At 38.6% G+C, this 144,179-nt stretch overlaps 9 protein-coding genes across 11 annotated transcripts; 4 read left to right on the plus strand and 5 right to left on the minus strand.

Annotated features, from left to right (window-relative positions):
- The first annotated feature begins 14,376 nt into the window (after window positions 1-14,376).
- aipl1 (aryl hydrocarbon receptor interacting protein-like 1) lies at window positions 14,377-21,783 on the plus strand. Its single transcript, XM_077566151.1, has 6 exons — window positions 14,377-14,541; window positions 15,407-15,586; window positions 17,495-17,683; window positions 17,753-17,929; window positions 19,172-19,313; window positions 21,470-21,783. The coding sequence occupies exons 1-6, from the start codon at window positions 14,437-14,439 to the stop codon at window positions 21,667-21,669; spliced, it is 993 nt and encodes a 330-aa protein (XP_077422277.1). The 5' UTR covers window positions 14,377-14,436; the 3' UTR covers window positions 21,670-21,783.
- Window positions 21,784-23,322: 1,539 nt separating this feature from the next.
- Window positions 23,323-38,383, plus strand: trarg1a (trafficking regulator of GLUT4 (SLC2A4) 1a). Of its 2 annotated transcripts, XM_077564989.1 has the most exons (4): window positions 23,323-23,400; window positions 23,746-24,192; window positions 34,415-34,543; window positions 36,747-38,383. In XM_077564989.1, exons 2-4 carry the CDS (start codon window positions 23,761-23,763, stop codon window positions 36,762-36,764), a joined length of 579 nt encoding a protein of 192 aa, XP_077421115.1. In that variant the 5' UTR covers window positions 23,323-23,400; window positions 23,746-23,760; the 3' UTR covers window positions 36,765-38,383. The 2 variants fall into 2 exon arrangements, with proteins under 2 accessions (XP_077421115.1, XP_077421114.1); XM_077564988.1 differs by having other exon boundaries at window positions 23,329-24,192.
- Window positions 38,384-40,440: 2,057 nt separating this feature from the next.
- Window positions 40,441-58,166, minus strand: gosr1 (golgi SNAP receptor complex member 1). The gene is made up of 9 exons (XM_077564987.1): window positions 58,053-58,166; window positions 57,594-57,702; window positions 56,679-56,766; window positions 54,113-54,220; window positions 53,887-53,978; window positions 48,306-48,380; window positions 43,348-43,377; window positions 41,710-41,792; window positions 40,441-40,979 (listed from the first exon to the last, which is right to left on the minus strand). The coding sequence occupies exons 1-9, from the start codon at window positions 58,084-58,086 to the stop codon at window positions 40,855-40,857; spliced, it is 744 nt and encodes a 247-aa protein (XP_077421113.1). The 5' UTR covers window positions 58,087-58,166; the 3' UTR covers window positions 40,441-40,854.
- An 867-nt stretch (window positions 58,167-59,033) lies between these two features.
- Window positions 59,034-77,520, minus strand: cpda (carboxypeptidase D, a). The gene is made up of 21 exons (XM_077564986.1): window positions 76,745-77,520; window positions 76,351-76,598; window positions 73,312-73,454; window positions 72,854-73,023; window positions 72,218-72,645; window positions 71,931-72,122; window positions 71,316-71,483; window positions 71,081-71,190; window positions 70,798-70,900; window positions 69,921-70,063; window positions 69,661-69,830; window positions 69,285-69,587; window positions 69,002-69,197; window positions 68,743-68,878; window positions 68,498-68,644; window positions 67,626-67,724; window positions 66,933-66,997; window positions 66,277-66,408; window positions 66,010-66,195; window positions 63,360-63,462; window positions 59,034-62,575 (listed from the first exon to the last, which is right to left on the minus strand). The coding sequence occupies exons 1-21, from the start codon at window positions 77,392-77,394 to the stop codon at window positions 62,349-62,351; spliced, it is 4,119 nt and encodes a 1,372-aa protein (XP_077421112.1). The 5' UTR covers window positions 77,395-77,520; the 3' UTR covers window positions 59,034-62,348.
- An 887-nt stretch (window positions 77,521-78,407) lies between these two features.
- On the minus strand, window positions 78,408-81,175 carry cryba1a (crystallin, beta A1a). The gene is made up of 6 exons (XM_077566948.1): window positions 81,026-81,175; window positions 80,464-80,530; window positions 80,208-80,326; window positions 79,391-79,532; window positions 79,090-79,232; window positions 78,408-78,990 (listed from the first exon to the last, which is right to left on the minus strand). The coding sequence occupies exons 2-6, from the start codon at window positions 80,500-80,502 to the stop codon at window positions 78,843-78,845; spliced, it is 591 nt and encodes a 196-aa protein (XP_077423074.1). The 5' UTR covers window positions 80,503-80,530; window positions 81,026-81,175; the 3' UTR covers window positions 78,408-78,842.
- A 2,325-nt stretch (window positions 81,176-83,500) lies between these two features.
- On the plus strand, window positions 83,501-85,771 carry crybb1l3 (crystallin, beta B1, like 3). Its single transcript, XM_077565996.1, has 6 exons — window positions 83,501-83,579; window positions 84,029-84,102; window positions 84,197-84,315; window positions 84,421-84,553; window positions 84,721-84,863; window positions 84,949-85,771. The coding sequence occupies exons 2-6, from the start codon at window positions 84,037-84,039 to the stop codon at window positions 85,115-85,117; spliced, it is 630 nt and encodes a 209-aa protein (XP_077422122.1). The 5' UTR covers window positions 83,501-83,579; window positions 84,029-84,036; the 3' UTR covers window positions 85,118-85,771.
- Window positions 85,772-86,980: 1,209 nt separating this feature from the next.
- On the plus strand, window positions 86,981-106,204 carry unc119a1 (unc-119 lipid binding chaperone a1). 2 transcript variants are annotated; one of them, XM_077566874.1, is made up of 5 exons: window positions 86,981-87,516; window positions 100,755-100,868; window positions 101,903-101,996; window positions 103,271-103,443; window positions 105,434-106,204. In XM_077566874.1, the coding sequence occupies exons 1-5, from the start codon at window positions 87,393-87,395 to the stop codon at window positions 105,544-105,546; spliced, it is 618 nt and encodes a 205-aa protein (XP_077423000.1). In that variant the 5' UTR covers window positions 86,981-87,392; the 3' UTR covers window positions 105,547-106,204. The 2 variants fall into 2 exon arrangements, with proteins under 2 accessions (XP_077423000.1, XP_077423001.1); XM_077566875.1 differs by having other exon boundaries at window positions 86,985-87,516; window positions 101,906-101,996.
- A 1,099-nt stretch (window positions 106,205-107,303) lies between these two features.
- On the minus strand, window positions 107,304-117,086 carry foxn1 (forkhead box N1). Its single transcript, XM_077566252.1, has 6 exons — window positions 116,835-117,086; window positions 113,877-114,007; window positions 113,096-113,192; window positions 109,772-109,979; window positions 109,270-109,707; window positions 107,304-107,605 (listed from the first exon to the last, which is right to left on the minus strand). The coding sequence occupies exons 1-6, from the start codon at window positions 117,084-117,086 to the stop codon at window positions 107,304-107,306; spliced, it is 1,428 nt and encodes a 475-aa protein (XP_077422378.1).
- A 10,287-nt stretch (window positions 117,087-127,373) lies between these two features.
- Window positions 127,374-139,314, minus strand: LOC144052111 (solute carrier family 13 member 2-like). The gene is made up of 13 exons (XM_077565943.1): window positions 139,143-139,314; window positions 137,922-138,050; window positions 137,674-137,810; window positions 136,621-136,868; window positions 136,498-136,536; window positions 134,052-134,226; window positions 132,251-132,373; window positions 131,538-131,747; window positions 131,316-131,410; window positions 130,544-130,650; window positions 130,299-130,460; window positions 129,036-129,173; window positions 127,374-128,799 (listed from the first exon to the last, which is right to left on the minus strand). The coding sequence occupies exons 1-13, from the start codon at window positions 139,242-139,244 to the stop codon at window positions 128,671-128,673; spliced, it is 1,794 nt and encodes a 597-aa protein (XP_077422069.1). The 5' UTR covers window positions 139,245-139,314; the 3' UTR covers window positions 127,374-128,670.
- Between the last annotated feature and the right edge of the window lie 4,865 nt (window positions 139,315-144,179).

The raw sequence follows: 144,179 nt of genomic DNA on the forward strand, positions 1-144,179 counted from the left end.
TCAGAACGAAGACATGTGAAAAGCACATTTAATTTGAGCTTCTTCTTTCGTGAAAATTCTTACTTAGCGTATTAGTATCCTCAGCTTCCTCAGGCATCTGCTGCAGGTTAATAAAAGGCAAACTCAGCAGGCCCGAATGTCTCCAAGCAGCTGAGGGTTTTGAGAGTAATGGAAAAAGCCAGTTAGAAAGAAGCATGTAAAAAGCATGTCGACAGTGTATATATAGTAACAAGAAAAACACTCAATGTGGAATTACCTGAATTTGTGCATTAATTGTTCATAAAGTATGTTCTGGTCTTCATTTAAAGGACAGTGTGTAAGATTTAGTGCCCTCTAGTGGTGAGCTACTAAAATGCAACCATTTTTAAGAATGCGCAATACGCACTACGGTGACTCGGAGAGACCACACTTTGCAAGTTTTCCATTAGGTGTGGGAATCTTTGAATGTCTCACGATTAGATTAGATTCCGATTTTTTGGTGCGCAATTCGATTCAGAATCGATTTTCGCTTAATAGCGATTTTTGATTCAAAATGATTTGATGGACAATGATTTTTGCTTCAATTTATAGATGTTCAAGGGACCGTAATGATCTACTCCAGTCTGACTTGCTAATGCTAATTAGTGCTCTTCTCGCAGCACATAGAACGTCTCCACGCTGCAAAAAACAACTTTTATTGGAATAACTTGATCGTGACTTTTTCCTTCTACTCTCTAAAGGTAAGACAGTATAAAATAATTTAAATAAAATCGATTTTGGGACATTTAAAATCTATTCTGAATCCTACTAAATGAGAATTGCGATGCTTATGAAAATCTATGGTTTTTTTTGGGCACACGCCTATTTTCCATCCATCCATCATCTGAACCGCTAGCAATAACTACCAACGACTATTTGGAGTGAGTGAGTGAGCCTGAGAACAGACCGGTGAGTGACTGAGTGGGCAGCACGGTGAGCAGGAGTTAGCTGGAGCAAGAGTGGCTAGCAAGAACTTTTTTTTTTATTTATTGAACAACTGTTTCAGACATCCACATCTGTATCAAAGACAAATACGTATATACAAAAAATATGACTTTTGTTATAGCACAAAACAACAAAATCCTATGAGAAACCAGTATACAATGAAAATAAAATGCACAATCTAAAAAAAAAAATAAGCTAGGGCTTTTCACATAACATGTATTTATTAATTATACAAACCGGTTTAATAGCGTTCCTATTTTTCCTCAGTCTAAGGCTGGCTAGCAAGAACGAGCTGGAGCGGCTAACGAGCAGATAGCAGGCGAAGCTAGCAAAAGCTGGCGAGAGCAAAGCAGGGGCAGATAAGCGGCGGGAGGCCCAATCACGGGACTCGGCAATGACCACCTGTTGACCCCAACTGTGGAAGGTAAGTGGTGAGCTATGGACGTGACACTAGCTGCAAACACCACCAGGGGCTTTTTTTTTTTTTTTTTTTTTTTAAAGCTCTGGTATGTAGTCATCTGTAGGCAAAGTTGTTGGTACGTAACATAAAAAAACGTTTTTTGTGTGTTAAATTACAGAGCTTGTTAGCATGGCTGTAGTCAAATCCATCTTTAGCAAGTCTAAATCAAGTTTTAATTACAATTGGTCCAAGTCAAGTCCAAGTATACAAGGTCAAGAGTAAGCCTGAAGACCTATATATATAATGTACTATTATCACAAACACAAAATTAGAGAAATTTGTCTCCTAAAGAAAGAATACCGGCAGTTGGCATCTTACCTCTTTTTGTGGTGCCTCTCCAAGCGTCGAACAAAGTTCGCCGCAGGTTGTTTCATGTTTATATTTGAGCGGGTTTTGAAAACGTGGCGGGCTAACGGCAGTTTTAAATGGTTGTTAAAACCAAATTTTATAAATCTGCTGTTGGTTGACATGACAGAAAGAAAAAGGCTCGCGGTCAGGTTAACCAATCTGATGGCTTGCTATCTGGTAGCCATGGTTACCGGGTCGCCAATGTCACTGCTGTTCTATTATAAACCTCAAAAAAATATATATATATTTGAAGTTTCTTTTGAAAAAGATGTTAATTTTCAGGAATAAAAACTTAGTTGTTAGTTAGTTGTTGTTGTTTTTTGCACACTTGTCCGTCACAGTTCTTATGTCTGATAAAGAAAATGAGAAAAAATGTCTTTAGAGAATGTAAAATGCTTAATAATGACAACAAAATCCCCAACGTTCACCGCATTTAATAACGAGCAGTGCATATCAAATGCTTCAAATGTAAATGTGATGTAGAACAGCTTTCTAATTAGGCTTCAATGTGTCATCTCGCGGGTCATGCTGATTATGACAGATGGTGAATATTCGTTTGCTAGCTTCGGTCTGAGGAAATTTCTCTTAACACGAAAACAGTTGACTGCTGATTGAAAATTGTTGACTGCTGAGCTGGAGTCAGGTGACAGTCAAAGGTTGGATGTGTGCGTGGATGTAGCACGCAGAGTCACGCAGGCAGGATAAGGTTGCTGCTGCTCTTTGGAAACTATAGAAGCACAGCATGTAAAGTCATCAGGTCCTATAGATGCGTGTGTAGATGAGCCTCATGTCACTCTCACAGAAAAGGTCAGGGCAACGTCACCATATGTAGTGTGTAACTAATTAATCTTAACTAGCTTCTACAGCTGATGAGAGATTGAGCCTCAGATCATTTGATTTATGCGTTCAATCCCACTGGAGCGCTTTGGAGAAAAAAATGCACAATGCGTCACCACTAAAGATTCATCCTCATTCTTGGGATCTAAAAAAACTGAAAGTTTTATTTTCATCCAGGCAAGTCTAGTCAGTGTTATTTATATAGCGCTTTCCATATGGAGCAAGTCTTGAACTTAAATGGGAAAAGGAAAACTAACTGAACCCAATATGAGTGACCACTTTGGCGACAGGGGCAATGAATAACTGTTTCTCAAATAGCTATGATTTGTGGCGGCCATCCGCCTTTGTTTGGTTGGGTTGAGATGGAGAGTAAATTATATGTAACATAGTTGTACATTAATAGCGTGAAGGTAATTAGTCAAGCCTAGACTCGTACACCAAATGTGCGTTAGCGTGAAAAGGTCATAATGGTAATTGGGGAGCACTTTTCTTTACTTTATCGACACCATGTTGTAAAAAGCACTTTACCACTTTTTTGAAAACATATCAAACACGGGAGCGTCAACCTACAGTAAGGTTTTCGTTTTTAGTTTAAAATAACTTACTTTAACCTCGAGGATCGCTTGTTCTATAATGGCAGAACCCAGGGTGTTTTTTTTAACTTTTGGTAAAGTCAGGTGTGTAATAGCAGCTAGCTAGCGCTAAGCTAACCTCTGCAGGTAGGAAGTAAAAACATTGCCACAGTTTGGCTTTAGCCCCACGTGCTAGCTAATGAGCTCCCAAGCGCTACCACCCAAGCTAGCTCCCTGGTGTTCAGTTACCTGCTTGGGAGCTAGCTAGCTAGCACAATGGGCTAAAGCCAAACTGTGGCAGGGTTTTTACTTTGTGGACCTAGATTTGTCACCTCTGACCCTGTAAGCGTTCATCTCTCTGGTCCAGCATCCAAATTTGCCAGCTCCTTTCATGCTCGGATGTTTCTGATTCTGATTGAGCATTAACGGCCAATTCGCATCAAAATGTGAGTCACTAGTGATTTGTGCGCAGCCCTAGCAATTAGCTTTAATGATCATTTTTAAACTTAATGTTATTCTGACTTGGACCAAACAAAACTACTACTATGTAATGGCACTGTTTTGTTGTTATATAGCAAATGAAGCGTACCATTAGTGGCTCTATTGAGAAGTTCTTTGCTGTGGTGTCTACTGTACAGTCCTTTAGTCAAAGCAGTCAGAAGCTCCAAGGCCAGTCCCTGAAGAGGTTTACAAACCTCTCCTAAATTCTTCCCTGAGGGTGAAATCATGTGAAAGCTGCTTAGGCAGATTATCCCTGCCTCGACGGCAGCTGGCAATGAGATCCTTGGGAGTGCACCTGACTCAATACTGACTGTGACGCAACTGCAGCCTGTGGCCCAGCGTGTCACCACAATCCTATGTGACCTTTGGCCCTGAAGTGAAAAATGCATCTTTTGCCTTGAACCTCGCTAGAAAACACATTATACTCGCCCACTTGGTTACTAAGTGGATAAAGCCTAATTATAGATTATGTTTTCTTAGCAAGGGCAACACACAATTCTTACTCTCGTCAACAATCGAACCTCCGCGGTCGAGCATTATCCCATCATGTGATCCAGTAAAATAAAACTATTCATTCTTTGATATTGTCACTTAGTGGATTGCTGGAGGTCAGCGGCTCTCAAACTTCAGGGGAGAAATTTTCCAAGAGCCACCTCATAATCCTAATGCCAATTAAACACCACTACCATGTGCAACCCTAAATGCCAGAGGAATTGTTTATTTTGTGATTTTTTTAATTCATTTAATGAACAACACCAAATTAAATGAATTAAAAACAAACAAACAAAAAGTCTCTATCTGATGTGTGAGACGAGCTAGTTAACAAAAGTACAGTTAGTGTTGCCAACTTTAGCGGCTTTTTTTTTTCAAGTGATTAATGGAAAGAACCACGTGGAAGACAATTGCAGAGTCAATCACACTGAACATTGCCAAAGGTATTTATGTATTTGGCAGCGCCCATTTATGTTGCTAAAGCAGTGCTTCTCAAATATGTTTTGCTATGTGGCCCCCTCCAGGAAGAAGAAACTATTTCGCACCTCCAACAACCCCCAAACTCTCCACCGCGACTATAAATAGTATAATTTGCCTATATAATTATTGCAAGTACACTTCTGCAGAAGAGCTAATACTCCTTCCTCACTCTCTGACCATGAGAGCGCCCTGCCACCTATTGAAGTGGATGTGTAATTACACTTTATTTTAGTATGGGGTAGGGGGGGACTTGCAACCCTCCCCCCCCCCTCCTCTAATTTGAAAATCACTGCGCTAAAGCAATAATACTGTATATCAACAATTTGTAAACTTTTGACACAGGTGTGCGTTTACAAGCCACTAATATTTTAATGAATAATGAGAAAAGGCCGTGAAAAATCCTAAAACAATTCAAATGTGAAACAACAGAATATTTTTTTTTTTTTAAAGATGGCCATTTACTCCATTGATACAGACAGTGCAGTTTTTAAACTAATTTGCATTTTTGTCTTTGTTATGATAAATAAATTATTTTATTGAATAGTCCAGTCAAGTTGAAATGATCTGGGATGGATGGATGGATGGATGGATGGATGGATGGATAGATGGATAGATAGATAGATAGATAGATAGATAGATAGATAGATAGATAGATAGATAGATAGATAGATAGATAGATAGATAGATAGATAGATAGATAGATAGATAGATACTGATAGCTAGCTAGATACTAATAGCTAGATAGATACTGATAGCTAACTAGCTAGCAGATAGATAGATATATAGATAGATATATAGATAGATAGATAGATAGATAGATAGATAGATAGATAGATAGATAGATAGATAGATAGATAGATAGATAGATAGATAGATAGATAGATAGATAGATAGATAGATAGATAGATAGATAGATACTGATAGCTAGCTAGATACTAATAGCTAGATAGATACTGATAGCTAACTAGCTAGCAGATAGATAGATAGATAGATAGATAGATAGATAGATAGATAGATAGATAGATAGATAGATAGATAGATAGATAGATAGATAGATAGATAGATAGATAGATAGATAGATAGATAGATAGATAGATAGATAGATATTGCATGCCGTTCGAAAGGTTCCGTCCTATTCGTGATGTGTTTTACACATTGCAGCTGGTACTTGGCCTGTACTGAGCTCCCAAAATAGACACTCGTTCCGGATGGGTGGGCTGCGAGGTGAAGGAGAACGAAAGAAAGAGCAAGAATGATATGTAGCAACGAGATAGGAATTTTGTACCAACTATTGCGGCTGTCCATCGAAAAAATCGCTCAATGTGCATCCAAGGTCCCCCTGGTCCACCCGACTGGTGCTCCTCATAGAAAGCCTGTTATGTAATATGTACTTGTGTGCTATAAGAGGTCAGCAGGCAGCGGGGCCCTGGAAAATTGCGTACAGTAGTTTCAATTAATTTGTCAGAAAATAATTTATTAAACACAAATATATTATTGTTCATCTATCTATGCCAGTGATGTAAAGTGAAAGGCAGAACAATAAAATGAAAATTCCATTAGATGCCACAAGGCATAATTAAACTGCATTTCCACCTGTTGGCATTCAAAACAACAGAACAAGTCATGTCAGTAATCAATAAATAAGTGTTGGGGAAACACTGATGTAATTGATTGTAAAGTGTGAGGCGTGTGAGTAGTGGCATGGCTGTGACAGGCAGACACACATAGAGCTAACATGTGACAGAGGTCAGAGAGCGGATGGCTCGTGCACACATGCACATAAACGCGCGCCACCGCAGAGGTGAATTCATCTTGTGTTCAGATATGAAAGGCAAACATACATGCGGGCTGAAAGGGGGAGGAGCGAGCGAGCGCACTTTAAAAATAACTGGACCTGCACCTTCTAAGATGGTTTTGTCTGGAGTGAGGCTGCTTAGAGTTCAATGAAACCTGACAACTTAATCCCCACGAGATTGAGGCGGCGCCAGAATGATGGCACTCACGTTGGTCTAAAATATTAAAGCTCATTTTGTTTGTGCTTATTAGCATATTAACAAATAAACCACTCATTCTCGATGGCGGGCCAGCAAATGTGGCCTTAAGTTGTTGCAATCCAATCATGAAAAATCATATTTGATTTCATTATCTCTCCAGTCTCATGTTCTTCACTCAAGAATGGAGCATTTATCTCTTCTAATGAACAAGAGCGTGTGCTTGCAATTTACAAGGAAATTGATTTTACTTGTACAGTTTTGATGTTTAACATTTCATATTGCTTTTGAAGTGTAAAATGTATATTATGGAGCATGTGATAAAAGCACATTAGCAAAGGTCCAGAAAGTAAAAACCCTGCCACAGTTCGGCTTTAGCTCATAGTGCTAGCTAGCTAGCTCCCTAGCAGGTAAACAAGCACCATGGGAGCTAGCTACGGAGCTAGCTAACTAGCACGTGAAGCTAAAGCCAAACTGTGGCGGGGTTACTTTCTGGACCTGCTTATACGTTTAGGGGTTGTTTTTTTTTTTTTTTTTTGGGGGGGGGGGGGGGGGGTATTTCATATAGCAAAAGTAGTAGAGGTATTAGTTCTTGGTATGGATATCGGTGACTGCTCAAGAGTTGAGTATCTGGACTGGTATCTGTCTAAAAAAAAGACAATTCCATCTTTAGTCATGCTAATCTGCATAACAAACTAAGATAGTAATATTTGGTGGGGAAAAAAACATGGAAGTTAAGTGTATTAACAATGCAATAAAATCTTTTAATTTAATGTGCAATATTTACTTCATTTTTATTCTATTTATTTATATATGGACATATTTTTTATTGTACCTTCAGCAGACACTTTCATAATCACATTTGCATTCTCCCACATGAATATTCATCTGAAGTTAGAATCATGCAAAATGATGATTTTTGTATACCATACCTAGCGTTTATTAAATCTCACTGCCCTGTTTTGTATTCTTTGCTGTTGAAGTGCTTTCATTGTTGTACAATAAGTATATGCTCTTACCATTGACCGCAATTAGCTTATAGAGAATTCTTTCTACAGTAATTATGCTATGCCTTAACTATCACTTTTAAGATTAGACTGCCAAAGCAAGAGCTGCTGAACTGCTTTTCATTGTCTATAAATCCTTTTTGTTTCTATTCTATTATGTCAAAGCTTAATTGAAAAGATGTGACCGAGTGTCCTCGCCGCACGTGTTTGTCATAAAACAACGACACTCATAATTACGACTATGCATAGTAGATGACAGTCATTTTCACAGCTAAGAAGTTAAAAACTGGCTCGTCCTGTGGGTGAACATGTTACAGACTGCTGACATGAACCTGCAGTCTCGGGTGTAATGCACAATAATTGCAGGGTATTTTGTGGATCTCCCATTTTGCAAGGATGATATATAGAAAAAGTGCAATCACTGGTCACATATAGCAGCAGACAAGTCTCTACTACAAACCAAGTCCGTCTATCTATTTCTATTGTGTACATCTGTGACTAATCAGACCGCCACTTATTCTCTTCAGCCCTTAGGTGTAGCTATTGCATCTTATTCAGGTGTTATCCATGTGTTTCCTAACAGCCAGATGATTTGTCTTTAAGTCGCCACCAGGTTAAGTCTATGGGGGTCAGACAGGATGGCCGCTGAACAACACCCATTTAATCTTTTGACCTAGTCCAGACAAACAAGATTAGACCAGATTGTTGGCCGGGGATATACTCACCTTGTGTTGTCCACACTTTACTCACATTCGATTTCCCTCTTGCCCTCTCTTCCAACTCCCCGTCGGCCCTTAAAGAAAAGGTCAACAGGGCCCCGCCGCATATTTCATCTGGGAGCATCAGGACTATTTGGGCCAATGAGCCGTTGCAGAAGTACGGTCTATGTTGTATGACTACATGAAATTGGATCTTGAAGCACAGGAAGTGATGGCGGGAGTCCATAAACAATAAAGAATGTGAAGTGGTGAACATTCAAAAAAATCAGCAGAGGTTGGCTCGAGTCACTTTATGACTTGCAACTTGCTTAGCTGAAAATTTTGAAAGACTCAACTTGACTTTGACGCACATTACGGTGCCTCAGAGAGACCTACTACCAATTACTGCCAATATTATTTGGAGTGAGTGAACGAGCAGCCCGACAAAAGTAGCTAGCAAGAACTAGCTGGAGCGGCTAACTGGTGCGGCTAGCGGTAGAAGCTAGCAAAAGCAGAGGGAAACAAGCAGCAGGAGCCCGAATCACGGGACCCCAGCTGTGAAAGATACGCGACGGTTGACCCATTTGTTCTGACACTAACTGCAAGCACTACCAGGGGCTAACTACGTTGGCAAAGTTCTTCTCCGTCGGGTATCCATAGCAGAAAGATAGCGGCGAAACATCCTCTAGACCTACAGCAAAAAATGTATCTTGATGTGAGAGAACATATTTTTTGCTTATTATTGAAAGTAGTACGGTCTTTTTAATGAATTAATTATTAGTTCACCACAAGATGGCGCTATTACTACACAATGACCCTGTAAGTTGTTTTTGCAAATGCACTTTGTCTTTACAGTGCCTCATCAAAATAAATATTGCTGACATTTCAATTTGGCCACGTGTGCCTTTTTAAATGAAACTACTGTTGGCAAGCACATCCAAAATCTTTTTGTCAATGACGGTACTGAACTCGGGTTTCCCTAACCTACATGATCTTCCCTTTTTGTGTGTGTGTGTGTGTGTGTGTGTGTGTGTGTGTGTGTGTGTGTGTGTGTGTGCGTGCGTGCGTGCGTGCGTGCGTGCGTGCGTGTGTGTGTGTGTGTGGTGGAGTGTCTGCAGCCATGTTGTGGAAATGCACTTGTTTCAGCATGAACCGCAAAGTGTTTATGTGTTGCACACATTTACCCTTTGTCCCGGCTGCTATGTGTTCTGGTATGCAGCTAAAGGTCGAGCCCCCGATGGAGAGCGGCCTGGTAGGGGCCTGGCAGGGGCCCGGTCAGGGGGCGCTGGAGCTGAGAAGAAAATTGCAGCAGGAGCAGCCAAGAGCAAAATTATAGTGAAGCATCGCAAGCAACTGTGGACATACAAGTTGAAAGAATACTCGCTATACGAGAGGCGATAATCACAGCTTTGATTTCAGAGGCTGCTGACAACGACACAGTTTTAGAGAGCAGCAAGTTACGTGCACACCTTGCAACTCTGAGTCATGCGTTATTCCAGAAACGTCTGACTTGTTGATACCCACGGCATGGCTTCACAAGACACTTGTGCAGGCTGTTCCTGAGAATGTTGCAAGTCAGAACAGCTAACACGCACACGTGCACATACGCGCACACAGAGCACGGTAGCCCTCCTGTTGGCCTGAATAAGTACTGCATGGTAGCAAAAAAAAGAAGAAAAAGAAAAAGGTAATGAATATGGAAAAAATGGTATAGGCCGGCATAGCAAAAGTCTTGGAGATGCGTCTGATGGAATGACCGTTTCGTGGCAGAAAGTCGATCTAAATTTAAGTGGTCAGTAAAGGGTAAACAGGCGGTCAAACATTTTAGTAATTTTTCAGACTTTGTTTTTCATACATTTTAGACTTCTCTGCCTTTCTGTCAAATTTCTGACATTTTTGGCAATTTTACAATATTATTGTAATTTTCTGCCTCTCTTCTTTCTTTATTGGACATTTTGGGCAAAAAAAGAAATCTTTATTTTTTTTTCCCTACCTTTTTTTGTTATCAATTTTTTTTTGTCATATTTGACAATTTTGTGGAAATTTTACGGTAATTTTTTGGATTTCTTCTTTTGTTTTCGGACATTTTACAAGCGTTTTTTTTTATATATATTTTCCTTTCTGCCTTTTTCAAAAATATTTTTTCTAACTTTTTGGGCAGTTTTGCGGACATTTTATTTAATTTTCAAGATTTAATTTTTTGTTTTTGGACATTTTATGGTTGCTATTTGAGGTTTTCTCTTCTGCCTTTTAAAAAATAAATTTTCTGCCTTTTTTTGACAATTTTGTGGATATTTTATGGTAGTTTTCTGCCTTCTTTTGTTTGGCATGACATGTTATGGTTACTTTTTGAACATTTTCCTTACTACCTTTTTTTTAACTATTAAATTATTTGACATTTTTTGGCAATTTAATGAACTTTTTATGTCAATTTTTTGCTTTTACTCTTACTTTTTAGGCATTTTTAGGTATTTAAAAAAAAAACCTTTTCCATCTACTTTTCATCTCTTTTAATTAAAAAAATTGGGGAAGATTTAATTATTCATTTAAAAAAAGAAAATCGAAATCATTAATTTATCTAAAGATTTTTTCAATAAAATGTTTTAAAAAAATGTTTTAAAAAAAATCTAACTTTTCATCTCTTTTAATTAAAACAAAAAAAATTGGGGAATATTTAATTATTCATTAAAAAAAAGAAAATCGAAATCATTAATTCATCTAAAGATTTTTTCAATAAAATGTTTTAAAAAAAATCTACTTTTCAAATTTTCATTTGTTATTTATTTTTAGAGACTCCACAGTGAGGAGAGCGACTAAAGAGCCATATGTGGCTCCAGAGCCGCAGGTTGCAGACCCCTGGACCAACCAGCAACGATGGTACGTTAGCAGAAAGGTGAAGGCGTGAAGCTTTGCAATTTGTCGTATCACACTATTGTGTAGCTGACATAACTACTACCATCCCACCCACACACCCAGTGGAAACAAACCAAATCAGGTTTTGATTGTGAGCTGAACTGAAGCGTACCATTTGGTGGAAAAATGAGTTACATCATCCAATATAAATGTGGTCAAACACTTTTTCCTTACACCCTTTCTGTTGTTGACTCCCTGCAGAATTTTGTGCTTGGGTGGCTGCCATTTGTTATGCAATATATCTTCACATCTGTGACCTCCTTCTCCGAAGAATCCACATTGTTGAAATATGGGCTAGTGGAACACTTTGAAGGTTACCTTGAGCCCGTGAGCTGGTTGGGAATCTGCCAGCTATGTCGTTTTCTCCTCATGGCTTAAAAATCAAGGTTACTTTTGTTCTCTTGTATTCTGTGTCGTGCATGTGCTTCTAGTGTGACAACAAGAGCAGAAAAAAAGAGGCCAGGAAACAACCCCACCCCTCTATCTATCTCTAATCCATATGTGCAACACAAAAGGCTCACACATTCATAAACGTGTGTGTGCGTGTGCGTATGGATGTTGTGCGTCATGGAAGTTGCCTCCCCTGTGTGATATGTATATGAATGAATGGCCTTTACACAGCCAGCTTCTCCTCCCCGGGAAATCCATGACTGCACTTTCCACAAATAGAGCACGACTTGCTTGAATGCATCAGCCGCAGGTTTCCAACAAGGCCGAATGTGACAAGCCGACCAGTCTCTCCTTTTGCGATTGTTTGTGTGTTTTCAAAAGGCGCGTGTGTTCGGCAATGACTTCAAATGTGTGCGCATGTCGTCGGTGAGTGAGCCATGCAAAGGCAGGGCCGTCAAGAGAGGTGCAGGCAGTGCGACGCAAGCGACAATGAGTCAGACGGACACCAAGCCTGAGTCATAGCATTGTTTCTTCTCCAACAGGTTGGATGGATAACTGTACCATGTGCATATTCACGGCTGCACGCACGACTTCCTGCAAAACTCATTACAGCGACGTTCGCGTCGAAAGCAACATCGTATTGATCAAGCTTTGAAATCCAAATATCATGTCGTTGAACTGGTGTTGATGTAGGTTGTAACCATGGCAACCCCGAACCTGTCATCCAAGAGAAGCGGCACACCATATGTCCATGTTACGTTTTCACGGTTTCCAGCACAAGCGCAAACCCCATCAAGAACAAGGAATATTTTCATTTCAAGTATGCTTCCTTTGTTCTTGCTCTTATGTAACATCACTACAGAGAAGATTAGCATGCTGTAAGTGTGAGGAGAACATAGCCAACTTGGGGGCGGTTGTCTTAGCCCCAGATCCATTTATTCATCAATTAATCCTTTCCCTATGGGTCATTCCAGAATTGGAGGACATTATCTACACCCCTATGTAATTTGAAATAATCCATGCAAAAAGTAGGAAAATGTACTTTTGTTTTATGTAAATGACAGTATTTTTTAGATAAAATCTACCTGTATTTATAGTGAAAGTGATTCCTAATATTATTTATAAGTACAGTGTAGCTCTAAAACATGCGATAAAATACATTTGAAATCATCTTATTTTTTTAATTATTTTTTTAAATGTTTTTAATCTTTTTTAATTGTTAAAGCAATTTGGTTATAATTATGTTCTAAAGTTCTCCCAAGAAAAAAGTAAGCTATGTGACTCAGCAGATATAACATCATCGAGCTAACTGCTGTGAACATGAGTCAACCTACATGTAATCTAGTCTATTTTTCACTTTTTTTTAGCCAATTTCAGCCATAACAGATTGTTTTCCTCATACCAATGCAACCCTGTTATTCAGATTATCAGAAAATGACATATTAAAATCAGTTAATCTTTTTCTATTTTATAACTAAGTCTGTTCTTGACGAGTTAGCATAGAAGCTAACAAAGATAGCACATGCACAAAAACTCTAACAGTGACATTAATTTGCAGCAATATTACTGTAATAATACTAAAATTAAATCTGCTTTCAACTAAAAACAAACACTTGTTGATTGGTTATAAAAGGATATATTCAACAATATTTTTAAAATATGTTTCTCAGGCGCTTGGTTATCTTTAACATGGTTTGGCCAAAACGCAAAATACGTAAAACGCAAAATATATGATAGGACAAACAAAATATCTCATATGGTTGACATTTGAGCAAGACGAATCAAACTACTGTATATGACGGTTTATTATTATTATTATTATTATTATTATTGAGAGTACGTTCAAATGCTGACGGGTTTGCACGCTCACAACCTTATCATTAAAGCGCATTATAGCATCTTTTATGTCCAGGCTGTTCTACTGCACTACCAGAAGTGTCCACAGGACGGCGCTGAAACCTGTTCATCTTGATGGCAGCCGAGTGAATACTGTACCAAAGTGTTGCCTAATGCTCTGTCACGCCAGTGGGGGAGGGGGGCGAGGGGGGGTCTACTATCGAGGTCCTATTTGAACACAGATAAGAAAGCAACCTTGTGAGATCGTTTCGAGCGAAGTACCTGCCTGCCACGTTGTTTCTCAAAAAATGCACAGCCGTACAGTTATGCAAGCATGAGCCATGGTATTCGTGCACTGGGTAGAAATAAAACATTAGCAGTGCTCTGAACTACTTGCAGACTTGGTGAAGGAACATTATATGCACATGTTCACACACCCAGACACAGATAGGTGGCAGATGCGAAGAAAGAAAGGTCACCGAGTGCGTTGTGTAATTGTCTGCTTCCAGCATTCACTGCATTGTTCACATCGCCATGTAAATCATTGAAATTTCCTTTGGAATGAGAACAATGTCCCACTCTTCCATCTTTTTTTTTTTTCATTTACTTCTTTATCATGAAACACACATGTACACACACAACTGTGCACAGCATTGCACCAAGTCTGTATTCAAAAGTCTGCCTTCACTCAAATGGAAACATACACAAACAATCCTCCCTGGTGGAGGTAATAATGCTTGTTATCAGACAAAAGCCTGGTCCTTCTCTTCTTACGAGATGATTCTCTAAGCTGTCAGTGCTGCTGATGACGGATTCGCAATCCTATTATCCCTGCCCGAACTAATCCTCCTGCAGAGATGTACTTTACACACTTATGGACTCACTCATTTCACACCTATGAATGACAACAGAAGGTGACAACTATCTCAACTAATAAGGCAAGGAAATATGTCAGATATGCAGGATACACTTCTGCTGGGCTTAGAGGGCATCAAGAAGAAAATCCTGCATGGCGGGACTGGAGAAATCCCAAAATTCATCACTGGGGCAAAGGTTTGGTCTATTTGACTTTATTCTCTGTGTTTATTATACTTGGGCAGTTGAGCATTCATTTAATTAATCGTTTTTTGATTTATTTACATTCTTGGAGAGGTTGGTCGTATAATTCAGAAATTCTGTTTTTATTTTGCAAGATCAAGCCCAAATGGGCAGTTGATGTTGCTGCATTTCACATTGAAGCCAGTAGAGGGTGACACAGTACCCAAAAAAATCCCTTCATTGGGCACATTATTTTTGGTTAATTACAATAAATAGTAGTGAATAAAAACAGGTATTTGTTTCCAGATGAGTGATTAAAAAAAAAAAAAGATGCTGCTTCTTTGTATTGTGAAATTTATTTACAGTATATGATAGCTTTTTACAAAATATATTTTTAATTTAATCAACCTCATTTAAAACAGAATAAATAAAAAAAACTTCAAAATTGGGGTTGGAAAAGTCAAGCAAACGTGCTTTGTTGCAGGAATATCGATAATCACCAAACATTTGAAATTTTGTTTGAAACATGAAGCTGTTTATTTATACAACAAATCAAAACGTTTTCCTCTACTGCATTCTCTTTTCTCTTGAGTCACTACAGGGGTTGTTGTAGGTTGATCATAAAATACTGTACATGCGCGTACATGAGAGCGGAGTTACTTTCATGTGTGAGCGAGGCTTCTGTAACGCCACCTTCTTGCACAACAGAAATAACTTGGCAGAGTGCTTTCACTTTCCTTGGCTGTTATACAACCATTTGCTGGCCTGTTAAATAACCATGTTCATATGTGACGTAACATATTTGTCACACACTTATCCACTTGCTATCGGCTCACTTAACAATAATGTCATGGCTCGGTGCTTAATTGTTTTGGTCCAGGTGACCTTTGACTTCCGCACCACACTGTGTGATGCCGAGCGTACGGTGATAGACGATAGCAAAGCTGTGGGCACGCCCATGGAGATCGTGATCGGCAACATGTTCAAACTGGACGTCTGGGAGACGCTGCTGGCCTCTATGAGGATCGGAGAGGTGGCCGAGTTCTGGTGCGACATCATTGTGAGTAGAAGAAGAAACAATACAGCACTCGTGTTTTTATCCATCTCAGGGGGCGGCCATTTTGACGCTTGTTGTCGATTGAAATTGACGTCATAGTTGCTCAGGTAGCGACCAATCATAGCTCAGCTCTTTTCTCAGTTTGGTCATGTGACATTTGCAATCTGAGTAGTGATTGGGCGCTACCTGAGCAACTGTGATGTCATTTTCAGTAGGCGGCAAGTTACAAAATAGCCGCCCCCTGGGATGAGTAAAAACGGGGGGATTTTGCATCTCAAGATTTGTGGGGCTGCAAAAACATATTGTTGTAAAGACATTTTAATATATTGTGTAAAAATGCAAATAAAAAATAAAACACTACATTTTGCTACATATCTATTTAAGTGCCTAGTGTTACAGTTACAAGTTAATGTATATTCTAAAAATTGATTCCTCTTTTAACTCATGTTGACATTACATTGGGTTATTATTCATTCAATATTTACTCAATAAAATAATAATGCTTTATGTTTATCCAAGTGGTTTCCTCTTCCTGTCACTGTCTTGTGTAAACTTCCAAAATATGTGCCATGTCTTGTGAAGAACATTTTTGGGTGGGGGCGTAATGTGATCATGTGCGCACATGTGAGTGCGTGCATGTGGATGGATGCATGTGTGTGTGTGTGTGTGTGACAGAGAGAGAGAGAGAGGGGGGGGGGGGTGGGGCATTCTGTCATTAATCTGCAGCAGTCTCACTTTTGCCTAATCGGCTCGGATTCCTGCTGACTCAACACTACTGCCATTCCTCCGCTCTGTTTAGATGTGAAGCGGCTCAGAGTGTTTAGTCCCTCCTCTGACCGACTCACAACACACACACACATAGCACACAATACTTTTTAGAGGGCACTCAGTGAAATATGAGGAAATTGTGCCTCCCAATGATTCTAGGAGCTAAGGGTGACCCACTATGGCAAGTAGGTTTATAGACCTCTACGATGATTTACATATATGGACTTGCCCGGACGCTCTCTGTTATAGCATGAATGCAAAATGGCCGCCACGTCCTGGTACTTCAGATCACAGATTTCTCTGGTGTGTTGCAAAAAAAAAAAAAAAGCAGCTTGAGTGACAAATAAGTTACATTTGTAAAAATAAGTAAATAAATAAATAAAGGAACTCTTTTAATCATCAGGACATTTTACTTATAAGATAAAGGTGAAGATATTTTTTTTGTTTTCCAATTGGTAACGAAATGGCTGCAACATCCTGGTACTTCAGATCACAAATTCCTCTGGTGTATTGCAAAAAAATAAAATAAAAATAAAATAAAAATAATAATAAAGCAGTTTGAGTGACAAAGAAGCTACATTTGTAAAAAAAATAAATATATATATATATTTTTTTATAGATTATTTAATAAATAAATACATACTACATGAATAAATAAATTAAAAATAAATTAAAAAAATGTAAACATCAGGACATTTCATTTGGTGAAGATATTATGGCATAAAAAATGGAAAATATGTTCTTTAAAAATCCTTTATTTTTCTCCAATTGATAACGACTGACGTTAGTTCAAAGTTTCATTGATTTTCAAAATGAAATTCCGTGTGGTATTGATCAAATGATATGAATTTATCACGGGTTTTTTTTAACACATGAAGTCCTTTAAGGGTCATTTAAGGGTTAAAGTCGATTTGAAAAAAATGACCCCAAAGGCTATTATTACATTTAACAAGCGTTACTCAAGGGCGCCTGTTCACTGTTCTGTGTAATAAGTGTGATAGGCCCGAATTAAGGAGGATGTACAGTACCGCCATAAAGGATTATACCAGCAAATACATTCCGTAGCTGCTCATAGTGAGGCGCATTCAACTGTCACATTTACAGGCAATTCACTTTTTCAATGTGATGCATTCTCCTCCAAAGCACACCGGCGTGTACCCGCTGGTGTCCAAAAGCATGCGACGCATCGCAGAAGGCAAAGACCCGGTGGACTGGCACATTCGCACCTGCGGCATGGCCAACATGTTTGCCTACCACAGTCTGGGCTACGACGACCTGGATGAGCTGATGAAGGAGCCCAAGCCGCTCTTCTTCATCCTGGAACTGCTCAAGGTTGGACCCGAAGCAAAATTGGCGAGGGGCGCCTGAGTCAGCCTAGTGAGGGATGTGAATGTGCGGCAGGTGCTGCAGCCCAGTGAGTACAACAGGGAGTCGTGGGCTCTGAACGATGAGGAGAGGCTGAAGGTGGTGCCCGTGCTGCACGGTCAAGGGAACAAGCTCTTTAAGCAGGGACGCTACCAAGAGGCCACGCTCAAATACAAAGAAGCCATCATCTGCATCAAGAACGTGCAGACCAAGGTGAGCATCAGACAACTGTTGTACAGGCCTCTATGGTTACTTGAGCTTGGCCAGGGGTCAGCAACCTGCGGCTCTGGAGCCACATGTGGCCCTATGGATCGCTAAAACAACAAATAGAAATTAAGGTTTTCTTTCTTAATTGTTTTTAGAGATCCACATGGAAATTCTTATTTTTTGACATATTTATATTTATTATTAAAAAAAAAAGAAAGAAAAAGAAATTAAGAATTAAATATTTAAAAAATGTCAAAGTCCAAAATTTTAAGTTTTCAGAAAACGAGAGATGCAAAACGTTTTTAAAATAACCTAAAAATGTATTTAAAAAAAAAAGTGACCATAAAATGTTCAAAAACAAAAGACGAAAGGCTGAAAATTAGCATATAATGTGTCTGGAATTGCTAAAAAGGTCAGAAAATTGATTAAATAAAATGCAGAAAGGAAAACATTCAAAAAGTAACTATAAAATGAAACGAAGAAATCTGGAAAATTACCATAAAATGTACACAGAATTGCACCAAAAAAGTCAGCTTTTTTTTTTTTAAAAGCAAAAAAGAAGATGTTTAAAAAGTAACTATACAATGTCCAAAGTCCAAATACAAAAGAAACCCCCCCGAAAATGACCATAAAATGTCCACAAAATTGCCCAAAATATCAGAAATTGATAAAGGAAAGAAAATGTTCAAAATGTAACCATGAAATGTTCCAAACCAAAAGAGAAATCTTTAAAAAAAAAAATGTTGCCAAAAATGTCAGAAAAATTATATGGAAAAAAAGCTGTTTTTTTTTTTTAAATAGCCATAAAATGTCCAAAAAAAGGAAGATAAGAGGCAGAAAATGTACATATGTCCATAAAATTGCCCAAAATTTCAGAAATTTGACAGAAAGGCAGAAAAGCCTAAAAATGTGTGAAGAACAAAGTATGACAAAAACAATACAGTATATATATATATGAAACACTTTGCCTAGCCCCCCCCCCAAAAAAAGTTATAGTAATATAAATTATAGTAAAATATTTTTTTGTTGTCTGGTCCTTGACCATTGCAAATTGACGGCATTTTGTTGTATTTTTTTCCCTGCCTTTTTTTTTTTTTTTTCAGTGTTCATGGGCTAGCAAGGTGTTTCATTAGCACTTCAGTAGTGCACGTGAGAGGTAATCCTTACTTAGGTCCCTGGTGGTCCCACATACAGGTGCACACCAGACATAAGTGAAAACACGCTTAGCATGTGACATGTTTGCGTTAGGAGAAAGCGTGGGAAGCTCCATGGCTGAAGCTGGAGAAGATGGCCCACACGTTAACACTCAACTACTGCCAGTGTCTTCTACGCATGGAGGAGTACTATGAGGTCATCGAGCACACCAGTGACATCATTAACCAACACCCAGGTTAGACACAAACACACAATCATGGACACACACATCAAACCAAGGAGAATGGAACATTAAGCTCCATTAGTCACATTCCATACATGTGATACATGAGAAACTGCTGCGGTTATATTAGAGTTTATCCAGCTTGTTACAAGCTGGGAAGGATTTCACAGAGTGTGAAATGTCTTCTTTTTTTTTTTTATGAGAGCACTAAGTGAATTTTTCATGCTTCTGTAAAAGTCCGAGCCAATAAAAGCTCTGGTGCCGCAATTTTACCATCACTGCACTCAATCTGTCTCCTCCTGAGTCACGCTCTTGTTCTGAAATTTATTTTCAACTTGTCCATGCTAATTGGATTAGCCGGACCTCACAAGTATTAAGAAAGCTCTCAAGGAGAAGCTGGTTGAACTACAAACTTCTAACTTCTTCTATCTGTAAGATAACCACAGTTAGAATTAAGACTCACAATAATTGATGTCACATAAAAAGCCAAAGAAAAAGCGAAACACATGCTCAGAGTTTATTCTTTGACATTTGTTAAAGCAGCTCTAAACTTATCTCGGAATCTTTGGAGAACTTCCTGTGCATATATCACAATGATTGAGCTCTTTGAATTCCGCCTAGCAACAAGTGGCTGCTACTGTCACGTCACCAGAAAAAATAATTTTAGCAATTAGTTTGCTATGTATGCTCAAATTTGATTTAAGCTAAGTTTTATAATAAGTATCTGTATCAAAATTAGTGTGTTAATTGTGATTTATTTAAAGTTCCTTTAATTCCACAAATTTTTTTTAACGCACGATTAATGACCGCACCTTACTTGGAAAGCCTATTCTGGGGGAATTGCAGTCGCAAAGCAGCAGACACGCCTACGTCAAAATTGAATGTAATAAATTTTATAATAATGCATATTTTTGGTGGAGAAATTGTATTTTACAATTTAAAAAATGTGCAGAATTTCACAAGTTACTTCATGTTAAAGATTAGATAGCTCTTAATATAAAAAGAAAAATGCATTTACAAATGCAATTAGGCCATCTAGTGGCAGAAAACTGACCTCAACATAAATCAATATCACACTCATTTTTTACAGTGCAGTACATCTTTTTAAATTTAACTCAATTTTATGAATTATTAAGAAATTACTGTATTAATTACTAAAAGATGCAGCCATATTTATATTAGTTAAAAAAATTCCACTTGTATGTTATCAAGAGCATGAAAACTGTACATTCCATTGTACATTTAGAACAGCTTAATTATGAGTTAACTATTAACTCATTCACTGCCATTGATGACTATAGACGTCAAAAATTCATGTGAACTATTTCTATTAGTTTAAAAAAAAATTCATTTAATTCCATTTTTTATGAAAACCTTTAATTTTTTATTGTGCATTTATAAGAGATATAAAATTGTCATGTGATTAATTACGATTAAACGCCCCCTTTTTTTTTTAAATTAGGCCCGTCAAGCGATTATTTTTTTTAATTGTAATTAATCACATGACTTCACTAGTTAACTAACAATTAATCACACATTTTATATCCGTTCTAAATTTACAATATTTTTTTCTAGGTTTTTATACTCTTGATAGCAAAAGTGGGAAAATGTTAATCTAATATAAATAGTTTAAATGAATTTTGGCGTCTATAGCTGTCAATGGCAGTGAATGAGTTAATTAGGATTTTAAAAAATTCAATCGCGACACCCCTAATAACAAGTGATGTTTTTTTTATTTGGTATTGTCATTAATAACATACATCGGAGGACATATTGTAATTAATTTACATTTGTCATTTTTTATTTATTTTTTTAACACAAATAGACTAGTGCAGATTTCCTCTTATGCTGCCCATACGTGTAAGTCGAATTGTTCCCATAAAAACACCACTGCGAGCAAGTAGTTCTTTCTTAACATCATCAATATTCTTCAGGCAACATTCCCCTTTACATTTGCTGTAACATCATTTTAAAATCGTCCATTAAATATGATTTTAGTTCCCATTATGGCTGCACAAGTAATGACTCCTCATAAAGCAGCACGATATCAGTACATGCACAGAGCAGCGTTGTAAATGACTCAAGGGCTGTTCCTAGTCATAAATGTGTTGCCGTTTGTTTATAAGCAACAATGACACCTATAAAAGCAGTTTATGTTGGTCCCTCAGGCATCGTGAAGGCCTTCTACCTGCGTGGGAAGGCCCATCTGGAGGTGTGGAACGAGGCCGAGGCCAGGCAGGACTTCAGCAAGGTTTTGGATCTGAATCCAGCCATGAAAAAGGCTGTCAAGAAGGAACTGGCAGTGCTGAACATGCGCATGGAGGAGAAGAATGAGGAGGACAGGAACAAGTACAAGGGCATGTTTTGAACTGATTGTGATGTACAAGACAGTTTGCAAACTTTTTATCACATTGGATATGACTCTGTTGTTGAATTGCTTTTGTTATGTTTATTATTATTATTTAAGTCACTGTGACAATTCGCACGCCTTTTTTCTTTCTTTCTTTCTTTTTTTTTTTTTTACAATTCGCACTTTTTTGGGCTTGAACAGGGGAAAAAACGTCATAGCCGTCTGATTGAAAGTAATCCTACGTCCTTCCACTAGATGTCGCTCAATCCACATGCACAGTCTCTTCAGGGATGCTGCAGGAGTCACGAATCCAGGCTGCAGCACAACTTCATGAGCAGCCCAGAGGCTCTTAAAATGAAATCATGTGGGCTGTAGCTACTGTTTGTCTCTGTCTAGTCACCGCCTTCGACAAGAAGCGTGTTGTCGATTGTAGTTAAACAAGCGCCTCTATTTATTCTCGTAGTTTTGTAGCGGTAAATGGTACTACATAATCCTCGTGTATAATGCAGCTCGACAACACTGCAACAAACAATAAAAAAACATGATTTAAATGAATGCCATTACTTACGGTGTTAATCAAAAGTTGTCATTATGTTAAGGGAACCCTCACTGAGATGGCCACAGTGGGGTAGCAATGCCGTGTATGCTACCGTAGGAAACACTAAATGCCGAGGTCTAATGATAAAGAAAATCAATGGGCGTGGAAATTACGGTGGATTTAACATGGAACGTCCCACCCGGCACTAGGCATAAGAATGATCTGCCTACAATATGCAAATTGTCTAAAAGTGTCGCTTTCTGATTCAAGCAAGCATTGTATGCGGCTTTACAGGGTGTGTGCTGATGATTTATGACATGGGAAGATTGTGCCACTGGTACATGAACGGAAAGTAAATTCTGCATAGCAGCACAAAGCCTTCCATAAAACACCGGTGCTGATGTTGGGAAAGGGAGGGGATGAGGGTGTGTGAATGTGTGTGTGTTGGGACTCCCTGATAGAGCGCTCTGCTCAATCAACATCAGCAGCATCAAGTTCGACAGAGAGATACCAAATCCTGGTAGATGTAAGGAAGTAACGCCTTCAAAATAAAACGAAAGTCTAGGTTTTGAAGACAGTTTAACAGATGCTTGACTAAATTTCACCCAAATGTAGGTAATTCAGCCATGTTAATTTATATAAGTAAATACAGTGAAACTAGATGAGATACAATTATACATTAGCATTATTTTTAAACATGAAATTGCATTGATAACAATATTGTTGAGCTAATCAAACAGCTTTAGTAATCTCAACTGGCAATTGATTTCCAGCTCCCCCTACATATCCTCAGTTCCTGTACCACTAATTTAACAGATGGATGTTGTAGAAAGTAAATTAAGAAAGAACACGTTAACTTATGTGCAAAAATATTAATCAATTTTGTATTTAAAATGCACCCTATAATGTACAAATGTAAAAATTAAATTAAAAATGCCAAATTTACATTATATATTTGCAAAAATAAATACGCACAATTTTTTGGTGTGTATAGCCTATACTGTAAATTTGTTTTTAAAATAACTATCCATTTCATGAATAGTTTTATTCTCTCTTCCATTACCTAACCAATAAAAATGTCTCTTGACCGGAAGAGGAAAGTATGCGTTTGCGTAACTTGACAAAGGTTTCGTCCGGTCTCTGGCAAGCCGCAGAGTGAAGAGGGCGGAGGGACATGAAGCTCAGAGCAGCTTTTTAGTGGAAGATACAAGGTACGTGCACCTTTCTCGTCTTCTTTTATTGATAAAAAAGAGGGGGGATAAAAGAGCTATTTAGAAGAAGGAGCAGGACTGGATGGAGCTCCACTTTGTTTGCTCCTCATCGGATCCAGCACACATTTGTGATATTGGCAGTAACTTAAGTGGATGTGAATAAAGCAAAGTGAACCAAGTGGAGGATTTCAAACTTCACAAGAACTGCCTCGTTTCCCCCCCATCCATCCATGGGGATTTCACGCATAATCAAACATCAGTCGTAAAACTTTCGCCCAATAATGGCCTACCATCAAGATTAAACTTGGGAACCAACAGAGAAAAAGAAGCAGTTTTGGCAATTAGGTGATCGAGGCAAGCATGGCCATCAACACGGACACCGACTTCCTCAAGTCCAACCTTGGCGAGGTCGGCGGAGGAAGAGGAGGAGAAGGAGGCGCCCAGCTGGCGGACTTCCAGGAGACCGAAAAGCTGCTGGCCGTCACCAGCGAGCCCGCGGGCCACGGCCTCAAGATGTCCTCGTCTTTCTCCGTCAACATGGACCACAACCAGGCTAAGGGGCTGGAGGCGGACCACAACGGCCACGGGCTGAACGTCAGGTCGGGTTCGGCGGGGCAGCTGGCCGCCGCCGCGCCCCTCTCCCCGTCCAAAGTCAGTTTGAGCCGCTCGTCCACCGGCAACGCGACGGTGCAGGAGACCCCCAAGCCCCGAGACTACCTGATCCTCGTCATCATCTCCTGCTTCGTCCCCGTGTGGCCCGTCAGCATCGTGGCCCTCGTCTACTCCATCATGGTGAGTCAACCGAAAAGGAATGGCTCCCAAGTAACTTTACCAGTGGAGCAACATATAATTACAAAATATAAGAGGAATCAAACAGGAACCTTTTTTTTTTTTTTTTTTTTTTTTTAAATATTCTCAGAGCTAGGAATTGATTTAATTTTGGAAATCGGTCATTCATTATAGATAAAAAATAAAGAAACATCTTTTAAGACCCTGCCTATTTTCTGTGGAGGATAAAAAGTCTTAAAAATAGAATATAGGCCACTGTCTATATTGTAATTTTAATTCATTCATTATCTGAACCGCTTATCCTTGGTCGAAGACATTAGAATATATATTAATTACTGTACAAATACAGGTACTTGAACTTTTAAGTGTACAGGTAGAAAAATTTGAATATACTGTATTAAAACAAATTTTTTAGAGGAAGGCAACTATTCATACCATCACTAAGTAATAAATTAAACCGCTGGCTGCACAGAAGTCAGGCACGCCTACCTTACTCACTATATGTATTAAAATAAATGTATTTTGCTAAATATATGTTCATTGTACCCAAAGTCATCTGTGATAGACGTTAGCTTTTCCTAATGAGGACGAAGTATAGAAAATGGATGGATGTAGTATTTCATATAAAGTATTACTGAATGGGTTCTTTTGTATCATTTGCATGGTCACTACTTGGTTGTGTGTGTCCCACAACATAATAAACTTTCTGTCCAACTTCTGGCGAATGTTCTCCTCCCTCGTTGAGGCTCTTTGTCTTGTCAGTGCACTGCCGTTCATTTACAAAAAGAAAAAATGCTCAGGCAGTTTTGAATGCGCAGTAAGCATTAGGGCTGGGTATCAATTCTAATTTCTTCAATCGATTTCAATTCACACAAGAGTTACATTTAAAAGTACATTTTCACATGTGTTATTATCACTTAAATGTTACACAAACATTAACATCGGCAAGGATGAGATGAAATTTTTTTCATAATTCTAATTAGTTAAAAATAATTTATGGAGAAAAGAGATACTGTATTAAAATAATCGATTCATGTTTTATGAATCGATATCGGGCTTGAAGAGGAAAATCGATTCAATATCAATTATTTTAATTTTTTAAAAACCCAGCCCTAATAAGCATTTCCTCTCCGTACTGCATACAATCAGCCCTTGAAACGCCTCGTGATTTTCAGCTTTACAGATCCCATGTCTGCTGTATAGAGGGTGCATGTTTTGGTAAACTTAACTGTGACATAAAAACAGCTGGGTCAAAAATAACCCAACTACGGGTCAAAAATGGATCAATCCTCTAATTGGGTCAATTTGACCGAACTTTGAGTCAAGAAATTGGTCTTTTAGTGTAAAACAACTCATAAATATTGGTCAGATCCTTTACTTGGGTCAAAAATGGGTCATTTTGTATAAAACAACCCAGAAAGTTGGGTCAAATTGACCCATAAAGTGGATCAGTCCATTTAAAAAAAATCCATAATTGGGTTACTTTTGACCCAACTGTTTTTAGAGTGTATTGTGATACGCGATGTCATCGCAAAGGTCACGTTACACTGAGGCACTTACTTGAGTGTTCTACCAGCTGACTATGTCAAATCTTTTGGAACTTGTAGAAAGCATTAGTCAAGACTATTACTCTCACACATCACTTGCACACAATCAACATGGCAGTTATTGTTTATGATTCACTGTACCATGAAATAAAAGGCACACATATCCATAACACTGCCAAACACACTCATAGTACAAGCAGGAACAAATCCACGTAAAAAGCAACTTGTAGAATTGTGAACAATTAACTCATTCACTGCCATTGACGACTATAGACGTCAAAAATTCATTTGAACTGTTTCTATTAGTTTAAAAAAAATTCTACTTTTGTTAACAAGAGTATGAAAACCTATATTTTTTTTATTGTACATTTAGAACAGATATAACATTTTTGATTAATTGTGAGTTAACTAGTGAAGTCATGCGATTAATTACGCTTAAAAATTTTAATCGCCTGATGCCCAAAATTTTTCATAATCTTTAAGTCGCGTCAGGCGATTAAAATTTTTAATCAATCACACATTTTATATCTGTATTACAAAAAAAAAAAAAAAAAGTTTTTCTTACTCTTGTTAACAAAAGTGGGAAACAAATGTTAAACTAATAGAAATAGTTCAAATGAATGTTTTACGTCTGTAGCCGTCAATGGCAGTGAATGAGTTAAGATACTGTTGCATAATTGTGCTTCTTAGACATGGTTTGAATAAATCAGTATGCAAATGGGGTCGGCCAACAGACAATTGATTTCTCTGATTGGCTGTTAGCTAGCGAATCACGCATAAGATGGAAATTGACGATGGAATACATAAAAGCACAGAAAAATGCATCCTCAAGTATGGTTTTTACCTAATTGTATTCCTGTTTGTATTATGAGTGTGTTGGGCAAGGATGGTAAATAAATACTTGTATGTGCATTTTATGTCATGAAAACAGGACTGTAGATAATAAACAATGATTTCTGGAGCAGGTGCGCTGTGTAGCTGTAGTCATGGGAATGTGCACATACTGTATGTGTGCACGTACCATCTTGTGAGTGAATTGATACAGCACCCTAACCAGCCTGTAGAAACACAGAAAGGTCCAAATAAACAAGATTAACCACTCATATACACTGCCAGCTCATTTTGTCCTGTTGCATTTTACTACACGCAGTACAGCAGCCAAAATTGGAATGTACTGAGAAACAAAATGAAGGCAACTCACTGAGCGCATTAGCTCTGTAATATCACTCCTTTGGGCTGCGCACACACCTGAGGGAATATCACGCAGGATCCACCAGACATATCCTGAGTCTTCATCAGGACATACACTCGTCACACACTTCCTAATAGCTTGAAATGTGTGTGTGTGTGTGTGTGAAAGCGTATGTGTGAGAGGAAGTGAGTGAGATCCCTGAGACGCAAAGTGAAGGAAACTAGATCTGGACACTAATTCAATAGATGGTGAGAGGAGTCAATTTAGTTACTGTGCTGCAGAGAGCAGATTGCGGCATTTTGCAGCGTGGCGGCAATAAACATGGGCTCCCTGCGCCGCCGGCCGCGAAAGCTGCCTTCTTCGCAAGGACGATGGGGTTGAGAGGAGCGCCAAATGGACGCCATGCACTTCCCGTCACAGGAATTGAATCAGATCAAGTGAGACAACAGGTTCACAACACTCCGAGTGAGTCGTTGATTTAAAAGTGACGTCATTTGCGTAGAAAGGGGCTTAAATATCCTGGAAAAAATGAACTCATTCACTGCCATTGACGGCTAAAAACGTCAAAAATGCATTTGAACTATTTCTATTAGTTAAACATTTTTTTCCCTCTTTTGTTAGCAATAGTATGAAAAGCTCGAATTTTTTTTATTGTACATTTAGAACAGATATACAATTTGTGATTAATCATGAGTTAACTAGTAAAGTCATGCGATTAATCATGATTAAAATTTTAATCACCTGACGCCCCAATTTTTTAATAATCTTTTCTTCTTCTTTTTTTTTTTTATTCATTCGCTGCCATTGACGGCTATAAACGTCAAAACTACATTTGAACTATTTCTATTAGTTTAATTTTTTTCCCCTCTTTTGTTAACAAGAGTATGAAAAGCTAGATTTTTTGGGAGGGTACATTAAGAACAGATATAAAATTTGTGATTAATTGTGAGTTAATTAGTAAAGTCATGCGATTAATCATGATTAAAATTTTAATCACCTGACGCCCCAAATTTTTATAATCTTTTCTTTTTTTCCTCAAATGTATTTGCCGCCATTGACAGCTATAAACTTCGAAAATTCATTTGAACTCATTTCTATTAGTTTAAAAATGTTTCCACTTTCCAAGTATAAAAACCTAGAATTTTTTTCATTGTACATTTAGAACAGATATAAAATTTGTGATTAATTGTGAGTTAACTAGTAAAGTCATGCGATTAATCATGATTAAAATTTTAATCACCTGACGCCCCAAATTTTTATAATCTTTTCTTTTTTTCCTCAAATGTATTTGCTGCCATTGACAGCTATAAACATCAAAAATTCATTTGAACTCATTTTTATTAGTTTAAAAATGTTTCCAGTAGCTAACTAGTGAAGTCATACGAATAATTACAATTACAAAATTGAATTGGCTGTTGGCCCAAAAAAAAATTATAATTAAAAAAAAATGAATTTATGGCAGCGAATGAGTTAAAAGAGGAGATGTAATCAGCTTGTATGACCAGATGGTGGGACCGAGTGCAGAGAGGTGCTCCCAAATACTAGTTGATGGACAAAAGCGAAGCAGAGTGGCACCAAATTATCAGAGTATGATCTGAATCCAAAAGAGAGCCACGCACTTGTTTTAAAATGTCGACAGTATTTTCTTCCAACCAGTATCTATCAATATAGCATGTGGTTTTGGTTGATAAGAGACCAAACTCAATAGACTACTAGCATACCATCAAAAGGATTTTTATGAAGACACACCCAAGTAAATTCATAGCGCGCTTGGGCACACTTGACTCCTACAGATTGTTTGACTCATGTGAGTGCTCCATTCTGCACTGAACGCACAGTGCACTTCTCTGGCCCCAGCGTGGCTCATCAATGAGGTCACTCCTACCACCAGCTGTTTTAAGGACATCTGCCACATTTGCTTGATAGAAACAATCAGAAATACAGACTACTAATGTATATTTTATTTAAGGTACGAGCCGTCGTTCAGATGTTTTTTTGTTTTGCTTAAACTTGGAAGCACAAGCTTGCGATACAAGCTCTGTATGGTGACAACAAACTGCTCAACTTCACAATAAGAACAAAATTGGCTGATAGTTAACAATTCTTCACAGTTTGCTGTCAATGTAAACATGAAACATTACACCTTGTGCATTTAAAAAAAAATCGAAAACAACTTTGCCTTCGGAATGTCCCCGGTAGCTTAATGCTAACACATACACTCTAAAAATGGAGTGGTTAAATTTTAAAAAAATATATATATACTAACTAGTGGTACAGTGTCTGCCCTGAGACTGGGAGGTTGTGGGTTCAATCCCCGGGTCATACCAAAGACTATAAAAATGGGACCTATTTGCCTCCCTGCTTGACACTCTGCATTATGAGTTGGAATTGGGACGTTACATCCTCAAATCATTCCTGAGTGTGGCCCCTGCTTCTAACACAGATGAACCAATCTCCTGGTCAGAATGACCAATTTGTATTGGTTGGCCCAATCACTTATATATTGTATATTGGATGAAAACACCTACCATCCTAGAGAGTTTTTTTTTTTTTTTACCAAAGGATCTGTCGGACACATAGACACTAGACTGGTCAAATTTAACCAATCTGTTTTTAGGGTGTAACACCGGAAACACAATTTTTGTTGAGTTGATGTCTGACAGCTGTTTTTATCTCATTTTTGTACACGAAATTCAAAACTGATCTCAATTCGTCTCTTCTCATGTCTCTTCTCATGTCGAGTTTTTGTTTTCTTTTTAAAAAGAAAGGAAGGAAGGAAGAAAGAAAGAAAGAAAGGAAAAATAAATTTTAGAAAGAAAGAAAGAAAGAAAGGAAAAAATTAATTTAAGAAAGAAAGAAAAAAATATTTAAGAAAGAAAGAAGGAAGGAAGGAAAGAAAAGAAAGGGAAAGGTAAATTTTAGAAAGAAAGAAAGGAAAATAGAAATTTAAGAAAGAAAGAAAGAAAAAGGAAAAAATAAATTTAAGAAACAAGGAAGGAAGGAAAGAAAGGAAAAAAATAATTTTAGAAAAAAAGAAAGAAAGGAAAATAGAAATTTAAGAAAGAAAGGAAAAAATAAATTTTAGAAAGAAAGAAAGAAAGGAAAATAGAAATTTAAGAAAGAAAGAAAGAAAAAGGAAAAAAAATAATTTAAGAACGAAGGAAGGAAGGAAAAAAAGGAAAAAATAAATTTTAGAAAGAAAGAAAGAAAGAAAAATAGAAATTTAAGAAAGAAAGGAAAAAATAAATTTTAGAAAGAAAGAAAGAAAGGAAAATAGAAATTTAAGAAAGAAAGAAAGAAAAAGGAAAAAAATAATTTAAGAACGAAGGAAGGAAGGAAAGAAAGGAAAAAATAAATTTTAGAAAGAAAGAAAGGAAAATAGAAATTTAAGAAAGAAAGGAAAAAATACATTTTAGAAAGAAAGAAATAATTTTAGAAAGAAAGAAATAATTTTAGAAAGAAAGAAGGAAGGAAGGAAGGAAGGAAAGAAAGAAAGGAAAAATAAATTTCAGAAAGAAAGAAAGAAAGGAAAAATAAATTTCAGAAAGAAAGAAAGAAAGAAAGGAAAAAATAAATTTCAGAAAGGAAAAAATAAATTTTAGAAACAAAGAAAGAATAAATTTTAGAAAAAAAGAAGGAAGGAAGGAAAGAAAGAAAGAAAGGAAAAAAATAATTTCAGAAAGAAAGAAAGAAAGGAAAAGTTAGTTAGTTAGGAACTTTTTTTGTCATAGGTTTGTGGTTTTAGTGGCGCTCGGTCTAGGGCTTTTCATAAGGTGGTGGTTGTTTACTAGGCTCGCTAACGTTGACATTAGCTAGCTGTGTGTGCCAGCGAGTTGATTACTACTGAGCTGAATTGTAAACAAAACACAATTAGTTGTCTTGCAAACAAAACACACTGGTGCGTTTGAAAATGAATTGGAGCGTAGAACTTCAGACCTTAAGCACTTTCTGTTTAGTGTGTGGACTTCGGAGCGTAATTCCAAACAAGCCCATTGAAAGTACTGTACTGACCTATAACCCTAACCCATGTTGTGTAGCTGTAGATGAGCCCAATCGTAATCAGCTCTTCTTACTACAGTCTTACTACAGCTAATCAATGGAATGTTGCTTATCTGAGAAAAAAATGGACATGCTAGAGAAAAAAAACGATTGCAAGTTTGGAATCAGCATGTCGATTCGAGTTACATTCAGCATAAAAATCAAACTCAACGGAATTTTCACTGTTATTTATTCAATATAAACAATAAATATATCATGTCACGTTTAAGGCAGTTTATTTCTTTCAACGTAAGTGTGGTGCATTACGATTTGATATATGAATGAAGATTTTGAGGCACATGACAACAAATGGTATTGATCGTTTGGATCAACTGTTCAACCGGCATCGGCTAACACTGACAATGTGCAGCCAATTACAGGATTAGCGATGCGGGTCTAATGGGTTTTTACGGCCAACGCCGGCCGATCCCAATAATGGAAAGGGCCGAAATGCAGCAGCGGTACTGCATGCTCGGCAGATTTGCCGGTGATGTATAGACCAAAATGTGTGCATTCGTGCTCATCACGTTTTTTTTCACTTAGTCACTCACTTTGCGATTACTTTGACTGTTAAATAGGCTTTTAGACTTACAACTAATTGTGTTTTATTGTTCTCATCAGTTGTTTCCACGTCTCAAATGATTCCAACCAAAGTTTCTCCTAACTGGATTTCGTTGCACCGGGACAGCGTGAAATCAATTTAGTTGCACTCTGATGCATTTTGTGACGATTATGATGATGTTACATTTGGCTGCTGTGAAACTTGATCATCTAAACAAGTCTGTCACTTCATTTGTTTGGCTTCTGCCTAATGGAATACGGGTATTATTTACGATTGCGCTGACACTTTTTAGTGTTTTCCACCGACTTGATGTGATGTAGCGACGATTGCCCGGAGAGATTTGTTGACTTTTTAACAGTAATGACATCTGGACTGCATGTCTGGAACGAGGTGGGAGGTGAGATGGAGAATGGAAGGTGCCCGGGGAGCAAATGGTGTGAATGGAGCTGACTCAGTCCATCCATGCACCACAGAAAACTCTGTCCAATTATAATTTATGAGCTCCAATGCATTTTACGGCCCCGGGAATGAGAGCGGGTGCCGAGCAGATTTGATCATCCGGCTGCATTGAGTGCTTTGCAATTTTAATGCCGATTTTAATGTAACAACAGCGAGTCTAAAAGCTCTCCTCGTGGCCCCTCAAGGCTGCTCAACACCCAGTTTGAGCAAAGATAACCAACTTTGGTCGCTCCTCCAAAACTATAAACACATTACATGTGCAAAGCGTCCTAAAATTAATTTCGAACACGGTATTTTAAATTTCAGATGTTTTTAAAAGACTAAAAAGCAAAAGAACACAAAGATCCTGAAGCAAAAATGATCCCGAAAGATGCATGTCAAACACCGTATTTGAATTGAAAATCAAAGGCGACCATTCCAGACACACACCAGCTCTTTGCTGTGTCACTCCCTTCTAGCCAGGCTGCTGCTGCTCGTCCATTATTAATGACAAGAGCGAAGAAGAACATTTACTCACTTAGCAGCCTTCCTCTGCTGCAGCCACAAGAATGTGTGCAGCAAATGCAAGTGTGTGTGTGTGTGTGTGTGTTGACTCTGGATCAATACACACTCCCCTGGGACTGCTTTTGCCCCATTCACATTGCAGTACTGCAGGTGAGAGGGTTCATTTGAAAAAAATATGTCATATTTGACAGTCCAAAAAGCATGAATGCTTACAGGCCAACTAGTTAGTATGCAGAGGGTCGCAAGACAGTGTGTTGTGTTTGCTGTGCGGGTGCTTTGTTTTGCCCTGTTCTAACCCCAAAACGAACAGTGGTGACTTACATAAAAACAGGTTATTTGAAGGTGAACTATACACAGGGTTGGGAGGGAATATCACCACAATATACATTCTATACAATGTGCCCCTGCTATTTGCGGGTGATAGGGACACGGGCAGCCTACAAATAGCAAAAATCCTTGTGTAATTAAAAAGTATGTAGGCGATTGATTGATTGATTAAGGCCATATGCTGTTTTCGAACTGTCACTGAAAGCAACCACACCTCACTATTTAATAGATATATAGATAAATAGATAGAACTGCAAAATTAACATTTATCCCAGTCACAAGTTTAACCGTGTATATGTTGTGTATAATGTTTAAATAGTGAATTGGTGGGAGGAAGATTTGTTTGGAAGGTGTAACTCACATTATGGTTGTAGGCTAGCGGGCTAGCTAGCAAGAAGCTACAGCGTGTAGCATGCCGCTGAACTCTCAGCTCAAACTTTTGCTCCAAGTTCCAGTGAATAGCGGTCGTCATTTCCTCCTCTCGTCCGTGAAGCTTTTTCAAACTGCCGGCGTGTGGAGGACGCGACTAGTCAGTTTGTTCGTTCCCACCTCCCCGACATGTAGCAACGGTCCCACTCGCGCGGGCGTGCACGCTCTCTTATCGTTATTGTAATCCCTCAAAGTGATCCCCATTTTTAATAAATGTACCTGTAACCCGATTACATGTTTTTTCCTGTAACTGTAATGGAATAGTTAAACATTTATTGCAATCTGATTACATAACGGCGATACGTGTATTCCGTCACTCCCGAAGCCTGACTATACATAAACAGAGGAAAGATAATTCCATATTTTATTTCATGGTACTTACATCTAGATGTGTTAAGCAACTCAGGAGAGTGTTCCTTTTCTTTGAAGTTGCCCACATTTCAAGTGAGCAAAATTATTGGACGATGTAGCCTTAAAAGTCAACCCCAATTTTTTTTTCTTGACAATATGTTCTATGCAGCCCCATTAGTGTGTTAGTGAAATATGAGTTAAGCAGCAAAATCCAGCAGTTTTAATCAATAGCAGAAGGCGGCCATTTTTATACTTCTTGTCGAGTGAAAATGACATCAATGTTGCTCAGGTAACAAGTTACAACCAATCACAGATCAGCTTCGGAAAACAGGTGAGCTGTGATTGGTCGTTGACTGAGCACTGAGCAACTGTGATGTCATCTTCAGTCATCAGCAAGTGGCAAAACGGCCACCCCCTAAAATGGATAAAAAACGGCTGGATTTTGCTGATTAACTCATATTCCACAAATGTAATATTAATCAGAATGTCATGTTTAGACTAGTGATGTCACATATAACAGATTATTGTCAAGAAATGTTTAAGGTTGACTCCCACTTTAATCTTTAAATATTCAGCACCAAGGACAGTTCTTTCCAGTCATCTCTGGCATACAAGCAGGAATATCCAGAAAAGTTTGTTTTTTATACAGCTGCAAAATCATTTTGATAAACACGAATGTAAGTTTATTTTTTAGAACATATTCTATTAGCTGTTAACAAGTCATCTACTCTTTACAAAGCATTCAGAGGGTGGGGGGTGGTAATCACTGCAATGCTTATGTTAATTGTCATATATTTTTGTGTGTCCCTCTCCAAGTCCAGAAACAGTCTCCAGGCAGGGGACGTGGACGGGGCCAGACGGTTGGGTCGCCTGGCTCGTCTGCTCAGCATCGTGTCCATCGTCCTGGGTGTGGTCGCCATCATTGTCTTTGTGTCACTCTTTCAGGTACAACAAGACAACTATTATAAAAACATTCAATGCAAAGAAGCCTCTCAGGAAAACTAACATATGAATCTAATGTACACACCCACTATCTAATTGAGTGGGGTAACATAAAGTTGAGGAAGAGACCAAGTAGTTTATCTATTTTTTACTTTAAGTAAAGATGAAAAAACAAAGCACTGATAACTCTAAACTTGAAAACAGCCTGCAGGCACCAAAAATATTTTGTTTTCACTCTTTTTTTTTTAATTCTCACCTCAGTTTCTTTTGTTATTCCACACTTGTTGGATTGTTTTAATAGCCCGATATTTAAATTCAGTTTAATTAACTTCAGTTCAATTATCTTCCTGAGTATTAACTCTGGTTTTCTCTTAAGCAAGAGAAAATAATTATATTATTAATAGGCCAAAATTAAGTGTAAGATAAATATGTCTTAATCACAACAACGACAATTATGGTATGATGTTCCAACACTCTAACGGTCTAACCACTCTGGCAGAAAGTTCACCAACAGTCAATCCTCATGTGGCGGATCCTGATAGATATTATAACATTTTTAATACCTAATTTCATATATCAACTATTGTTACACATTATGAACATTTTAATTCTTCACATTAACCTTGTCGAAATGTTTTGTGTCCTGAGCAGAGCAGATGATGTCGACCTCGTATGGTCTGGCCTTAAACTGGGACATACTATTTAGTCTAAAAAAAAGTTCCTTCTCAGCGCTTTGTGCGAAAACACATTTCGGTCTTGAAAACAAAATTTGCTTTGAAATAACACACACACACACTCTTTACTTTCTTCATCAGTCACGGCCACCGTAAATTTGGTTCAACTTGTTTGTGAGATTTTGCTATGGGAAAATCCTTCAACTATATAACACATTCTGTCTCAAAAACATCCACCTGACCTTGTTTACGCCATCTGCTCACGGAAAAGTACCAGAGAGTATGTTTAGTCTACAAATGAAAGAGAGGAGGTCTTTTTAACTATAAGAAACCATTGTGCACGCGGAAGAGCCACATTTGACGCTCTGAATCCCACGATGTTTAAGTGATGATAGAGTCGTTTATCTGTCCAGAGATTCTCTGTTTTTTATTAAATCATTTTTGCAAAGGTGTATTTTTCTTACATTAAATCTATCTTCATTTTTGGAACACGCAAAGAGGACAAAATTCATTATTCCTCTTCAATCCTCCAACATGATAAGGTGAAGGTTTGTCTTCAGAAATGAAGTTTGCGGGTCTGGCCCGCCATCTTGAGTCCCGAGTGTGTTCACAGTTCCCTCATGCACACGCATAGCCTCTTAGTTCAAACTTCCAACGGGAAGAACAGTAACAAAAAAAACAAAAACAAAAATCCTTACCTATATAACAGCTCATAAGATAAATACATCAATTAGTTCACGTAAAACTAAGTAATAAGATTGTGCGTTGGTTGTAGTTATCTCTAGTTATGATGATAACATTTAGCATTTAGCATCCACTCAGGTAGCATTACAAAGTTACAGTAATTGTAACTTCAGTTCAAACTTACCAAAACGGTTGTGGTTTGATTAGATATGACTTTTGTTAGTCACAAACTGCATACAACTTTTTTTCCCCTCAAGTCTTCAAAAGTATTTGTTCGTACTTCGTAGTCATACAATTGTCTGTTCGTCTCATTTCTTCTCCACTGCGTACGGTAAATGTTGTCTGACGCAAATGCACGCACGCACGGCAGGCATCTTAAAGTGACAGTACACTATTTTGTGTCGGTATTTATTCTGGTAACCAACTGTTTGGGGGCACTGGTTGGAAATTCAATTCTGTTCCACGTTTATCATAAAGCTTTTATTGTGTATGGAGGCCTACTATACATGCAATAATTTAAAAAAAAATGTTTCAAGGTTCTTAACAAGCATGTGTTTAATGAAGATAACCAACAAATATCTTCTTCTTTTTTTTGTAAACATGTATGAGTCACATAAATGTGATGTATGGCATGTCCTCGTTCACAGACGACACACACATGCGCGTGCTGAACAAATGCTAGCTGCTGCTTTATGACAACATGGTGATATATGACCAGCAGACAAGCATGAGCATGTTTCTCTTTGTACCAACTCAGCACATTTTGGGGCGCGCTTGTGTGCGTGCATGTACATTGCTATTTGATGCTTTTTCCCCCCTCTGATTTTTCTCTCTTGTGTCTTTGGCAGAAATCAACTGACACCTGAAGGAAACACAAAAACAGCCGTGAAGGCCATACCGTGGATGCAACAAAAAAAAGAAGAAGCCCATTCCAAAAGAAGTTAAGATTATATGTATACATAAAAGATGATCCATGACCTCTCTACTTCTATCATATTGTAATTATGTCATTCATGACCTTCAGAAAGCAAACACGAGATCGGACAGAAATCCAAAATGCATGTATTTGACTCCACTAACATTTGCTTGACAAAAAAATAAGAATGATAAAACACTGTGAGAAAGAAGATTTCAATATGTATGGATTTGCAAATTGGGATGGGTGAGCACAGAGGACTTTTTCTACACCTGTGACGGGATGCTTGGACACTTTTACTTTGGACAGCGCCCATATAACCCTCATATATTCCTGCTGCGTTTGAAGGCCGACACAGCTGAAACATGGATACATTCCAGATGTCCATTTTATAACATATTTGTAATGTCAAGCTGGGACAGCGCAAGAATCAGATGAAATAGGGAGAGGACAAATATGGAACATTTTCTTTCTTTTTTTTTTTTTAACAAAAATTAGTGTTTGCATGCCTGAATGTGGAAATTCTTCCCGTGTGTTATCGACTGTTTTTAGAAGTCCAAAGAATGGAAAAGAATGTGAACACGAGGTGAGTGCGGCTCTCATGAGAACGGCTGAAGACTGAATTGTAACCGTGACCCACCCACCTTAATACTTGCAAAATATTATCCTAATATTGCATCATTATACTGCTTTGTACTGGCAAATACACCACCGCACCAACTCCAAATCCTGCGGTACACATCGGTCGCACCACTTTTGAATGTTTTCCTCCAGTTCTTCACCTTGTGCCCTTAATCTGTTTACGACCTTTCTACTTGTCTTACATCATCACTGCTACATGATATTTTTTTCTGCTCCTTGTATGTGTACAAAATGTATTTATAATGGGAAATATATGCAATATTTATGCATGTAGTATACTTTTTTTTTGTAAGAGATGGTTTATCAGTTTATTTAAAGTTGAAAATCCAAATTTCACGCAAGGCTGCCACACTGACATAATAGAAGCAGAAGCTCAAACATATACAAAGATTGTTCACACACAATAATAATGTCCGATGCTTACAAATAATATTTATAAAACTATGCAACTAATTCCGAAGAGACAATTGCTGACCCTGCCAAGTTCAACATGTTCACTTACTGGCCACATACATGACCACTTCCATCACACTTTTCATCAAACATCCATAAGCAGCCTTATCTAATGATTGCCTTTATTTAGTACAAAACGTCATTGGAACTAAAAGCATTTATTAAGATTACACTGAATTTGCTCAGCTGATGGTTTATATCTTTTTTTCCTATCCGGGTATAATGAATGTCTCCAATTTCATCTTTGTGGTGTCCATTTTGCATGTTTGGAATAAATGTTACCATGCATGGCAGACGTTTTGTGTCTTGGTGTAAGTACATGCGAAATGCTTTAAATACACATTTTCTTATACGATGGAAATGATGAGATGTTAATAGCAATTTTTTTGCAGTGGCTGATCGATATGTGTCGATAATGTAAAGGAGATCAAGTTGTAGTGATGAAAACATGTCAAATAAAAAAGTATAAACTTGCTTCAAATATCATCCTTAATTAAAAATTGCCATCACAGGCCACATAAACAATGTCTTACACTCTTACAGTAGTTTGCATTGACATAAAGATTATTCTATCATTTTGGTTACTTTATTGATCTGCATAAGAGGTAAACACACACACACACGATGCTCTATGCTGACCATTTTGCTCAAGTAATCGACATAAAGTGACTGGAGAAATTTATGAAGTTGATCTTTAACCCCATCTTCCCTTGCAGTCCTTGACACAAGCGTTGTGTGAAAATCATTGCCCAAAACAACACATTTAAGAAAAAGATGTGTGTACATAATATAAGTTGTCATTCCTGGACAGTCTAAATTTCTCAGGCCTCATCAGGAAGACGCCAGAATCATTCCTTTGTTTTTGCTGTGCTGCATTCCGTCTGGCTTGCATTACATGTTGGGATCCTATTTCTTGTTTTCCCTTGTAAGTTCGGACATTTTGCTACAATTCTTCTTTGCTTGATTCCTCATTGAGGCACAGTTTGTTTGTACTTTGATACCTCTTCTCCCTACTTGCCCATCGTAGTTTATGTTTAGCTTTTTTTCTTTCTTTTTTTACACTCTAATATAATTGTCATTACTCTTTAGTAGTATTTTATGTTCACCAGTTTTATTTTGTACTTCCTGGAACATAGCACCTTGATTGGAATAATGTGCTGAATTACTCTTATGCTCTAACTCAGGGATGGGCAAACGCGGTCCTCGAAGGCCGGAGTCCTGCAGGTTTTGGAGGTTTCCTTCTTCCAACACAAGCTGATTCCAATCAACAGGATCGTTATCAGGCTTAATCAGAGCTTGCTGGTGAGCTAATCATGTCAGCTGTGTTGGAGAAGGGAAACTCCGAGTGTGCTTACCCCTGCTAACTGCTTTGAGGGCCAACAAGTCACATATTTTTTTTCTATATTGTATCAATATATGCACCAGTATATACCAGTGATCATGTTTCCAACATTTAGTTGAACTTAATTGCTGCTCTAAAAGGAACTAGACTGTAATGACAAGGTTGTTCTATATTATTTGGTTGTTACTAACATAACTAAGAGATTCATTTTTCATAAATCATTTCCACTCCAGTTGAATACATTTTGTAGAAACTTCATTTGGATGTACACCGCCATTGTTATTTACGTCGCAACACATTCAGTGCGTAATGACGTATAATGGCGGTGGCAATGTGAAACGCTTATAAAAGAAAGCAAGGTAAGCCTCGTAGCGTTCCTAAAGAAACATTTTACGTCGCTACGCACTGAATGCGTTGCGACGTAAATAATAGTGGCAGCGTAAGTCCAAATAAAGTTTCCACAGAATAAATTAAACTGGAAATTATTTTTGAAAATGAATCTCATAGTTATGTCAGTAAAATTAAATAATATAGAGCAAACTTGTCATTACAGTCGGGGCGCCTTTTAATACACTATTATTCTGAAGACAAACGGTGGCAAGAGCCAAGACGTTATCCAATCGACACATCTCGAAAGAGGGAAAAGAAAATACAAACAGATAGTGTGTCCATCTCTGCAGGCATCATGCTGACTCATTCCCATTTCATCATTTGATTAGGCCTGAGATTTGTGTTGCTAATCACTTTCTGCCTAACCAATCAAATAAATTCACGAAAGAACCAAATACAGATGCTATAAAGCGTTCCCTTCTGATAGTCAAACTGTCAGCATCATGAAACGTAACTTTGTGGCCTTTTTGTCAAGTACCTTTTTGACTCTCTTAACGGTCACACCAAGTCATTTTTTTTATGTATATATTAAGACATAAAACCAAAACACTTAACCTCAATGAAAGAAGCAATGTAAAGGTGATTCACGGCGCAGGTGGGCCTCACATAAGTATAAAAAGAAAATCATCCGCTTCAAGGGAACGAGTGATGACACAAATGGTGACGTTCATCATCATTTCTTCTTCTGTACAAAAGTCCATGTTGAAGTTGTTCCTTCTTTTAGAAAATGTGTTCAAGTTCAATATTTGCTTTCAAATCATACATTTGGAAAAATGACACATTTAGGAGTGAGTCCGACTTAATGGTCCCAATAAATGGGTATGAATAATTTATTAACTCACATTAACACCCATTTCAAACTTGCACATCAATTAAAAGAGCCATTCAAATAAAAATCTTCCCAATGTGAAAAAAAAACAAAACATGATCACATATTTCAACAATTTCTCAGCATAATGTCTCTTCAAGGGAATTATTATGATACAAGCTTTTGATTATTAGTACTTTTATCTCCTGTGTCTTGTTGCTGGAAGAAATCCGCCCACCAATAAGTTGTCCATCTGTCCTACCGCTAGACATGAGTTCAGTAGATCTTGTTGGACAGACCTTACATCCTCCAGGGTCCTCCTCAATGACGGAGCCGTTTTCCCGGGAGTCGTTCAAAAACACAAAAAAAAAAAAAAGAGCCCATCCAGTCGCTCCTTTGAAATATTCAGTGAAAAGCGTAGAGCAGGAGGAGGATGGTGCAGACGCCAATCACAGTGCCCAAGACGAGCGAGTCCCGTCGCTTCCGGAGGTTGATTCGCTGGATGAGATTGTTGATGGCTGGGAAACGGTCTTGGGAGGGCGACGGATTAAGGACAACGCCAAAGAATACGATGGGAAACAAAACAAGGCAATTGGTCTATAAAGGGAGACTTATGAAGAAAGTTTCCATTGAGACAAAAGGGCGATGAGAGCAAATGATCAGTTTTAGCATCAAAACAGACGACTAACTAAACCAGGCATCTGATACCGATCCACAAGTTTAACTCATTCATTGCCATTGACGGCTATAGATGTCAAAAATTCATTTGAACTATTTCTATTAGTTAAACATTTTTTCCACTTTTGTTAACAAGATTATGAAAACCTAGATTTAAAAAAAAAAATAGAAATACAAATCTAAAATGTTGGATTAATCGTGAGTTAACTATTTAAGTCATGCGATTAATTACAATTTCTAATTAATTTAAATTAAAAATTGTAATCGCCTGACGCGACTTAAAGATCATTAAAAATTCGGGGCATCAGGTGATTAATTTTTTTAAATCATAATTAATCGCATGACTTCCCTAGTTAATTCATTAATCACAAATGTTATTTCTGTTCCAAATGTACAATAAAAAATATATAGGCTTTCATACTCTTGTTAACAAAAAGTAGAAAAAAATGTTAAACTAATGGAAATAGTTCAAATGAATTTTTGACGTCTATAGCCGTCAGTGGCAGTGAATGAGTTAATAGCATAATCCACAAATCAACCAATATGTCTGCCTTTCAAGCTTGGCGGAGGTAAAAAGGATACTGGCCAGCGTGTTGACGCGGCTCTGTATGGATTTCAACATGCCCCTTTGGGATGTCATATTCTCCTTGGTTGCCATGGCAATGCTACAAAGACAAAGAGAAATGATATGGACAATATGAAAGTGAATCAGCACAAAACTAATGGGCATCCTGCCAACACATAATCTTTCCAATTAGGCAACCTAAGTTGTTATAAAGCCTTGTGAATGTTAGGAGGGATGAACAGCAAGCAGTGACTGCCACCACCTTCCATCCCTGTGAGGCAGAAATACAAAGTTAAGGAAATGACTTCACACTTGATTGCAGGCAACGTTCAAGAGGCGTCGCACGCCGCAGCCGTGTCGTGTGAGGCTGTGCGTCTCCCTGGGGGGGTGGAAGCTGCTGAGGGGACAGTAAAGCCCCCCCCCCCCAAGCAATGTGAAGGAGGAGATCGTATTCTCCTCAGTCAGGTACAAACACTTGCTGACTGCAGCAACTTCCCGCAGTCTTTCTTTCAATGTGAACGACCGCATGGAAATTAGAGCTGAAGCTTCTTTTCACACTTTCTCTGCAATCACTCATTTGCAGTTTGATGCCAAAGAATGAAGGGGAATGTTTTAAAGTTCTCTCTCTCTCTCTTTAAAAAATAAATAAAATAATTTTGTGAGAGGAAATGCTCTGAAATGCTTTAATCTGGCGATTTGAGCGTTTTGTCCACATTTTGCATTCAAACAAAGCATTTCAGTCAGTCAGCCAATCATCAGTGCATTTCTTGTGATGTGGTCACACGGCCAATCAGGCACACGGTTCAAAGGCAGACTCATTTGTTTCAGGCAGAGACAAGCCCACAACACTTAGATGGCGAATATTGGTATATCGCTACCATTAAATCATTCTGACGTCGTAACAACAACCACTGGTGTGCACTGATTAAGCAACATGTTCAAATGGCTTGAGATTTATGCGCACGGTGCGAGCGTGTGCTCTTTCAGTGACAAAGGCCACTAATCAAGGCTGCTGTAGCAGGCCGTCCCAGAGGAGCCATCGTTGACCAGAACCAATATACTTGCAATTTGGGCCGGCCCGAGGGGAGGAAAAAAGGAGCAGGGACTAGGGAGGAATTTATGATACCTTGAGAGAAAAAAACAAATGACAGGTGTTGTTTATTGCATCAAGGTAAAATAAAAGTGAAATTCGTTACCAGGGTGGACATTCTTGAGTAGAGCGCATTTAGAACGTGGACGGTATCGCGGCTTTCAAGCTCATCTACGCAATGAGCAACATGAGGTGAATTTGTATCGATTCCAAGTAGCAAAACTGGTTTCAGTCCTTCTTTGGCTGGAAAACTAAAAACATTTGGGCTTTTTTAAAAGCATGTCACATTCATGAATAGCTCTGGAAGTATGGATTTGTTCATTTGTTTGTTAGAATCTGCGTATTTATCCTGTAGGAGGTCCAGTGACTTGCGGGCTATCAGAGCTGATGTGACTACGCAAAAAGCTTTTAGTTTTTTCGGGCTTTTTCCCAGAAAATGTATGGCTTGTCAATAACCGTTTTGTTTTTCTTTCTTAACCATTTTGTCCATATTTGACATTCAGGCAGGGTTGTCTCCTTGATGTGGCGGCAGCAAGTGGAGGAAAATCAGGACTAGGCCTCTTACCTTATTGTGTCATCCATCAGACGATCAGAACTGCACATGCAAGGAAAGACATGGATTTGTTGGTTAGCAACAAGAAATTCTGTGGCAGAGTTATATCTAGTACGGACAAACCAAGAATAATGAACATTTTTATTGCATGAATCCAGAGCCAAAGAGAAAACCCCTCCACATACATCTAGAGACAGTTAAATCAATACATGTCAGGAGGTTTAACCTGTTGCCAGCGATTGAGTAATGGCTTCCGGAGAGTAATTTTGCTTTGTGTTTTATTAATTAAACAAGGCCCAATTTCATACTCAGTTAAGTTCATTTGAATGTATATGCCTTTTGTGACATTTTTATGTAGTCGTTTGATGTGATATTATTTATTATTATTGTTAGAAAAAATCGATTTGGCAATATATTGCGATATTACAGCGCGCAATTCTCGAATCGATTTGATATGCGGCCAAATCGATTTTTAAACATCAATTTTTTATGGGAATATTCAACAAAACGTCTTACTTAGGGTTAGGATTCACACATTAAGCATGGAAGAATGTTATATTAATGGAGCATTAAGCCTTAATATTTTATTTCAGTGCTGTTCAAACATGAAACAGACATTTTCATACAAATCTTACAGTGTTCATGTACAAGTTTACTGATTAGTATTTTCTAAATTTGAGTTAAAAAAAATAAATAAAAGAAAATTGCAATAAGCAATTCATAGATTCGCAGTGGCATTAATCGGTATTGAATCGAATCGTGACCTATGAATCGTGACACGAATCGAATCGCCAGGTACTTCACACCCCTATTTATTATGTATGGTTGCCTTTGCACAATTTTCAAAGTGATGATATTGTCACAGACTAATTTTCATGTAAGCTCTCTGTCTACTCAAAGCTTAGCAGCATGCCGTATTACATAAATGACAAGATATTTGTTGACTACATCTTTCCAGAAACCTCGGGCTGAGAACTCAAGAGGCAATAAATAATGTCTGCCTGCTGAAGGGAAACAATTACTTTGCAAAAGGAAAGCAGTCAGCAAATCGTGCATTCTCTGCAGACCTGAGACTGCATCAGCAAGAGTGATCAGTGATGACTAGCTTTAATTAGTGACGAAGCCCAGATTCAAAGCTATTTAAAACAACTTTTACTGCATGCAACTAATTGACAACGAGACTTTGAGATGCTAAAAACATGTTAGTAGTTGAAGGAGGAATGGAGTTGAGGAAAATACTATGAATGAGAATGACTACTATTAATTGTGATTCAGTAAACCAAATGGTAGCTTAAAAAATATATTTATGTCATGTATAACATGTTACAGGAAGTGAAAGTTACAGAAAGTGGTTGTGTTCATTTGGCAAATATTCAACATTGAACACAACCTGTATTTAGAGGAACCTTTAAAATGACAACACCAGAGGCCATGAAATGTACAATCTCAACGTTAAAGCCAAAAAGAATATATATATATTTTTTTTAGGAAGTCCTAATCGGTGACACCGCGACCATTAGCTGTTCTAGCATAAACCTTTGAGGGAGCTGCATCTCCTTCTCTCTGGTTTATTCATGAACACTCACCTTTATGACGACGAGATGGAAAAATGAATGTGAGCCACAGATAAGAAGCAAAGATTTCGGCACAAAGATCGACGGCACTTAAGGCAAATGTAATAAGTATGCAACATCACTGCTCTTATTGAACTAAATTTGTTTGTGTCATCTCATGAACTACATACACAGCTTGTATCACCAAAAAAAAAAGAGCTGATGTGCTACGAGATAACTTCAAGCAAGTTAAACAAATACTCAGTGAAGCATTTCAAGTGAGACTCAGGCTAAATAACACATTTTAAACATTTCTCGTCAGGCATTATTGCTATGCAATAGCTCTAATGTGGAACCAAGCGTCAATCAATCAAATGTAACTTAATATACAGCTTCACTCTCCTATTTCCGCTGCCATCTATGGTCAGGGGAAGCCCTGTAATATGGTCAGTGGGAACATTTTCATTTGTCAGAATCCTGATGAGATTTACTGGACAGTGTGTGAGTGTGTGTGTGTGTGTGTGGGGGGGGGGGGGGGCTCCATTTCTTTGTCTGTGGCGATTCAGCAATCCATTATAGACTGTTACTGTACAACTTACTTTGCACTAGAAAGTGACAACAGTGCGGTGGACGGTGGCAAAATTGGGACTAGTACCTAAACTATTAATTGGCCATCTGATTTAATTAGCCAATATTATTAAGAAGAGACAAAACATAGGCCAATTTGTCCCCTCTGTTATTCCTCTTTTTTTTTTTTTAAACATACATTAAGACAAAGCTAATGACATTCAACCATTGCCCTGGCCAAAAAATAATTGGCAAAACTATGCCGAATTGTGTCTATTTTTGTCTTTGTTGTTAAATTAAACCAATATTAACAAAATAATGTAAAACAGTTAAACATTCTTGCCTTCCATCTTTATTGTTGTAAGCATTAAGAGACAAAAAATATGTTTTTTTTTTTTAATTAATTGGCTGATTAATTGGTTAACAGAATTTTATTCTGCCATTTATCACAATCGGCCCCAAAAAAAAAATATCCATATCAGTCAGGCCCCAAACTGGCACTATTTAATATTACAGTGGGTAGATTGAAGGTGACTGCATATATTTATAATTTCCAGCAATACAAAACCAAATGCTGACGCAGTATAATGTTGACTGGCAATATCATTCTACCACAAAAGCACTCACAGGAGAGAAGTCTACCACAACACATCCTACCTCGCTTATAATTCCTGAATCTCTTATTTACGAGAGGACCATGACTTTAATGGGTGTGCAGTTGGGAGGCATCCCCTTGGTGGTGGTTGGTACAAATACAACACCACCCACTTTCAATTAAATCGCTCGTTCGTGTTCAAGCACATTCGCAAATTTTCGCAGATAAAAAAACAAAACAAGTATGGTCTGTATACTACTATTGATTACTGTAAATACGCATAGTCGAGATAATCAAGCGCAAACTGGTATTTAATGTTGAATAATGTCGCTACTCCCCTTTTTGGTAAACATGTTACGTCACTTCTGATTGCTCATTTTGCTCTCATTTTAGTGTGAACACCTTACTGGCATGCAATTTTAATGTCCTGACGTGCTGATCCCTCATATTTTTGCTGTGGTGAGCCATGAGGTCCAACATGGCCTCTCTAAACACTAGAAGCACTAACCAAAATTTACAAATTACAATATTTGTTGCATGAAATTATACAATGTATTTCTATAAGTCTATCATATTTATTTGATAGTGTTTCTCTAAGATGCACTGCTTCCAGTGCATATGCAGATATTAGATTTTTTTATTATTATTATTTTTTTGGTGCAATCAGATATAGGCCTTGATATACTATCATGTCAACCTAATCTTCCCAGGGCCTTCAGAATCAGTAGAGTTATATTAACAAATGTGAATGTTTCTTTAACCAATCAGATTGAGGATTTTTCTCAGCTAGCCGACACACAATAAAGTCAGCATTCTTCCATCCTATAATTCAGTAGTTCTTAAGATGGGTTAGATCGAACCTCAGCGGTGCTTTGAGCCAGTCTCAGGGATTCGGTGAAGGTCAAGACACACACCCGACTCAAATGGTTCGTGATGATGATACGCTCCACTTTGCTATTACTGGCTATTCTTTGCTGCACGGAATTTGGTGCGCTCAGTAGACAACTTGTGGCTGTCATGATGGTACATTTTGTGATTTCTTTATTATTGTAATCCCTTCATACAAACTATGTCGAGCAAAAAAGAAAAGAAAAGAAAGTGGTCAGACAAGTATGTGCAATATGAATTCATATGTAAAACGGAACATATGGTGTTCCACAGGGCTCAGTTCTGGGGCCTCTGCTGTTGTCGTTTTATGTGCTGTTGAGTGATAGGAGTCAGCGCCCTAACTGCATGATTTCACCAGTAAAAAAATAAGAATAAGAATAAGAATTTTAATAATAAAAAATAAATAAATCACATTTTATTTTTTGGGTTCGGTGACTGCATAGAAAACTCAGTACCTCCAACAAGGTTAAGAACCATTGCTATAATTACTAGAAGATACAGTACACCTGTAATGACCTGCACACACTATGCATTTAACTCATTCACTCGCAGCCATTTTCACTGAAGCAATCCCCTTCGCTCCCGGCTGTTTTACTGGATTTTGACAGATTTTGCAAGGCCCACAGAATATTGTGTTCTATTGCTATAAAAACATGGAACCTACCAAAAGAAAGATTAGTATCTACCCTCTTCTTTTATCAGGAAAAAAAATTATATTTCTACCTGTTTCCATTTTGCAGCAATTCGCATTAGAATATAGCTAAGTTTCATCATTATTCACAAATCTATTTAGAAATTAGCTTTTTTTTCCCAACATGGCCCTGGTTGATCTCTTTTACTCTGCTGTCAACTACTGGCCATTTGTGTAATAACTACCATTTCTTCAACCGTTCTTTGCAGTTGAGAGGCTGTGTCAATGCCTTCTGTATGCTCTAGCATAAAAAAACAAACAAACATGAAAACGTATACATATGTCCTTGGGACACTTAAAACATTTAAAATAAAACGTTGTTTTTTGGAGCAAATTAATGAGCATTTCTGGTGAGAATGATGTATTTCAATTGTTGTTTTTTGTGTGTGTCATGTTATTGTATGAATATTGATTCCGCACTGTTCTGGGTGATTTACAAGGCACAATTGTGCGCTATTATACTACTTTTTTTGTATCATATTGATGTTTCTATAATTGCAACTTGATAGTGGCGGTAATTAAGAGGTTGATTAGGTCACTCAAGGCCAAAATACCAAATGCATTGCCCACCATTAACTGTTGGTCCACCTGAGCAACGCTCGAGACACGGAAAAACACAATTCATCAACTCTTATTACAAAACAGATTTGAAAGGTCATAAATGGTGGGAACTTACTTTCTGAGGTGCTCATGTTCTTTCAAAAACAGCTCTGTTCTTCTGTTGTTAACACCAGAACCACTTTTATACATTCTGAAAAGAAGGAGGGAGGGAAAAGTAAAACACAGTGGTTTAGACAACAAACAATTTATACTGTAAGTCAGTTGCTCATTTTCCTTTAGAAAAAAAAAAAGTGTTCTTCTGTTGTTAACCCAGAACCACCGTTACAAATATACTTTAAAAAAAATGTTGTTTTTTTTTAAAAGGCAAAATAAATACTGGTTAAGATATAGACAACAAACAACTTAAAACTGCTGTCTTAAATGACTGACTTCCTTGCTTTAGGTATTGACATAGTAAATGCATGCCCTCTAAGTGAAAGGCATGGAGCAGATGTTTAAATCCCCAAACATCTCTCTGAGACAATCAAAGACGTATTAGGCTGGCTGTGGCACTATTGAGAACCATTTCCTCTTGCCACAGGGTGATGTTTTGAATAATTAAGGAAAGTGGCTCGTGAATTGCTCCAGGGTGGGGTCGAGCAGCTTATTGAAGAACTGACTTTGTGAATCTTTTAAAGGTGATCCCTCAAATTGTTTAACTAAAACGGTGGAACGTCACACGGTGCTGGCAAAATGTTACGCACTTGACAGCGACAACTCAATTTTGCATAATCATTGCGAAATCTCATTTTGGCATAACTTTTTGTGTCGAATGGTATCTTCGTAATGGCAGGCGCCGATACCACACACAGCATTTCCTTTCATCTCTTTTACATTAAAAGCCTTCCTGTGGTTCGCCTGTAGAAAGGCTTTCATGTGAAGCAGCAGCGAGAGGAAATGTCCGCTCGCATTAGCCGTGACTTCAAACAATACATGAGTGGTTCTAAAGAGAGCAGCACTGCAAAAATTCAGAAGAGTCATACAGATGGAAAAAGAAAAAAATTTTGCTGCAGCAGTACACAAAGTAGATTGTGCAAGCTATATAATTTCAAAGAAGCTTGCGTGATGGTGGGGTTGGGACAGCAAGGGGCTTGGACATATAGCAGTTAACAGAAGATGACTCGATAAAAGGCAAAAACAATATTTTACTGATCATAACAAAAAGCTTAATTTGATGCAAAAACTTAATAGGGCTACCATAAGATAAAGAGGGTTCAGTTTTCCCTTAGTGAATGTGAGTGGATGGTTTATTACACCAAACGCAAAGTGAGCATCACACACCCATTTCTTTTGTGCAACTCATTTATCTGCAGCTGTTAAAAGCTGCTCGCTACTGTGCGCTCATTGGTTTCTGGTCATTTAACTCAGCCCTCACGTGGAGAAAGAACAAGATAACGAGCAGGAGGCAGTGTGAGGGGTGCAAGTGGACACTGTATAGCAAATTTCATTCCCAGTACTCCCCCCCAAAGGTTCTGAATGGAAATACAGTGTTATAGTACAATCACTAGAGTAGGGAGATCCATGCAGCAGGCAGCAAAGCTTTTAAAAAGGGCACGATGCTGTCTTTTTTTTCTTTTTCTTTTTTTGTGACTGACATTAAAAGCAGGAGAGTTCATCTCTGCTCTTATGAATGGAATAGTGACATGCACAACACGTTTGTGTGCTCGCGTGCAAAAATAGCTTTTACAATAAGAAATCCACTACACATTGTCCAATATTGGAAATGTTTGCTGAACTGTTGTGTTGTGTTGTTTGCATAAACATGACTGTGGCTATAATCCATTTGAGCAACGTTACACATAAATCTTCGGTAAACGGTATCAGAGGATCTCTCCTGCCCCCTGTCTATTTAAATGATAACTGCAGCAAAAGGATCCATCCATTTTCCTCTACCTCTTATCCTCAATAAAGGGTCAAAGGGGAGCTACAGTCTAACCCAACAGATTTTGGGTTGGACGTGATGTACACCCTGAACTGGTCACCAGTCAATCGCAGAGCACATATAGACAAAAAAAACAGTAACACTCACAAACCTAAATTTTTCACATTTCTTTGCTGATAAATTTAAATGCCTACAAAACGTTTCTGCCAAACTGACAAGACGCAGGGACAAACACATACACAAACTTTTGTAATTAAACCCTTGCCCAGGGGCTATTTACGACCTGCCATCTGTGTTTTAGTGGCCCCGGCATATACTAAAATAAACATCTCACACGGTACAAGTGTTTTGCCTGCATTGCGTTACTACGTTCTACACTAGTTGGTAAGACAGTATTAAGAGAATAACAAATTTGTTGTCTCTCATTTCCTTGTTGTCCACCAGTCATACACCAATCAGTAAGAAGCCCCTCAGAAAAAAAATTGTTAGCGCCACTTTTATAGAGATTGCTCTTGTTTTGGTTCTTAAATGTTGAGATGCGATTCTGCTGCTGCTCAGTACAAGGGCTGATCTATTCTAGTGGGATACTTTAACTCTTTTACTGCCAAAGACGTTAAAAGACGTCCACCCATTTTTTTTTTTTGAAACGGGTGCAGGGAAGCCTTGCGGAGCTGTGCTGAAAGTTTCAAGCAGGTCTAGTGAGCCTAATGACTATTTTTGGCCCCTAGAGGGCAGCGATGACTCTCTTTTGACAAGATCGGGTGCTCGTCAGCAGAAGACGTGAGGCGGGGCTAGAGTGTTGAGGGGACAATGGCTGAAGAAGCCATAATGGCGGTTGCAAGCAGCTCACGCTAGAGCCATTTTTTTCAAAGACGAAAAGCATCGACCAACGATAAAGAGCACATTGATGACGACGATGATCATCATCGATGATGATGATGGTGACTCCGAGGTAGACGGCGAAGTTGGAAGCGTTGACGCGGCGGCTATGACGACGTTATAAAGGTTCACAGGCTAGCGATGCTGACACCGGAAAACGCGGAGCACAAGCGAGCACGCTTAGGCGGACGTTCAACCGGACGACGAAGAGTGCCCAGAGTCCAATGCATATTCATCGGAGGAGTGGGTACAGTCTGCTACATGCTATTTATTCCCCGGAAAAAAAGGCCGTCAAGAAAGTGTAACGTCTGCACGCGAAACGGACAATGAAAGTGAAAGTAATCTGTAGTGTGAATCCTGCTCCCTCTCCTTGCACGCAGGAGAGCGTTACAAAAAGAAAAACTGTATTTGAAACATCCACATAATTGTAAGTAGTACCACAGTTGCACACATTTGTAAATAGTTTGCGAAATTGTTTTGTCAAATTGTTACACTGTTGAATGGAAATAAACGTATTTTGCACTCCAAAAACACTTTTTCATTGTTGGTGATGGTGTATTACAGAAGTAAAGCACTATTTAGGTGTTTGTGGCATCATTCATGGACAAAAAGAAGTGTACAATTCACTAGAGTGCATGAAATAACATTGTTTCACAAAAAGCTCTTTTTCTCCGCTTTTTGTTTCAAAACAGAGAATTTCGGTGAAAGTAACCATTTTCTATTGTTGATTACTGAAGAAAGGAATAAGGTAGAAACAAACTTTGGACCTTGAAAGATCAGTCAAAATGCTTAAATCGGCTGGCACTGGCGACATCCCGTTTCTGAAAACGTCTGGCAGTCAAAGAGTTAAGGTGCTGGCCTCCCAAAAATCTTGTTTTTTTATTTTTCTCGATATTGCTTATCTTCACCTAATCTGACTGATTGGTTTTAGCGTGTTAAAGAAAGGCGAAGAATGTCCAAGTGGCCCTTGCATCGTTCCAAATTTTATGAAAAAACAGTTTGGAAACCTCACCGTATGTCTGAAAAACATAGCGCAAATCATTTAGATTCATGTCAAGGTATGCAAGGAATGCAGAGGGTTAGGGCTCTGTCACTTACGATAAATGGCGAGTTTGTGGCTTGTTTATTACCAAGATGACAAGTACAGTATATGCCCGCAACCATAATTGCATCATACAGTGTGCTGTGCAGTTTCGCTCAGTGTAGCACTCCAAGGGTCTATATTTTGGATTTGGTGAAGTCAAATGAACGAAAAACATTTGTTTCCTCTCGAGATGTTTTCATTTTAGTTTGAACACTTCCAAAACTTCTAGTCATGTCTCATTCCCTGTCAACTGGTCTAAGCTCATAAAAGCACATCCATGAACCTACTGTAATATGTACATCTAGCCAAGAAAATAGTTTGCTGCTATGCATAATGTTAATGTAAGAAATAGATACTGTTGATTATATTTTAAAAAACAACAATTAGTTGTTTGTTATTAAGTGAAAAAATTCTGTTTTGTAGTCAAAATTGCTGTTTAAACAAGCAACAACAAAAAATGCATTCAGTAGGATGCTTGAATACTAAAATATAGAATGGCTGGAGCCCTATAACTCCCCAGTATGTCGTCATATTTTTATTTTTAAATAAAACACTTGCTTCTGGTCCCTGAGATTAACCCGCAAAAGAATTGCTCCTGAAAATGACAGGATTGCTCCTCAAATAAATAATGTTCCTCATTATTTTGAGCTTTGGAACTACAACTTTTATGAAATGAGTAGGTATTCAAGTCATTCCACTATGTTTGTTACTTTATTTACGTGAAAACAGCTAAATGTTTGCAACAGTCTTCTGTAGGATGCAGAGCAGTTCCATATGGAAAAATACAACCACAATAATAAACAATGCTAAATGAACAAATCAGTCGTAGTTACTAGAGATGGGAAAATGAAGCCTCATGAAGCCTCATGAAGCACTTTTACTATTTTTTTACTCCTCTAGATGGTGCTCTTGGTTCAAATATAAAGGCTAGTGCAATGAAAATGTATTACATTTCCACTGCCTTTTTAAACCAATAGTGCCATCTAGAGGAGTCAAAAAATATCACAAGTGCTTCATGAGGCTTTATTTTCCCATCTCTAGTTAAAACTTAGCAACGTTAAGAAAAGGCGGCATTTTTCAAACGTCTCTTCTGTTCTTGTATTAGATCTCTAAATTTCCGTTGGTCAACAACACAGGCTCGTCTGTCTACGCAAGATTCATCTGTGCTGCCTCTTAAGTTGGCTCAGCAGCTTACCTAAACGTGCATATGTGGTGATACATCATCGTTTTAATTCAATTTCTTGTGGGTACTGAACATCAATTATCATAAATACAGCCTGGCCTTAAACTGCTAAAAAAAAGTGTAATTACCTGTGTTAGAAATCATAGAAGAACTTGGAATTACTTAGCATTAGGCTTAAGCAGCTATAAGATACCTTCAGGAAGTCTGCATACTGAATAACTGGAGACAATCGATAGGAATCCTGCAGTGCTCACCGTATGCTTGTGGCTGCGAGATCAATAAGCCATTACAAAGCAAATGACAAGAGTCATTGTTTGATGGAGCATTTCAATACACTCACTAACAGCTGAGCCAATCAGAGGACAGGACACACTTTCGTCATATAAATCTTCTTTCGGGTCCATGCCAGGTGGAGACCAAGGTTCAACTCACAAGCAAATAAATGACGCAAGCAAGTGGCATCAGCTATTTGAGTTGAGAATTGAACATTTTTGGTTCCTGTGGTTGAATTAACACTGGTTCATTGAAATGATTAAATACCGAAAGATAAATGCATCCTATGTTATACTTTTATATTATGTCTCCACAACACATGACCAGCAAAGCCCAAATTATGGTAATTTACTTACTCAATGTCCTTTCTGACAGATCCTAACAGGTCTTCCCGTTCTCGAATGGCTAAGAAGTTTCCTTTAGTTTTGTGGAATTCGTGTGTGTAATCCTAGGGCAGAAAAATTAAGAGACAGTGTAAGATATCATCATGAAAATATGCATGCATGTTTATGTGTACGAGTATGGATTTGATGGAGAAGTTAAATTCAAATCGCTAGAAAGATGATGAATGAGTTGGCAAACCTGTAGGATGTCTCTGTGCCTCTGGAGGGTGTGCATGAGTGCAGCATTCAAAGAAGCTGCGCCCGGTGCATTGGTGTACTCCGCCATCTTGTCATTTACTGCCGTCAGCTGACAGAGACAAAGTGGAATCGGAAATGTATATACTTATAAATAGGGATGCACGATAATATCAGTGCCGATACTTATCGGCAATTATTGACCAATTTTATGTTATAGAGTACACATAAACCAGATAATAAAGAAATCCGTCGGTAATAATAGACATGCCACGTTGGTCCGTCTGTTGCGATTGTGGCTCAAGTTGTGTCAATTCCTCAACCCCTCCCCTCTCCTATGGTAGTGTCACATATTTGTGAAGTCATAATGCGCAACCTTGTGTTCACAGAAGATGCATTTGTACGTTAGACTTTCAGTAGGACTCGAAAGTATATTTTTATTCAAGCTAATTTTGCAAACAATTATCGGCTTTCTTATCGGTTATCGACACTTTCTGAATGATAGGTTTATCGGTATCGGTTGAAAATAGCATTATCGTGTATCCCTACTTGTAAAGACATAAAATGAGCAGAGGAACAGAAAATCAAAATTCACGTGGTTGTAAATGTGCAGTTGTTAACAATACATATTAACTCTTTGACTGCCAGACGTTTTCAGAAACGAGATGTCGCCAGTGCAAGCCGATTTAAGCATTTTGACTGATCTTTCAAGGTCCACAGAAAATGTTGTGTTTGGACTATGGAAACACACATAATACCAAATGAAAAGATTGAACTCTCATCTTTCATCAGAAAAAAAAAGTTTGTTTCTACCTTATTCCGTTCTTCAGTAATCAACAATAGAAAATGGTTAGTTTCACCGAAATGCTCTGTTTTGAAACAAAAAGCGGAGAAAAAGAGCTTTTTGTGAAATTATGTTATTTCATGCAGTCTAGTGAATTCTACACTTCTTTTTGTCCATGAATGATGCCACAAACGCCTAAATAGTGCTTTACTTCTGTAATACACCATCACCAACAATGAAAAAGTGTTTTTGGATTGCAAAATACGTTTATTTCCATTCAACAGTGTAACAATTTGACAAAACAATTTCGCAAACTATTTACAAATGTGTGCAACTGTGGTACTATTTATAATTATGTGGATGGTTCAAATACAGTTTTTCTTTTTGGAACACTGCCCTGCGTGCAAGGAGAGGGAGCAGGATTTGCACAACAGATACGTTTCACTTCGATTGTCCGTTTCGCATGCAGACGTTACACTTTCTTGACGGCCTTTTTTTCCGGGGAATAGCAAGTAGCAGACTGTACCCACTCCTCCAATGAATATGCATTGGACTCGGGGCACTCTTTGTCGTCCGATTGAACGTCCGCCTGAGCGTGCTCGGTTGTGCTCCGCGTTTTCCGGTGTTAGCATCGCTAGCCCATGAACCTTTATGACGTCGTCATAGCCGCCGCATCAGCGCTTCCAACTTCGCCGTCAACCTCGGAGTCACCATCATCATCATCGATGATGATCATCGTCGTCATCAATGTGCTCGTCTTTCCCAAGTGTGAGCTGCTTGCAACCGCCATTGTTTGCTTCCTCAGCCATCTAGCTCCGCCTCACGTCTTCTACTGCCGCGTCAACGCTTCCAACCTCGGAGTCACCATCATCATCATCGATGATGATCATCGCCGTCATCAATGTGCTCTTTAGCGTTGGTCGATGCTTTTCGTCTTTGAAAAAAAATGCTCGAGCGTGAGCTGCTTGCAAACCGGTCGCCATGTTCACTTCTCTTCCCTTCCCCAGCCATTGTCCCCTCTAGCTCCGCCTCACATCTTCTACTGACGCCTACCCAATCTTGTCAAAAGAGAGTCATCGCTGCCCTCTAGGGGCCAAAAATAGTCATTAGGCTCACTAGACCTGCTTGAAACTTTCACCACAGCTGGGCAAGGCTTTATTCCACCCGTTTCAAAAAAAAAATGGGTGGACGTCTTTTAACATCTTTGACGCTCCTCCGTAGGTTTTTGCAGAACGTCATTTAACGTCTTTGGCAGTAAAAGAGTTAAAATATTTGCACTTAGTTGGTAATGGTAAGATATTACAAGTATAACAATGATGAAGATAAACATTTGTTTTGACATAAAGCATGATGCAGACTAATTCACATTTTTAATTTTAATTTTTTTGACTGAACAAAAAAAAAAGTAAAACAAATATGATGTCACTGTCTTATAATTATATTATAATTTTAAACCCAAGTCTAAATGCAGTTGCCTCAATACCTTTAATCCAAAAGTATTAATTATAAAATACATTTTTTTTTAAAGAAAAAGAAAGAAAAAGTAAAAATCATAATTCTGGAAAATAGTACACATAATGGAAGCATGCACAGTGCATGTATGGGGCGTGACCTCAATAGCCTTTGCTATAAGTGTGCTGTAATTAACAGAGTTACTATGAAATCTGGCATTTCTAAATGTGATTCTGCTGCAAGAAGTTTTTTTGTTTTCCAACTACAATTAAGATACACTGCAAAATTTTACTCCTAATATTATAATTTTGAAGGACAGTGGTAATGCACTTACTTTGGCCAGCAACTGTTCAATCTCCACTGACATCGTGTCAAACATCCTGTCCTGAGTCGAGTTATTTAGCAATGGTGTGGTGTCAGACCTGGAGGAAGAAACCACATGTACAAAAAATATATATAAAAGAGATGATATTATTATTATTATTTTTTTTTAAAACATTGCTTTAAGTCAAATCAAAGCATTAATTATTAAGTGCAGTTACGTAATGAACCATAATTTATGTGTCAGAAAAGGGTTAGCACACAGATAAAATACACTCACAGGTTCTATAGTAAAGTGTATTGTGGACTGAGCTGTATTAAAGGCACTGCCGTCAAATTATGCTGTAAGAGTATCCTTACAATGGCACGCAACTATGACATTGATTATATCACTAATAGTTCGATATTTGTTAATAGTAGAGGGTGTTTATGTGCACACATGAATGAAGTTAAATCACTTGTTGCACAATCAGGTAACTTTACCGAATAAATGCTGTGTTTTAGTCTCAATCAAAAGGAAAAAGAAAACTCTCAAGGCACGTCTCCCTAATTGAGTTAGTGACATAACATTACCACTGTTTGAGGTATTGTGTAAGTGCAGTAGTAAATGATAGTCAAACACTAGCAAAAACATTACACTTCCAATGTGTTGAAATAGAGAGGAAAAAATAAATAATTATCCACAAGCAACTGAATTAAATTCCCCCCCAAAAAGGTGAGTTGGTGTGTATTGTGGTTTAGCTAAAATTGTACATCGGATATGCATTTGTATAGAACTAACATCAGCATAAAATTTAGTCTCGTTTAACCAAGACAAGTGTTATTAGTAATTCGTAGTTAGAGGGACTAACTATTGTTGTGATCCAGTACATCACTAATAATTTCCCTCAAAGCCATGAGAGACTGTGAAGCATCATTGTCCTCTTACGTGTCCCGTCGTCCATCCCTTGAGCTGTTGTAGCTGGTACACAGTTTACTGAAGGACACTAACTTCAGGTCCAGTTCATTCTCCAATTGCCTGGCCTGTTTCCGTAGATCTAAAACACATGACAAGCACAGCAAATCGTTTAAAAGTCAACCCTTTCGCTTGGGTCAGTAAAAACACAGACAACCGTGACAAGTTGATCACATCGACTAACGTCGGTTGTATAAATCCCCATCCAAAATAGTAGCTTTTATACGCGTGACAACCGGAATAACAAATCTGTTGATGCGATGACGTGAAGTTACTTAGCGGTTGGTTAGCTAGCTTGTGGGCAGCCTGGATACGAGACACGTAAGCACGACACGTTGGAATGCACACAGGCTAACAAACAAAAATATGTTAATAATACAGAATGACAGTGTAAACTCTTTTGACAGTCGAGTTAAAATTATTAACGCTTACCTTCCCAGTAGTTACTGCTTCCCATTCCTGCCATCTTTGTTTTGTCAGATACGTCACCAACTTCCGGGATTCGCTAACAGAGAGGACCAACCACTACCAATTATTTTATGTCGCCCCCTGTCGACATTTTCTAGTGGCACAACCGTCAATGAAAGCATGCTGATTTGCATTGTACTAGTTCCCAACCTCAAGGCACTGATTTTAAATTGTTTTTGCCTGCATTACTAGCAGGCAAGAACGGCATAGATAGATGAATGGTGCATTATTTTAGAAATTTTTTTTTTAAACAAATTAGGTAATAATTGTATTTATATAGTGCCTTCAAAAATCTTGGATTAAATTATTTGGATACTTTCGGGCAACACACAAAGCTACTAATCTTTAATGGTGCTACTGTATATGAACTATTGTGTGTGCTTTCCCATTGAATTGAGTCTGTCAGAGGTTTAACCATTATACAAGACAAACAGCTTGGTAATTCTAACATGTTACTTTTCTGCAATGCTAAAAGAAAAATCCTTCCCATTACATAATGACACACACCTGTTTGTGTATTTATAACTCAGGCAACTGCAACAATGATGACATTTCTTGTTCTTTAGTATAAAAAATGTATTGACATTAGACAAACTGCAATATTGGTACAAGATATTTGTGAATCACTTCATCATCCCCAGAAATGATCTGTTCTTTGTGAGTTGGTGCGAGGTTTTGAGCACATTAGCATTATTATTCAACAGAACTTTGTGTTGAGAATCACATCAATTGCACCCAGGGCTGGACTGGCCATCTGCCATACAGGTCAGATGCCCACAGGCTGGTATTTTTTCAGGCTGATGCCGTGCTATTTATTACTTTTCTCTATTTTACCCCCAAGAGACCAGGAGCAGCCCATTAATCCATTTGAAATATAGGAGGCAAACTGAACCAATCAACATCAGTGGCAGAGCTGCATGGTAGCCAGGAGCGGTAACTTAGAAGTCATGCGAGCGCAGATTTATTTTTTATTTTTTGTGCTGGTCCAGCCCTGATTGCACCAATACTCTCTCTTTACCTGTGACATACATTCCAGTTCATATAAAATCTTCCAAATGTTGCATGACTCAACTTCCAAAATCACAGATAGTTATTTAGACATAGTAAGAGGGGGAAAAAAGAGGGAAAAAAGACTCACAAACACGAAAACAGCTTACAATTACTGAAAAAAGGCCGCATTCAAAACACTGAAATTATTTAGACTGGAAATTAAGGCAACATAAGAAACCAAAATTATTGGTGTGGAATACGTATGGCATTTTCCACTTCAGGAGCAACCAGATGTGAGAAAATTCTGATTTGGTTGAGGGTGACCTTTCAATGATGCTAAATTATATAAAATTAGCTTTCTAGTTCCTTGATGCATTCATTCTGACATTTTTAGAAATTGCCATTTTGAGCATTTTATCACTGTTAGAAAAAGGTGAAATGAATGCTCTTGTAATGGCGTTTTAAACTGGGCACAACAGACAAATGGACAGATAGACCAACCACGATGGATCCAATTAAGATTACTTTGTGTTCAAAAGAAATTTGGACATCCTTGATTAAAGCGAGGAATGTAGCCGCAAGGGGGCACAAGCCATGTCTTCTTGTGTCGGTCCCAAGCCCGGATAAATAGAGGGTTGTGTCAGGAAGGGCATCAGACGTAAAAACTTTGGCCAAATCAAACATGCGAATCAAATATATGACTTCCATACCGGATCGGTCGAGGCCCGGGTTAACAACGACCGCCATTGGTGCTGTTGACCTAGGGTGCCAGTGGAAACTGGACTACTGCACTGTTGGTCGAAGAAGGAGAGGAGGAAGGTGTGTTCGTAGGAGGAAAGAGAAGAGGAACAACAAGAGTCTAGGACTGAGAGTATGGACTTTGAATGTTGAAACTATGACAGGAAAAGGTAGTGAGCTGGTTGACATGAGGCAGAAGAGGAAGGTGGATATATTGTGTGTTCAGAAGACCAGGTGGAAAGGGAGCAAAGCTAGAAGTTTAGGAGCAGGTTTCAAGTTGCTCTGTCATGGTGTAGATAGGAAGAAAATTGGAGTAGGCGTTATCGTAAAGGAGGAATTCGTTAGGAACGTCCTGGAGGTAAAAAGAGTGTCAGATAGAGTGATGAGCCTGAAGCTCGGAATCGAAGGTGTGATGATCAATGTTGTTAGTGGGTATGCGCCACAGGTAGGATATGAGCTGGATGAGAAGGAAAACTTTTGGTTGGACCTTGATGAAATGATGCAGAGCATCGCTAGAAGTGAGAGAGTTGTAACTGGTGCAGACTTCAATGGACATGTTGGTGCAGGAAACAGATGTGATGAGGAGGTGATGGGCAATTTTGGTATCCAGGAGAGGAACGCAGAAGGACAGATGATGGTTGACTTTGCAAAAAGAATGGAAATGGCTGTCGTGAATACTTTCTTCCAGAAGAAGCAGGAACATAGGGTGACCTACAAGAGTGGAGGTCGGAGTACACAGGTAGACTACATCTTGTGTAGACGGTGTCATCTGAAGGAGATCAGTGACTGCAAAGTAGTGGTAGGTGAGCGTGTAGCCAGGGAGCATAGAATGGTAGTGTGTAGGATGACTATGGTGGTGAGGAAGACAAAGACAGCAAAGGCAAAGCAGAGGACGAAATGGTGGAAGCTGAAAAAGGAAGCGTGTTGTATGACTTTCATGAAGTGTCAGGTGTGATGTGTGATAGAAGAGATTCAGCTAAAATGAAAGGAGAGGTTTATACAACTGTGGTGAGATCAGTGATGTAGTTTGGTCTGGAGACAGTGCCACTGAGGAAAAGACAGGCAGAGCTGGAGGTGGCACAGATGAAGATGCTGAGGTTCTCTTTGGGAGTGACCAGGATGGGTCGAATCAGGAATGAGTACATCAGAGCGACAGCACATGTTAAAGGCTTTGGAGATAAAGTCAGAGAGGCCAGACTGAGATGGTTTGGACATGTCCAGGGGAGAGATAGCGAGTATATTGGCAGAAGGATGCTGAGTTTCCAAATGCCAGGCAGGAGGTCTAGAGCATAGGTATCAAACTCCAGTCGTCAAGGGCTGCAGTCCTGCAGGTTTTAGAAGTTTCCCCGCTGATTCCAATCTGCAGGACTGTTATCAGGCTTATGCAGCTTGCTGATGAGCTGATCATATATCAGCTGTGTTGAAGGGAAACATCCAAAACTTGCAGGACTGCAGCCCTCGAGGACCAGAGTTTGACATCTATGGTCTAAATAAAGACCAAAAAGGTGGTTTATGGATGTAGTTAAAGAGGACATTAAGGCAGTTGGTGTGAGAGCAGAGGATGCAGAGGACAGTGTTAGAGGCAACTGATTCGCTGTGGCGACCCCTGAAGGGAAAAGCCCAAAGGAAAAGACTTGATTAAAGCGAGGACAGTCTTGGACATGAGTCATCAATTTTCCATTTACACACAATCCTATACAGACCCATATTAAAAAGAACAGTACATTTAAAAAAAAAAAAACTAAAATATACATTCATTTGAGATTTAAGAGTCCCTTGTTCGTTGATTTGATGTGGGCCCCCTTCTCTCTTCAGTGCAAGGAAGCAGACACACTCTGCACCGACTGGGGAAATTCCTGACACTTTTACACATCTGAGAAACTCCCCTTCTTCAGAGTCTCTCGAGGAAAACAAAATCATTAGCGTAGGAATAGTGCAACATGAGAATAGAGGAGCCTAATTTGTATCCCTCTCCCTACCACCTGAGAATAGGATGGATCAAAAGTCTTGCAGGCCCATATGCTTTCTACTTCCTACGTTGCAGCTCCAGAGAAGCCAAGGCACAGGATTGGAATGCACCCTCTAGAGAATCACGACACTTTTGTGCCAAAGTTGCTGCGCCAAAAAACAAACCTTCTGAATCATCACCAAGCTTGCGTAGTATTTACATTGCATGATTAGGACAAGGAAAACTATCCATGATTATGCTGTGAAGTTTTCAGTTGTTTTTTTTTTGGGGGACAAGCCTTTAGTTGGTGAAGTCAATCACTCAACCCACTAAGGCGGGACGGATGACTGGCACAGGATCAAAAGCTCTATGTTGACAGAGCACAAAAAGACAACCGCAGCATTTTAGGACCGATGACGCAACAATCAGATTAATAATTTGTGTTCAAAACTCATCAGTGTAACAGAAAAGTGTCTCTCAATCTTGGTGCATTCATAAAGAGGCAGATAAAATGCCTTAAATTCAACAAGTCCACACTTTTGGTGTCCCAGGCATTATATTGCAGGAGGAAACCGCAAAGTCTTTCAGATTTTGTTGGCATACAACGTCTCCTCATCACTTTCACTTTCATCCTGGAATTCATGGGCAAGGAGAGACTTCTTGGAGCCCATTGACGTTAGCCGGATCTCGTCATCGTACTCATCTCTGTGCTGCCGCAAACGGTGGAAGCCATCTTTTTGCCGATTAGACTTGGCAGCGCACACGCACCAGATGATGCATGCAGTCACCACCAAGGCTGTCATGGAGGCAGCTGCAGAAAGAAGAGATGGAATCAGGTGGGAACAAATGTCAATTCTGAAACATTCCTGGAGGGGAAAATGTTTAAAATGTACTGCCTAAACTTTATTCTAAACTCCTTAAAACTAAACCCTAAAAAAAGAATTGAACCAATTTAAGTTTGGAAAGAGAATTGTTGACCAACTTAAAAAAAATGCTTCAGGTGGTAACACTATTGAATTAAGTTAATCCAAAGTGAATATATTAAGTTTAATGAACATTAAAATTAACAACAAATCAATTTGTAATCTTAATTCTCTTCTGGAAGTGTCTCCTTATACTATGTCAATACACGAGTCATAGGAGTAATTCAGGCTACCAACAATTTCTTGACAAAACAAAAATAAATCAGGACTTCAATGCAGACCTCTAGTTTGAACATAAGCAAATTATGCTCTCTGTAAAATCAAAGATCTTCCATCCAAACAGTTCAGAGAAAAGCTGCTTCACATGACCCCTTCAGGTCATTGAGCGCAGGTTTGAGTGTTTCCAGAATCAAACAAAAAGCCAAGCCGCAACAAACAATAAAAGCAAAGTTTTTTCAGGCATAATCTTTTTTTGCAATGGCTGGATGGCTCTGTCACTTTACCATTTTATGATATTATTATGATATCATTTATAATGACTTGGTGTTGTGATTTTACCTTAAAGCACTATGGCTTTACCTTCAGTATGAATGGTGCAATACACTTGCATTAAATACAAAAGTCCATTTGGTCCACACTGGTAAACCCAAAGTTAATTTTACATGCGATTACCTGCAGTGGCAACCACAAATTCTCTTGGCAGACCAAAGATACTGTGATCCATGTCAAACTCGATGATGATGGCGCTTGCTGCTTCATAGGAGGACACCACCACCTGAGTTGGGACAAAGCAGACATGTGGCAACAATGACTTAAAACATTAGTGCTGATTTTGTAATCTTTAAAATGGTGAAAATAACACATCACACCAAACAGTCTACAAATGCAGGCAGTGATTATTGTACTAAAGCCATCTGTTCAGGTTTAAAAGAAAATGCACGATTACACACAAGTGCGTGCATTAAAGATCTAATTGTTGCACTCTCGCTTTTTTTTTTTCTTTCAGCATCAATAAAAAAAAAATGGAGGGGGGGGTGTACAACAAACAAAGTTGTAAAACATTTCCTCAAGTCTTACTGCTCTTAAATGAAAAGCAGAGTGAATGCTGGTTGAGCTGCTATTCTGCCTCATTAGAGAGGCACCTATGCAGGTGTGACTTATCAGTATATAATGTGCAACAGGTTGTCTTGTGGGTTTCCAGTTGAGCAGTTGCTCACCCCCTCCCACCCCCAAACAAAATCATTACGTTATTCAGCCTTTTACTTCATCCATTGCATAAATAGAAAGTTAATCATAGTTATTCCTTATTTTTGACCTTCAGTGGTTAAAAAAATTAATGTGAAAATTACCCTGAGCGGAGTGAGGGCCTCCCAAGTCAAGATTGAGTGACGATGTCTGAAAATACTCTCCAAGTATTCTATGTAAAACAGTAAGTGCAACTCTTGATCTTATATTATCATTTTTATGAATCTTATTTATTGAAAGATGTATTGTTTTAACTCCTAGAGATGCTGCATATGAGATGAGTTCCTATGGCTTAAGGCGACTTATTAGATGTCCGAAGAAATATGGAGAAACGACAAAGGAAAGGAGTTACATGATGGCACCAAGAACTGATTTGGACGTGTGGAATGAGCAGAAAGAAGCGGATTGTGTGCAAAGACAGCTGGATGACCGGTACAAAAGGAATGCTGCAATTCTTCCAGACCTCCATGTGACCCTCACTGACAAATTACAAAGTGACATTTGCTCCAGCAATGTTGTGACGTTCGAGTCTGAACCAGAATCGAGACCTTTAATGATCCACGGCTTCACGGTAGCAGAGTACCAACACATGTATCATTTGGTGGTGGATCCCCTGCTGCTCAGTCCTTGTGGGAAGCCAAGAGTGTACAGTTTGGAGCTTGGACGAACTATTAAGGAACATCTGTTTACAGAGCTGGCCTACCCGATGCTACAAATTTTTGAATCACAAGAAGCGGTGAATGTGGTGGAGCGATTTTGTTTACTTCGCACGACACCCTCAATAGACATCGACTGCAATGGAGGCATTCTATAATAAAAGCATGCAGTCTTTTAATAATGCCTCAAATATTCCAAGACATTTTTCCTTGCATTGTCATGAATGAAAATATTTTGCGACCAGAGGTAATTTAGTGTGCTCATCACCATTACAACATTAAAGCTGCTCTATGTAAAAATTTGCTCAAAAATATCTTTACAATAACCTTTGTATTTGACCATTTATGACTCAATCCAATTCTAATGAGCAGATAACACCTTAGCTGTTCCCAATGGGAATTCTGGACAATAGTTTTTAGACTGGATACGGGTTTGAATTTCCCGCCCTCTGTGTCATGCACCAGTGTGTGTATGTCGAGAAGGGAGTGTACAGTTAAATTTTTCAGCCACATGAGGCAGTAGTGATTTGAAATTCTATTTCCTGCATTGAGCAGCTTTAAAATAAATGGACTTAAGCATGGCATGTGATTTCCGCCCCCATTTTAACTAATTTGCTCCCAAAAACGTATAAATATGTTATATTTTAAATGTTTTAATTGTCCCAAAGAGGTATTTATACGTTTGTTTGTGTTTTTATGCTAGTGCATACAGAAGGCTTTGATGCAGCATCTCAACTGCACAAAGGGTTGAAGCAATGGGAGTTATTACAAAAAAAGGCCAGCAGGTGGCAGCAGAGTAGAGGAAATCAACCAGGGCCATGTTGAAAACGAGCGGTTTTCCCCACAATTTAAAGCGAATGATGGTGAAACTTAGCTATATTCTAAAGCTAATTGGTGCTAAACGGAAATAGATAGAAATATACTTTTTTTCCTGATGAAAGAAGAGACTCTATAATCTTTCTTTTGGTAGGTTCTATGTTTTTATAGCAATAGAATGTAATATTCTGTGGGCCTTGCAAAATCAGTCAAAATCCAGTAAAACAGCCGGGAGCGAAGGGGATTGCTTCAGTGAAAATGGCTGGGAGTGAATGAGTTCATTTGGAAAAAATGGAGAGGTAATGGAAAAGAAGGGGGTGTGGGGGGTACTTTCTCGTTGTGTAGGTACACGTAATGTGACCTGTTATTGTAATGGAACATCACTTCATGAGCAAGCTGCTTTAAAAAAACAAAATCTTATTGACTACAATGGTTATAATGAGGTGCTCCTCATATCAAGCCATATGCACTACATTTTAGGTATAAAATAGTAACCCTTATTTTCTTCCAAGTCACCAAAAAAAATCGAATTACTTTTTAATACTATTAGGACTATATACCAGGTATAAGAAAACATCATAGGTATCAAACGTGTGTGTGTGTACCTCTTGGCGTTGCTGCTGATAGCCATCAGCAACAGCTTCGATGTTGTGGTTGCCGGGAGCCAGCAATGCACGAAAGTAACCACCCTCTGCAGTGAAAACTCTCACGCCCCCATTCATGACAATGATGCCGCCAACGATGGGCTTCCCACTTTTATCTCTCACCACTCCCCGCACTCCTTTATGGACCTGCATGAAGAAGATTGAAAAAAATATTCAGTAAAGGCGTACAGAAAGGATCTGATTGGGAAAAGAATTCAGCCAGCGTACCTCCACCAACATGCTCAGAAGAGGCTTCTTGTTTTCTGCCCAGAGTGTGGAGAGCTGGTCAGATGGAGGAAACACACAACAGCCAGTATACACAGTGATTTCTGGACAGTGGCCGAAGTCCATGCTGAAGTCCTGCAAGACACATAGGATTTAATCCAAAATTTTACATTATTGAAGCAAAAATGGCTTCTTTTTTTTCAGTGTCAATGAAGAATACTAAAAAGTGGCATACCCGACCCACTCAAATTACTGTATCTTTTCGTCTTGTCTTCAGTGTGGTTTGACATTTTATGTCTTTACATCGTATTTGAGAAACAATTTTAAAAAATTTAAACCGTAATAGATGAAAAATGTGTACATTCTTCGTGGCTCTCCCTAGCTACAGTGCCTGTCGGATTCAGCTTCTTGGCATCAGCCAGGGGCACCAGATGGGGCTCCGGAGAACCACAATGAGTATGGGTGGCCAAGTGCTTTCAGTTGTGATTTATTGCATTTGAGTGGCGTTAAGATATGAAAAATGCTGCGATTTAAGCAAAGTTTTGTGTGTGTGTGTGTGGGGGGGGTGTCTGTTTTAAATATCTAACCTTTGCTGCATTTGCTTTGTTTTTTCAAACCCAAACTAGACAGAAGCTATTTGAAGCAACAAGAACACCCACCTTCATACTGCCCATGTGACTTTGTCTCTCAGCTGCCCTCATAACTCCGTCTGGAATGTTGGATGCTGAAAAAAACCCAAAAAAAAACAATGTCATCAGATCTCCATTTCATTGAAGATTTCAGTAATACATTTCCACCACGTAGCGTATTCTCACAAGTGCACTTGTGTGTCATAAAATAATACACTATATGTAGTGCAAAATACATTTTAGACAACACTAGACAACTGCTTTGTTTATATTCTTATTTCAGACAGCAAAGTGAACAAGTTCAGAGGTCTGCCTCTGTCTGCATGTTTTCCAGGTGCAAGCGTGGGTTTTCTTTGGGTATTCTGGCTCCCTCCCACATTCCAAAAACATGCATGTTAAAACCAAGACTGATCTAAGACTAATCGGAGGCTAAATTGTCCATGTTCAGGTGTGAATGTGAGTATGAATTGTTTGCAAGTAGTCCTGGGTGTACCCTGCTATAAGTCAGCTGGGATAGGATGAATAGAAATTGGATGGATGGAACTGTATGATTTCTTTAGTTGTATTGTGTGCACAGACATCAGAGCTTACTCGTGGCACAAAAATCACATCATTTGAAAGAAGTCCAATGTGAGCATATTTTAATCATTTTCCTACTAAATACGAGTGAAAACACTTTGGTATACCGTGACAAGCATATTATTGTAGAAAAAGCATACATACCCTGGCCATTATTTGAACATCCAGTGTTGCCAAGGTGCATCTTGGGATGGTTGTTTGCATAAACGCTGGCCAAATACTTCAGCGTGCCTTCATTTTCCACTGTAAAAAAATAAAATAAAAATGTAGAGATTAGTGATATCCAGTGATGCTGAGCAGCAAACAGCTTTCAGGTGATATCTTTATCCAAGTCTTGGAGACTTGCAGTTATATAACGTTCTCTTTTTAGTTTGTCAAGTCAATCTAGGCCGGGAGGACACAGTGACCCAATTATATTATGTAACTAAAAAGTCTACAGACATGCTCGTATCATCGGGGACACATAAATAGAAATCGCTATTATTCTCATGCACTGTAGGTCTATAAGGAATGTAAATGTGTACTATAATAATGGCCTACTAAAATAAAATGGGCATGGGTTTATTGAAAGCAATAAATTACATTTTTATTAAAGCGCAACATATTACCGATTTATTTCGACATATAATGTAATGTATAAGGCAATTTTATGAATCACACACACAACTACATTCCAAGTTTACATTATTGAACACAACATTAGGCACACCTGTGTAATCAGATCTAGCGCAAAAGCTGTATCACAGATCCTTGATATACGAAGCTAATGCTTGGTTTGGAATCAATATCTGTCAGATATTAATTTAACAGAAGGTTGACTATTGTAGCCATACTCTGTAACATGCAGAGAGATGATTTAAAAAACGGATTTGAATCTTAGAATCTTTAAAGACATTTTGGACTCCGCTCTTGCACTGGATCACTTTGACGGCTTTACTCAATTAGTGCATATGCGATAATACAACAGGCAGTTGAAACCATACTTAAATGAAAGACTATGTAGGCTGTTGAGTTACCTGATTGGACAGGCTTGTCGTAAGGGTAAGTAGCCACAAGGGATCCTCCATCAAGGGCCACAGACAGTGTGTAACCTTTATCAAATATCATGTCCATCATTGCTCTGGTTTCAGGCTGTGGTTCCACCAAACGCTGTGATGCATTGCCTAAAATGGAGCATTACATAAAAAAAGACAATGCATATGCATTTAATGTTTGCCCATGACAGATGTGTTCGCTCTGAAAAAAAAATATTGCAACTGACCAAAGAAGTCGGTGTCCAGATCTTTGCCATGATTATTGCTGAAGCCCTGGGTGGAGGTGCACTGTTTCTCCACCGCTTGTTCTCTTCCATCTGGGTTGATCGATGGCACAATAACAATTGTTGTCTCATTGATGAGCTAAGAGAGGAAAACAGATTATCAAAAGGGACTGATTATTTTGATGTCTACACAAAAGACATTTTGACAAAGAGGTGAGTTTGGCATTAAACATAAGAGAAGTCCAATATCAAACAAACTTACCCTTGTAATGACTGAGTTTTTGCCATAATTGATACATAACAAGGCAGCAAATTCAAGAAGCAGCTCTGTTCCCACAGGGGCATTACCATGGATCCCCGCGACAAAGCGGACCTTGGGCTCAGAGGGCTCAGACTCTCCCGGGTTGTTAGAGATTTCCAGAGCCCAAATAGTTCTAAACTCAACACTATGGCCCAAACTAAATGGAAATGAAGCACATTTTAAGAATATATTGCAGCAATATGAGATCCAAGGTGGCTGGCTGTAACAAAGCAAGGCTCCCTACCTCTGCAAGGATGTAATTTTGGGAAAGTTGAGGGTTAGACCTCGGAGGAACGCAGACATCTCCTTGTATCCTCGGAATCTGAAGCTGCTGTCTGTGTCTGTGCTCTTGACCAGCTTTTCCAAACCTTGGCCCAGAGAGAGGTCTTTGATTAAGCTCTCAAACTCCTCCACAGATGGGTTATGGGTTGGCAGGGGTCCAGAAGGTGACAGGCCATTTGGTTCAGAGTGAAGCCGTGTCAATCGGAAATCAACCGTTTCCGCTCCATCCTCGGACACGGTGGCATATGTCCTCACAGATTGATATCTAAAAAAACAGACGGTATCTTTTAAGTGCCTGTACAAAAAATGTGCTACTTGTCTCATCTTTGGAATCGTACCCATGGGCGGAGGCAGTGATGGAATAAGTTCCAGGGACCAGCAGTCTCCAGTAGTCACCAGTGTGAGCTGTGGTGATGTTGTGGTCAATGCCCTCCACCTGAATGGTGGCATTGGGTACACCCATACCGTCCCTTATGTCAGAGACTGTACCTTTTATTCCATGGTGAACCTTGGGGTTCACACACACAAATGGTAAATACAAAACAGCGACGAAGAAGAAGAAAAATGACACAGTACATTAAACATTTGTGTTTGTTACCTGATGGATAAACTGAAGCAAAGATCGGCGATTTTGATCCCAATAGTTAGGCAGATCCTTGGCAATGGGGTACTTCACACAACCCAACTCAATAGTCACCTCAAAACAGTTGGTGTTTAGGTAATTCCAGTCCTGCATGCCGCCTGGAGAATTTGTATTTTTTATTTTTTTTGTAGTTACCATATTGGGAAGTCAACACAATTTTTTTTTCTTCACAATAATATGTTCTACGCAGCCCCATTAGTCTAAATACGGTTTACTGGTTAATATTGCATTAGTGGAATATGAGTTAAGCAGTAAAATCCTACACTTTTTTTATAAATATCAGAAGGTGGCTATTTTGCCAGTTGCTGTCGAGTGAAAATGACATCACAGTTGCTCAGGTCTTAGGTAACAACTCATCACTGCTCAGCTTCAGAAAGCTGTGATTGGTCATTGACTGAGCCCTGAGCAACTGTGATGTCATCTTCAGTTGCCAGCAGGTGGCAAAATGGCCGCCCCCTAAGATAAACTGATAAACTGATAAAAACGGCTGGATTTTGCTACATAACTCATATTCCACAAAAGGTCACATATAACATATAATCAAGAAATGTTTAAGGTTGACTTTATCTTTAATGCACACTCACCAACAACACTGCATATCTGCGGATCTGATGAGATCTATACCAATAATCAGTAAGTCTTTATCGGGATTCACCTAACAGAATATTACGTTCTAAAATTGTACAACAATACTGTCTTGATAAACGGCAGACTTTTTGATATAGCTCCTGTATAGGAAACCATTACACCATTTATGTATTTGTGAGCATATCCATTGTCTTGGCTTGCAGACATTTATCTTTTAGTATTTTGTGTGTGTCCATCAACCCACCGGCAACATTATACCAGCTGGCGCCATTGGTGATGCCGTCTGCAAAGTATTCCCCAGGATACATATTCACACAAGGGTGCCCACTGTGCATCAAAGGGTTTTCCTGCAAGCGCATGAGAATACGCACAAGAAAAAACAGACACAGAGTGCCGTTGTAAGTCCTTGCCTCAGAAATGAGTTCAGAGGTTCAGGGGTTCTAATCTCTTTCATCGCATATTGTTTTCCCTTACAACATTAACCCACACGACGAAACAACACCAGCATGAAGCAGCCATTTAGTTACCCGTGAGTAGGTTCGAGCCAATTGCTGAAAAATCTCATCATCGGGTGACTTGCTATACCGTGTTTTGCCCTCTTGATTGTCATCAAGGGGGTAGTTGACCACCAAAGAACCTGCACTTACACACAAAGACAACGGTAAAGATATAGGAACATAGATCAAAAGAGTACATACACAAAAAAAGTACAAAAACAGCAAGTTTAGTAATTAGTAGTAAATTGTTACAAGCAGCCCGTGCCTCCATGGAGATTGGCTGACAAAACGAAGGGGATGCTTTTAAGCCAATTCATCATGGCGATAGTCTCTGGCTGCCTGGGACTTTTGATGGTGACAAACTGGTCTGGGAAATTGCGATTCAGGTCAAACTTGTTGCTGTTGTTGCGCCCTCTGTATCCTCGCTTGTCACCTGTGTGGAGACAAACTCATGTGGTGATCCATACCCAGCTGCAAGAAGTAACACGATGATGCAATGATCTGTTCTGAAATTTGTATTTACAAGTAACGACAAATGAGAAACTTAAACGGTTGACCAAGTCTGCAGAGACTACACAGTAAGAGAAAGCAACTGCTATAAAGCAAATGCAGTACACTCACAAATCATTATATTGTGCATTTGTTTTTGATGAATGACCTACTTTCTTAAAGATTAACACTAAAGGCAAGTTGTTCTTGACTTTCTAAAGCACTTTATAGCTGCCAGGACCTTTTACACAATTAGCATGATGATCAAATTACAGTCCGGTATTGTCACACCTTAACAAAAGTAACTAAAGACAGGCATGTAATTGTGAGTTAAAATGTTGCCCTGCATCATACCATAAAGTGTGTTGCGTACTGTGTTTCTTTCCCTTACCTTCAGTGGCCACCTCATAACCATCAGGGTTCATCGAAGGCATAATGTGAATACGAGTGTTGTTGACCAGCTCCGTGACTTCCCGGTCGGTGCCATAGTTGCGGCATAGGTACTCGATGAGGTTGAGCAATAGCTCCCGGCCAACCACTTCATTGCCATGCATGTTGCCCACATATTTAAACTCAGGCTCACCTGGCAGGCATTAAGAGAGAGAGCAGCATAATTCAAATTTATTTTAGACAATGGCTTTGGTTGTTATGAGGCATAATCGTTGGAGTTTATTATACCATGTTCATGAACTGTGGGCTCGTCTGAGATGACCATCACATAGAGTTCCCTGCCTTCCACCGAGCGACCAATCGAGTAAAGATGAGCAATAGACGGGAACTCGCTGCTGTACTTGCGTAAGAAGAGCTCCATATCAGCATAGTTGTGGTGGCGAAATTCCTGGGGTTGAACAAGTTCTGGCTCAGGTGGCGATGGAGTGGGTGTGCTTTTATTTCCCACTGAAGATACCAACTGGGACTGGGTGGTGTTAAGAGTATTGGTATTAGAGGTGGAGGTGTGAATATCAGTGGTTGATGGCGTGGAGGGTGTGGTCAGATTGATGTTGACTGCAAGATTTGACTCGATGGCAACTGGTTCTAAGACAAAATTAAGTTCGGTGGCATTTCCATCCAAGACCTGTACATTGTTGACTGTGACTGGGGTGTACCTGTGTAATGATAAAGTATTTTTAGTTCCAACTTAAAACATCTTTATTTACCAAAATATATATGGAAAAGCATAAGCTCAGCATCTCATGAATAAAAAAATTAAAAAATCATCAACATGTTGGCCAATACGTTTTTTCTCTAAAGACGAAATACAATCATTATATTCCAGCAAGTAAGCATTTAATAACACTCTTTGGTTTTACTTACTCTGTAGCCACAGCAGTGATGTTGTAGACTCCTGGGAGCAGAAGTCTGTAGTAGTCACCATATCTTCCAGTGGTCAGGTTGTGGCGGATGCCTGCCACCACTATGCTGGCATTAGTGACGGCTGAACCACTGACCTGATCTTTTACGTAGCCACGGACACCAATATGGACCTAGGCACAGACAACCTCATTAAAATAAGGTCAACACAGTTTAAGATAGCATTTTCATTTAAGTAAACACAGTCTGAATACAAATGAGGCTTTTTCATGAAGTATTAGTTAATTTTGTTCATACCTGAAATATTTTTACAAAGGTAGGTCACCATGAAAAATGCACATTTGCTTTGAAATAAATGTAAGCATTAATTAAAATAATGCTTTATGAATTACTTCGATATATACCCCCAATCTAGTGTATTATAAATTTGATAAATTGTAGTACTAGTAATTGCTGTCTACCTGTTCCATGTAGGCCAGGAGAGACTCTTTGTTCAGCTCCCATTCTTTATGCAGCTCAGGGGCTCGGGGGTACTTGCAGCAGCTCAGCTCCATGGTGATTTCTAGACAGTTTCCATGTATGTAGTTGTAGTCCTGCATCCCTCCTGCACAATCCAAAATGAAACGTATTCAAGACATTAAACATGTGAATCCCCAAGTGAGATTGCAACAGATACTCTTGTTTTCATGCAATATCATGACATGCTTGACAGCTTGCCGGGTCGCACAAGAATGCTAAAAATACACACACACACACTCACGCACGCATACACGCACATGAACATACAAAAATAAAAAATAATAATAATAATAATAAAATAAAATAAAATAAAAGAGAGAGCAATGATGATGACATGTCAAATCGGTTAAATTACCGAATGAACAATACTGAGCTCTCCAGAAAAAAGGAAAAAAAATAAAATAAAATAAAAAGAACACTAAAAATGTCACCTAGTGAAACTAGGTAGCAGTGGTCTTTCAATACAAACAGTAGCAAATGACTTGCAAAAGCCAACCGTGTCAACATGAGGAATAAAGGCCATTTTGACAGTGAACCGCGTAAGAAGATGTGTCAGAGCAATTTGCCACAGGTTTGACTTCCTGTGGTGGGAGCAAAGACGGCATGATGCTATGTAAACCAAACCAAACCCCAAAAGCGCTCCTGCTAACGATGAGCAAACAATGTTAAATCAACAATGAGTGGCAACAATTGAGACTGATAAAAGACATTACCTGAATCCTCAATCCGTCGGGCTCAAAGGTTTAAACTGAATGGCAGATGTAAACAGATTACACAAGGTAAACATGGCCCTGTATGCTGACTAAGTATGGCGACCTAAACTCAAATAGCTATCTACGTGTTTATGTACCGGATCTACAGTCACACCCTGGACTATGCAGGAACAACAGGTGACAATGGTGCTAAACTTTGTGTGCTGAAATGTCATGTGAAGGCTGAAGTGTTGACACTGGATCGGGACTGTTTCATAAATTAAATTAAATTAAATTAAATGGAAGACAATAAGCAGAAAGCGAGAATTAGAAACACTGAATTCAATGAATAAACATGAATTGAGAGCAATTTTTTTTTTGTTAATTGATTTGAAATAGTTGTAATGATCTTCATTACAAAGCCAATAGAATGTGTTTATTTATCATTATTCTGCATGTTTTAGATGTCTCCCTCCTCCAACACTGGTGAAAATCTTTATTAGGCTTCTCCGGCGCATGATGATGAGCTGGTCATTAGAATCGCTTGTCCTACTTACAACATGCGTGATTGTCAAGGATTGTTATGTGTGGGTTGCTTAACATTACCTAACATACGTCTTCCCAACTAAACTAAACTAAAGTGGAACGCTCACATTTATTTTCAAGTGATGGCAACCAGAGAAGATTATTAAATTTTTTACTTACACAATCCCAAAAAAAGGGAAAAAATGTTAGCATGTAAAGAGTTAGCAACCTGTGCACACTGCACTCATTCACAAACACAGCGGAGAGCATACTGTGAACTCAAGAGCACTCGGCGCCGGTATATTTAAAAACGTGTCAGTTTATACATTCAGACAGGGGAAAAGAACCTGGAAGAGTACAGCTATTAAGACTAAAAACGATTTCAGAAAATCCACTTAACAAACAAACTATTGGTTAACAAATGTTGGTTGAATTGTGTTTTGCTGCTTATGGCTTTTACACCCTCACAGGTTGTAGTGATTGAAGCTCAATCATATGACATTGTACATTTACCTACACAACATTGCAATCATTCGATCGGCTTTGAAAGAGTGCATATGAGCATCAGTGTTCTACTCAGATTATCGAGCCAGACAAAATGTTTTCTAAGAGTGATTTGAGGCCTTGAGACCATGTTGTCATGGCGATAGCTTTTGCAACCATTTGCTTGGACAAACATGCCTGGTTGTCGTTTGACCATTCTGTGGTAAAACATTCCTGTTTTGTACACATCATTGTTTCAAACGTGTTATAGTAAAATTCAACAAATAAAAAATTAAATGAAAACTGATATACAAACAATACTATAATTCGGCTTTGTATGATCAGGATTTGTTGGTCACCGATTAGGAAGTATTAATACACCAATTAACAGATCACCGATCCTATCACAAGATACAACAAAATGCCTACTTCCATCCATCCAATTTTCGAACCATTTCATAATTTGTTTATTACTGGATATAATCGTGGACTGTTTACTGAGCATCAACAGAAATAGCAAAAACATTGAAACAGCATTAAAATGCCCCAAGGAAGGAAAAGAGGGAAAAAACAAGCAGTGTTATTTAAATGTAAAACATAAAACTAAATACTTTGACTGGAGCCTGGAACCTTTTCACGATTATGCTAATGAGGAACTTACCTTGTGAATTCCCCGTATTACTGTTTTTACAGCGTAATCCAAAACTCAGAAGATTGTGACGACTGATTTGAGGCACTGCGTTTGCAGTGTTGTAGCATAAAGGAAAGCGGTACGAATATCGATTAGCAGATGCGCACAAAGACCAGAGCTGCTTCTCTGTGCAGCGAAAAAAAGAAGCTAATACAACAGTTACATATTGACAGGTAGTACCAAAATCTATAAATGGCTGCCAAAATGCATTTATGGTGCGAACCACAAGTAAATGTAATGTAGGTGTGAAACACTGCGGCTTAGATGTCTTATTTGACTTAGCCAATCAGTGACATCATTGATGAGATCGGCAAGTGAAGTCAAGACATTACAGCCGATCACAAAATGCAAAATATCGGCCAAAGCAATATAGCCCATAAGATCGGTGTAAAGTCTAACTATAATACTACTTGACTGCGATAACACAAGGTTGCACAGGGTTGTGCATTAAAACAGACTTTGATCTTGTGAGGAAAAGGAAAAAAGAGTAGACCAAAACTGCTTTGAAATAAACACATGCACCTTTCCTGTAACAGGTTACATAATGACACAAAATCATGTTTACAATAAATATTTTCTGTGCCTCTTACCTTCTATGTCATACCACTTAGCCCCATTGGTGACGCCATCTTTAAAGGTCTCATCTTCGGTATCAGGACAGTTGGGTTCTCCAGTCTTCATCACTGGATGGTTCTTGGAATATACCAAAGCTAAGTAGCGAAAAAGGCTGTCATCCGCTGACTGGCTGTAATGTCCTTGCTGCTCATGGGTGGCTGAGTCATCAAAAGGGTAGCTGGCAACCACAGTGCCACCGTGCAGGTTACCAGACAGAACAAACCTAAAGAGGAAAGGGCACATTGGTACAGTTAGCTTCAGGATGGGGATACACTAAAAACGCCCAAATCAGAGCTCAGTTCAGGGAGCAAATGATGTGTGCGGGCATAGTAGTGATTTTTTGTGTGTGTGATTATGTGTTACACTCACTGTTTGTCCTGCATCCATTTGATGACAGCCATGACCTCGGGAATGTTATCTGGTTTTTCGGTCCATTTAGCAAACTGGTCAGGGAAGCTCCGGTTAAGGTCCTTGTCATTGGCATTGTTCCGTCCCTCTCTGTTGCCGGAACAGACCCCCTCTTTGGAAGCCTCAAATCCGTCGGGGTTCATACTGGGCATGATATAGATATCCGTGGTGTTCACCAGTTTAGCTATCCGCGGTTCCACCTCGTATTTAGTCAGCAAGTACTCCACAAGATAGACGAGAACCTGCCTGGACACGGTCTCGTCGCCATGCATGTTGCCAACATATTTGAACCTGGGTTTTCCCGATGACTCTATATGAGGGTCCTTGGTGATCCGCATCACCCAAAGCTCCCTGCCCTGCACGGACTGACCTATGCTCGACAGGTTCGCTATGTGAGGGTATTTCTGGGCGTAAGAGCGCAAACGCCCGGTTAGTTCAACATAATTGTAATATTTGTCGTAGTTTTCTACCGTTTCGCCAGTCGAGGCGCTTCGTGTCCGGTGTAGCCTGGCGTCAGAGCCGCCGAGGTGAAAAGCAAGACAGACAAAAGAGAAGAAAAGTGACATCCGCAATTTTTCAGTCGTAGCCTCTGACTTCATTCTATGCGCCATGTTGATATTTCTACCTCCGCGCCAGTCGGAAATTCACTATGCAGGAAAAAAAAAATAACTGTTATGTTCGGCCTGCCTACTGCGGCCGTGTTTTCTTGACCAGCTTCTACAGCCACTAGCGCCAACTTCCGGTCAGGGCGGGGTTTCATGTGAGGAAGCGTTTTTTTTAAGGTGGACCCGAACGTTTATGTGGGAGGGTTATTTTTAGCCTTTATGACGTCATGGGAGTTTACTGACCAGAAATCTTTTGTGCCGAAAATATTTTCTTTACATTGGGAAGATGGTATATAACGTGTACTTAAATACTACAATTTTCCAAAATATTTCAAATTAACATACAGAACTACTGTAGGCTACGGTGTCAAATTTGTGTGAATACAAATCATGAAAAGAAAAATTTGTTGTTTTTTTCATTCCTCCATTTTAATTATTTTTTTTTTAACAGCTTATCAGTAATAGGATTAACAGTTGAGCTCATGATTGGCTGATTTTTTGTGGACAAATTTTCATTAAATTTGTAGGCTTATATATTATTATTATTATTATTATCATTATTATTTCATTAACAGAGGGGTACCAACAATTTTGCCTACGTGTGTATGCCTATGTACATTGACATCTGAGGTTGCATTGATTTGCTATCGGGCACCTGTTAATTATTTATAATGAAGTGTGTTTTCACATATTTCTATATTGTGTTCATTTTTAACCGGCCGCAGAATAAATTGAATATGTGAACTCAGGTTATTATATCAGTCATTCCTTTAAGTGTAAGATGCAGCTCACTAAAAATACACTGATGCAATCATTGGCGAGAAATGAAAATAACAAATAAAAAAATACTTGGATTTAGATTTTTATTGTTGGAGAGGTATTGAGATGTTTCTTAATGTGGTTGTAGCGATGTTGTCGTGATTCTGCATCTTTGTGAGAGCTGTTTCTAAAGAAGCTAAGTAATTTAGCTACAACTACAAGAAAGTGGCAAAAAAAATGAAACTCCACTATATATCATGTACATTACATAAACTCTTGGATAGAGCTCCTTTATTGGGTCTCATTAGCTTGCACATGTGTTTACAATGTGGCCCATACATTGAATTGAAACATACAGTTCAAACGAGTACTTGGCTGTTAGCAGCAGACACTTGTTTTACTCTTTAGTTCGACTTGTCCATTTTCTCTTGCACCTGCAGTGAGTCTGAATGACGTCACAACTTCACAGACATCTCAAGACACCTTCAGTTTGCATGCAAGCATCTCTGCTTTCTCCCTATATCGTTTATTCCATTCAGTTATCTCTTTTTTTTTAGTTTCCTTCTAGCAACAGAACAAAGCAGAAGATAGGCAGACATTTTGGTGACGAAGCACTAGGGAATGCTGGAATGCTTATGGAGGAAAGAGGGAGAGGAGGAAGCCGTGGAGCTTTTTGGCAAAGGAGACGAGAGATCTCATTGCTGGATGCGACGCAGTGACTGCACCTGGAATGACTGAGCATGGGAGCCCCATTCTCTGTAATGTTTGTACTCGCCACCATGGCGATCACACTCCAGAATGTACTGGTAACCACGGTAACCAGGGAACTGGTAGCACACCCAGCTGTAGCAGGAGTAAAGGCAAAATATGCTGATATTGGTAAATTGTGATTTTGACTTCCCTTCCTGATCCTCATTATTTGTATGAATGTACACAACTTACGCGCCACTCTGAACTTGCATGGATCCAATCTCATTGGTTCCCCAGCCCATAGCCTGCAGTGATGGGTAGTCATCGCTTATCTCCCATTGGCGTCCCATAAAGTTCTCTTTTTCAAACACCACCATCTTAGACTCCTTGTGGTTCTGTAGAAAGTCCATTCGATATTAGTAAACACCGATGCCCGTTATTTTTAGCATTTACAGGCAATCATTCTGTCAGTCACTCAGCTCTAATGATAAATGAGTCAGAAAGTGTGCTTTATAAACTCAGAATCAGTTTCACAGCGTAAAGAAAGACTCACAGCAGAGCAGATGGGGCGGAAAGACATCATCCTCTCAGTGTGATAGGCGTTGCTGCCACTCCAAGACTCCCATTGAGGGTACTCTCCTCTCTCCAAAACAAACTGCTGTCCACAGAAGCTGGAGTGCTCATATCCTGCCCAACTACCCTCACATGAAAATCACACAGTTAAAAGACTTTTGGGGACTGGAAGAACGTCATCACGTCACGTGGGAGAAAAATGCTTGAGGTGTCATACGAAAAATTCCACACAACCATCTTGTTAGTCACCCATTTGTACATGTAGCACTTATCATATTGTAACACTTTTTGGTTGCCAATGTATTTTTATTGACTTGCAATTGATTAATATTTGTTTTGTGAATTATTAATGTTGGTATTGTATTTTAGTCTTACATGCCTAAGTGTTTTTGTACTGCGCTAGTCATGAGCACGCGCGAGCGCCCGCGCGCGCGCGAGAGAGAGAGAGAGAGAGAGAGAGAGAGAGAGAGAGAGAGAGAGAGAGAGAGAAAGATGCAACCGAGCGAGCCTCGTTCAACAAAAGAAAGAGAGTTGAATAAACCGAAACGAGCTTGAAATCCTGTCCTGCAGTGTATTTAGTAGGGAAGACGCCAGAAAACGTCAGAAACTTGAATCTCTTTGTAACCCGCCTTTCCTCAGCCTCCGCAAACAAGAACAACATTTTAAGGTTACAATATTTAAGGTGGCAAGGAGCTGCAGCTTACCATCAACACTGACTTGAGACAAAATACATTGGTCTGTTTGTTCCTCAGTCACAATCCACAACTCTGTGCCACAGCACGCTATTAATGACTTACGCTCCACACTCAACCTTCAGGGAGCGGATGTTGTCAGTGCCAGACTCCATGATGTTCTGGCAGGAGGATGTGAACTCCAGACGCTTTCCTTGGAAGTTCTCCTGGTCGTAAACTGTGATCTGGAGTGGATATTAATGCATACATGAGCACATGACACACTGACGTGTGTTCACATCATTGACATCATCAGACCAAGCATTACGTACTAATGATCAATTTTGGTTAGCAATCTTCCACGTAAAGAGGCAAGACTAACCTTCCATGGTCCCAGTGGGTTGGGATTATTCTGAGCCATGCTATCGTGTCTCGCAAGGGAGATTTACCTTCAGAGCAGAGAAATGGAGAAATCACAGTTGTTATTTTTTACATTGGAAGGCACATTTAGGGAACCATATACATGACAGACTATATCAACAATCCTGCCTTTACAAAGATAATAAAGTCAACGTCAGACACTGGCATTGAGGTTAGTGTATATCAGCCACCTGAAACCTTTTTCTTGTATTTTGATTAATCAAAGTAGCTACAAGTAGGTCACAATATTATAAATGTTAGTATTATGTTTAGAATGTTTGGTGTATCTACTGAACTGGATCTCATCTGATTGTGCAATTGCGGCTATTGTTGTTGCCAGTGCTCACATAAGTCTTTCCTCAATAGAGGGTTCTCAATTGTTGTACGACCTCTCTGTGGCTGGTCAGTGTGTGGTTGGACCTCACTTATACATTTATGTGTCTCAGCAGAAACAAAAAAGGCAAGGGACGGACAAATGTATAGTGACAATGCTCTGCTATAGGCTGAATAGAATAATAGCTTACCTGACAAGGCCCCAAAGAATAGCACCGCAGTGTTCACAAGGGGGGCTCCACAATAACGGTGTTCTGACCCCAGACCATATGGGACTATTTATATACATGGTGGTGCTGAAAAGTAACAGGGCTTGTGGGTCCGGACCACAGTCAGCACATTGCTGCTCGTGCCATTGTTTGACACTGAGCTGCTGGGTTTTAATGTGCCACAGTGGAACTAGATGAAGGGCAACATGCCCAGTGCAGAAAAGCACAAGTTGCAAAAGAGAGGCAGAACAAACACGGCATCCACCAGATCACTATCACAGAACTCTTCTGGGTGAAAAATAGTGTGGATTAAAGATAAGATGTGATCATGTATTACTGGGATACAGGACTATTACATTCTCATAAACAAGTTAAATTTGTATTGAAAGAAAGTACATACTCGTAGTTTAGTCCATCTCTCATCCGTGTCCATCCCCATCATCAAGCATGTCACTGCTTTCATCTCTTCTCCCACTTCTTTGTGCACACATGCTCAGTAATGCACACGCATATTGATATACTGTAAGAGCATTCCATCACACACGCAAGGCGCACAAAAAAATACACTTACCTACACACAAACTTTTTACACTCACCAACAAGTGATCATGTCATCTGCCTCATTGTTGTAAATTACTCCAGTAAACATTTTTGCTTTATTCCAAATTAACTTGAAGTTAAACCATTTTAATATTTGCTTCCATAACCATTATTTTCAATAACTGCATCAAGCCTGAGACGCATTAACTTCCCCAAAGTGAAGGATTCTTCCTTTCAAACTCAGGTGCTCTGTCCTGAGTTGTTCAACACATCTTGATGTAAATACCATCAAATAAAAGCTGGAATTCTGAACTATTGTCTCAGATTCATATTTTGATCCCAAATGTCATCAGTAAGTATACAACAAAAACAAAGGACTTGACTTTGGCTTTCCAATACCTTTGGAGGGGACTGTAACTGTAAATGCAATCACAGTTTTTAATATTTGGATGTAAAATCCTTGCTAAGGACATTTGCTTTTGAGTGAACTGGAACCATACTGCTCCTTTGTCAGATGTTCAACAAGATTTTGATCAGAACCCTCAGAACACTTAGATGTTCCGTTCTTTTCATTATCCCTTTGGAGGATCCATAACCTGTGACTAAACACTGCACAGATTCAAACTGCCTGTGCTAGATAGTCCAAAACAGGCCCCTTATAACCCATTATTCACAGTTGGCACAGTGCCAATCGGTGGAACCCTTCTGTTAAACAACAAAAAAGTCACAATAGTCACAGAAATAATTTGAAACTGATACGACAAGCCATACTTCTAGGATGACTTCATTTGATATAAGAGACTACAGAATATTTTTGGAAAGTCCCATCAGCTACAAAATGAAAAGTAATAGAGCAAAACGAACACTGTGCCAACTACGAAACATGGAGGAGACTTAGTGAAGCTCTGGGGCTGCTTTGCTAAATCAGGCACTTGGGTGTCTTGTATCTGTGCAGGGTTAAATGAATTATCTGGCATTCTGCAACAAAATACACTGCCTAGTGCCAGAAAGCTGGTCAGTGGTCCTCCCAACAAGCTAATAATGCAAAATACAACAAAATGAACAAAACATTGAAAGAGAACGGTAAGCCAAAAGTGCTAAACTGTAGAGAAACTCAAGACACTAGAGGGGTTGCTAAAAAATGCACTCTGAAAAAAAAACTGTTGAGTCAAAAATAAGTTACCTTTGGGTAAAACAAAACAAAAAAAACAAGCAAACAAAAAAAGGGCAAATACACCCAGGTAGTGAATTTGCCCTTTTTTTCCAACTTTCTGGGTAGCTTTGTACAAGAAAATCCCCAAAACTGGGTCATTTGTACATGACAAAAAAAGAAAAAACACACACACAAAAACACGATCATTTTGTACAAGATCCCCCCCCCCCCCAAAAAAGGGTCGTTTTGTACAAGACAACCCCCAAAATGGAGTTGTTTTGTACAAGAAAACCCCCAAAACTGGGTCATTTGTACAAGACAAAAAAGAAAAAACACACGATAATTTTGTACAAGACCCCCCCCCCCCCCCCAAAAGGGTCGTTTTGTACAAGACAACCCCAAAAATTGGGTTGTTTTGTACAAGACAGCCCAGAAAGTTGGGTCATTTTGTACCAAACATCCCCAAAACTTAGTAGTAGTTCTATTAGTGGATCAGACCCAAATTTGGTTGTTTTTGATCCAACTGTGTGTGTGTGTGTGTGTGGGGGGGGGGGGGGGTCCCCTGTGTGTGTTTAACATTATGCTGATGGCAGTGAATGCCCCCACTTCCAACAATGTGGCTGTACAACAAAACAGTCAGCCAAGTCAGCACGACTTGTTTAAGCATCATGACCTTTGAACCCCCACTTTGTGCTCAAAAACAACCATCAGCCAATGAGAAGTCAGAAACCTCCCTCTGTACAATCGTACTGGACGTAAATGTATATATACACCCACACTCTCTTGCTCACTACCTATAAACTGTCTCTTAAGATCGACCCATTTCAAGCTGCTTGTGTAAAAGTAAGTTTTCGGTATAACCTGCAGAAGATAGAGGGAAGAGAATCTTTTTTTTCCTGTGAATGGATTCTCCTCATGAGCATTGAGTGAGCAGATGGAACATTGACATAAAATGCAGCAGGGTGTGATTTATTCCTTCTCTTGCTATTCAGTTGCTCACTGGGGAAGTAAAACTGACAACAAAGATTGAAGGTCGCATCTCATTTTCATTCCTCTTTTTAATGAAATGCGGCAATTTTACATTTGTGGGCTTTTTGGCAATTAAGTTTTCTCTCACAGGACACATTCTGGGCACATAGAAGTCTATTAGATCGTAATGTTGATTTAACTGGATGTTAAGTTGAAAATACCTTGTCACGTCAAATTATGGTGTGATTTATTCAGCCTGGTGGAAGTGTACGATGAACATTCTAAACATGTCTTACTGTGTGTTTCTTCCTGTTTCTCCGTAGATCCGACGATGTCTCACTCAGGTGCTCAAGGCAGCATTGGCAGCCACTCTGCCATTGGGCTGCGTAATCATAAGGTACTAAAAAGTACACAATTGCGGTTGGTGAGCAGCCAAATGATTTGGAATCGATGGAATTCCTAATCTAATATACTATTGTGTTTCTTCCTAGATTTGCCTCTATGAATTTGAGAACTTCCAAGGCCGAAAAATTGACCTGATTGGAGAGTGTCGTAACTTAAGCGAGAAGGGCTTGGAAAAAATCTGCTCCATCCGGGTAGAGAATGGGCCGTAAGTCATGAGTGTTTCAATGCCATCATTGTGCATTAGTGGTAAAGTAAATATATAATGTGTCTGTCTTTCTTTGTGTGTGCGTGCGTGTGTGTGTCATTGCAGCTGGGTGGGCTTTGAGCAGCAGAACATGACCGGAGAGATGTTCATGCTGGAGAAGGGAGAATACCCCAGATGGGACACCTGGTCCAACAGCTATAGGTGTGATCGTCTAATGTCAGTCAGACCAGTAAAAATGGTAAGGTCGGCATTAGGAATATTCAATATTAGATTAGAAAACAGAGCCGAGGGATGTTCATCTCTCACCCTGGGGCCGATCTACAACCGGCATGAATGAATGAATGAATGAATGAATGAAAATGATAAACAGCAACTAATTCTAATAAGTATTGTGTGCATTTGTAGGACCCCCAGGACCACAAGATTTGCCTGTATGAGTGCACGAATTTCGAAGGTCGCAAGATGGAGGTGTGTGATGAGGATATTCCAAGCTTGTGGTCTTACGGCTTCCAGGACCGCGTCGCTAGCGTTCAGGTTACTGGTGGAACGTAAGAATTTTACTTTAGCTCTGCATACGATTTGAGTGAATATTGATTGTATGTGTATTTATCTTCCATGCCTTCTTCTTCATAGGTGGGTGGCCTACCAGTACCCTGGCTACCGTGGTTTCCAGTATGTCATGGAAATGGGCTCTTTCAAGCACTGGAATGACTGGGGAGCCCACCATCCCCAGATCCAATCCATCCGTAGGGTGAAAGACATGCAAACACACCGCAGAGGCTGCTTCGAGTTCAATGCCTAGAACCGGTCAGGCTTTGGGCAAAAGGGTCAAACTAAACTGCATGTGACTTGCAAAGTCTTCACGAACCACTTTCCTGCACAAAGCACATTGCTTCCGAATTGTGTTACTGGTTTTACCAGCACAGTTTGGGAGTAAATAAGGCTTCCATAGTAGCTGTACCATTGGTAAAATGCAGTCCAGACCTCATATAAATGATGATAGGTTTTATCATGTTTCCTTGATAGGAAGCAGTTTGTGTTTTAAGTTTGTTTCAGTGCTATTTCAACCCTTTATTTTCATATACAGTCGATACACATACTGTATGTGTTTCCAGAACAATGATGCCAATCAGCCTGCATAACAACGCAGTCTACCATAGTTTAAATTTAGATCATGATAATTCCACCAACTTTGTAATATAACCATGGACAGCTCTCAGATCGGCCCTGCAGGAGATATATTCTCAGAACAACACACAGGATCTCTGATGGCTGTGCAGGGCTGTGCCTTTTGCAGACATCATCATTGTTTGGCTGGTCCACTTGAGCGCTTCTCAGGGCCTGCCAAAAAGACTTACCGGTACATTTACGCCTTCTCAGGGATGCTGGCATCTGGAACTTTCCAGTGGAAACAAACATGAATTAAAAAAAGTGCCAGCATTGTCACACCGTCGAACCTTTGTTCTTGTTGTTTATTGCAGTGTGTTTGTTGTTTTGCATTTCATCGAACAATAATATAGGAAAATATAATGCCTTCATATACACGCACTTGGTAATATTTATTCAGTAAAATACCTTAACATATAGCACTGTTTTGAAAAACATTGCCTACAGCTTTGAATGTTATCTCCAACTCATAAGGTCTGCATGGAGAAAACAAGTCAAATCTATAGGCAGACTAGGTTGTGTGGTCCAGTGACACCCTGGACTAGTCACCAGCAAATCGTACGGCGCATTGGGACTAACAACGAGTCACACGTACATTCACAGCTATAGACACTTTAGACAATTAGACAATGTTTTTGAGATAAGGGAGATTTGCACTGTTGTGTAAGAATATGTTTTTTTTAAATGAAATAACTGCCATATATTGTTTTGTTTTGTTGTTGTCTTTTTAATTATTGTTTTATATTTAATGGTAGGCACCATGCTTGACTCCTGGTAACATGTGAGTTACGGATTGAGATTTTTGGCACTCATCTTGGAATATTTATTTATTTATCTCGCTAAGGCAATTGAAGGCAATGGTGACGTGTAGACCTGCCGACTTTTTTTTTGGGGGGGGGGGGTCAAAAGTGACTAAAAATCAAGCAACTTTTTCTGGTGTTCTTTGTTTGTTTTTTTGGTCTTTTTACTCACTTTTAGCGTCTCCCACGAGGTTATTCGTTTCTCCTACAGCGTCCATTTATACATGCAAATTGCCACTTATGCAAATTTGATAATGACGTCATTTAGCGACTTTTAGCATCTTTTAGGACGGCCAATAGCTACTTTCCTTACGGGGGAGTTTGCAACACTGTTTGCAGCTGGTGGGTCATGGTGCGATTCCCACGGTGGATATAGAGTTTGTAGGGGAGATAGTTTGCTTCCTGGCAACTTTTTGCTATGCACTTTCCTTGCATGCCTGAATGTGTGTGTGATCTGATTCTCTGTGATGTGTAAAACAAAATGTATAGCAGAGCGTGAGTTAAACTCCTCCCTAAGAGATTATGAGTAGGCTATAATACATTTACTGATGTCAAATAAGGTGGTGAGGTGGTTCAGGACCTAATATAATGGCAGAGAGAGAGAGAGAGAGAGAGAGAGAGAGAGAGAGAGAGAGAGAGAGAGAGAGAGAGAGAGAGAGAGAGGGAGAGAGATGGGGAAGGATGTCGAAAAAGGTCCGCACAGTGTCGACGAGCAGACGTCAGACGAGTGCAGACTGTCAGGCGTGCGCAGCGCTTGTTTTAAAGCCGCAGGATTTGGATTAGCCCGCGTGAGAGCCGATGAGCCTTGAGCGAGTGAAGGAGGGAGGGAGGAAGCAAGGGAGGAAGGGAGGGAGCTAAGGGCTGATTTTGATCTTTTACCGGATCGAGAGGAGAAGAAGGGAGGTGCGAGGCACGGAGAATGGGCTATTTTGGACCCGGGCACTGAGCCTGCTCTCTGCGCGGTGTATTAGGCAGCCTTCGACGCAATTGCAAATCGCCTCCCGCGGCCACCAAGTCGACGACGCCGACGCCGAAAGCGCCTTCCACTTGCTGCCAGGAAAGCGCCAGTTCCCGCCAGCCCGCTCCACGCTCAAGTGCTCCTCGCTGGACATGAAAGTGCAGCAAGGCTGCAACTCGTCAGACATGGGTATCCCCGTCACCACCGAGGAAGAACTGCGCAGAAACAGCGTCATCACGCCCGAGGATGTGCTCGGTTTACAAAAGATCACAAAGAGTAAGTATGCTTGTCTATTCGGAACCTGTACGTGTAATTGGCAACGTGGGGCGTGTGGTTAAATCCTCACTGCTTCAGATTAGGGTTGCCCATCTGCTGCTCCTGTGGCCTGTGTGTCACTTTATATCGCATGTGTCCTGCAACACGACATTTACATTCAACGTTATTTGCACCATGGACAGCGACACAAAAAACTCTCCATTCACTTCACAAGGACCAGTCACCAGTAAGGTGACACATTAAGTATGTACGCATTAAATCTATGGAGAACAAGCACTTAGAAAGGAAACTGTGACTTTTCTTACCAAGTTGGACACTTACCTGTGGATGGAATGTAATGAAACAGAAAAAGAGAGCGATTCTCGATATAATCCACTGGTTAATGATCAAAGTTAGGAAATGGGATTTATAGTGATGTCACAGGAACTCAATTCATCTTGCAAAACAAAAATTGGCAAGTTCTGCAGACAAAAACATTTCAAGTATGATAACATGAACTACTCAAAGTAAGTCTGCATATTATAAAATGGACACAATATTTACTTAGTTATTAGTACTGTATTATGAGAGGTCACGATAAAAGGTCATCAAAAGTTTTCACCATTTTATTAAAAACTTTTCTCCATCCATCCGTTCTTGGAGCTGCTTATCCTTTTAATAAAGGAAACACCCTGGACTGGTCGTCAGCCAATCACAGGGCACATATTAAACATTCATACTCACATTCACACCTAGGGACAATTTATACTTCAATGAACCTAAGAAGCAAGTTTTTGGAATCTGGAAGTGTGCAGGAGTGCAAAGAAATGCAAGGCAAGCATGAGGAGAACAAGTAAGCTCCACACAGGAAGGCTGGTGCCCAGATTCGATCCCCCAACCTCAGTCAGAGCTGTGAGACAGAAATGCTAACCACTCTTCCGCCATGCCACCACAATGTTATTTGTTTTGCTTTTAGATTTGTCCCACAAATAAAACTGGAAGATTCAATCACTGCTATTATGATAATAATTTTGAAGCATCAAACAAGAATGATTGAGTTAAATACATAAATACTTTTATGCTGTTATAGTTTTTTTTTGCAGCGTGTTCAGATGCTTTTTTTTTTTTTTAAAGAAAAGGATATTTATTATTAATACCCGACAGAGAGATACTTCTGTACTATGTATGCACTGTATTGCACTGCATTGACCCAGTCAATAGTCTTAAATGGCGCCCTTTGTGACAAACACTGGCAAGTTTTACCATAATAGACGTTTACAGTACCCTGAAACCAGAACTCATGAGATTAATACTGAGCCATTCGTTTTTGATTGCATTATGCCATTCTAACTCAATCTTACAAATATAATTTGTCGATTTTATGGCCACATTCAATATGGCAGACGTGCTATATCACTCAGAGCCACAGATGTATGTATATAAGATGGACTCACAATGCCGCCTACTCGCCATATGGAGTTGTGAAGCCACTGGCGGCCATCTTGCGTTGCCAGTCGCTAAGATTTCTCTGCTGCGCTTTTACGTCATTTCTGTGTTTGGCGTACACCGTACGGTTGTACCAATAAGTCTGTGAGAAGAGCTACATGCACGTTTTATCAATACGAATTTTATCAATTATAAATGCTCTCATATTTTTTCTCTGAATGCTCCTCAAAGATTGGTCTGCATCATGTTGCCAGAAACGAAATAAAAGCAAAGCTCCTCGGGGGGGGGGGGGGGGGCATGGCAGTGAACGTCTGTAAGTCATATTTACAATATTATACACAGAATAGTTGATGAACCAATGAAGTCCAGGAGTAAAAGACGTACTGAGAATAGTGTTTACAGCAAAACAGAAAATGTCAGTAACAGTGACAACGCAAAATGGCTGCCCTCTGACTTCAGAGGATAATTGGGAGACCATTTTGTATATGTCCAAGCTCAAAACAGGCCCCCCAGATGGAGATGGTGTCTTCAGAAGATATGAGATAAAATGAAAATAAAATCAGTTTTCATTTCAAATGACAAAATAATTTTTTGGCTTTGAAAAATAAGCGGGCCTCTCACATGGCAACATTGAAGTATTCGTCGCGTATATGACTGTGTACATAACATTATTTTCAGTAAGGCTGTGATAGACTGTATTTGATCAAACTGGCCATCAAACAGAAAACAAACCACACCATTATTTCTTTATATTTGAATGTTTTAGTGATAAACAACTAAACATTAGCATTTTGCTACAGAAAAATAGCTACTGTGATAACCTTTATCGCCCGGCCCTGCGTACATGTTTGAGCTACTGTACTTGGGAAAGTAATACTGCAACAATGATTTAAATCCTCGTTTTCACATTTGCAACATGACTGTTAATTCAAATGTCCACCGGGTAGGTAAAGATAACAGCCATTTATTGGTCTATTAACATTTAAACGTACTCCTGCAAATTGCAGTCCTATTATGTGGGTTATTTTATTCCTATGTATAGATGTTAAACACTCAAAGTTACAAATAAACAATCAAATAAACAAACACCGTTCCACCGGTCTTGAGATACTGCCTGAGTTGGGAAACTATATCAGGGCTGCATCAGTGAGATAATACTTAAATCAGCCATGATGGTCCACTAATCTGGCCTCACCACTGACAACACATAATCTGGATTATGTTAGGAGGGCGGAAACAGCATATTATGCACTAACGTGGCACACAACAGGTAATTAATGATCCCACAACCAAAATGCATGTGTAAACATGTGCCACATTTTCTGGGATAAGACATATATTCATCTCTAACTTTATTTCTCAATTTCTTCCAGTGAGGCACTCTATTTTCATGTCATGACATCAAATCTTTGTTTTGTTTTTTAAACTTTTCAACTCATCTTCTGTTTTGGAGTGTTCTGCTGCATACATTGTCTTTTAAACGCCATCATAGCTGTCAACTTTACAGATGCCATGCTTGGTATGCAGGTATTGTAATGGTATAGGCGTGATATTCAGCATTTTTTGACGAATATCGGCATTGGCCATTTTGAAGAATCATAGATTCATATAAAAAAGTGTTCAGGGGAAGAAGAAAAAACATTCAGGGAACAAATTATTAAATTTCATAGATGATGCTGACCCTGGGAACTCTGCACCTTCTGTTTTGGTTTGAAGTTAAACATTTTCATACTTCAGATATTTAGAAATTTTTGAAAACTTGATTTACTGTAGAACACAATAGGGAGCTATTTACTTAAGTTTTTATTTAACTTTTGAAGACATGCTACTGCCCCTGGGAGATCCCTGAACTTTTTGTTAGATTTTTTTAAACAAAGATGTCTATTGACTAAGATTTTATTTATTTATTTTTTCCAATCTTTTATTAACCCTAAAAGTTGTGCAATAAACATATGCTTAAAAAAAGTAAATACAAAAAAAATAAAATAAAATAAAATATATATATATATGAACTATGAACTATGAACTGCCAGCCCAGTAAAAAAATGATCTTTTGACGTCTACAGCCGTCAATGGCAGCAAATGAGTTTAGAGCTGGAGTTTGTATTTTTTCAAATTTTGATGCCAATATTCCCTTTTAGTGAAAATGAATATCGACTCCAAATATTGGTTATTGGCGTCCTAATAATCGGTATCGGTCCTTATAAAAGCGGTCTATCGCTACTATTTGAGGTGCTGTTTGTAAGGCGTCAATAATAATAGGGGCCACACTTTGAGGATATTCTCTTTTAAATACATATACGGAAGATGCTGCTTTTGTGGTTATTTATATATTGCAGTTTAGAATTTGACAACAATTATAGCACCATTCAGTTTGTCATTTTCTGCTAGAAGAGACAGGAAAGTGGTGCCTGATGTCACCGGAGCAGTGATTTCCTCAGCCGGTAATGGCAAGGTCGTGTTTTAGGGGCAGCCCAGAGGCAGCCAGTCATGGTGTCTCAGCGCGATTACTAACACACAACACAGGCAGCCAAGCGCACATAATAAACACTAGCAGTGCTCTTCTTGTCTTCTGCTTATTTTCTCAACAGATATGGACACAATAATGCTCCGCTGGTGAATGAATGACATATAATGGCCATAACATGGAATGGTGTTTTTTGAGCCAATTTCCCCTAATTGCCTGGGAGATAATAACACTGTATATAACTGCAATGAGAATGCTGTATAGAGAGAGTGTGTTTGGAACTGAGTGGGGTGGAACTTTTCTTGGGCTAGGGCGCCGTTTATTTTCTTTTAATTAAAAAAATATATATATATATATCTTTTTTTTTTTTCTGGGGCGCCGTTTATGATCAAGTTTAATACTGTAAGACGTTTTATTGATCCATGCATAACATAAAACAACGATTAAATTAATTATTCAAAAACATGCTGGCTAACAAAAACTCCAAAATGTTGAGACAGGGTGAGTATTTCCTTATACACATTTCATTCTTCTTAGCAAGTGTCTTTACATGCCCATACGTAAAGCTGTTATTACTGAGTAATTTGGGACATCCAACATTAGAAAGAAAGTATATCCTCTGTAACCTCCCCGTGAACCCAAAAGTGTGCCAAATGGCCTACGGGTGCTGCTGAAGTGAGACATGACACAGCCTGCCATACACGGATGCACTGTACCATGCGAACATAGACTTGTAATGCTAATGTCACTTCGGCCTGCCCCTGGCTATGGATTGTTGTGCGTGTGTGTGGGTTATAAACGCACACACCTGGTTTCGGTAGAGGTTTGTGGGAGAGTCCAACGGATAGGAACATGTGTTGTGGGGAAGTCAATCCTTGTCTGAAAGTCTGTAATTCCACGCTAATCTCTGGGATTAAAGAGCTATACGTGGCATTTCACTTTGCCCTTTAGCAGTGTTGCATCCAGATCTCGTTTGCATGAACAAGTCAGATATGACTTAAAGTCTAAATTATAATGTTGGCGAAAGGCAAGCTGAAAATTCAAAGTATGTAGGTTTTTGTGAGACTTCATGTATGTTTTTCCAGAAAAGTTTAGGCATTAAGAACATGGGAGATTGTGGGCACATTGGGGGACACAGAAAGTATTTGCCAGAAATTCCTGCATGTGTTTTAATGTTGCGCACGTTGTTACTTTTTGGTAGGGACGACCAGTTATTATAGTTATCAAAAACTAAAACTAGATATAAATAAAAAAATAAAAATAAAAAAATCATTAATGGAATAAAATAAAAACTAAATTTCTGTGGGAAAAAAAGAATTATCTGAAACAAGTTCTTATGTTTATAAAAGTAAATTAAATTATAATTTTTTTTTAAATGTATTTATTTAGGTATTGTTGGAAGGTCAAACAGTTGTCTGAGAATTGTTTACTTTATTACACAATACTTTTTTTGCTCCAAAATAAGTAAGTGAGAAAGTAAGTAAGTAAGTAAGTAAGTAAGTAAGTAAGTAAGTAAGTAAGTAAATAAATAAATAAATAAATAAATAAAACTAAAATAAAATAAAAATATTTTCATTAACGGAATAAAATAAAAACGAAATAAGAACGAAAATGCTTAAAAATATATCTGAAACAACATCTTGTGATTAGAAAAGTAAGTTCATTTTACATGTATTTATTTAGGAGAATTGTTTACTTTATTAAACAATACTTTTTTTTGCTCCAAAATAAATAAGTAAGTAAATAAATAAATAAATGCAATTGAAAAAGCATTTTCATTAACGGAATAAAATAATATTGAAAATGCTTAAACATTTTTTTTGATTTGAAACAACATCTTGTGTTTATAAAAGTAAGTTCATTTAAAATGTATTTATTTAGGAGAATTGTTTACTTAATAACAATTAAAATTATTGAAATTAAATATGAATTAAGATAGTAAAATACTTTTTTTGCTCCAATAAATAAATAAATAAAACTAATACTAAAACTAAAACAGACAAAAAAACAGAGCTTTTTCATTTTTTTTCATTTTAGTTTTACCCCCCTATCTCCCTTTAGGGGCTCTGTAAAAAAAAACTGTGCTAAATCTAATTTAAAAACAAAAAAGTCAAAACAAAATGAAAACTAACTATTCTGAAAAATCCCAAACTATGATAACCCTGTGTGGCATGCATGCATTCTCTTCATGGTGCGAAAGCTACTCTTTTCGAGTAGGTCCAGAATTAGTTCATTTCTGTTTCTTAAGGCGTCAGTCTCTAACCTTTTTTATGTCACATACAGGTTTCATGTAAAAACGTATTTTGATTGACCATTTGCAAGTCTGCTGCAACATAATACGCAGAGTAGGTTTGGTAATTAGCAATTAAGTTTAAACTAGGTCGGCTAGCATTGCTTTTTAAATACAGCTTTCTTTTTCTTGTAGATGTAGGCTCTTCTTCTCTTTCATCATTTGGCCTTATTATCTTTCTTTTTTTTAAGAAACTCCCCAAACAAGTTTGTTTATTTTTACTCATGTTTGCTTTCTTGTAGGCTTACTTTATTACATTTCGACTGGTAAATGAACCTGATTTTCAAAACAAAAATTCTTCCAGACTCTGATCATCAATAAAATATTTTTTGGTTTAGAGTTTTGCGCTGCCCAGTACGGACTCCTGCCTTAAAATACAGTAATGTATTCCATTGGTGTATGGAAGTGTAGCAGTTTGTTCAAGAGCGCAAATTGTCGTTCTCAAACTGTGTAAGTGTTAGGAACTGTAAAGATACTAACCCCAGTTTAAATTCAAAACGTGCCGCTAGTTTCTTGACATCAATTAATACTTTCTTATTCAGCCAGAGTTTTTGTGCCATCTAGTGGCATTTTAGGGCATTACAGCAAGTGCGCTGTGAATAGGTGTGTTTCGTAGCGGATAGCTGAGGATCGGTTCCACATATCGTATATGTGTATGTCAATAAAGGACCATGAATACAGTAGATAGGGGTTCAATATACTCCTAAACAACAACAATATTCCCTTTAACATTTACCTTCTTCTTTTGGTAATACCTCTTGTTCTCCTGAGATGTGATAACAGTCAAAGGAGAAGGCCTCAGGTATGCACCTTCATCAACTCCCTGAAGTGAAACACTTCATTTGCATAGCGCCTTCACCTAGCCCGGAATTGTCTTTTATTCGCAGCCTGCGACACACCAATTGAGCAGAGCAGTCAGGTGGATGAGGGCAAAGAAGAAGCTAAGTGAGCTGGCACTACTATCACAAAGGTTGCTAGGTGACCATGGAGAAGGAAATCAAGTGGAGCTTTTTTCGGCGTCAGTGCATGCTTGCATGTATGTGTGCGTGCGTGCGGGTAGCAATTATTTGACATCATGTTATGGGAAGGAGTTTGCTGTAATGAGCTCAGATACAAAAGCTACATCAAAAAGCTATACTAAGATAATAAGGCTCTGACATTCAGGACCCGGAGAAACAACGTGCAAACGTTACACACCAAAGCCAAAGCTGACATTCGAACCCAAACTACAAAAATGTGACGCAAATATGCTAGGCACCAGACAACTGGGCTGCCTCGCAAATTTTAAATTACAATCTCGTGTAATGGAATAAGTGCAAGTGTTGTAATGTTTTGGTGTTACTTTGGTTTGGCCTTGGGTGGGGTATGCACTCTAGTGACCTCAAGAGAAATGGGAGAAATAGGTTACATAAGCCTGAACAAACAAGAAACAAGATGATACATTATCGTGGAAATACTCATCACACAATAACTTAAAAAATTTTTTTTTTTTTTACTTTCACCTTTCTGTAGTTTGGCTCTGCTGCTCATTGACTGTATGTTTTTCCATAGAACATTAATAGACAGAGTACAGTGGAATGTCAAAGGTCATGCCCAATCCCTTTTGGGGGACTATCCTACGGCATATATCCGGGTTTGACAATTTTTCCTCCAAGAAATAATGGAAATGGAAATTATTTGTTCAAACAGAAAACAGACGCACACAGTAAATTAGATGATGACTTTATAAAAAAATCAATCCATAATCTCGGTTTTCAGAACGCATGGGGTTTTGTGTGTGTGTGTGTGTGTGTGTGTGTGTGTGTGTGTGTGTGTGTATTTGCTTCACGTGACGTATCAAACTTTGTTGTGAAATGGTATTTGCCCTCTTGTCAAATTCCTCATTCTGGTCTGGTTCAACTAAGTATGACAAATTATATATCATCATCATTATCATTATCAACATCATCATCATCATCATTAAATTATGCTTATTCAAATAAAAACAGCCATTCCATCTTAAAATAATTTCATCTCAAAATACAGTTCATTCTACAACTCTACTTTTTATGTCCGTACAGTCTACACTAATGTAGACAAGATTTAAACACACTGTGTAATCACATTATAGATAAGTCAGCATTAAAGTTCATGACGTGGATTAGCCCCTCAGCAAAAAAAAAAGGAAGCTAATGGAAGCTAACTGACATTTAGATGAATACATTTCTGTATCTTATCACCGTGCAATGAGTTTGTATGCTTAGAGTTCATGTCTCCATGAAGACTTACTTAGTTATTCTCTCCCTCGCAAACTGACACTAAAGGGTGTTGCATCAAAGCGACTGCCCTAAACCCTCTTAGAGAGTTTTTGGAGGGCAACATAAAAGAGACTTTGGGGGGTTTGCGAGGGAGCAGCTTTAGAGAGAAATTTCCGCACCATGTGATGTTCAGCATTAGAGCACAGAACTTCTATTGAAAGGAGAGCTACTTCAACAAGTTACATTTGCACACATTTTGTGTTCATGTCTCCTTGTTTTAGTAAAAATCATGCTTCATTCAATGTCTTTCTTATCGTATATGTGGGTGGTGGGGGTCCTATTCATCCTTTTATGTCAAATATATTGTGGATATTAAGTCTGCACACCCCTGTTCAATTATATATATATATATATATATATATTAGTGCTGTCAAACGGTTACATTTTTAAATCAAATTAATCACATTTTAGAATTTTGATTAATCACGATTAATCAATTAATTTACATAAAGAAGCCTTTTTTATCTAAATTTTTTTCCCCCGCCAAATTTGAGAGTAAAAATCATGCTTCATTCAATGTCTTTCTTATCGAAAATGTGGGTGGTGGGAGTCCTATTCATCCTTTTATGTCAAATATATTGTGGCTATTAAGTCTGCACACCCCTGTTCAATTATATATATATATATATATATATATATATATATATATATATATATATATATATATATATATATATATATATATATATATATATATTAGTGCTGTCAAACGGTCACATTTTTAAATCAAATTAATCACATTTTAGAATTTTGATTAATCACGATTAATCAATTAATTAAAAAAAAAAAGAAGCCTTTTTTATCTACATTTATCTACATATATATATATATAGCAGTGTTTCCCACACCATGTTAATACCTGGGCGGGCCACCCAAGTAAATTGGCCAACACCCAAAAAGTTTTCAAGAAAATGTATTTAAAATATAAAAAATAAAACATATCGTGAAAGGATATACCACATGTAACGTTAGTTCATCGTCACTCACTTGTGGATCGTGAGGCTAGAGGAGACGTAGTAACAGGACTGAGACCCACCTCCCGTCCAACCCGCCTCACATCCCCACCGCCGGAGTCCACCCACTCAATTAGATTTTAAATCGGTGGGAAACATTGTATAGTATATGTATAAAATGACACCAAGCTAAATAATTTCAAAACCTTTTCCACCATTAAATAAAATAAAATAAAAATGAAGATGGGAAGTAAAAATAAACAGTTAAGATAATGTGGTTGCACAACTATGCAGGCCTTGTTATAATGGGGGCATGACATTGTTCAGAATTAAATCACATTCAAACTCATGTTAAATGGGATTTAGCACATACATGCCACCATTTAAAGTACAAATCATTTCTAGCTGTTCTAGTAGGCTTTTCCTGACACTTTTTAAGTCACATTTTACAGCACAAGTCCAGAGCATCGGAGCACAGCATCAGAGCACAGCATCAGAGGGATCTCATTCTTCAAAGGTATCACAGAAGAGAAGAGTAGAACAAATTTCCAAACAACAAATAGCAGTGAAGATGGTCATCGTTATATGCAAAAAATATGGCACAACACATTACCAATAACTGGATGGCCTGCTAAAATGATAAAACCATGGGAAGAAACCTGGTCTGGGAGGCTTGAAGGACTTGCAGAGAATTTTGGCAGTAACTATCTGTTTAGTACATGTAACAGAAATCTCCCATCTTCTTCCTATGTCTGGGAATTTTTAGAAAGAAGAGTGGGCGAATATTATCACATCAAAAAGTGCCACATTGATAGACTGCTGCCCCAAAAGACTAAGTGCTGTTTAGAAAGCAAAAGAAGCAGCAAAAACATGTTCGTTTGAGCGTGTGCTGTATGTGCAACTAGGTTAAAATTGTTTTCCAATTCAGTTGCACAGTTTTTAAGTCACATGAATATTGAAAAAAGTTTCGAAATGATTCATCTTGGCTTCATTATTCATTTATTCTTACAGAAAGTGGGCAGTTGAGCAAGTGTGTGTAGACATTTTATATCCTCTCTTTTATAATTGAGCTATTCTGATTCTTCTTTAAGAGGGATTTGTGAGGGGAGAAGAAGTTAAGGCAGGAAGAGGGAACGGAATAAAATGAGAATATCGCAATTTATAATGCCTCTATGTTGACTCTTTCAACTGTCTATTATCAATATGTCAAGTGCGGGTGTGGGGGGGGGGGTGTTAGGTGAGGACCCACATGCAGGAAGTGGGGAGGCAAAGTAGGTCTTCAGGATTCTTAACAAAAGTAATTTATTTCCAAAACAAAAATCAAAAGGCAAACAAGAGACTAGGAGTCAAAAACTGTTCAATTAACAAAAAACTAAAAGGCAGAAAACAAATCCAACTCACGAGGGAACAGAGACAGGACAACTGTGACGGGGACTGTAGATAAAAACAAACAAATGATCCAACAAAGACTACAGGGAAGGAGGGAACTAATAAGAAGCAAACTAACAAGACAGACAAACACCTGGACATGAGACAAGTGGCAGAGAGCGCTGATTGGAAGACACAAGGGACCGGGATGACGAGCACAATGACAACAAGGACAGATGACAACTAAAATCGAACCCAAACCAACCAAACAGAACACAGATCATGACATTTATGCTTATTATTAAGATCTATTCATTCAAATTTAGCTGCGATCGGCTCCAGCTTAACTGAATGACGATAAGCGGCAAAGAAAATATGTAGGGGGAAGTAAACATGATTTTTATGCAGAAATAGTGAAACTTTCATAACGAAGCATGATTATTACATTGAGAGACAACAGCACATTCATCACTCAAGCACGTCAGGCTAATAAACCGCAACGAAGAGTAAAATGTGAGACGAAGCATGATCTTAACCCATTCACTGCCATTGACGGCTATAGACGTCAAAAATTCATTTGAACTATTTCTATTAGTTTAACTTTTTTTTTTTTCACTTTTCTTAACGAGAGTATGAAAACCTAGAATTTTTGGGGGGATATTTAGAACATATATAAAATTGTGAGTTAACTAGTAAAGTCATGCGATTAATTACAATAAAAAATAAATAAAAATCACCTGACGCCCCAAATTTTTAATAATCTTTTCTTCTTAAAAAAAATATTTAAAAAAGAAAAGATTATTAAAAATTTGGCGTGTCAGGCGATTAAAATTTGTCATCGTAATTCACTTTACTAGTTAACTCACGATTTTAAAAAAATTATTCAAAATTAGCGGCGTCAGGTGATTAATTTTTTAAAATTGAAATATCTTTTCTTTTTTAAATATTTTTTTTAAGAAGAAAAGATTATTAAAAATTAGGGGCGTCAGGTGATTAATTTATTTTTTATTGTAATTAATCGCATGACTTTACTAGTTAACTCACGATTAATAACTAATTTTATATCTGTTCTAAATGTGCAATACTTTTTTTTCTAGGTTTTCATACTCTTGTTAAGAAAAGTGGAAAAAAATGTAAAATGAATTAGTCAAAATGAATTTTTGACGTCTATAGGCGTTATTGGCAGTGAATGAGGTCATGATTTTATATTTGCACATAAGATGTCTACCACTGGACGTGATACATTTGCGACGACTTTCTGGAGCCAAACAGAAATGTACTGGCATGCAAATGTACAGTACACAGTCCAATACATCAGTATAAAAAGCCTTGTCAATACAACCATGTTTACATAGGGCACTTATAGTGTGCTTTATTATTAAAAGGTCTATAAATATCTCCAAGCAGGTGGCTAAAGCCTGTGTGGGCCATCTGCTCTCTAACCCCCACAAATACTAAGATGATGTGGATTTGTGTACATACACAGGTCCACGCACACACTGCGACTTCCTCAGGTGTTTATCTTGAGTCGATTTCTTCTCTCAGCGATGAATGTTATAGTATATGAGAATGTCCAGTCTAAAAGTATTACGCAACGTAGGATGAGAAAAATAGACTTCCCAAGGTGTGTCCACTGCCACTGGTTGGTCCATGTGATGGTAAAACACAATAAGCCTCTTATATCTAATCCTCCTCCCATGGTGCCAAAGGAACGCTTCACGCACACGCGCACACACGCACAGTCTAATGGGGAAAAAGGGGCTCATCCGAGCAGTTGTCTCATGCGGACCATCAAAAATGTCCACAAAATAATGGTGGCGTGTTAAGGGGTGTAGGTGCATGTGGTTAGCACAACTACCTCGCAGGTTCTAGGTTCAAATTTTTGTACACTGATTTAATGTCTTTCTCGTGCATCCCAAAAACATGCTTGTCAGGTTTATTGAAAACAAAACCTTTGGTGTTAATGCGAGCGTGAATGTGGCAACATATGGTGTAGTTAAAGTGCTAAATAAAAAGCAGCCCATTTACCATCAACTAGCAATCAGTCCAGGGAATATCATACTTGAGTCAGTCCTTGAGTCCATCTGGAGTAGACACCAGATCACATGACCATGAGCTTAATAAGGAGTAGGAAACTGATGGATTGTCAGAGGTTGTACACTCTAAAAACAATTGGGTCAAAAATGGACCGATCCTCTACTTGGGTCAATTTGACCCAACTTTGAGTCAAGAAATGGGACTTTCAGTGTAAAACAACTCATAAATATTGATCAGATCCTTTACTTGGATCATTTTTTGGGTAATAAAGTGGATCAGTCCATTTTTTATCCATATTTGGGTTACGTTTGACCCAACCTTTTTTAGAGTGTGCCATAGAAACACAGAAAGACAACAGCACATAGAGTATATGAATGCGGTGTTTTTCTTCTGTGTTTCAGACTATCTGTGTTCACCAGAGGAAAACGTCCACATGATCGACTTCACCAGATTTAAGATCCGTGATATGGAAACAGGAACAGTCCTTTTTGAGATCACTAAACCTCCAGCACCAGGTCAGCTCATAACCTTGGCAAAAAATGGGTCACTTACTCATATGCTCACTATAGTGTAGGGAAGGTCACCAATATTTTTGAAACTGAGATTACTGCTGATTAATGTGTTTGCTACACACTTGCGAAATAACACATTTGCCCCAAATACCTTTATATATGTGAAGACACTGATCATCTTAATGATTTCTTAAAAAATCTATTTGCAACACTTTGTTTCTTATCCTACTCCTTATACGATACAGTATTCCTAGGAAATCATAATTTCTCTTCATAGGTGAGCTATCTTATAGAACAGGCAAATGAGCTACTCATGTGATGGGGGACACATGTTGGTGACCCCCGCTGTAGTGCAACCTCTGAGGTCAAACACAAATAATTTGAAAAATAATTTGAGTATCTGTCATACTAGTGCAAAGATCAGTTAAAATGTTGAAACAAGTAAACATTCTTAACATCAATGAGGAGGACACTTTAACGGCTAATGCAAGCTGGAAGCTGTCTGTCGCTATTTAGCTAGCAGCTAATGTTAGCAGTGTATTTTCTTCTCTTTTCCATGTTCTTCTTTTTAGAACACTCATTGTGCAGGCTGGTACGGAAAGCCGATTTAGCATTCATTCATTATCTTACTGAATGAGTGCTCTGAATTGTTCATGTACCGGAATGCACTTTGCCCTCAATAGTAAGACAATACACTGCTTTAGCAAAACAACTAATAAGTGTTACTAGTGAGGTAAATTAGTACTACTTTTTTTTTTTTCCTGGAGATTAGTACTACTAGTGACGCGCTAGATGATAACTATAAATGTTTATTAAACTAATATTACTAGCGGAACATTGTTGTCCACTTGTGCACAATTTTACCTCACTAGTAATATCTAGTTGTTCTATTTTGCCCTCGCAGCTAAACTAGAACACAAAAATACAACAGTTAATCCTTCCAAAACAAACAAAGCAGTTTCTTGGGAGTTCAAATCCACTGTGTTTAAATTGAATGTTTTAATGTGATTTCTCACAATCGTATCATTTATTCATAGCAGGAGGCAGAAAGCAATGTGACCCCAACGCCGGGCGCTTTGTTCGCTACCAGTTCACCCCCGCCTTCCTACAGTTGCGGCAGGTCGGAGCCACGTAAGTCCAGCCTTGTGCTTGTGTGAGAGGCAAGAGGGAATTCAAACAAAAAAGACTTGATGAAATGAGAGAGAGAGAGAGAGAGAGAGAGAGAGAGAGAATGTCAAAAACTAAAGGAATCACTTGTGTGCTCAGTCCGGCTGCTCAATCGACCAGAACAGTGGAACAGGATGTAGTAGGAGGTTGTGTGGGCTGACGAGTGAGAACATACAGCGCAGACAAGCTGTCAATGCTTCTGAGCGGTGCTGGTCAATAGTTAATGTGAGACAACGATGCCTTTTAGTAAGCACTTGTTGGTGATTTCATTGCGTAAAACAACCAAATGGTTATAAGATTCAGAAGAGTTCCTTTTACAAAAGCCAATATTCATTTGCAGTAAAAGAGAAAATATTAGTGTCATTTAAAAAAAAAGACAAGATTTTTTATTTTAATTTTAAACATACTGTATAAAGAATTGACACCTTTTTATTAAAATCATAACAAAAATTGCAGGGAGCTTGCAGGGTCATCAGCATATGTTAAGCTAAATTAAAAACTAAGCAAGTAAATAAGACAACCGTAAGTAGTTTTAACATAAATAATAATTTCTTTGTTTTAAAAAATAAAAAGTGTAGGGAGTTCCCAGTGTCAGCATATTTTTTTTTTTATATATAAACTAGAAAATGTAAATAAATCCATAAATTAAAAGTTCCCCTGTATCTCACTGAGTGACAAATGCATGCGATGTAGGTAATTTAGTTTTTTTTGTCAGGGTTTCCTAAAAGGTTTCAAAAGATCTTTGCAGAAGGTGAAAATTGGTCTGAATATGTTTGAAATGTCTTTGTGACAAGTAAAAACTGTCTGTGAACATATCAGACATACATATCTTGATGAAAACCCTAAATTCGCTACGTTCGCCAGCATTCACCGCTCAGTGAGATACGAGCTTTATCGATCAAAATGTCAAATACCGGCACAGAAAATTGGCCCGGCCGATTATCTGTCTTTTTTTTTGTGCAAAACTGTTATAACGTTGCAGGGAAGTCTGTCTTTCACCAGGAAGAATAGTAGCTTCACTTTTTTATATACAGCACTACATGCAAAAAAACGTATGTGTATGTGTTTTCCACAGCTTAGTTTATGGATGTAGTTCAAAAGGACATGAAGGTAGTTGGTGTGAGAGCAGAGGATGCAGAGGACATGGCTAGATGGAGGCAACTGATTCGCCGGAAGGAAAAGAAGAAGAAGAAGTTTGACCAACAATTTGAGCTTAATTTGACCTCTTGTGTGCGCAGGGTGGAGTTCACAGTTGGCGACACACCCATCAACAACTTCCGTATGATCGAGAGACACTACTTCCGCGACCAGCTGCTCAAGAGCTTTGACTTTGAGTTTGGCTTCTGCATGCCCAGCAGCAAGAACACATGCGAGCACATCTACGAGTTCCCCGCACTGTCAGAGGACATCAGTAAGCGCAGTCACACGCATCGCATGTGGAAATTCATATTTCATATCAAGCTTAAGGTCATGTACTAGTATGCTCTTTATTCCCACTAGTAAGACAATTACTCCCAACCTTTATTGAGCCAATGCACCGTTTTTATATTAGAAAAATATCACGGCTCACCGCCAAGCAAAAATGTCAGAAAATGTACGAAGACTCACATTATGATGATCTCGTCATAGATCACTCACAAATGTAGGCTAATTACTTGGTGTGAAATCTGTACCTGTTTAATTCATCACAAAGGTAATAAATATACTCACAGGAAGCCATGACTTATTCTGATGTTAATTGTATCTGCTGCCATCTAGTGGAAGAACATTTAATTGTTCTTCCTGTCACTTCCATAGATGGATGAATAAAGATATATTTGTAATGAATAAATCATTTACTATTAATTTTATTTTACTTTATTTTAGTATTTATTGTTTGGATTTTTTTAATTTTATTTTTCAGTATTTAGTATTTTATGTTAGTGTTTTTAATTAATTTAATTATTTTTAACTTATTCACTTCACGGAGGACGTGAGATCGAGTCCGGGCTTCGGCCTTCCTGGGTGGAGTTTACATGTTCTCCCCGTGCTTGCGTGGGTTTTCTCCGGGTACTCTGGTTTCCTCCCACATTTCAAAGACATGCATGGCAGGTTAATTGAACACTCCAAATTGTCCATAGGTGTGATTGTGAGTATGGTTGTTCGTTTCTGTGTGCCCTGTGATTGGCTGGCAACCAGTTCAGGGTGTACCCCGCCTATTGCCCCAAGCCTGCTGGGATAGGCTCCAGCAACCCTTGTGAGGAAAAGCGGTAAAGAAAATGGATGGATGGATAGTCACTGCCATTGATGTCAAAAATTCATTTGAACTATATATATATATGTATTTAAAATGTTTCCCACTTTTGTTAACAAGAGTATGAAAACCTAGAATTTTTTAAATTGTATTAGAACAGATATAAAATTTGTGATTAATCGTGATTTAACTAGTGAAGTCATGCGATTAAAAATGGTAATCGCCTGACGCCCCTAATTTTTAATAATCTTTTCTTAAAAAAAAAAAAGATTATTAAAAATTGGAAAAAAATTATTACAATTATTTTATTTATTTATTTATTTTTAAAGAAAAGATTATTAAATGTTAGCGATGTCAGGTGATTAAAATTTTGAATCGTAATTAATCGCATTACTTCACTAGTTAACTCACGATTCATCACAAATTTTATATCTGTTATGAATGTACAATAAAAAAAATTTAGGTTTTCATACTCTTGTTAACAAAAGTGGAAAAAAATTGTTAATCTAATAGAAATAGTTCAAATGAATTTATGACGTCTGTAGCCGTCAATGGCAGTGAATGAGTTAATGTTAGATTATCTGTCCCTGCACACTAGTTGGGCATCACTGCACTCGTATAAATGAATAGGGTGCACTATTAAAGTTTTTTTTTTTCACTACTGTCTACCACTACTGTATATTTCTGTGTAACAATTCCAACCAACATAGATTGGACCTCTGTAGTAGTGAAGGGAGGAGCTTTGTTTAATCATGTCATAGTGCTGGCTATTTGAAAATAAAATAAAATAAAAGACAAAAGTTCTGCCATCTTGTGGCACCTATAGGCAACTACAAACTTTTTGGGGTAGATGTCAATTCCTTCTTGATATTCGCTATTCACAGAAAGGATTGGTCCCTATCACCCACAAATTACAGTGTTAATTGGAATGCTAGATGTTAACTGGTGGAATTTTATAATGCCACTTTTAGTACTAATAGCATGCAATTGTCAAGCAGTATAGTTTTGCCTGAATAGTAACATTTAGATGTTCATGTGCCCTAGTCATTCTACAAGTGCACAGAATGTCATTCAGTAATATCTTACTAGTGAGGACAAAGTGCATACTAGTACATGTAGTGGAATAAAATCTCAACCTAAATCCCAAATCTGTTGTGTTCTCTCTCAGTGCGTGAGATGATCCTGAATCCTTATGAGACGCAATCTGACAGCTTCTACTTTGTGGACAACAAACTGGTGATGCACAACAAGGCAGACTATTCGTACAGCGGGGGGCCGTAGAATCAGTGACCATCATTTCCTCGCTCATCTTTAGACATTGTCCAATCAGCCGTTTCCACTTCAGGACCCGAAATAGAAGAACCTACGGACGTCTCATTTCTGTTAGCTCCTTGTGTAGGAATGTACACCGGTGAGCATTACAGCCGTGTGTGTGTGTGTGTGCGCGTGCGTGTGTGCGTGCGGCCGGCACATGCGTTGTGCATACAGTACATATCAGTTCATTAGATGGACATTGGTACATTTCCATTGTGTGTGTTTTGATAGCCAGTAATAGCTCAAGATCACAAAATACTTTGACTTTACGGGGTCTGATATTTATATGGTTTGTACTACTGATGGATTCTATTTCTGATTGCACATGTCTCATGACTCAGTCCCAATACGACTCTGTGATTTTTGTCAATGTGTGCGTGTGTGTGTGTGTCATTTTTATTTGTTTTCAGGTTCATAGCACTATGTCTAGAGTCTTTTTCAAAGGAATAGCCATTTTGAATTGTCAGACAGTATACATAGAAATTTTGATATCCAGTACAAACACTGTAGTACGGAACACTGCGTATACATTTTAATTATGATATTACATGTTGTAAGAATTTTATGTCCAGTTTTGAAAAGTGAAATTACATCAATGCAATAAATATGGGACTTTTTCCGAAAATCTGGTCGTTTTATCTTATTCTTTTTATTTATTTTTCTTTTATTGTTTTACATTTTTTTCTTGCACGTGTTTTAGAGGCACATAGTTGCTGAAAGTATCGAATCTGTGTAGTTTAAATATTGCCTTTAGGGTCTCTACCGCCATCCTCCGTGCAAACTGTGTCATTACCTTAAAACGCCACTAGGCGTCTTCCTTGTTTCTTTGTACTACAATGAAAGCAACGCGAGCCGTTTATTATGCTGAATTTTGCCTTAAAAATCAATATTATTTGTCTAGAAAATGTCATTAAAATTTTAAATATAATTGCTACCTTTAATGGAAGCACGTTCTTGACAGACTACGAAAAAATGCCCCACAGAAAGTACATACTGCACTTTACTGTATTGATTGGCATGTGACACCGTCCAAATGACTAACCGAGCAGTACCGGAAATTCAGGCTAATCCCCGGCACGTCATCACATCCTTCAAAAACATATCTGTATATTGTTTTTAAAGTTTTTTGTTTTCCGGTATTTTTCAGATTTATTCAATCTCACGCTTCATTTCCTGGTCGCTGTGTTTGACACAGCTGTCAGCAACACATATTTCACAGTTAAATAAGTGCTAATTGGGAATGAAAGATAATGTTTAATGGTTATAAAAAGACAATTAAATACAATAAAATATTATTAGGAAATGAAAGAAGCAAAATTATATTATGTACTAGTGGTTTAACATTCATTGTCTAGGTTTAACAATTTTTAATTTAAATGTCTCATTAAGTGCAGTAGCCTATAGTTAATTTAAAATACAAACATAAGGATTTGTCATCAATTTAATTAGCCATGTAAAATGATTCACATTCTCACTCAAGACCACCTTACCATAAACTTACTGTATATCATGTGTGGTTCAAATTTGTACAGGATTTCTCACTTTGCTCAAATTGTCCATTTCCCCCAAATACAACTTGGTAGAGAGGTAAACACATTTGTGAAAACGAAGATTTGAGGGTTTCATGGGTGACAAAATCCAGTGGTGAAGCCGCTTGCTACAGTAACGCTCTTTCACATCACAGTCATGTGTCAAGGATCTGTCCGTTATGAAGGTGTTGACAGTTACATCAAGGACGTGGTGCAGCAGGTCAAATACTGCGGCAAATTGTCCGCCGAATAAACATCAGGATACCAGCCGCTTGAATAGGCATGTTGTTTCAAGCGCTGTTCACTTGATGTGTCGTCAAACTCCATTTTACAGCGAGCCATCGGTGTTACCGCTGTGGTCTCACTGATGGGCACGGCGTGGACACAGCTGGGATGGACACAAGATGCGTGAAAGCCTGAAGTGATGGACACAGTCATGGGGGCTGTTGACAGATGTGACGCCAGGCTGTCTTCTTGCAACTCCTCCCACAGGTTACCTAAAATAAAATTAAAAAACAGTAAGAATTGATGAGTTTTTTCAGTTGGAATTTTTTATTTATTTAATTGTACTAGTCTTTTTAAACTGATAACAGTGAACTGTTACTTTCATACGACAACAGGAATGGAATACAGATTGAGTTATCAAGACATTCTGATTGATGAAACTCTCTTCTTTACTCTTCCCATTCATCCCTTGGTAAAAATAAGTTTTAAATAAAAACTGGGCTTTTATAGTCGGGTCAAATCCCGCCTTTCATTTGAATCCAAAAAGAGGCCGGTCGCTACTCAGTCTGGATTATGGCAATACTACATTCATGGTTTCGGCTCTGGGTGTCACCGTGTTCTGAGGTTTATCACAAATCTCAACCCAAAAATTTGGGTTGTTCAAACTAACACAAGCATTGCATTGGTTCTTACGCAAATTGGGTTATTTTTGACTCAACTGTTTATATTTAGAGCATATTTTCCGGTAGGCATGGCTGTTGATTTTCTGTTACTTTTTAAAACCTTGCTGCTGTCAGTCATTGTAAGGACACTCTTAAAAATAAAAATGAAATATTTTTAAGATGTTTTTTTTCCTGGTTAAGTAATGGCTAAATAAAAAAATATAATAGAAACTAAAATAAAGTAGAATAAGTATAATAAAACAATGAATACATATTGATTAATTTATTTATTTTTTGGGGGGATGGCTAAATTTGTAAAATAAACATAGGAAATATATTGATGTGATATAGTGAATGAAAATTAAAATACTATGGATAACATATTGGTAGATAAATATAGCGTTATATAATGTATTGTTAATTAGAAAATTATGTTTTGTATTTTATTGTATGTATAGCTAGATATAGATATGTTTATTCTTAAATACTATAATAAATAGATAATGAAATGAATGATAATGAAATAAGCATATGGTGGTACAAGTTTATACTTCCTAATCCTCCTACTCTTTTTCGAACATGTGTAAGCAGTATGATATTGCCAATATTATATTGATTATTTATATCTCTGCTTTTGCTGTTTTCTTTTCACTAGTTCTAATTCTTATTTCTATACACATTCGAAATAAATTTGTGAAAAATAAATAAAATAATGCAACAAATATCGTAGACTGTAAAAAAAAAACTGTAATGTAACAAAATTGTACTTTTTATGTTACAGTTTTTTTTCTGTATCTTAAAAATATCATTTAATTGACAAAAATAAACTCTGTGTTATGGTTTGGGTTTGTTTAGTTGTGTTGCTTTGTCTTTTGTCATGATCTGTGTTTTATTTTGGTTTGGTTTTCATTGTCGTGTTTCCTTGTCATTGTGCTCGTCATACCGGTCCCCTTTCAATCAGCACCCTCTGCCCCTTGTGTCATGTCTAGGTGTTTATTCACAGTCTACGTCAGTCATCCTGTCCTTGCCCGTGTGTTTTGTTTGTTACTTTGCATCTACTTATTTCACAGTATTTTTCTGGCGTCCCAGCTGCCGGAAAATTACCCACTTTTTGTACATCTTTTTTTTTTAACAGTGTAGGAGCCTGACAATGCAGGAAATGATGGAATGACTGAATTAAAGAATTGAGCATGCTCGTAAGCTAAAGTTCACCCACCCCTGATCAATATGTTAGTTAGCATAACTGATCTGTTCCTCCCACTGGCACTGCCTACCTTTCAACTGCAGATCAGTCAGGCTTGGGTTGAGAACATCCACATCATAAGTATCTCCGTCCAACTGCAAGTCCTCCAGGCTCCTTAGACCAACATTGAAGTCGTCCTGGTGGTTGGCGCTGTAGGCCGGTGGTAGCGTCCCAGTCGCAATTAAGTTCATACTTCCGGGATGGACGTCAGCTGTGTGTTGCTCATCGCATGGGGAGTGCAGGGCCGACAAGTCACTAAAATGGATGTCAGTGAGGGAATGGAACGAGGACTGGCGTGAGGGCGGAGGAGCACATGAATACTCGGGACGTCGACTAGCTATGCTGGGTGATTGGCCACGCGTTGGGCTGCAGGACGACGGCATGGTGACATAAACACCGGCAGGTCTTGTGTATGGCGGCGTCGATCGGAGCTTCTTGGGCATCTGTCCAAGTAGATTGTCTAGGTTCTCTGTAGAAAAACAACATGAAGGTGTTTTTCCATTCCTAACTTTCAAGATGTTTCTGAGTCCTACCTGGCCTTGCCATGCTCCTGCGGACACTAACGGGGTCTTTGCGGCGCCACTTGTGCAACTCCTCCTGCATCTTCTCCACCTTGGCAGGGTTGAGAGCCCACAGACAACCTTTCCTGGACGAGTTCCCGTTTTTGCCCTCCAACTTCTCAAAGCTTTTGTTCAGGGAGAGGTTGTGTCTTACAGAGTTCTTCCATCCATCGGGGGCTGTCTAGAAAGAAGCAGGCCAAGGGAAGATGTCGAATCGGCGTCATAAGTAAAGTACACATTTTCATCAATCCATCCATTTTATATAGAAATGTTCAAAACCCCTTTTTTTTCCATACTGATACCTGTATGACTACTCAGTAGTCACCGATACCAATACCAAGTACTGATACCACTAGTATTTTTCAGGCGTAAGATTCCCCCTCCCAAAAAAATGATCGTATTAAAGTAGACCTATATACAGTATTTCAATGTAGCATTTTTCGTTAAAATTGCAGGAAATGAATATGAATTCTATATTCTTCTAATTTGTTGTAAAAGGTGACCAATACAGGTATCAGCCACTGTCACGAGTACCGATACCTTGGTATATAGGCCAGGTATCGGCCCAATACCGACCGATACATGGTATCGGTACTCGCCCATTCCTAATTTTCTGTGCTGCATTCCATCCATCCATCCATTTTCTTAGCCGCTTTTCCTCACAAGGGTCGCGGGGGGTGCTGGAGCCTATCCCAGCTGGCTTCGGGCAGTAGGCGGGGTACACCCTGAACTGGTTGCCAGCCAATCGCAGGGCACACAGAGACGAACAACCACTCTCACAATCACACCTAGGGACAATTTTGGAGTGTTCAATTAACCTGCCATGCATGTCTTTGGAATGTGGGAGGAAACCGGAGTACCCGGTGAAAACCCACGCAAGCACGGGGAGAACATGCAAACTCCACCCAGGAAGGCCGAAGCCCGGACTCGATCTCACGTCCTCTGCACTGGGAGGCGGACGTGCTAACCAGTCAGCCACCGTGCTGCCCACTGTGCTGCATTCCCGTTTTCCTTAATAGTGTTGTTAGAAAACATATATTTACTCTTATAGTATTGCAAAACATGACAGAACTGTGCCCTTAACACAAGATAGCGGTTGAAACATTTTGCGGATGAACTGTTGAACTTTGACTGCTGAAACCTTCAGCGCCGAACAAAACACGTCTATATTATTATCTGCACAATGACTCGTATGCATCATGGTTGCTGCTGTGTGTTCCCCCAACCTTTAGAGCAGCAATGACTGCCCTAAAAAATAAATAAAAAAAGAGCGGGCATGGCAGAATGTGCTTCAGAGCGGTAGGAGATTGTAACTGTGCACATCTCTGTCCGTTCTCCTCGCGAGCAAAAATAATCTAAGTCTCTTGTCTTCCTTCCTAGTCTGTTCTTTATTAAATGTTCTAGATTGACTGAACCTGGCAAGTGTCACAGGTGACCTGGAGCCATAACCCAGTACACCCTGTACTAGTCGCTGGCCAGTCACAGGGCATATGAAAATAAACCATTCACATTCAAACCTGTGGGCAAATTAGAGTCTTCATTTAGAATATTGTGTGTGTTTTTGAAACATGAGAGGAACATTTCAACTCCAAATTCCAAACATGCACCTCAGAACTGCCAGGTGAGGGTTAGGGTTATGTAGGGTTAGGTAATAAGCAGTTATGGACCTTGGTTTGCGCACTAGGGCACAGCTATTCTCTAATAATTGTTTTAGTAATAATGGTAAGAACAATAGTAGATTCTCTTGCCATTATTTCATAAAATTATGGGTTGCTTCAAGCTAGGAAAGACAAAGAGGAGATTTATTTAGGTGAGGTGAAATTAGGTGGTAATCAAACCAAGAACGTACAGTACAGCAATCTAACAGCTTTTAAAATATTGCACAATTGTCATCCACATCTACATTTCATCTAAGCATTTAGATTTATCGTTCTTCTTGGATTAGCTTCAACTTGAATACATTTTAATTGTCCCTGCAGCACATGTTTTACTGGCCGCCAAAATTCATACCATGTACAGTATATCTATCTATGTGTCTGCATGTGTAGCACAGTATACATGCTTGGAGTTGCAGGTGTCAGCTGACTAGGTGAAATGCAAATAACTATAACTATAGTCCAAGTCCAAGTATTTCAAAACACATAGTAATAAAATTCCCAGCTATGAAAAAGTAACTCTATGTCATTTATCCGTCACCTTTTCTGGCCCCGCAGCATGTTTTTGAAAGTGACAAACTGTTGCTTGGAACGTCGTCATCCGAGTTGCACACATAAGCAATTATTTTCAATAGTGAACATATTGCAGGTGTATTTAGCACTGAAGTCCCAAAAAGTTGAGCTCAGTCATCTGAAAATGACATCAGAAATCTTATTATGCACTGAATGATCAGATTAATTTTTTTGAGTGTTGTGCAAACCCCGCAAGAATCCCCTTACACAATACACAAACAGTCTACTTATTAAAGTATGTCGAGACAACCTCATTGAATCTTTTAATGGCTTCCTCATACCTTTAGACAAAGTCATGACCAAAATCTCGACAGCGCATCATTCATCATTATGAAGAAGTAATTAGTGTCATCAAGTACACAAAGGATGATTATAATCTTTTAATTGCTACTACTAGCTACTGGCAAAACAGGATCTTAGTAGAATTAAAAATTTAAAAAAAATCAGCTAATGAAATATAGAACAGTGGGAAAAAATATGAACATCACTGTTTTATAGTGTTATAAATGTACTAAACACACAATAAACGTGACTCTTTTTTTAAAAAAATTTTTTTTACTAACAATCAATCCATACATTTTCTTCAGACCATTATTTTTATTCCTCGTTAGGATTATCGGCGAGTCCATCCGAGCTGACTTTGGGCAAGAGGTGGTTGCACATATTCACATCTAAGGACACTTTAGAGTCTTCTGTGAACTTGACTCGCACATTTTTTAAATGTGGGGAGAAGACCCAGTACCCAGAGAAACATTCTTGTGAATGTGTGTGAGAAGAGTGAGGTTTTTTTTCTAGTGTTGTGGCCCGTGCTTAATTGGAGTTGCATAAGTGTGACTTTACTGTATTATGTATTAATGTTGTATAGTCCTCTTGTTTATCTAAATACCTGTAAGGTAAACATCATCTGTCTGGAAATTCCCGTTTGACGTTTTAAGTACAACTATGGCAGATCTACCTGACTTAAATGGGGGAACTCCAGCCAAACCTATTCATGATTGCGCTGTTAAAAGTTATTTTTATTAACATTAATAGAAAGCGTAGCAGATATGTGTAACCTGCAGTGTTGTACCTTAAAATAGGGAAAGTTTTCAGTCATGAAGCTGTAGATCTCACTGACGGGCAGGCTTCCCGTTTGACTGTTTTTCAGAGCCATGAAGATGAGAATGCTGCAGTGACATAGAGAAAGCATATTTCTAAATCTGCATTATTTGGACACAACTACGGACATAACCATCTATGTATTAAATGATGGCATAAAGGGGGTCTATCCATCAGTTGTATTGGCATTGTTGTCTTATTAACTCATTCACTGCCATTGACGGCTATAGATGTCAAAAATGTATTTTAACTTTTTCAATTAGTTTAACAATTTTTCCACTTTTGTTAACAATTTTTTTTATTGTTAATTTATAACAGATATAAAATTTGTGATTAATCGTGAGTTAACTATTGAAGTCATGCGATTAATTACAATTAAAAAATGTAATCGCCTGGCGTGATTTAAAAAAAAAGATTACTAAAAATTAGGGGTGTCAGTCGATTAAAATTTTTAATCGTAATGAATCCCATAGATTCACTAGTTAACTCATGATTAATCACAAATTTTATATCTGTCATGAATGTACAATGAAACAGTTCTAGATTTTCATACTCTTGATAACAAAAGTGCAAAAAAAATGTTAAACTAATAGATATGGTTAAAATGAATTTTTGACGTCTATAGCCGTCAATGGCAGTGAATGAGTAAAAGGTCAGAGGTCAAAGGTGTGTTGTAGCAACGTAACTAATTACTGTCAAATGCTAGGATTACAATAAAATGTATTAAAGATTGCAAGTATCGAAATTGTCACCTGTATGAGTAAATAGGTTTGGGGAAGAGGGACTGCGAGTTGATCCTCTGATGAATTTGAGAGGAGAAACTCTGAAGAGAATAATGTGACTTGTTGGAATGCTCCTCAGTAGCGTACGGCCTTGTCGCAACCTGTAGAGAACATACAGTGGCGTTACGAACATGAACATCTCATACCGTCTCTCTTCAATCAGATTATCTTGCAACCCTTCTTTCGTTAATGCTACTGCTATTAATCATTGCACTTACTGTACCTCTTGCGGAGGGCTAGCGGAAGTGTAGGATAGATAGCACTGAGAATGGAAACAATGAGTCTCAGCTGGCATGGCTGGAAGGTCAGGGTAGGAACACTTTAGAGCATAAAATCACAAAGTTTGCTACTCCAACCTTCTGTTCCATATGTGGTATACAAACATGGGCAAACATATTGATACCTTTCTGTTACAGAAAAAAACACTGGTGTCACTAAAATAATGGATTAAGGTAATCATACGTTGTTTTTTTTAATACTTAGAATTAACAAAATATTTTGTATTTGAACAGAATTACCAATTCAGCACCTTCCACAGATGTTCTATTGGATTTAGATCTATGGTCTCAGAATAAAGTGGAAGCGGGGTCACCTGTCTGTGACGTTGTTTGCAAAGTGAAACATTTGCAAAGAATTATATTGTTTTACATTAGTGAGTGGAAATGCAATTACTTTATTGTAGCCCAAGAAAGAAGTAGTATACCTCATTTTTGTCAGTGTGTGGTTGCAAATAAATACTGTACATTACAGAAATATGTGAAAGTCACTTCAGTCGCAAGATTATTTGTTGCTTTCGGTCCTCTATTCCCGTGTGGAATTGGGTGAACGGGCTTTTGTTTACTTTGCTCCATATGCATGGAATGTGCCACAAAAAGGCTGGAAGCTAACTGAATGGTCGTTTTTAAATCCAGTCAGAGTTTTTTCTTCAATTTCATTGCAATGATAATAAAGTCATTCTATTCTATTTTATTTTCAGACCAATTCCACAATATTTACTTGTTTTTCATATTCTGTTTCTGTGTTCAGATTGTAACTGTATTTTATGTTTGTTGCTGGTTGTTTCTTGGCCAGGACTCCCTTGAAAACGTCTCAGCATACAGTAGCAAATTGTTTACCTTCTGGCTCAAAATGGCTGCAGTACCCTGCAATGTAATACAGCTTTCACACATTGATTGTGGGCTAACAATACCTACAGTCACGGCACACAACGCTGTGCACTTACACAGTGAACGACGGCACAGTTAAATGCAAGAAAAGAAAAAGGTTTTAAAGGCAGACTATCTCTTACGGTACGAATAATACTTCCTGGAAGGCACCGGTGATTCCATCTTTAGCGTGCTAGCTAGCTAGCCATCACTAGCGGAAGGATAGCTATGAACATCGAGGACTTCTTCTCACCTCCATTTGCCAAGGATCTTTTTTTTTTCTTTTACATCTACAGTATGTTATGCATCTATATGTTGATAAAAGCACTATACGAATGTGAACACCATCTTCATATTTTGTGATGTCTTCTTTATTTCAATGGAAAAAGCGTAAATCAAAAGCAAATCAAGAATGGTGTGTTAACTAGCCTATTATTACATGTGCGTTTGTTTGGGGTATTCCTATTCTGTTGGGGGACCCCGTGAACCTTCGGTTTTCTGACAACATCCGTACCATACTGAAGCCTGATTGCCCTCCTTCCCCTGTCCCCCTCCGGCCGGCACTCACATTACTCTAACCCAGTGTTGGGCAAACTGGGTCCTCAAGGGCCGCGGTCCTGCAGGTTTTGGAAGTTTCCCTGCTGCAACGCAGCTGATTCCAATCAACAGGATCGTTACCAAGCTTATGCAGAGCTTGCTGATGAGCTGATAATGTATTAGCTGTGTTGGAGAAGGGAATCATCCAAAACCTGCAGGACTCCGGCCCTCGAGGACCGAGTGTGCCCACCACCCCTGCTCTAACCAAACCGTTCCCGGGTCCAGTTGTTGTTAGATATTATTAACATTTAAATTCTTTATTTTCATATATTAACCATTGTTATACATTATTAACATTTTAATTCTTTATATTAACCATGTTGAAATGTTTTGTAGATGTGAGGTAGTGTTGAACTCAGTATAATTTGACCTTAAGCTGGAACATATTGTTTGGTCTAAAAAATTCCTTCTCAGTGTTCTGTGCGAAAACACACATTTGGTCCTTGAGAACAGAATCTGTCTCGAACACACACACCTGACCCTGACTCTGTTTTCGCCATCGCTCACGGAAAAGTACCAAGAGAGTATGTTTTGTCTACAAATGAAAGAGAGGCGGTCTGTTTAACTATAAGAAGCCATTTTACACGCGGAAGAGACACATTCGGCACTCTGAAATTCCACCTGTTATGTGATGTTTGGAGCCTGTCACGATGTCCAGAGATCTCTGTTAGATTAAATCATTTTTGCAAAGGTGTTTTTTCTTACATTAAATCTGTCTTGATATTTTTGGAACACGCAAAGAGGACAAATAATTTTATTCCTCTTCATTGTCTCCGAAATATACATCATCACGTTGTACAGGCGTGCTGCCCGAATAGTCGCTATACGTACGTGACGTCATGGTTACGTTTCGCGCAGCGACCACTCGCCGCGGCTGTACGCATGTGCGGCCAACCGTACCGTTTTCTGGCCCAGCTCTCCCAGTCGTGCTAAACTGGGGATCCGAACCGTACTCAGGCGCGGATCAACTGCGCTCGCACTCCCTATTGAATCCGGACTTTAGCAGCAAGCGTGCTTGGGCACGGTACAATGGCCCTAGTGTGAGTGCGCCCTTAGGCAGCATATTTCTTTCTTTCTTATCTTAGCAGAGCCAAGACACCCTGTGCCAGATGGAGCAAAACAGCCCCCAAACATACAGTAATCGAGCCTCCCCCATGTTTCTTTGCTACATTTGTGCGGCTGTTACCTGATCGTTGTAGGTGGATTGCTCCCAGAGTGTTTGCGCCTCGCTGTTTGATCCAGGTGCGAGACAGCTCATTTGAGGGCTGCAGACCTCTTGCAGACTGCTGAAGGGAGACGAGGCAGGCTGAAGACAAACTGCATTTGTCACCGCACCCTCGCTGAGCTGTCGCAGGTACGGGTGGAAACGAGATGTGTCGACGGGGCCCTGTCGTCCCGGCCCTTCTGCACTATGCTTCCTGGTCACAGGTACGTGCATTGAGGTGAGGGGAGGTCTGGCTTGATGGGTGAAGAGGACATCACTGCAATTTGTTGTCTGTGGATTAATAGGTTAAATTATCAAAAAAGTACATGTAGCCCCTTCTATATTGTCATTTCCAACCGATACAAGTATCAGCCGCCCACTTGTGTCCATTTTGCAATTTTATTTTATTTTACTTTAATTTATCAAGCACACCAAAATCAGTCAACCAAGCAATCATATTAGTTTTACAGTGTTTTTTAGGAAAAAGTGCCACCTGACCAGCTTTTTATAAGGCAAATAGATTAGGATTTTACAAGATTTTGGGGTGGTCAGAGACCCTGTAACCCACTAAAAAAATGTCTGCATCTGTAACAAACAGCCTCTACATTCAGAGCCAAAACAGGAGCAATCGGTCATACGATGACCATTTTTAAAGCAGTTACTTGGGAATATTTCACGTAATATGTTCACAAATTTGGATGTTGACACAGAGAAGTCAGTAGAGAAAACCATTCTTGCTTTTAAAAATGGCTAATCTTTATTCACCATAGTGTTATGAAGATAAATGTTACTTGTTAAATTGTAAATAGTTAATTGCATATAATAATAAAAAAACTCTGCAGTAGATTAAATTTAAAAAAAAAATGTAGCAAAATTGGCCGCTTAAAATGAATAGCGGGTCACAATTGGCCCCCGGGCCATAGATTGGACACCATTTGTCAAAATATATAGTGATTGCAAATCATTTTGAAACAAAAATCTGTGATGACTCAATAACTCAAGTCAATGACTGAAAATCTGTGGCGTAATGTTTCATGTTAACCACGGAATGTCGGCTATAATGGAGACGTCAACTAAACAATCTCATCCTCATCATCCTCATTACCTGTGATTCTGCCACCTGCTGGCAGGGGGTCCCAAGCTGCTCGTGTGAAGTGTGAGGTCTTGCGTGGGGGGTGGAGGGTTTAGTCTCGTCCTTGCTGGGTGAAAACGTTGGCGAGTCTGACATTCTGTACCAAGACGTGATTCTGGAAACACATTTAAAAGGGATGTTTTATGCAGTTCTTAATTCAATTTTAATGTCCATGACATGCTTTCCTAATGCTGCTGCTGATGTTAAATCTGTGAATGCTCGAGCTAATGCATTTTTCCTCCCACTTCTCAAGTAAGTGCTCGTTAACCTCCGATGCAATATATTGTCGTATACTTTCCACAGACAGTAAATCTAGTTTGACATGTGCAGGTTAATAAGGGGTAAAAGTTGCTCAGTGTGTACAAATGTGTTATCAGATCCCAGCAGAGCCTGGAGACACGTGGCAAGTCAAGGTAACCTCATCTATTTAACATACAGGAAGCCCATTAAAGTGGCAGCAAACCGTGGCTTTTTGGTCATGCCACGCCAAATACCACTGAGGCGGACAAAGTGAAAACAGAGAGGAACAGCAATTCAAGTGCTTTCTGTCCACTTGAAAGGAAGCAAAAAGGTGAAAGTGGAAATGGAGAGATTGCATTTCATGCTGCCGAGCAACAAGCACTCCTCTGCCTGACTGACATGTTGTCATCGGTGTGAACGCATACATGCACTTAGGCGTCAAAGTTCAAGTGATGCCTTATCGTCGCGATAACTTACATTGCTGTTTCTGTATTTGGCAATTTGTAACTAATGGTTGTGTTTTTATAGCCAGGAACCCAGTTGCTGCCAGCAGGATCGAGCAGACTACATCAAACGACACCTTACAGTCACCAACTCCTCAAGATTCACCTCCAATGGGCACTAAGGGTTAATATTCGGATTCACTGCATGCCAGTGGGATAATTCTATAGGTGCTGTCCCCCCTGGCTGAGCGTGGGCGGCTCTGCCCCTCTGTTGGCTGGCGGCTGCGTCTTGGCCGTTCCCTGGGTCTCTTGGGGGGTGCTGCGTTGCGGTGCTCTCCCTGGTGTCCGGGGCGGCGCCGCCCCAGCGCGGTCCGTCGCTCCGGCCCGGTTCCCTCTTCCCTCCCCCTCCCTCCCCCTTGCCACAGGTGGCTGGGGGTGGGGGGTGTCTGGGTGTTTGGGGGTGTTTGGGGGTGGCTGGGGCTGGGTTGTGGTGGATGGCGTGGGGGGAGTGGGGGCTGTGGGCCGGTGGGATGCCTGGCGGGCCTGCCGTGCCCCGTCCTGCTGCGTTGGGTGAGGTACGCGAACCGTGTTGGGGTTTGGGAGGCGCTCCTGGCTCCTGGGTTTGCTCTCCGGCCGGTGGTTTAAAAATTAACTCTTTGACTGCCAAAAACGTTAAATGACGTTTAGTAAAAACCTACGGAGGGCCGCCAAGGACGTTAAAAGACGTTCTCCTATTTTTTTTTTTTTGGGAAACGGGTGGAGGAAAGCCTTGGCCAGCTGTGGTGAAAGTTTCAAGCAGATCTAGTCAGCCTAATGACTATTTTTGGCCCCTAGATGGTAGCAATGACTCTCTTTTGACAAGATTGGGTAGGCGTCAGTAGAAGACGTGAGGCGGAGCTAGAGGGGACAATGGCTGGGGAAGGGAAAAGAACATGGCGACCGGTTACAAGCAGCTCACGCTCGAGCATTTTTTTTCAAAGACGAAAAGCATCGACCAACGCTAAAGAGCACATTGATGACGGCGATGATCATCATCAATGATGATGATGGTGACTCCGAGGTTGGAAGCGTTGACGCGGCAGTAGAAGACGTGAGGCGGAGCTAGATGGCTGAAGAAGCGAACAATGGCGACCGGTTGCAAGCAGCTCACACTTGGGAATTTTTTTCAAAGACGAAAGGCATCGACCAACGCTAAAGAGCACATTGATGACGACGATGATCATCATCGATGATGGTGACTCCGAGGTTGACGCCGAAGTTGGAAGCGCTGACACGGCGGCTATGACGACGTCATAAAGGTTCACGGGCTAGCGATGCTAACACCGGAAAACGTGGAGCACAACCGAGCATGCTCAGGCAGACGTTCAATCGAACGACGAAGAGTACCCCGAGTCCAATGCATATTCATCGGAGGAGTGGGTACAGTCTGCTACATGCTATTCCCCGGAAAAAAAGGCCGTCAAGAAAGTGTAACGGCTGCACGCGAAACGGACAATCGAAGTGAAACGTATCTGTTGTGCAAATCCTGCTCCGTCTCCTTGCACGCAGGGCAGTGTTACAAAAAGAAAAACTGTATTTGAAACATCCACATAATTGTAAATAGTACCGCAGTTGCACACATTTGTAAATAGTTTGCGAAATTGTTTTGTCAAATTGTTTCACTGTTGAATGGAAATAAACGTATTTTGCAATCTAAAAACACTTTTTCATTGTTGGTGGTGGTGTATTACAGAAGTAAAGCACTATTTAGGTGTTTGTGGCATCATTCATGGACAAAAAGAAGTGTAGAATTCACTAGAGTGCATGAAATAACATTGTTTCACAAAAAGCTCTTTTTCTCCGCTTTTTGTTTCAAAACAGAGCATTTCGGTGAAACTAACCATTTTCTATTGTTGATTACTGAAGAACGGAATAAGGTAGAAACAAACTTTTTTTTCTGATGAAAGATGAGAGTTCAATCTTTCATTTGGTAGTATGTGTGTTTCCATAGTCCAAACACAACATTTTCTGTGGACCTTGAAATATCAGTCAAAATGCTTAAATCGGCTGGCACTGGCGACATCCCGTTTCTGAAAACGTCTGGCAGTCAAAGAATTAAAAAGAGAGCAATGATGATGACATGTCAAATCAGTAAAATTACAATTATTATGGGACTGCTGAAAGCAGCACATATTACTCTCCACCCTAGAAAATCCCGAGATTTTTACGCAAAAATGCGGCCCGTACCGTAGATCGCACCGGGACAAATGAGGTATCAAACGATGCGGCTCAATCTGACTCGGTGCGGCATTACTTTTCTAGGAATTCCGAGTTACCATGGCGACGCAATTCCCCAAAAACTCCCAAAAAACTCCCATAGGAAATGAATGGAGAAAGGGGGAACAAATTACAGATCAAGCACCTTTTTCCAAGACATGCTGCGCACGCATACGTTATCCGACCGATACGAATTTTAGCTCATTTTGTAGGAATTTTTCCCATCTTTAGCTCAGTGTCGAAATCTTTTTTAAGGAATGAAAGCTCTCCCCCCTGTGCGGGTTCAAAGACAGTGAGTGAATTAGGCTTCTACCGCACTCTGTTGACCAATTAACTTTAGAGTGGCGGGAAAAAAGAAAAGTCTACTTCTATTTGCAAAAGTTTCACTTCAACTCGTCACCGTGGCCACAATCTTTGCTCACTAGACATCAAATTCTCACATTTTGTAGTCACGAGTGTCTTCTTTCAGACAAACTAACTTTATTTGGCTAAGGTGTCATTTAGTACCTTTATTTTTACTTTAAGCGAGGACAAATCGGACGAACTCGCCTATCTCTTCCATGTTAAATTCAGGCGCCTTTTGCTCTTCATTTCTGATAAATCATAAGTTTTCAACATGCTCTCATTTGGTCATTTTTCATCCGATTAAAAAAATGAGAACATGCTCGTGTTCCCCAAACCCTTGCCGTTCTAACGAGCCATTTCTTGAATCTGTATCTTGAACCGTTAAGTCGTGAGAGGCTTTTGTTCAAGGGGTGCGTCTCTCATACAATCTCAATCGAATGTGGGGCGCGTGATGGCTCCAAGTCAAAAATGGGTGTGCGTTCTTAAAGCGACAGTGAGATATTTTTAGTTTCTGTTGATTATGGTTAACTTCCACATTTCTTGACCGATTTTTGTCGTTTGAATTTTAAACTGTTCAGCTCATTTACATTTTTTTAAATACATTTTCAGGGACAGTGAAATACTTTTAGTTGATGTTGATTATGGTTAACTTCCACATTTCTTGAGCGATTCCAGTCGTTTAAATTTTAAACTGTTCAGCTCATTTACAAGAGTCAGCAGTCCCATTCAAAATTTCCGCGGGAATTTTTCTAGTTAAAATTACAATACTGAGCTCTAAAGAAAAAAAAAAGGAAAAAAAGGGGGGGGGGGGAGAAAAAAGTGATGCCTTAACAGCCTGGAAACAAAACTGAAACTATACAGTTTTAGTTGTATTATATAATGCGTTATTCCTAATTATTACTGTATATTGTTATTACCTGTAATTTCATATAATTTCACAAAATTATGTATCGTTTGCAGTTTATCAAAGATCGTAATCAATTGATTTTGACAGATCATACGAAAGTTTCTTCCAAAAAAAAAAATACATTGTATGGACAGGTTGGTTACACAAGGTGGAAGTATAAGAGCTCTTTGCCAAAATGAGATAAAAGCCATGTTTTAAAAAGGTTGATCTTGCCAAGCCATTCAATGCGTACAGACACTATTGAGTTTTGTTGAACATGTTCAGACTCAGCCAATGAATTGTTTTAACAGGATCAAATTTGCTAGTGTGCAGGTGTGTTTGTGTGTGTGGGTGTGTGTGTGTGTGGGGGGGGGGGGCTTGTTCTCAGAATAAAATGGATTTATAGCATTTTGGGAAGTGGTTCGCACGTTTGCATCACATTTCTGAGGTTCAGAGTTCGAATCTTGGCTCTGGCCTTCCTTTGTAGAGTTTGCAATGGATGGATGGACAAGAGCTCTTCATAGTTGAAAATGAAAGTCCCCCCTCCCTTGCAGCTAAAACACTTTAAAAAAATTATATATATTTTTTTAATCCTTAAAACTACCTTTGAATATGTCAGATTGCAAGGGCACCACTTCCCTCTTTGGGTCACTCCACAAATTTCCAACAGCAGTGAGGTCTGGGCTCTGACTGGGTCATTCCAAAATGTTCATCCAGTGAAGCCTTTTGTCATAATCATTGTTATGGCTAAAATATAAAATTCCTTTGTCAATTCTACTTAAAAGGAATTTTTTTTTTTTGATTTGCACTTAAGATCAGAGGCCACAATAAATTTAGACTGGAGTAAACTTGTAACCATGTGCTATATATTAAAATAAGACATATTATGCAGTTTTGACCTCAAGTAAAAAGTTCCTAGTTGACTTAAAATGATTAATCCATATTTCACACCTTTGAGTATCACCCTGGTAGAAATTACTTGATTTTCAGTGGGCCGGTTCTGGCTCGTGCAAAGTTGCCACTACTCACCACCTCCAAACTACAATATGGACGATCAAGGGTGACCCAAAAATTGTATTTTAGGAAAAATGCCTAGAAAGGTTTGTAAATTAAATTCCACATTCCATTTACAATTTTTATTTTAGCCCCTTCAAGGGACGTGTTCATATATGTTTTTTAAATGTGCAAAATGTTGATTAAATAAATATGATTCCAGTGCCATTTTCTGGAGTGCCTTATTCGGTAACTTTCATTTGTGTTGCAATGATTTCTACAAGTCTCACTGGGTGAAACCATGCGATTCATCCCATTGATATATGTATTGAAAATATTCTCCCTGATTATAATAATGACGTCTGTTTAATTCTGATAACGTCACCTTCTTAAAATAATTGACTAAGTCATTTTTTGCAAAAAATGTTTTGCCTAAATCATCTCCATGTAATGCAAATTGTTCAATTTTGTGTTTCCTGAAAAATCTGAAAAATGACTTTTTATTTTAAAAAGGCTTAATAATTGAAACAAAATAAACATTCTAAAGTTGAAAAAATAATACAAATAAATTAGTTTAGTACTCAACTTCTTAAGGTTAAAATATTAACTACATCAATGATGCTGACAAACATCATAGACATACTGTGATGCTGAATGTGCCAAATCGATTACGAGAGGACAATTAAGACTGGAGACTCACCCTCAATTCAAAATCAGAGATAAAGTCTTGTTTGTGGCTTTATGCCTTCAGAATCCCAAGTAGACTTCAACACCCCCTGGGTCCATTTCCCCACAGATGTGCTCTTCAGTGTGCAAATTGTCAAAATGTGCATTCACACTGTTGAGGGGCCAGTTTTGAATTTGACTGCGCGTAACGTCATCGTCATGCCGTGTATGTGTCTGTGAGTGTGTGTGTGTGTGTGTGTGTGTGTGTGTGTGTGTGTGTGTGTGTGTGTGTGTGTGTGTGTGTGTGTGGCACTCGTCCAACGAAAGATAGGAATGAGATGAGAGATGAGAGAGTAAGTAAGACGACAACCTGCTGCAACAGGTTTTGATGGATGTATTAGTGCGCACACTGGCAAGCTTCTCTTCCTCCTTGTGTGACTGGGACATGCGATACACTCGACATTAGATCACGCACGGACAGTGACAAGTAGCACTTTGCCGTGCTTTCGTATTTCCCACACATAACAAAACAAATGAGGAAAAACCAGCTAGTACCAATGTTTGAACAGTCATATACAGTACAAGTACACCCATGTGCAAATCTTAGAGTTATGCTGTAATGTCTTTCACTATGTGTCTTTATGTGCTGTTTTTTTTCCAGGTTGATGCTGTGCACCCCCTTTCCTTTCCACCAATCCCCCTTCCTCATGTTATCTTTTCTCACCTAAGAAATTGGGAGCACCGTTAGCAACCCGTCAGGCTTACCGTTCTGTCTTCTTCTGTTGGTCATGATTATTTTCATTTTAAGACAAATTCCTTATTTTTTTTCTTACTAGGCCAATAAAACAGATTCTGAAAAACAGTGCATAATTAACCTAATAACTACAAACTACTACTACTCAACCCTGTATGACAGGTGGAGTTGTCAAGTTTAAGAAGGTGGAGAGAGAGGCTCACTACAGGTGAATAGACAACCTTTTAACATTCCACACAACTGTCATGCAAATCTGAGAAGAAGTTAATTGCTTTATAATAACAGGTTAGAACGGTGCCAAATATGTAGAAGGAGTTGATTGTGTTTTCCTGGGTGGTGAGCCTATTCACCAACCTGCCCACAGTCCTTTATGTTTTTGGAGTCTCCCTCCTCGAACACAGCTGAGGGGCTCCTGCGGAACGTAATTATGAGCTGATGATTTGAAACACCTGGGTTGGAGGCAGGATTGCGGCTCTCTAGGACCGAACTTGCCTACCCATGGTGTACACTTTTTTTTTTTTGTTCATTGCAAGGAGCTGGCGCCTACACCATCTGACTTTGAGCAAAATGCAGACTACACCCTGGACTGGTTACAGATGTGATAATAATAATAATAATAATAATAATACTAATATAAATCCTAAGATAACAGAATTTCGATGTTTATTTTATTTGATTTTACAGAAAATTAGATAATAATCCTATAATAATAATAATAATAATAATAAAATAGATGTAATAATAGTAATAATAATAACAATAATAATAATAATAAAATTTCACAGGGGCTTTACTTTTTTTTCCCTGCATGTTCCGCATACCAATTCCAGTGCTATACAAATCATCTTCACTATGACTGATATCCTTTTAGGATGGCGTCACAAAAGAAAGAAAAGCATATAGTATTATGAAGACACGGTTTAGAATCCACCAATCAATTTATGTCAGCAAATACTTTATATTAGTTTGTTAGAATTGGGATGTTCCACCATTTTCCCAATACGGCATACAAAAGGCCTACCTTGAACATACCATGTCCTCGGCGAGCGGGCGAGGCAGCGACAGATGATTTATTACATGTTGAATAAACTTGCGCTAGTGAGGAAAGCCTTCTGCCGGGGGCTCTTTTCTGACAAAGTTATTCTGGAGGGAGTAGTGTGCGAGTGTTGCTGAAAGTCTTATTGTCTTCACTGATACTGTAGACCAGTGGTGTCCAAACTGCGGTTTGTGGGCCATTTGTGACCCGCCATCCACTTTTCAGCGGCCCATGGTACTAAAAATTACATATGCCCACAAGGCTTTTTTTTTGATGGTGGAGGTGGGCAGATTGAGAAGGGAGGTTGTTGAAAAATTGAGAGCCACTAGTACACTCTTAAAAACAGCTGGGTCAAAAATAACCCAATTATGGGTCAAAAATGGACCGATCCTCTACTTGGTTCAATTGGACCCAACTCTGAGTCAAGAAATGGGTCTTTTAGTGTAAAACAACTTATAAATATTGGTCAGATGCTTTCTTTGGGTCAAAAAGTTGTGTCATTTTGTATAAAACAACCCAGAAAGTTGGGTCAAATTGACCCATAAAGTGGATCGGTCCATTTTTTTTAAAATCCATTATTGGGTTACATTTGACCCGGCTGTTATAGGAGTGTAAAATTTAGTTCTTAACACTTTCAAGCTTAGATTCAAATAAACCATTTATGACCACAAAAAAAATCACACACATTTTTTCCTCAAAACAATGTGGTGAATAAAGATAATTATGAACATTAATAATTCTCAAGTAACTGTTTTAAAATTGGTCACTTTGCTATAGTTAGCTTTTGTTTTGGTTGTGAGTGTTAAATGGAATTTGGTCGCTATTCAGTGCAGGGGCAGATCTAGTCTAGTGGGATACAGGGCCAAGGCCACCCCAAAATCTTGTAAACTACTATAAATTCACTAGAAAATATAAACAATATATTGCTTGCTTGCTAAAATTCAGTGTGTTTAAGAAATTAAAATGAAAGAATTTCAAAGCAGTCCTTGCATTATTCCATTTTTTTTTTCTGTACGCGACCCTGAAATGAAGGTTTGGGCACCACTGCTCAACATTGTTCATCTGCTCTATTTCAAGATTATTATATTTACACTGTGTATTTTTCGTTTTTGTTATATTATTGTAAAGCCTGTCTTTGGGATAAATGTCAGTCCCAAAAAATCTCAAAGTAAAAAAAAAAAATCATCAATGAAAGGTGGTAATATTATTAATATTTTTCGGCAGCACGCCCGCGACCTAAATCAGGATAAGAGGTTCTGAGAATGGATGGATTAATGCAATATAGTATAGCTGAAAATTCAATTTAAATCAGCATGAAAGACATTTACAGTACATTTGGCTTTATAACATAACAAGATGTGGAAAACAATGTAAGTTGTGTCCATGTCACTACACTGCAGCATATCGCTTAACAAAATAATAAAACCAAATCATTAAAAACAGCGCTCCGTATGATTTACTGCAGTACAGTTCTGCACCTCTGCAAACTGCAATGACACTCAAAAATAAATTGTTAAATTGAGAGCGCCCTGTCAGAACAAGCCTCCTGATCTCTCGCATTGGATCTCATTTAACCGTGCAGGTGTTGTGGCCGGTGGGTGTCCCGTTGATTGAAGGGCATGAATGAGCATGTTTGTCATTCATTCAATTCTTTATTTGCATGAGTTTATAATGAGTTGTAATGTTGTAACCCAGAGGACTAAAGATAGATCTAGCAATTAAATTCCACATTTTATGTCATCAGACACATTTATGGGAGTATTTAAAGACCCTGTGGCTACATGAATACTTGCCTTTTTGGCTCAGGGAGCACTTATATGAATTTAGCAATTACTGTCCTGTCCTCAAGGGTATACATTATATACACATCATGATGAAATATACAGCTGTCTCTTCAAATTGTATTCTTACAGCTTTAGCAGGTCAATATTGGGGCAAAAGGGTTCAAAATGACTCAAAACAGTCAATAAGCTGACAATTTACACAAGATAAAGGACCAAATCACACAAGCTGATAAAAAAAAAAAACATTTACAAGCAAAAGTATCCAAACTCAAGTGACAAATTGTCTTACCTCTCCTGATGCTCGTCCATCGCCACCGCATTGAGGTCGAATGATGTCCTTCAATGTTCACCAGAAGAAGAAAATCACCATTTTCAACATCCCTCCTACATTTGGCAGACATGTGGCCTGTTGCCAAAGAGCTCAATGAAATAATTCCAATCATTTTTCCATACACCAATTCCCCTTCAATCAGTTTTCTTTACTCCCGCATTGACCTCCGTGAAGGGATTTGCTGGGGGTCAAAGGTGATTGGAGCTCAGTTGATACAACCTGTGGGGATTTCTCTTACACATACTGTACATTATTTATTGCCTTGGAAGCTGAACATAACTCACATGAAAAAAAAGAGATTACAATCAACTTTAAAGTAACTAGCACATTTCCAAAAATCACATTTAGTTTGTCGAATTCCATATGGTCAAGGGCCCATGCATATGAAACATCAGCTTACATGTAACCGCAGTATGTTTAACAAAAACACTTCACTTGCTTCCCAATATAATAATAAAATATACAGTGAATAAATAAAATTAAATTAATTCAACAATTACAATCATTCGGACAACAGCAAAATGAGAAATAATGCACACTTTTTGGACACTTTATAAGGTAATACCATTAAAATTGAGGTTAGCATCATAAAAACTTCATGGCGGTGGTGTATTATCTTTTTTTGTAAAGGCAGATTTGTTGCTACAGCTTTTGCATTGGATCCTATTAGATTGTGCAGGAATGTTTATTGTAGTGAGCTGGAAATATATAACAGCAAAACTGTGCGAGCTTGTGCGTAAAATTTGATTTACAATACAACTGAAGTAGCATTAAGTTGTAACCGACGTGACCAACTACACATTTCTTCCACTGCATTGTGCTCAATTATTTGAAAATATTACAAAAAGGAGTCCAGCGTTCACAACAATTTGGCCGTAATAGGCCTAAATGTTCAATAAGTACTGAGTGGAGTTTGATCATCCAAAGAAGAGTTATTTTCCTGACATTAAATTCAAGGGGTTTTAGTAACATTTGCCCAACTGGGGAAGGTGTTCAGATCGAACATGGCAACCCCCCACGTGTTAATGCCAATGTTGATGGTGAGGACTCCAAGGAAGTTCAGGATGAATCCAGCCTTGGCCTGAAAACACAAGCAATGCCATGGTTTAGCTTTTTAAGTGTATAAACAGTATCTGTTAGCTCGGTTTCTAGTGTAATATGTATTTTGGAGGTTTTTGTATTTACAAATAATTAATATGATCTGATCAGACATAGGATTAATATAAGCGTCTTATGTCCCAAATTGGATTCCAGATCTCTGGATCCAAAGCAAACCAGCACCACACACTGAGACTTGACATTGCAGGAAGGCCTCACCATGTCCATGACTTTAAGGTTGCCGTAGGAAAAGGCGATGGCGTTGGGGGGCGTGGCCACAGGCAGCATGAAAGCCAGGGAAGCAGCAATAGTGCAGGGAAACATCACGTACAGTGGGTGGATCTTAATGGCGGTGGCCTAGGGGAAACGACAGGAAACAGTTTGATGGGAGATGTTCAAATGTGATTGGAACATACAAAATACAAACCACGGCACAATGTTTAAAGTAAAAAAATAAAATAAATAAAATAATACTGTATGTGCTACCAGTCTGATAAAAACTAAGCAGCAAAATCCACCTGTTCTTACCCATCTCAGAGGGCGGCCATTTTGCCACTTGCTGTCAACTGGAAACAACGTCACATCACTATAGGTGCTCAGGCCTACACAACCAATTGTGGCTCAGCTTGCTGACGTCACATGACCATATTTAGAAAACAGGTGAGCTGTGATTGGTCGTTACTTGAGCCCATAGACACCATGATGTAATTTTCAGTCAACAGCAAGGGACAAAATGGCCGCCTCCTGAGATGGATAAAAGTGTGGATTTTGCTGCTTCATTCATATTCCATCAACACAATATTAATCAATATTACTCAGAATACCGCGCGTAGACTAATGGTGCCACACATATTGTAAAGATCATTTTGGACACGACGTTCACTTTAAAATATACAAGAGGTCAAATGTTTGTTTTCCTTTTTTCACTCATTTTTAATTAAAGTGAAGAAATGTGACCAAAAAGTTGCAGCGTTATAACTTTATATCGATAATGACATTTGTTACTAGAAAATTACAACTTTATTATCACACGTTTGCTACTTTCTCATTTTTATTGTTATTGTCACAGAGTTATGAGTCTATAAATAACAACTATCTCAAAGTCTTTATTCTCTTCACATGACTTTATTCACCTAACATGATAACTCTGTTCAAAGGTTATAAGTACATTCTTGGCTCAGCAAAGAACAACCCATGAATGTAATACAAGAGAAGTCTGCAACGCTTGTAGGGAAGTAAGATGGTGGTAGTGATGAGAAAATGAAGCTTCATGAACCACTTGCAATATATTTTTACTCCACTAGATGGTGCTCTTACTTTAAAGCTAAAGGTTAGTGCAATGGAAATTGATTAAATTTCCAAGAACAGCACCTAAAGGAGTGAAAAAATATCGCAAGTGGTTCATGAAGCTTCATTTCCTCACCACGAGATGGTGGTCATGGTGGGAGTAAAGGATTGACAGAACTGAGTGTTGGTTCTCACCATTGCGCCGAGTATCGGCAGAAACAGAGTGGTGGTGGCGGTGTTGCTGGAGCATTCCGTGAACATGGCCACCATTAGACACAGCAGGATGCAGATAGCAAAAGGAGGGATGCTCTGCAGCGGTATGAGACTTTCTCCCAACCACTTGGACAGCCCCGACACCTTCACCGAGTGGGAAGAATACAAAGCTGTGTCCAAATATCTGCCGGAAACAATTTCGTTGGGAAAATGTGGTGTGAGCTTACCTCACTACCGTGGGCTAAAGCAAATCCTCCTCCCAGGAGCAAAAGGATGTTCCAAGGCATCTTTTCATGGACAGTGTCCCAAGTAAGCAGAGGAGGTGCAACTTCATCTATTTGAGCAAAGACGAGAAATTAGTTGGAAAAGTTTAAGTGTGATCAACCACAGCTATGGTAAAAGCTTTCACACACAACATGCAAAGATCATAAAAACACACCTTCAAGAGAACGTAAAAGGTCATAAAGTAGTAAAAGACATAAAGACATATGTTGACAGTTCATGGACGTTTTCCACAAAGTAAACACCTCAAAGTCTGCCTCTTAAAAGTGCCTGTAGATTAGGCACGAAATACGCTCAATTTGAGTTGGCCAAAAAGAGAAAATTATTCATTCACACATTTTGCTTTAAAGTTTAGCATGTAGTTTGCCTAAACTTGACCTTGAGGATATCAGATTGCAAGTCCGGAAGGAGATCTGATAACAGTAATTTAAAAACACAGAATCAGCTATGTTGCTTTTAACAAGCCCTAAAACTTAAAGACAGTATCTTTATGTGTTAGTGTTCAAAGGAAGAGAGGATAAACATGATTGTAAAATCTCTCATGACAAGCCTGCTGGAAATTTCCCTCACTGGATGCAGAGTTAACAGCGCAGACCCAACGATCGTTCTCAATATTTTTTTATCTCACATAAGATAAGCAAAATTGTGAACTACTAAGATTTTGTTAGCGTACTCTCTGCTTGCGCACAGCAGATAAGTGCTGAAAAGCTTGCCTACCGTCCTCAGACGTCCTGCCACATCTGGGAAATTTGGAGGGGATGCAGAAGAACAGCGCTGACATTAAAATGGCCACAGTGCCATCTGTGACATACCTGATGAGTAAACACATGTATCAAATATCAATATTAAAAATACAGCCAATGGGTTATATTACTCACTTGACTCCTACTCTAGACCGAAACTATTTCTGTCACTGTTACTATTACTGGTCATTCTCACGTTTTATTTTGGTTGAAGAGAACAGTGGCCCAGCCTGGTATGAAGCCAGGCTCCCTGGTAAACCACAGAAGAACCAGCAGCGTGAAGATAATCAGCACACAGGCCTCAGCGAAGCTCATCTTGCCCAACTTTTTGTACTCATCTTTGATTACCTGGTAGGCCTCTTTGTCACCTGCGCTCTTTTCACCGCATCCAAATGATTCTTTCAGACTGCAAAAGCACAATAAAATACTTGTAAAGGGGGTTGGCTGTTAAAAGGGAAGTCAACCATAAACATTTCTTGAAAATAATATGTTAAATGTGACCTCACTAGTCGAAACAGGACATTCTGATTAATATTACGTTTGTGGAATATGAGTTATGCAGCAAAATCCAGCCATTTTTATCAATCTCAGGAGGCGGCCATTTTGCCACTTGCTGTCAACTGAAGATGACATCACAGTTGCTCAGGGCTCAGGCAACAACCAATCAGAGCTCACCTATTTTCTGAAGCTGAGCTGTGATTTGTTGTTACTTGAGACCTGAGCAACTGTGATGTCAAACGGCAAAATGGCCGCCGTCTGATATTGATAAAAACTTCTGCATTTAGCTGCTTTTCCACTAACACAATATTAACCAGAATACCGTTTTTAGACTAGTGGGGCTGCATATTATTGTCAACATTCTTTGGGTGTGTTGACTTCCCTTTAAAATTCGGAGAGACTTTGACTTACTTAAAGCCCAGAAACATAAACTGCAGCCACAACCACGTTAAGACCAGCATGAGAATCATGTTGGGGAATGCAAAGCCAAACCAGCTTGCAAAATTGATGATGCCACCATTTTCTGGATAAAGTCTGTGGGTGAAGATAGACAACAATGAAGCTGCAAAATGGTGTCAATAAATTATCATAATAGTAGGCGCAAAGAACTTCATAAACTCTTTCAAAACAGAAAACACTTATATGGCAGTCGAGTTTTGATTCATAAAGCATACCAAAATTCTTGTTATATAGGCCTACCATAATAGTGGTCCAACAAGGTACACAGTAAATTCTGTAGAATAAATTTTCCTCTAAACAGAGTATTTTTGGTCCCACTCTAAGCAGAGTAAAATTTACACTTGGAAGAGAGTAAAATTAAAACTAAGGAAAAAAAGAAGTCACTCAAGGGTTGAGGAACAAACCCACAGCTTCAGGTAGGGAGACAGCTAATCTACTCCCTGAGCAATGCCACTCCTCCTGTGTGTTAATTATTTTTCTGCCACTGAGGATCATACGTACAGTATATGATCCCTCCACTCACCCAGCTAGAATCTTCGTAACTTCAAGAGACTAAAAACTTCGTTTTTGGTCTACTTTTGGATATAAACATACAGTAGGAGTGGCATACCTCAGGTGGTAGAGTGGCAGTCTCCCAAGTTAAGGTGGTGAGTTTGTTCCTCAATCCTTGTGCAACTTCTTTTTCTTTTCTTTTTTTTATAAACTAGTAAAATTTTGTCTCTCCTTGCAAAATTTACTTAGGATTTCTGACAAAAAAATCTTTAATAGTTTTTTTTAATGGGATCAGCAAATTCTCTCGTACACACTAAAAATACTTGGAATAAAATTTACTCTGAATATTTTAATCTCTCCTAAGTGTAAATTTTTAGAATGAGAACAAATGTAAAATTTACTCTACAGAATTTGCTGCGTATGCTAGCTCTAAGGCAGAGCTACACTGCTGTTCCTTAATTCAATGGTCGGATGTAAAGTGAAATAGCTTACTGAGCTTACTGAGATACAATTAAACCTCTACAGTCATGTTCATATTTTCAAACAAATTTTCCAAAAGGAAATTAAAATTTCAAGTTACTCATTCACTCACAGCCATTTTCACTGAAGCAATCCCCTTTGCTCCTAGCTGTTTTACTGGATTTTGATTGATTTTGCAAGGCCCACAGAATATTGTGTTCTAGTATTATAAAAACATGGAACCTACAAAAAAAAAAAGAGTGGGGGAAAAGAGCTTTTTGCAACATGGCCATGGTTGATCTTTTATACTTTGCTGTCACCTGTTGGCCGTTTTTGTAATAACTACCATTGCTTCAAGCATTCTCTTCAGCTCAGAGGCTCCATCAAAGTTTTCTGTATGCGCTAGCATAAAAAAAAAAAAAACATAAAAACTCATAAATATGTCTTTGGGAGCATGGTAATATTTAAAATAGAACATATTTATAGGTTTTTGGGAGCAAATTAGTATGAAAAAATGAAAAAATTGGTAGCATCCAATCAGATCACTCATTCTTATATTACTCATCTTGGAACTGTTGCAATCTGTGATCTGTTAACCATGTTTTTTTATTATTATTAGATTTTCATATTTCTTTGACATAACTGACAGTATCTCCAAACATCAACAATGAATTTCTAAGGGAATAGCATTTTGTAGTAATATTAAGCATCAACATTGGAAAGTAAACCGCACACACAGACACAGACAGAATGGATAGAATGAGCTTAGCAAATGTGCGTGCCGCATAATACGAGCACGTACTTATCAATCTGGCCCATGAGGATGACGTTGGGTGTGGTTCCCGTGAGGGTCGCTGTCCCTCCAATGCTGGCAGCATAACACACGCAAAGACTCATGCCTTTGGTCAGCTTCAAGTACTTCTGCTCCCGCTTGTTTTGATGTTGATCCGCCATCTCTGGACTCCAAGCTTGACCCTCTGAAGGGAGACAAATGAGACTTTTGGAGGAACTTTCTAGCTACCAAATGAGCCACTATGAACATTCAAGGGATTTGGTACTTTGCATATTTGATGATATTATATTGTGTCATCATCACTGAATGAACAGGGGTTAATCAGGGTTATAATAGTTTGGGATCTTTCATTACAGGTAGTTAAAATTTTGAGTTTTTTATTTTATTTTTTATATTCAGTTAGTTTTATTTATTTATTTTGAGCAGGATTGGGGTTTTTTTTGGTTTTTTTTATTTAATTTTTTATCATTTTGTTTAGTTTATTATTTATTAATTAAATTATTAGTCTATTATTTTTATTTTATTTTAAGAAAATGAGTATTTGTGCAGAGCAAGAGTTTCAAAAAGGTCACTAATTAGTGTGTAATAAAGTAAAGTTAACTACAATTCCCATCTTTCTTCCGTACGGCAACACAGTAATACTGAGATAAATATATTTCCTGAAAGGTCATGTATGAAATTAATTAACAAAGATGAAAACATAGGACATTTTCCTATAATTATAGTTAGTTTTTATCTCAGTAGTTTCATTTGGGTTTTTGTCTTCATTTTGTTTTTTTGTTTTGAGTTGTTACTACTTCTGATTATAATAACTTTGAGGCTAATAAGATGTACAAACCCAATTCCAAAAAAGTTGGGACACTATACAAATTGTGAATAAAAACTGAATGTAATTATGTGGACGTGCCAAATTTTAATATTTTCTTCAGAATAGAACATAGAGAATAGGTCAAAAGTTCTGATATTTCTCCACTATCTTTCTGCGCAACATTGGAGGAATTAGTGATTCTCTACCAATCTTCGCTTCTGAGAGACAATGCCACTCGGAGAAGCGCTTTTTATACTCCAATCAAATTGCCAATGGACCTCAGTAGTGGTAATTGGTCTTCCAGCTGTTTTTTTATAAGTGCAATTGACTTTTCCAACCTCTTATTGCTACCTGTCCCAACTTTTTTTTAGATTTGTTGGCACCAGGAAATTTATAATCAACATATTTTTCCCTTAAAATAATACATTTTCTCAGTTTAACGTCATATTTTTAGGTGGAAATGTTATCTACTAAAAGTGGTAGTTGTATTGGTATTTGGTATTGGTGTCAGTTACTACTCAAGAGTTGAGTACAGTGTTCCCTCGTTTTCCCAAAAATACCCGCAAAAAATGAAATCCGCGAAGTAGTTAGCTTTATGTTTTACGTTTATTATAAATGTTTGAATGCTCTAAACCCCTCACCACACGCTTCTGCACTTCTCATTGAGGCATTTACATTTTCTCAAATTTCTCTCTTGTTTAAATACTCTCAATGTTCAAACCTTCATAAATGTTATAAAATAGGTGCATTACTGTAAAATTTTTTTTAAAAAAAGCATGCAAAATTGCACCCAAAAAAATGCGCGAAACAGCGAGGCTGCAAAAAGTGAACTGCTTTATAGCGAGGGAACACTGTAGCCTACTCATACTGGTATTGGTCGAAACAAAAAGTTGTATCGGACATCCCTAATGTTTATCTGCTTGTGTCGGACTCTTTTGAGTCCGAAAGAAGGATTCAAAAGGGTCTTTTGCCCAGATTTAGTCATAACTGTTTTAATTTACTTATTTCCTCAATAGACCATTTGTCTGTGGTTGAAATCAATGTGTTAGTATGATTTCTTTGTAAATCTTATCTTATGCCAGGTGTCAGTTTGTCCGGGGTCCTCCTCTATTTCCACAACAATAGACCATTTGTCTGTGGTCGAAGTCATGTGTATTGAATGCTGTAAAAGTCTGGTGAACTGCGGGTGGGCTGGGGCCTGGGGGCTGTTTCCTGGGGGCTTGGGGGTTTCAAGATAGTATAAGAATGTTGTGAGTCCGCTGTAACTACACACTTGCGAGAAGCTGCAGCTGTTTTCTGTAAACTTGCTTGTGTCCGGAATATTCTGTAGAAATAAAAGCCTCGAAGTGACTGTTCATCGATCTCCAGCCTGCATTCGGATAACCAACATTTTCACTACCCGAAAGAAAACGAACACGCGGAAGGAAAAAGATTATTTCCTTCAACACCTACTTATACTGATATTGGTCGAAACAAAAAGTGGTATCGGACATCCCTAATTTTTTCCATGTAGTCAAGTCAGTTTGCGCCTGTACAGAACTGGATGCAAAACTACACCAACACCCACAAATGACGACTTCTCTGCTTCTCTACGGAACACCCATCATAATTTGCATCCCCAAAAACAATACAAAAGTAAAAACCTACTTGAAACATCAATGTTTGTCACGTCCATATTATCTCGATCTGTAAAGACATAAACAGAGCTGAAGACAAGAAAATGAACAACCAATGAATCACTTTAGTAAACTCTGATTATGACACACTCACCCATGTTAATGCTGTTGTCCTTTTGTTTGACCTCCTTTCTTTCGTGAGGTTCAGTCATCTCAAGGCCCTGATTTTCCACGCCGACTCTGGCAGCATGGATTTCATTTGCTCGTTCTTCAGTATTGGCCTCCGAGTCTTTAAGCTGCTGCAGCACGGCATTGGCGATGGGCACCATCATGGCCGTGGATGCCGTGTTACTAATCCACATGGACAGGAAGGCCGTGGTGCCCATGAAGCCTATCATCAGGCTGGAAAGAAAAGAAACTAGAGGTGTCAAGCGATTACAATTTGTAATTGGGATTAATCGCATGACTTCAATAGTTAACTCATGATTAATCGCAAATTTTATATATATGTTCTAAATGTACAATAAAATATTTTTTTCGAAGTTTTCATACTCTTGGAGAAATGTTAAACTAATAGAAATATGGCTGCATCTTTTTGTCATTGATATAGTATATTTTTAGTTTACTTTATTTATTATTTATTTTAGTTTAGTTAGTTTATTTGGTCATAACAATCAATAATTAAAAAAAAAGAAATATACATATAAAAACAAAGACCAAAAGGTGTAGACTGAAGCCAAATCTTATACTGTCTATCCTTTTCGCATAATTCTACATCAAGGTAACAAAACTATCACAAGTTCATACATTCACGTACTGCATCTGCATGATTTCATAATAATTCATAAAATTGAGTTGAAATGTAAAAGAACTGTTAAAAAAACTGTACAATAAAAAAATGATGTTGAGGTCATTTTTCTGCCACTAGATGGCATAATTGCATTTGTAAGATATTGGTGACAGCTAAGTGCATTTTTCTTTTCGGATTAAAAGCTATCTAATCTTTAACATGAAGTAACTTGTGAAATTCTGCACATTTTTAAAATTGTAAAATACAACTTGACCCCAGTCTCCACAAATATATGCATTATTATTAAATTTATTACTATGACGTTTAGGCACTAATTTTGACACCCTAAAAAAAACACATTCATTAGGCTGTTATTTTGAAAAACGGCTGCTGCAAAAGGAGGATTTGAAGTCTTACAGCGAAGGTTTGACACCGACAAACAGCAGAACCTGCAGGGCAATTCTCTTGTGCAGGTTCCAATGCTCCACAGCGATAGCCACCAGCAACCCACCAATGAAGAGCATGTTGGAGTCTTTCAGGTACTGGATACACACCTGGGCCACAGTGACATGTTGTCCACGTGTTAGTGAATCTTTAATGACTAGTCAGCCACTTCCTGTTTGGGTAAACACCCACAAATGATCATACTACACAGTTGCAGATACCTCATCTGACTCCATGATCTTCATCATGGGGAAAAGAATGACAGGAAGCAAGGCCGTCGCAGCCAGGGGGATGCACTCTGTGCACCAGTAGAGTGCCATCAGGATGATCACAAAGCCACATTTAGCCTCCTATAATATATAATGCACCATTAATAGATATAAACATGTTTCCAGGCTGAAACTAGAGAGTAAAGCACATTCAGTTCCCAATTTTGTCACTGCTCTGTATTAAATATAAAACACATACAGTATTAGAAATAAAAATGCTGCTGATTACTTATAATTCAGTGGTCTATTGCCAACCCCAATGTGTTCACCATTGGAATTGTACTTAATTTTTTTGTATATCATTAAAACTCATCTCAAATAAATGACAAATACTGAACAGATGATGTTTGAATGAATGTAGAATTGATGATATGAAGAGAATAATTGTTTTATTAGGGATTATCAGTCTTGACAATTATACAATGAAAGGTCACTGATGGGAGCTTCTTCCTGGATATTAGCATCTATATAGATACACACACACATTACAGCCCATAAATGCAATAAAGATACAATAAAATGTGATTGAAATATAATGTTTTGATTATTTTCACAGCAACACAGTTATTAAGGTAAAAGATTCAACGCATACAACTCCAGACATTTCATTCATTTCTGCAATGGACATGTTACTTGAGAAATTGGGAGTGTGAAAAGTATGTTAGCAGAGAAATAATAAGCCAGCAACATAATTATGACGGTTCATACATTTTGAACCAGAACTCAAATTTTATTTACACAAATGATTTGTTCTATGTTACCTATGATGAGTGATTTATTTCATTGAGGCAGTACATATTAATTACATTAATTTTGACATTTAACAGAAAAGTTGTCAATGAAGCCAATTGGTGTACTTTTAATTGCATGTACAAAAGCCAGAGTGATTACAAAAGCATCCATTTCACACCCTGACACCTCGCAAGTTGCCATCATCGTGGGACTGAAGTTTTATCGGTCAAAATCACCTCAAATGCATGATTAAATCACCGCAAAGGTCTACTAACGAAAATAATGCTTATTATTATTCCGACACAACTCTTACATTGGATCTCATTAACGCTTGCGTGAGCACCCAAAGAATTGCGCAGCGACTGAACATTCAACAGCAGTGGAGGATTTCCAAGGGTCCACAAATCAGCAGCATCAAACCCAAATGTGAGCTGTTCTTACCGAGGTGGGGATGACGAGAGGCAGAGGCAGCAGTAGAAGAGGTGTGACAACTACCACAATATAATTCCTATACCTCCACAGCCATGTAAGAAATCCAGCCATGATCGAGAAGTTCTGCTACTCATTCAAAGTATTGAAAGAGTCAGCGGACCAAGAAAAAAAACATCAGTGACACAACTGTTTCTATCTCAGACATTATCAAATGAGATCGAAGTTTAAATAGCGGTTGACTTCATGTCACTCTGAAATCCATTAAAAATTAACCTCAGAGGGAAACAAGGGCCCACGTGTGCTTCCATGTGTTTTCAGATAAGACAATGTGCTATAGAGACCATAAAAGCAGAGAAACTAATCTTAATCGGACTCTAAAATGTGGCAGCTGCCAAGTATGTATCAATGAAAAAAAATATTTTGGTCATTTTCTCCCAACAGGCAGCAGTGCAACAACTGCACATCATATCAAAATTACTGTTGGAGGTTGTGAATACTGAATAGCGAAAGCAGTAATATACAAAAACTACTCCAAGACAAAATAAATCAACTTAATATATTTTTTTTTTATTGGGACAAGTCACAGGGAACATGCACGGCCAAAGTACCATTAGATAACAAAGTTAATGGCCTTGTAAATGACTCATGTGGGTGTGACTTTCGACAGAACAATGCAGTGATTCCATTCAATTCTGCTCAAGCAAGAAATGCAGGCAAACCAGACCCACCTTCTGCTCTACTGTGCGTGCATGCGAGCAAGCGTGAGAGCTGAGCTCTTGGTACGCGCACAGCAAAATATTTTGTAATTACAATCATTAAAACAAAAATCTACATTACATTACAAAACAAAAACACAAAGACTGGACGCTGATGAAAACAATTGGCTACATTGATTCAAAATGTTTTTGTTTTTTTCTAAAATACAAATTCAAATAAAATGATGCATGTGCCGTGCACAAGAGGAAAAAATTGGCATGGGTTATTTTATTACTTGCAGTAATTGTGTGTTTGTATTTACTAGCACTCGAGCTCAAAGTCTCTCACAGTTACACCGTTAAATGAATAGAATTGCTTGCACAGCTACATTTATATATTTTATATATATATATAATGACATTTATGCCAAAACTTAAGTTCAATCTGTATGCACAAAAAGTACCATTGAAAAGGAAAAACTGGATGTCTTCTTAAAATAATCACCTATATATTTTTTTCAGATTTTTCAGGAAACACAAAATGTCTTAATCTTTTGCATCATGAGGAGATGATTTAGGCAAACATGATCATTTTTGCACACACACAAAAAGGCTATTATTTTAATTTAATTATTTAATTTCCGATATGGTTCGGAAATTACTCAATAGCATCCTTAGGGGCACTGCTAAAATTCTCAAGACTTGCTATAGTAATTATGATGTTCACATTGAAAATAAAAAAACACACATTTCACATTTGTTCCCCTGTTCTCCTTTATTTTATCATTTGAACGATGAATTAAAAATGATTTCTGTTGTCCACATAATTGACACTTTATTTTAGTAGGACAATTTGATTGACATTGTATACGCTCACAATTTCAGTTTGAATAAAGAAAATGTTGAAAGTAACATAGCTAAAAGTGGCTATAATTAGCAAAAATACTTTAAATTATTGTTGAATTATGCCAACATTTCCAAAAATAAATAAAAATTCATAAAATGAATGTTACATTTATTGTATATATAAGGGGGTGCATCACTGAAAAAAGGTTGCGAACCACTGACTTAGGGCATGCGTTAGCATATATACAGAGGGTTTTGGATCATGTAACAAGAACAGGTTGGTTTATAGTTTCCCATTAAGGTATATTTAAAATCTACATTCAAAACCCGGCCCAAAAGAATACTGGAACAATGCTTGCAAGACAATCATCTCATGACATCACACAAAAGGGTGCAGGGAAAAACAGTTGTCATTAAGCATCCAATTATGTATTTACCAAGCCTTCAATGTGTCACAGGTAAACTAGTTGACAGACAAAAGAAAAGCAGACGTTTAATTACATACTGTACATAAAATATTTTTTAAAAAACATCTTCTACATCTTCAATTGATAAGCAATTGAAGTACATTAAAAGTACCCCCCTCCAAATGATGAGGTTGATTATATACATCACTTAACCACAGACAGCTTGGGCAAGCCACAAAGGCCTACAAATTTCCCAACCTGGTCTATTAATAGCTTTCACACTCATATGCAAATAAATACAAGTAAACAATTGTTGCATAAGTTGATGTAATAATGCACAATTGTTGCATATAATAATGTATTATTTTCAAAATGAAACTAAAACCACTTAGAAGTGAACCTAATTTGACCTCTGAATATTTGAATACACATGTACAACTGTTTAAGGTTTCAGTACTTTGCACGTCTTATAAGGAGCTGAAAGGCAAAATTTACACAAATGATGTTTGACTAATCGACTAATACATCAACTGGTTCAATTACAGCAGGTATTAAACAGATGAATAGATGGACAGACAGACAGATTACATTGATACTTTACTCATCTCAGGAGTGAAATGAAATTTGCACAGCAAAATGATTGTTTTTGTTTGTTTTGGTGTAATTGTGGATATTGCAATTACACCAAACAAACGAGAGAGTTCCTACAGAATGGCAAATTGGGCAAATATATATAAAAAATACAATACTGAAACATTGGACAGTACAGTTGGACACAAGTTCTCAAGTGGTCAAATCATGATCACTTATAAATTGTACAGTAGTGCATTTTAGTTTTATTATAAAACTCAACCCTAAAGATAAATATCCATAGTAACATCGATATTGGTGGGGCGAACATTTTCTATATATCTATATCATAAAATGTGTAAAAGTAAGCTAATTTTAACTAACAATCACAATATAGATAGAAATGTTTGTGTGTGTGTGTGAATTCTCAGTTATTAAGGTCGTGGTAATCCGGGTATAAGACCCCCAACCACCAAAAAAAAAAAAGTAAAATACGTAATTACGCGACCATATTTTCTCAATAAAGCTTTGGAAACGCTGGATTCGTTTTCCTTTTGTTGTAATTCACGAATTAGTCCAGCAGATGCCGCAAAGTCCCCACCTGTAATAAACCACAGCTTTTGTCATATCTGCTGAGCTGTACAAAACACTGCCATTAACTTTTTTAAATTAGTGGCAAAAACTCAACGCGACAACAAAAACCCTTTTCACAATGACTGATCAGTGTAGCGTGCATGAAGGAGGATGTTGCAACAAATAGGTGAAGATTCAAGTTTGTAGTTCATGTTTATTTGATACGAGTCCACATGTACGAGCCGGACACGAAAGCCGATGATTCCAATGTATCGCTCGGCCATGAGGAGGAAGCCCAGCCTCCGTCTTCCAAACCAGTGGGACCGCCGTTTGCATGCCCGCTCTCGGTGTCCGTGGAGCCCGTCATTTGATGTATTAGTGCGCACACTGGCAAGTGAAGAAGGTATATTTAAATCACCAACTGAGGGATGTAGTTAATCCATAACTTTTTGCGTGTCCAATAAACCAACTGGTGAGATGAGAAATGAACAGAGTTTCCTGCGCAGGATAATTCTTAGAGGAGATCTCCTGTTACACCATTGAATCAAACTCCGACAGGTTTTGATCAACAATGCACACCCTCCTTTCGAAGGGCCAGCCTTTTATTACAATTCAGTCTCCAAGCAGAATATCTCTCCCTTCATGAATGAGCAAATGTGTTATACAGTTGAAGGACATGTCAAACAATAGAACTCTTAGTGCAGTTGCAGCTGTGTTCGTCTCTAGCCAAAATATGTATATTTTCAAGGTACTTTTCGTATTCTTCTCCATAACAAAATCTCACTTATCATTTGACCCAAAAGCACCAATGACCGTGACTAATGGAAAAGCAAAGCAAGTTCTGTTCAAGACCACAATGTACGTGTACAAAATAAAAACAAGAAATTCTGGACCAATCAGTGTATAGCAAAATCAAGGGCGAAAATATGTTTTCGTACAAAGTGTGGAGAAGGAACTTTTTTAGACTAAATAATATGGTCCCAGCTTAAGGCCAGAGCATACGAGGTCAACATCATGTGCCCTGCTCAGGACACAAGACACTTTGACAAACTTAAAATGAAGAATTAAAATGTTCATAATGTGCAACAATAGTTGATATATGAAATTAGGTATTAAAAATGTTATAATATCCTTCAGTCCCCCCTTTGGGCTTTTTTAAAATAAAGCCCAAAAAACTAAATATTTAAACATTTTTACCAAAGGATTCCCGCGGGATTCTCATCATCGCAATGGCAGGTGCAACATAGGAAGAGGAAAAATGAAAACATTCTTTTTAGCAGGAGAGGAGGTCAGTCATATGTCAAACAGTGTGATTCATTAGAAGATTTTTTTTTTTTTTTTTTTCTCAGTAAAATAAGCATATCATATATGAAGACAGTGTGTTGTGATTATGCTCAAAATTTGTGTTGGGGAATCCCAGAAATAGCAAATTGGCATGACAGTCAGTATGAGAAAGAGTGTCATTATGTACGTGCAATTGGAGACGCGATTGAAGACTTGTTGTCGTTTGGGCTAGGGAAGTTTTTTGCTTGCGTTTTGTTTTTCCAAACAGAGTCCTTCAGCTTTGCGATTGGCTGGCAACCTGTTCAGGTTGCACCTTGCCTCCTGCCCGAAGCCAGTTGGGATAGGCTCCAGCACCCTCACAATCCTTGTGAGGACAAGTGGTCAAGGGAATGGATGGATGGATGGATTCCTTCTGCTTTTTTAGAACCCACATCAACTGCCAGAGATGCAGGGATTCGTCGCTGGGATTTGTTTCCCAGGGTGTGGCTCATTCTTTGTGGAACGCCCCGGAAAAGGGACACATTCCTCCTCTCTCCATTGGGTAATCCTCAGCTCATCTGGTGGAAACTGGAAGCAGTTGAATGGCCTCTCGGCTGGCACGTCTGGTCACTGGAGCAGCTGGCTGGTCTCTCTGTTGATTCCCGTGGTGGCTGGCTCCTGAAGGTGGGGGT

This window comes from Vanacampus margaritifer, chromosome 5, assembly GCF_051991255.1.
Source record: "Vanacampus margaritifer isolate UIUO_Vmar chromosome 5, RoL_Vmar_1.0, whole genome shotgun sequence".
Classification (NCBI taxonomy): domain Eukaryota; kingdom Metazoa; phylum Chordata; class Actinopteri; order Syngnathiformes; family Syngnathidae; genus Vanacampus; species Vanacampus margaritifer.

Coding starts and splice junctions, on each gene's coding strand:
- aipl1 (XM_077566151.1), top strand. CDS start 14,437: ATGTCAGATATGCAGGATACACTTCTGCTGGGCTTAGAGGGCATCAAG. Junction 17,684..17,752: donor TCATCCTGGAACTGCTCAAG/GTTGGACCCGAA, acceptor AATGTGCGGCAG/GTGCTGCAGCCCAGTGAGTA. Junction 17,930..19,171: donor TCAAGAACGTGCAGACCAAG/GTGAGCATCAGA, acceptor TGTTTGCGTTAG/GAGAAAGCGTGGGAAGCTCC.
- trarg1a (XM_077564989.1), top strand. CDS start 23,761: ATGGCCATCAACACGGACACCGACTTCCTCAAGTCCAACCTTGGCGAG. Junction 24,193..34,414: donor CCCTCGTCTACTCCATCATG/GTGAGTCAACCG, acceptor TCCCTCTCCAAG/TCCAGAAACAGTCTCCAGGC.
- gosr1 (XM_077564987.1), bottom strand. CDS start 58,086: ATGGCAGGAATGGGAAGCAGTAACTACTGGGAAG. Junction 41,793..43,347: donor CTGATGGATGACACAATAAG/GTAAGAGGCCTA, acceptor TTGTCTTTGTAG/CATTGCCATGGCAACCAAGG. Junction 40,980..41,709: donor CCGCGTCAACACGCTGGCCA/GTATCCTTTTTA, acceptor CGCCCTCCCAAG/ACCGTTTCCCAGCCATCAAC.
- cpda (XM_077564986.1), bottom strand. CDS start 77,394: ATGGCGCATAGAATGAAGTCAGAGGCTACGACTGAAAAATTGCGGATG. Junction 69,831..69,920: donor TGCTTCAGTTTATCCATCAG/GTAACAAACACA, acceptor GTGAACCCCAAG/GTTCACCATGGAATAAAAGG. Junction 63,463..66,009: donor ATCAGCAGCAACGCCAAGAG/GTACACACACAC, acceptor GTCCCAACTCAG/GTGGTGGTGTCCTCCTATGA.
- cryba1a (XM_077566948.1), bottom strand. CDS start 80,502: ATGGCTCAGAATAATCCCAACCCACTGGGACCATGGAAG. Junction 79,233..79,390: donor TCCGCCCCATCTGCTCTGCT/GTGAGTCTTTCT, acceptor GACTTTCTACAG/AACCACAAGGAGTCTAAGAT. Junction 78,991..79,089: donor ATGCAAGTTCAGAGTGGCGC/GTAAGTTGTGTA, acceptor CTCCTGCTACAG/CTGGGTGTGCTACCAGTTCC.
- crybb1l3 (XM_077565996.1), top strand. CDS start 84,037: ATGTCTCACTCAGGTGCTCAAGGCAGCATTGGCAGCCACTCTGCCATT. Junction 84,103..84,196: donor TTGGGCTGCGTAATCATAAG/GTACTAAAAAGT, acceptor GTTTCTTCCTAG/ATTTGCCTCTATGAATTTGA. Junction 84,316..84,420: donor ATCCGGGTAGAGAATGGGCC/GTAAGTCATGAG, acceptor GTGTCATTGCAG/CTGGGTGGGCTTTGAGCAGC.
- unc119a1 (XM_077566874.1), top strand. CDS start 87,393: ATGAAAGTGCAGCAAGGCTGCAACTCGTCAGACATGGGTATCCCCGTC. Junction 87,517..100,754: donor TTTACAAAAGATCACAAAGA/GTAAGTATGCTT, acceptor TCTGTGTTTCAG/ACTATCTGTGTTCACCAGAG. Junction 103,444..105,433: donor CGCACTGTCAGAGGACATCA/GTAAGCGCAGTC, acceptor GTTCTCTCTCAG/TGCGTGAGATGATCCTGAAT.
- foxn1 (XM_077566252.1), bottom strand. CDS start 117,086: ATGCACGTACCTGTGACCAGGAAGCATAGTGCAGAAGGGCCGGGACGA. Junction 114,008..116,834: donor AATCCACCTACAACGATCAG/GTAACAGCCGCA, acceptor TGTTCTCTACAG/GTTGCGACAAGGCCGTACGC. Junction 109,980..113,095: donor AAAACTTTCCCTATTTTAAG/GTACAACACTGC, acceptor GCTTCTTTCTAG/ACAGCCCCCGATGGATGGAA.
- LOC144052111 (XM_077565943.1), bottom strand. CDS start 139,244: ATGGCTGGATTTCTTACATGGCTGTGGAGGTATAGGAATTATATTGTG. Junction 131,748..132,250: donor TTTATGTTTCTGGGCTTTAA/GTAAGTCAAAGT, acceptor GTGCTTTTGCAG/TCTGAAAGAATCATTTGGAT. Junction 128,800..129,035: donor ACCTTAAAGTCATGGACATG/GTGAGGCCTTCC, acceptor TTGTGTTTTCAG/GCCAAGGCTGGATTCATCCT.